At 42.2% G+C, this 144,179-nt stretch overlaps 2 protein-coding genes and 1 long non-coding RNA gene across 3 annotated transcripts; 2 read left to right on the forward strand and 1 right to left on the reverse strand.

Moving 5' to 3' along the window:
- Nucleotides 1–22,915: 22,915 nt before the first annotated feature.
- RGS8 (regulator of G protein signaling 8) lies at nt 22,916–93,024 on the forward strand. The gene is given in 7 exon segments (XM_020984366.2): nt 22,916–23,141; nt 53,985–54,058; nt 59,776–59,877; nt 61,830–61,894; nt 85,113–85,252; nt 85,254–85,280; nt 87,956–93,024. Coding segments are annotated over 7 exon segments (699 nt in total). The 5' UTR covers nt 22,916–23,033; the 3' UTR covers nt 88,139–93,024.
- Nucleotides 93,025–102,137: 9,113 nt separating this feature from the next.
- LOC110206725 (uncharacterized) lies at nt 102,138–102,880 on the reverse strand. Its single transcript, XR_002324002.2, has 2 exons — nt 102,818–102,880; nt 102,138–102,625 (listed from the first exon to the last, which is right to left on the reverse strand). It is a non-coding gene; the product is annotated as an uncharacterized LOC110206725 (long non-coding RNA).
- A 31,853-nt stretch (nt 102,881–134,733) lies between these two features.
- Nucleotides 134,734–141,343, forward strand: RGS16 (regulator of G protein signaling 16). The gene is made up of 5 exons (XM_020984365.2): nt 134,734–134,943; nt 136,639–136,749; nt 137,606–137,667; nt 137,965–138,131; nt 139,608–141,343. The coding sequence occupies exons 1-5, from the start codon at nt 134,900–134,902 to the stop codon at nt 139,827–139,829; spliced, it is 606 nt and encodes a 201-aa protein (XP_020840024.1). The 5' UTR covers nt 134,734–134,899; the 3' UTR covers nt 139,830–141,343.
- The last annotated feature ends 2,836 nt before the right edge of the window (nt 141,344–144,179 follow it).

Raw genomic sequence — 144,179 nt, forward strand, 5'->3', positions numbered from 1 at the left:
ACAAGGGAGCTCCTGAGGCCTCTTTCTGCCCAGATGTATAGCCTTGGTCTTCTTTCAGTGTCTGGGCGCTGGAATGTTCCACATGCGCACTTCTTGGTCAGACCCCACTCATGCCCAATGTCTCAAAGTCTCTTTGTCTGTCACCTGTGCCACTCGGGCTGGATAAATGACTCATCACATTTTTTTCCTTGAATTTCCTGACCAGGACTTAGTCTGGCACATTTTCTAGATCTTTGCGGAAGGGTTGTCTTGGAGAAACTTGGCTATATTTCTTCCTGCTGTTTTATCATTTAGTACAGTGCCTGGCACAGAGCATGCATTTATCACAAATGCTTGTCATCCCCCCCCCCCCATAATAAAGTCCTATGGCTCCCTATCACCTCTAGGATCAAATACAAAATCCTGTTTGGCGTTAAAAGCCTTTTATAACCTAGTCCCCTCTTTCCTTTCCAGTCTTCTTACACCTTGACTCCCCAACACATACTCTGCTCCAATGACAACAACCTCCTGGCCATTCCGTAGACTCCATCTCTCGGCTCTAGGTGCTTTCTCTGACCCGCTTGCCTGGACTGCTCTCTCTCCTCAGCTCTGTCTACTGACTACCCTGGCTTCCTTTAAGTCCCAACTAAAACTGTATTTCGTACTGGAAGCCTTCCCCAACCCCTTTCAGTTCTAGCGCCTTCCCTCTGTTTATTCTTTCCTATTTATCTTGTATACAGCTGGCTTTGCATGCATTTACTTGCAGGCCATTTCCTCCATTAGACTGTAAGCTTCTTGAGGGCAGGGACTGTCTTTTGATTCATTTTGTATCTTCAGTGTTTAACATAGGGCCTGGCATATAGCAGATGCTTAATAAATGTTTATTTGATTAACTGATTGATTTAAGAGTGGAGCCCAGAGTGAAGCAAGAATGATCTGAGCATCTCATGACTTGGTCATCCGGTGCAGGGCTTCACCAATCAAGGGAGAGTGCTGTAGGATGGAGACACTTCCTCACTGAAGGCTGCTGGAGAGGAGGTGGAGAATAATTCGGGAGTTAATTTCTTGGTGGGGGTGGGGAGGTGGGGGTGGTCGTCGGGTGAGTTTGTATAGAGTGAAGGAAGCATCACACTTGTTACATTTGCCTCCTGGTTGTCTTCAGGGACTGTTGCATCAATAGTTTCTAAAATGCTTCTGATATTTCCTTAGGAAAAAAATGTTTATTACTAGTAAAACAGAACACAAGCTCACAGTTGAGTCAATCTCCTGGAGTGTCTGGTTTGAGAAGTTGCTGAGGCACAGGGCAGAGGGGAGGATTCCTCCTCTGTGGTTCTACAGGGCACTGCAGGGTCAGAAGAGTAAATTGGCTCACTTTTTATGGATTCTCTTGACTGCCCAACCCCAAAGTGGGTAATACATCTTACGCATTTTCTATATCCCTGGAAAACAGCAGGCACTTAGCACATATGTATTGATTTTATTTTATTTGATTCATAACTGAAACACAGAAGGCCTGGTGCAGAAGATAGCATTAGTCACGGCCCCGTAAGGCAGTTAATTTCCGTAGATGACAGGGTTACTAGTTACTGGGAATAGAGAGGTCTGTCCTGCCGGGAAGTTTCTAGGTCAACTGCTTATTTAGCCCATTCAAGGGATTTCTCTGAAGTTTCTATGAGAATCATTAGGACTCTGAGAATCTCTTTGGAATCCAAAAGATTCCATTCTATTAGGGGATTTTTTTTTCTCCGAACCTTGGGAATTTCATGTAAATTTCTGCGGAGGCTGGCCACAATGGTGTGTAGACATCTGGTATAATTTGGGAAATGTTTTCCATTATCCCTGAGGCATGAGCTTGCTGCTAGATGGGGTGGGGTGTGGGCTGGGCTGGAGTGTCAGGATTTGGGAAAGTATCCAAACCATGGTACCTTGCTTCTATTGCTACCCAAATAGCAGGTAATTCAAGCTAATCAGGACCCCAGAAATATGGGAGGGAGTCATCAGGCCTGACTCTCCTATGTAGTGTTTAGCCTTTGTTCTCCTCTGCTTCTTCCCACTCCTCAAAGCCCCTTGCCCTCCCGATCAGAGTCCCCCCACCCCCTCTGGACAGGTGCACTCAAAGTGTCTTGTTTCATTTCTAAATACAGAGACTTTACTGGGTCACACCTATTCAGCTCAGTACTTATTAGTATTGCCTTATTTCATTGCCTTTTATTCCAGGAGGAATGAAAAAGAGCAGAGACCCTTGGAGAACAAGGTGCCTTTTTCCCAGTGTGAAAGCACCTCCAAGCCAGAATTATAGGGGGCTCAACATGACAAATGTGTAGTGGGAGGGGATTTTTTTTTTAAGCAAAGGAAGATGAATCAAAATTCAAACCACAACTCTTTTGATGATGTAACATCTGCTCTGCCTACTTCACTAATTTCGATTATTTAAAGCAATCTAATTCCTCCCAAATAAATAGCTCTTTTTTTTCTGTTAGCAAAAGTATTGTCAACCCATAGAACAGGCATATGTATTCATATACAGGCAGAGTGTTTAACTAGCAATTTTTGTCCCTCAGGCAAGTAATGCCAAATATGTCTAGGGCAAGTGGTGGGAAACAGGTCTTAAATAATAAGAGGTAGAGAGGGGTGGACAAGGAAATGCCATGGGGTGTAGGTCACTGAGGGGAAAGAAACACTCCATCAGGTAAGCTTCCTAGTTTAACTAATTATTCTTGCTAAAAAGTGCTAAATTCAGTTGTTTATATACTGCTAAAGGACTCCATGTGCTGTCAACACCCTTAAATTCCAGCATCCCGAGGCAAAGCACAGTCACCCCTCCCTGGTTAAGGCTCAGCACACAGGTAGACATCCTGAATATAACATGTTCCTATCTTGGTTTCCTAAACCCTACCCATCCATTAAGACCTAGCTTTGATGCTACCTCCACCATGAAGCCTTATCTGGTCCTTTAGCCTATAATATTTTCCCAATCACCCTTGTAGATCTTATGTAATAATTAGTACCTCTGCACATTTATCAATTTTTATTTAGTAATATAATTATTTCTTTTTGTGTCTAGTCTCCCTACTAGATTATACTAGACTGTAAAGCTGCTTGAAGGTAGGTACCTTGTCTGATCTAAATGTAGCTTTACCAGCACCTACTGTAGAGTCCTGCATACTGTGGGTGCTTAATGAATACTTGTCGAATTTAATACATAAAAACTATTCGTGGAATTACAGAATGCTTTGCACACAGATTTATGTATACTGTCCTAATTTCTCATTTTCTATTCATGAAGTTGGCATTGCTCCCAGAGCAAAAGAATATTAATGATGGCAGGTTCTGATTAGAGTTGGGAAGAACCTTTTTTCATTTTTGGTTCCCATCCAGAGAAATTTTAAACATTAAACAGGATAGTTCTTTGGAAGCAATCTCCCTTATCTTTCAACACTTAAATAATCCTGATGAATTGTTTTTGTGAATGATGGAAACCCCTGGGAAAGGAGAAGGAACTTCCTACTCCAGGGGTAGAAAAACGTGCTTCTGGAAATCTAGGAGCTTCAGAAGTTTGGAAAGTTATTTTCTGATTTTTTTAAAAAAAGGATGAATGTTTTATTTTCAAAGGAAGTCAAATGCTTACAAGGAAAAAAGAAGTCAGATTCAATCAACTCTCAATTACTCAAGGCTTGTCATTCAGTTTAAGACAACACGTTTATGACAATAGCAACATGGTTCCCATGTTCTTGGCATTAGCCGAGTTCCATTTTGTAGATGGTCATAGTTTATAGGTCTACATTATTCTTAGCACCCTGTGCTATTTCCCACAACTCTACTTCCTGTTTTCTGCCTCTTATGTGGTGACCAGTGTCCTGTAGGAAGACAGGCCCTCTATTGGAAGGAGGCTGGAGAAAACCCAAAGTCCTATGCAACTTTTATTCAGGTCTGCAACTTTTGTTTGTGTCCTTGCGTAGTTAGTCACAGAGATCCCCACCCAGCAGGCTGAGGGGCCTTCCTCACTTTTGCCTGCCAATGTAAAGATACTAGTAGAACACACAAAATGTCCACTGGTTAGCCCTTGCTGTTGCCAACTCACCAGGCCATCTCCTTTTTCTGTAGTACATTTGTCGACATCTTTTACTTCAGTTTTTTTTTTCAGAGTTCGTTATTTGTTAAATGTTGTAAGCTGCTCACATCCATCCACGTGCCTGCCTCTTTCCCTCTGAGTGATCCTCATCTCTGTTTCTTTGGAGCCTGTGAAGTTCTGTGGCTTGCAGCCATAAAACAACTCTGGTATTAAAAAAAAAATAGGCCTTCGTTTCTGGGAGAAGTTGGGACTCTAAAAAAGCTCCGTTATTTCCTGAAAGCAGTCCAGCTTCCTCTCCTGTTTCGTTCTGGGCCCAACTTTTCTTCTTCTTTAGAAATTAAATGCAAGCTTTATTTATTCAAGGGCAAACTCAGAAGGGTTTTTTGTCTTTTTAAATTTTTTATTAGCAAATCCTATCATGTTAATGTTAACAAAAATATCTGTATATTTGCCATGTTATACTTAGAAGTGAAGCAGATATTAAAATAGAAATACAGATATGGATATAACATGGCAAAAGGAAAAAAAGTATGTTTGTGCATGTGTGTGTGTATGTATGTATGTGTGTGTTTGTGCTAGAAACAAAACCATTCAGGTGGCTGACATTTTTCATAGCTTGTCTTTTTTATTTCCAGACATTATTGTTAGTAAAGTCTTGCTGTAACTTTACAGTGTGCTTTTTGATATGTGCCTTTCATATGTATTATTATGCTTGATAAATAAAAGGAAAGGAAAAAAGTTTTATATGACAAAGATGCAAGTTGTATCACTTAGACAAGTTGTCAAGAAGCCAATATATTAATAAGCAATAGAAAAAATAGACCTGTATTGTTGTCATTTATTGTCCAGCCAAGCACCCATGGTGTACTTTGAGAAACCCACATGCCTCAATACTTCTGCACTACATGAGAACTACAGTACTTAAAACCTGGGGGAGTACAGACTATATACTTTACTCATGCTCTAGTTTGTCGTGATCTAAGTAGCATAACAGATAGCAAACCCAAGATCCAGAGGGTGATGGGATTTTTCAGGGTACTGGAAATTCAAGGTTGGTAAGCTAAAGAGGAAAAGTTTCTGTTGAATTCTTTTCTTTCTTGTCTTGTTATTCTTTTCAAAAAATTAGCAAGACCCCTAAAGGATGGGAGACAACATACCAAATAATGAGACAACATACCAAAACTTATGGGATGCAGTGAAAGCAGTTCTTAGGGGAAGTTTTATATCTCTAAATACTTACATGAATAAAATAGGAAAAGAAGAGATCAATGAATTGGGCACGCAACTAAAAAAACTAGAAAAAGAACAAATTAAAAAATCCTCAATTAAATACCAAATTAGAAATATTGAAAACCAAAGAAGAAAATAAGAAAACTATTGAACTAATAAATAAAACTAAGAGCCGGTTTCATGAAAAAGCTAATAAAATAGATAAACCTTTAGTTAATTTAATTAAAAAAAGAAAGGAGAAAACCAAATTACCAGTATCAAAAATGAAGAGGGTGAAGCTACCACCAAGGAAGAGGAAATTAAAATAATAATTAGGAACTATTTTGCCCAACTGTATGCCAATAAATTTGACAATCTTAGTGAAATGGATAAATATTTACAAAAATATAAATTGCCCAGATTAACAGAAGAGAAAATAAAGTACTTAAATAACCCCATCTCAGAAATAGAAATTGAATGAGCCATTGATGAGCTCCCTATGATAAAATCTCCAGGGCCAGATGGATTTACAAGCAAATTCTATCAAACATTTAAAGAACAATTAATTCCAATACTATATAGACTATTTGGGAAAATAGGTGAAGAAGGAGTCTTATCAAATTCTTTTTATGATACAAATATGGTGCTGATACATAAACTGGGAAGAGTCAAAACAGAGAAAAAAACCTATAAGGTTTATTGGTCTATAAGACCAATTTCCCTAATGAATATAGAGGCAAAAATTTTAAATAAAACATTAGCAAATAGATTACAGAGACTTATCACAAGAATAATACACTATGACCAGGTAGGATTTATACCAGGAATGCAGAGCTGGTGCCATATTAGGAAAACTATCAGCATAATTGATCGTATCAACAGCAAAACTAACAGAAACCACATGATCATCTCAATAGATGCAGAAAAAGCTTTTGACAAAATACAACACCCATTACTATTAGAAACACTAGAGAGCATAGGAATAAATAGAATCTTTCTTAAAAGAATAAATAGCATCTACCTAAAACCTTCAGTAAGCATCATATGTAATGGGGACAAGCTAGAAGCATTTCCAATAAGATTGGGAATGAAACAGGGATGTCCATTATCACCACTGTTATTCAATATCGTACTGGAAACGTTAGTTTTAGCAATAAGAGAAGAAAAAAAATTGAAGGTATTAGAACAGGCAAAGAAGAAACAAAGCTATCACTTTGCAGATGAAATGATGATATTCTTAGGGAATCTAGAGAATCAAGTAAAAAAACTACTTAAAATAATAAACAATTTTAGCAAATTTGCAGTCTATAAAATAAACCCACATAAATTATCAGCATTTCTATATGTTACCAACAAAGCCCAACAGCAAGCGATAGAAAGAGAAATTCCATTTAAACTTACTGTAGACATTATAAAATATTTAGGAGTCTACCTCCCAAAACAAACCCAGGAACTCTATGAACACAATTATGAAACACTTTTCACACAAATAAAGTCAGATCTCACTGGAAAAACATCAGTTGGGTAGGCTGAGCTAATATAATAAAAATGACAATTCTACCTAGCTAATTTACTTATTCAGTGCCATACTAATTAAACTATTAAAAATTATATTATAGAGTTAGAAAAAATAATAACAAGATTCATTTGGAATAACAAAAGGTCCAGAATTTCAAGGGAATTAGTGAAAAGAAATGCAGGGGAAGGTGGCCTAGCCATTCCAGATCTTAAATTGTATTATAAAGCAGCAATCATCAAAACTGCATGGTACTAGGGGCAGCTAGGTGGCACAGTGGATAGAGTACCGGCCCTGAAGTCAGGAGTACCTGAGTTCAAATCCAGCCTCAGACCAAACACTTGACACTTACTAGCTGTGTGGCCCTGGGCAAGTCACTTAACCACAAATGCCTAAAAACAACAACAACAACAAAACAAAAAACTTTATGGTACTGGCTAAAAACAGAGTGGTAGATCAGTGGAATAGGTTAAGTATGCAAGACACAGTAGTCAATGACTATAGTAATCTATTATTTGATAAACCCAAAGACCTCAGCTTCTGGGATAAGAACCACTCTTTGAAAAAACTAGTGGGAAAACTGGAAAAGAGCATGGCAGAAACCAGGCATAGACCCAAATCTCACACCATATGCCAAAATAAAGTCAAAATGGGTTCATGATTTAGATATAAAGGCTGGTAGTATAAGCAAACTGGGAGAGCAAGGAATAGTTTACCTATCAGATTTATGGAGAACAGAAGAATTCATGACCAAATAGGAGATAGAGAACATTACAAAATTCAAAATGGACAACTTTGATTATATTAAATTGAAAAGATTTTGCACAAACAAAGCCAATGCAACCCAAGTTAGAAGGAAAGTAGAAAATTGGGAAAGAATTTTTACAACTAGTCTCTCTGACAAGGGCCTCATTTCTAAAATATATAGAGAATTAAGTCAAATTTATAAGAATACAAGTCATTCTCCAGTTGATAAATGGTCAAAGGATATGAACAGGAAGTTCTCAGGTGAAGAAATTAAAGCCATCTATAGTCATATGAAAAAATGCTCTAAATCTCTATTGATCAGAGAAACGTAAATCAAAACAACTCTGAGGTACCACATCACATCTATCAGATGGGCAACATGACAAAACAGAAAATGATAAATTTTGGAGAAGATGTGGGAAAATTGGAACACTAATGCATTGTTGGTGGAGTTATGAAATGATCCAGCCATTTTGGAGAGCAATTTGGAACCATGCTCAAAGGGCTATAAAAATGTGCATACCCTTTGACCCGGCAATAGCACTTCTAGGGCTATATCCCAGAGAGATCATACAAATGGGAAAAGGACCCACATGTACAAAAATATTTATAGCAGCTCTTTTTGTGGTGGCAAAGAATCAGAAATTGAGAGGATGCCCATGTATTGGGGAATGGCTGAACAAGTTGTGGTATATGAATGTAATGGAATACTATTGTGCTATAAGAAATGATGAACAGGATGACTTCAGAAAAACCTGAAAAGACTTGTATGGTCTGATGCTGAGTGAAGTGAGCAGAACCAGGAGAACGTTGTACATAGTAGCAGCCACATTTTATGATGACTAATATTGATAGACTTAACCCTTCTCAGGAATACAAGGATCTAAGACATCTCCAAAGGCCTCATGATGGAAAATGCTATCCACATCCAAAAAAAGAACTACGGAGTTTGAATGCCAATCGAAGCATGCTATTTGCTATTTTTTTTCTTCTGTTGTGTTTTGTTTCCTCTTTCTGGTGGTTCCTCCTTTTGGTTCTAATTCTTACTTGCAACATCACTAATGTGAAAATATATTTACTAGGAATGCATATGTATAGCCTATATCAGATTGCACACCGACTTGAGGAGGGAGGTGAGGAGGTAGGGGGAGAAAAATTTAAAACCAAAAAGCTTATGGAAGTGATTGTTGATAATTCAAAATAAATTAATTTTAAAAAAAGACAAAAAAAAATAGCAAGACCCTTAAAGGACAGGAGAGGCAAGGAAAGACAGCTAAACTTGTTGAGTTTTTGCTGGGGCAGCAGGACTCTGGTCTCATTTTCAGAATGATGTGGATTTGCTCTCCTTGGTGTATATCAGAGTTCTCAGATTTGTAGCCAAAGGCCCAACTCTTTGTCCATTTACAGATCAATCCATCTATCCATCCATCTATCTATCTGTCTATCTATCTATCTATCTATCTATCTATCTATCTATCTACCTATCTATCTATCTATATCTATCTATCTGTGTTTGCTTGCCTTTCTGTTATCTATCTAAAGATAGATAGATGGTCATTGAATAAAGTTATCTCTATTATTATATCTTTCAATGAATTAGGACCAATTTTGATTATGGAAAGGAGACTCCTTATTGAAAGAGAACCTTTGGAAGGTGGTATTGTACTCTACTGTATCGAGAGTTTTCTTTTCAGTCAGAAAACAATAAGAATAATGGGATCTTGTATTCTCAACCTCTTTCAGCCAATTGTATGTGGTCTAATTTGGAGTATTACTTGCGAAATACTGCTCATTTCCTACCAATAACCTCAAAAAGCATGCCCTTGATGCATGTGGAAATTATTCTTATGATCATTTTATGTAGATGAGGGGAAAGGCAAATAGGTCAGTAGTTGTTGATGTCCTTTTGGTTGCCTTTTTTCAGTTTTAGTTATGCCTATCCAAGCCTTTGTTTTTTTTCTGCTCCCTCAGATACCTGGTGAATTTATCCCTTGACGCCCTCACAACTGTGTCACCTCTAGCACAGATGTCCTTTAGGTATACGATCACCATGAAAAGAATCATAGCTTATATGCAGACATAGGATTGTAGAACCACAGATCTAGAGTTGGAAGGGACAGCAGAGACCGCCCAACTCTTTCATTATATGAAGACACTGAGACCTGGGAAGGTAAAGTAACTTGACCCAAGACACAGGAGATGAAGAGGTAAAGAAAATCTAAAAAGAATTTGATAGCATCCTCCAAATGAAATCCACATATATTCTGATCCTTGGTAACTTTGAAGCAAAAGTGGAAATAGGTGAAGATGATGAGAAATATATGAAAAATGTCAATCAGGAATAAAAGATGAAAAGCCAAAGACTCGTAACCTAGAAGTTATGAGGTTATATACCAGGAATACTTTCTTCAAGAACAAAATGAGTTGGCAGTGGATGTGGTGAGTACCAAATAGCATCACAAAAAATGGATTGATTATATTTTAACAGATAGGAAATGAATCCTTACTGATGTGGGAGTTATTCCTGAATCAACTATGTCTAGTCAGACTAAAGATTTGTTAGAGCAAAAAAGAATCAAAATTAATACAAAGCTAGAGGGGCAGCTAGATGGCACAATAGATAGGATGCCAGCCCTGGAATCAGGAGGACCTGAATTCAAATCTGGCCTCAGACACTTATTAGCTGTGTGCCCTTGGGCAGGTCACCTAACCCTGTTTGCCTCAGTTTCCTCATGTGTAAAATGAGCTGGAGAAGGAAATAGCAAACCACTCCAGTGTCTTTGCCAAGAAAACCCCCAGTGGGGTCTTAGAGAGCCTGACACAACTGAAATGACTCAACAACGCAAAACTAGAAGAAAGAAAAATGAGAAAGTTTTAGAGTACAATGAGAACAACTTGTAAGGACACAAGATTTGTGGGAGGCAGACTATCCTGCCAGCCATGCCAATTCTAAGGCTAAACATAAGGGAGCTGCTCTGTTCTGCCCTGAAGGGCCAATTATAAGGACGCAGACCCTCTGAGACAATACTGAGATACCGAAGAAAGAGGGGCCCATGCCAGTTTGGTTGTATAATAGATTCATCAGGGTTTGTTAGGTTAATTATGTTGTTGGGGGAGTTTACTCATGAGACTCAGTCCTTAGCAGCAAGAGGAAAGAATGGTGTGATAGATTCCTGCACCAAGCCCAGGCCAGATCAAGTATTATATAGAAACAAAACAAAGAAAGCACAGTGTCAGGGATGGCCCAGAGTCACATGCAAGTGTTCCCATGGGATAGTTCAAATTCTTTCGCTGTTTACATTTACTCCAGGTAGTTTACATTCTCTGGGAGACTCGAGGTCACATTCCTAGGCACTGGCCTATTCCTATACACAATTCTATCCTGATCTAGGTGTTACTAATGATGAAAAAATGTAATATGGACAGAAGAATGAATATAAACACAGACTAAAATAATTTTATAGGATACTTAACCAATGTAAATCAATTGCCATGAAAAGGAGGCAAAAAAGAACCTAAAATGTATTAGTGAGCAAATACTTTACTTACTTGCTAATTCGGTTCTTTTCTCATCTTTGCTTTCTTTTGTGTTGTTTTTAACCTTCTTTCATAAGCATAGTCATAGCTGTTATGTTAGAAAGCAAGTGTGGTGGCTTTTTTGTCCTTTTTCTGGGAGGGAAGTTTATTAGACCATCTTTTCAGATATTTTTCTTTTTTCTTCTGTTTGTTGTTCTCCTTCCATTTTCATCCTTAAATGCCCTTGGGATGACTTTGCTTGGTTGACTGTCTTGTCAAGCTTTTTAAAAACTGGTTTTACATTCCCCTGCTTCTCCCTGTTTCATGGGGAAAATGCTACTCATAATCTTCCATTATCCTTTTGTATAGGATTTTATGAACAAGTTTTTGTTCTAAACTGATTTTGTGATTGACTCCCATATTTCTCCACTTGGCAAGTAAATGAAATGTTTGCTGACTAAGGCCCTTTATCATTGCAGTTGATTTATATCAATTAAACTTCTGAATTAAATTATTATAGTTTGTATCTACATCTTTTCTTCTATCCATATGCTGTTTTTATCATCAATAATTTGTTTGATTAGGTTAGTATGGAATTGATTTTACTTCTGTCTCTCTCTCCCTCTCCCTCCTTCTCTCATCACTTTTTTTAAAATAATAAATTTGTTTATTTATTTATTTTTAGTTTTCAACATTCACTTCCATAACATCACTTTTCTTTCTTCCACCTTTGTACTGATTTTCATCTTTGCTCTAACAAATCAGAGGTGTGACTGTACACAAACAGGTAATTCTGAAATAGCTCTGCCACCAAATAAAGGAGTCATTTCCTGTCTTTTAAAATGCAATAAATTTCTTTTTTTTTGATGCTATACAGTACTAGCCATGTCCTGTGCCTAATGAATCTGCAAGTCTGTAGCCTTTCTCATTCATGATTCATGTTTTCCAACATATTTCTCACCATCTTTCCCTATTTCTACTTTTGCACTGAAGTCATTGAATATCAGAGTATATGTTGATTTAATTTACAGGATCTAATCGAGTTCTCTGTATATTTTCTCTGCGTCTTCATCCTGTGCAACAGATGTTGGTTTGTAAGCTGAAACTGTTTTCATGGTGTTCTTTTTTTGAAAATAATTAAGACTAATGAGAGGATAAAAACTGCTTTGCAAACCTTAATGTGTATATCCATGTGAGCTATTTTTACTATTATTATTATTATTAGCATTGCAATACAGGATAACCAACATATCTTGTAAAATGTTGATTCTTGTTTTGGGGCACACAATTAACTCAACTTTACCAACTCCTTTATTTGCTCCTCCAAGGAGAACCTGTGAGTTATCCTTCCATTTTGCTGCAGTCTTTCATTCACAGCAAAAGGTCAAGATTGATATGATTCCATTGCTCCAATAAGATGTTCTTTCCTTAGTCACTGTACAAAGACTTCATATTCAGAGTACCAATAGCTAAGTTTAAGTTTATATGTGGTCTAGAATCTGTGATTCTTATCACCCTCTGCCACCATCACTGCAGAATGAAGAGACTTCAATAGATCTGAGGATCTTAGGAAGGATAATTAATTAAAATAAGAAGCTACCACGTGGCAGCACCTTGGACCTTGGCTTGCTTTCCACACTCCTTAATTGAATCTGTGATATAAATTTGATCTGGAGGTGCATTTTTTTTTGTGCTTGTCTTAGTTATAGACTCAGATGTCTCGGATGCAAAAATTGCTTACTTCTGAAGGTAGAACAGTGGATAAGAAGTAACTTAAGACAGGTCACTTTGGTAATTGTTAGTCACTCTACTAGCAAATCTAGTGAGGAAGGAGATAAAAACCATTGACTTTAGGACACGTTTGTATTTTCTGTGAATTTGAGCTACTTATGTAAATCCTATTGGCATCGTCATCAATATTCAGAATTGGACATATCATCTTGTAGCTTTTGGAAACCCATCCACTTCTGAAGACTTCTGCCTTTCATCCATAGGTAGGGTTTATTTCTTTCTTCCAAAGAAAGAGTGAGTTATTTTACTTCTATTGTTCAAGTGCCTCAACTAGTAGTCTGTAATGAATGAATATGAAAAATCGTGTATCAAGTGTTTACTAAGTGACAGACATTTTGCTAAGTGCCAGGGATGTGAATATAATCAAGCAAGACAATGCTTATGCTCAAGGCACTAATATTTTAATGGGGCTGAAACAAAAACATGAGGTCGGAAGAGGGGGATTGAGAGTCTGTGAGTCAGCAAGATTTGGAAATGATCTAGGAAGTGATATGATGGCTTAGTTCCTGGCAAGATGAGACAAAAACTCACCTATTAGAATTCTATGGGTAGACTCTGAGTCTTAGTGGTAGGGGGATGAGGAGGATGGCAAAGTAATGTAAAGGGATTGACAATTATTTTCAATTAATCAGTAAACAAATACTTACCAAGGACTCTTACTGAATCTCTGAGTTTTCTTTATCTTTTCTTCTCTCAAAACATATCAGTTCCCTGTTTTTCACTCACCTGCTACCACCATAGTTCAATCCCTTATCATCTCTCACCTGGATTACTATAACAGTCTTCCATTTATCTGTTTACCTAGCTACCTATCTATCTTTAACATTTATTAAAAAATTTTTTTGAGTTCCAAATTCTCTTCCTCCTGCCTTTCCCCCATTCATAGAGAAGGCAAGAATGTGATATCAATTATACATGTGATGGTACACAAAATATATTTTCATATTAGCTATGTTACAAAAAGAAATTAAGAAAAATAAAGTTTAAGAAGTTTGCTTCAATCTGCACCCAGCGTTCATTATTCTCTTCTGGAGGTAGATAGCATTTTCATCATGAGTATTTTGGAATTGTCTTGGATCATTGTTGAGAGAAATTGTTATTTTTTATTAGTTAATAACCAATCATTAAATTAGGATATTCCTCATCCAGAGACCAGTCCCTGTAAGTCATTCAGCCAGTCACTGAAGGACAAGGCTGATAGATGATATTGGTCTAATCACTGGGGTACATGCTCTGAGATCTTTGGTGGGACCCCACCCAACTGGAAGACTTTACTTTTGTTTAGAGCATAAGCAAAATCTAATCTAGGTGAATTCTTGCCCTTAGGAAATAAGTCTATGCCTTTGCAGGCTCCCCATTGTGGTCTAGGGTAACTCAGTTTATGAAAGAGAAAACCAACCAGAGTGGTCTGGGTAGAGGTGGATTCCTCTGTCCAGGTTGCTGGAGGTGGCTGAGTCTCATGATCAAATCACATTCTCAGTAGGAGGAGCTGAAGACTTTTAGCCCACCTCCTCACTAATATGTCCACCCCCTCTTTAATTCATCATTCAGGGGTGATTTTTCATCTGTCAGGGGTACCCCCTCTTCTAAAGGTACTTAAGCATTTGGGGATCTCCATGGTTTTATCTTTGGTTACTGAAACCATTGACCATCAGTTTAATGATTATCAGCTAGCTTAATTAATAAATTGGTTATTAATTATCCAGAAACTGTCTAGGTTTTTCATTCATCTCATTGTCTGGATTAGAGTAGTTAAGTCTTTCACAGTTGATATCATTACAATAATGCAGTGTAATAATCTTCTAATTGATTTCTCAGCCTCTAATCTTTTCCTTTCTATTTACCCTTCACACATATACAAAAATAGTCATCCTAAGGTACAAGTCTTGAGCATTTCCCTGCTCAAAAACCTTCAGTCACTCCCAACTGCCTATAGGATAAAAAACAAAGTCTTTGGTCTGGGATTTCAAGTTGTCTACCACCTGGCTCCTCTCTTTCCAGCCTTCTTTTTTTCATGGTATTCCCCTTCACAATCTCTAAGCTTCCACCAAAGTAGTCTATAGACTGTGTAGCCCACATTCTGCATTTGTATAGGCTCTCTCTTATGCTCGGAATGAACACCTTCCTTCCCCTCATTTTTAAAAAACCTTGCCTTTGGATGTCTGTGTCATCTACTCCCTGAAGCCATCCCTAATTTGTCTGGATCACTTCCCTGCCCTGTTACACTGTACTTTGTGTTATACATGGCTCTCCAGTAAAGTCTACCTCTGATGCACGATGACACAGAGGTTGCCCAGGCTTCTTAGTAGAGTGTTAGCTTGGGCAGGTCCTATTCAATGGCAAAGACTTTTTAGTTCCAGTCTGGTGAAAGACTATGGCTTTGTCCAAATTATCAAAGTCCTTAGAAATTCAGAGAAGTCAAATTGGCCAAAAAAGAAATTGCAAAGCTCCTTTAAGTGGCAGGGTGGTGAATAGAGAGCCTGGAAGGCCTGGCTTCATGTCTCACCTCTCACTCATACTGGGGCTGTGTCACCCTGCGTGAGTCACATAACTCTTAGTATTCTAGACAACTCTGCCTGGCATAGGTAGTGTGAATATCCTCACCTGGGAGTTCCCTATGTCAGTGAAACCCCAGGTCCAGTCCCAGTACCTTTAATGGCCACAAACCTCTCTGGGAAACAAAGGTCCATCTGGTTAATACCAGCATGTAGTACTACTTCATGACAGCAACACACAGAATCTGCCTCTTACTAACTGAAAATTAATATCACACAGAAGGCAGTGGGGAAGTTCATGGTGGGGATGAGCAGAAACATCAAAGACATCAGAGAAACGAATGATGAGAAGACAATATGGATTGGTCATGTGGTGATCAATCAATAATATATTTTTTAAGCACCTATTATGTAGTTACTGGGGACACATACAAAAAAAAATGCCACAACCGCTGCTCTCAAGGAGTTTACTACTACTTGGGGATATGACAGCTGGCAGGAGAAATTGAAGAAGTCCTTCCAACATGTTGGGTGGACCCTTGGGAAGAGATGGACAAGAATCAAATGGGACAGGCAAGTGTGGATGAGTTGCTGTCTCTGTGACTGAAGGGAACAACCAAATGGCTATGATGATACATCCTCTGGGATAACATCTGAGAAGTTTGAGGCTCTACCTTTCTCTAGTTGGGAAGATATCTTAATGCACCCATGAAAAGTTAACAAATACAAGGTGTTACTATAGAGCGTAATTTGTCATTCTGAGGTACAGGTCATTGTTAAACCCATTGTGTTGGGAGGTGGGGGGAAGCAGGAGTGACCAAGCAAGGACAAGCTAAGCTGGTTCCTCAGAGTTAAAACAACAACAACAGCCCAACACCAAGGAATTTGAGAGATTCTCTAGTTCAGCTCTGCTTTCCAGATGAAAAATCTCTAGCCAGCCAGCAAAGTCATAGAGCCCAAGGTCACAGAGCTAGTTAGCAGCAGAAAAGGGACAGTATTTGTCTTTTAAGGCAACACCAATTTTTCCTCCCCAGTGGAATGGTTTCTTCTTGTGTCTTTAGAGTTCTAGTCTCTAGAACTTCCCATCCTTCCTGGACTGACTTCCTCTGTAGAATTTTAGGTCATTGGATGCTACCTATCTTTCCTCTGAATGCTTCGACATCTGCTTTCTCAAAATAGACAGATATCCTGGAAAGACTTATTTTCTTTTTACTCCTTGTTCATAGTTTTCCAATGTGGGCAGATTTTGAAACTCTATAGGGAGCAGGTTGGGGTAGGAGGTGGTGGGATGAAGATTGACAGGTAGGGAGTGGGGTGTGTGCATCTATAGATAAAATGTGAATCCTTCTGGTGGGGTACATAAGATCATGGGATTGAAAGCAGCAAAAGAGGGAAGGAGGAAGAGAACAAGAATTTATGAAGCACCTATTCTGTGCCAGGCACTGTGCTAACATTTACAAAGATTAGCTCCTATGATCCTCATGACAACCCTGTGATGTAGGTGCTATGTCCCCCATTTTACAGTTGGAGAAACTGAGATAGACAGAGGGACTTGCCCAAGGTCACAAAACTAAGAAGCGTCTGAGTCAGAATTTGAACTCAGGTCTTCCTGACTCCGGGCTCTGTGGGCTTATCTACTGTGCTATCAAGCTGGCTAGGGACCTTCAAGATAACTGAGGCCAACCCCCTTATTTTAAAGGTGAGGCCCAGAGACAGAAAGTGACTTGCTCAAAATGGCAAAAGTAGTAAGTAGCAAAACTTGGATTTGAACAAAGATTTTCTGACCTCTAATCCAATGATCTCATGGCTATATAACTAGGTCCCAATTAATGGGAATAATGTATCTTTTGAAGTGGTCACAGGTATTGGAATTTGCACTATTTGAGGTTATGATGATGTAAAATATGGTCATTGGTTCCAGCCCAATAGAAATCTGGAGTGTGGATTTAAATAATGTGACCTCTTCAGGGGATTCATCATTAGCCCTAATTGTTAATCTAGCTATATAATGCTGGGAGAGGCCAAGGATCATATAGATAAGAATTAGCCTTTCCCCCTTAGGCATTGAATCAGAAGTCTGAAACAAGATTACTCTGCTCTTGTTTTTTTAATTTTTAATTTTGATTTTTAAAATTTTCTTTTTCTTCCCCAATGATCTCTGTTCCTTTCCTCCCATACTCTCATTTCATCCTTCCTCACTTCCTCCCCTTCATGGGTCCTTAACATCGCTAGTATTCTCCATGACAAATGCAATTCAAGAAAACAAACATTTATTAAGTACCTACTGTGTGTACAGAGCCCTATGCTAGGCACTGGGTGAGACAGTAAAGTTTAAATTCCTAGATATGAAGTTGACATTCTAGTAGGCTGATAAGATCCATATACAGATCATCATACCAAGTATATTAGAAATAGCTAATACAAAGTGCCAGGGGGGAAAATCATGGACTTTATCTTCAAGGTAACTTCTGATTTGGGTTTTAAAGGACAGGTAGGAATTTAATGGGCAAAGTAGGGGAGAAAGAACAAGGGATGGAGAAGAGCTTTGGTGGTTTGGGTGGATGATGAGGTATCTGGAGGAGGATACTATTGTTGCAGGCTGAGAAGTTAAGAGGTTGTGTGACCCCTCAAAGACCGAAGTACATGATGGGTTGTCTGGAATGAATTCACTGACTCAAGCATTCTTAAGTCAAGGTGGCAAAGTTTATTGTTACGCTTTTCAGCGGGCAAAGATTCTTAAGGATTCCTGCAACCTTAGAGAGGTACAGTTATATATATATAGGATATATAGATATAGGATAAAATACAATAAAACATGTGCCAAAATATGCTAACTAGGGGATTCAGGGTGGGATTAGGGAGTGGTTAAGGAGCAGTCAGTTTTTAAAGGAACATGCACTTCTTGTATCTATTTTGCAGGCATTTTACCCAGAGTTCACTAGGAAAAGCCCACAAGAGGGGCCCATATGGAGGTGTGGTTTTAGGCCTGCTACTTCACTAAGTCAACCAGAGTTCAGGGTAACTGAGAGTTGTCCAGTCTGCCACCAATCAATGTCTTGTTTGACAAGATAGATGTAGGGAGTTACACATACGTCTTAAGTCTAGAATACAATTAATGAGGAGCCCAGGATGTAGATAATGAGGTAGGGCGGTAGTATGTCTTTATGACCCAGTGCAAAGCTAGTTTAAACTAATAAATCCTTCAGGTGCTGTTTGGAACTGCACCAGGGAGAGAGATAAGGGTCTTGCTGGGGCCCACTCATGGGTAATTGCTAGGCACAGAGTACTTGGGCTGGGGAGAAACTGTCAGGGACAGTGTTTCTGAGGCTAGAGAGAAATTGGAGTCCAAGTACAAGCACCCAAGCATAAGCACCCAAGCACCCCATCACTATGACCCAAAGCTCAGGCTCCCCCATGGCTGGGATTATAGTCATTGGCCACCAAAACTTGGCCACTACAGGATCTTGCACAGAGTGACATGATCATATCTACGTATAAGAAAGATTTGCCTAGCAGTAATATGCAGGGTAGACTGGAGGTCTGAGAAGGGAGAGAGAGAAGCTTGTTAGGAGGAGATGACGGGAGTCCAGATTGCAGTCTGTGAGCATTGTACTTAGCAGCAATTTAGGACAATCAGTGACTGAGGGCCACTTGAGCTCCGAGTAGGAGGTATTAGGAGGGGAGCAGAGCCTATTTCAGGACAAATGTGCATTTTCGTAAGTCTTCCTGCCTTCTCTGAAGCCCTGTGATACGTAGTTACTTACTTTGTTAGTTACTAACATCAATGTCATGTTAGTTTATCACTGCTGTGCCCCCTTTGTTCATAGCACATCTGTAATTAGGAAGCCGTTGGGGCTCGGCTTAGGACATCAGCCTCGAGGTGGTTCACTTCTTCCCCATGGCAGCGATCTTGGCTGTGTCCCTGAACCTCTCTGAGAAGACTCTCCTGGCACTTTGTAACATGCCGCTGGCCTGCGGAATGCAATGGATCTCTTTCCTTGGCCCACCCCCAGTGACTACACTGTAGGATGGCACTCTGTTCTTTAACAGAGCTCTACCTTCACGGTCCCTGTGTTCCTTGTGACCCACTAGCTCAGTTACCCCTCCATCCATGGTTCCACTGCCAGGAAGCTCCTGTCTTGGCTGCCTTCCATCCTTTGGGTGCCCAGATGAATATATCTGAGGGACTGTCATCCTCCTTGAGCTGGACAGTCCTCTGCACCAGCCCTGCCACTTCCCCCATTCCACTCTTCTCGTGGTCCCAGATGTGCCACCCCTTACCCTTCTCTTCTGATACTCTGCGTCACCACTGGCCGTGGCTACCCTACCAGCTCTCACCACAGAGATTTCTAGTTATAACTCTAAGTTCAGGCTTTTTTGCATAGCTGGGTGATAAAAATGCACTTCCACTAAGAAAGTTTCCCAAAGGCTTAAGCCATTACTAAGAGAAATTGAGCTTTATTTTAGCTTTTAAACCTCCTAAAGATGAGACCATAGGATCAGAGCTCTTGTGCTGATGGGGACATCAAAGATTCATCTCTTTCAACCCCTATCTCCCTCCACTCTTCCCCCCCCCTTTTTTTTAAAGATGAGAGAACTGAGGCCCAGAGACATGAAGTGATTTGCATAAGCTCACATAGGTAACACATGGCCTAAACCTTCTAATTCTAAATCTTTGCACTGAATGGTGGTGCCTGGAGGAGGCTTTTTGTAAGATATATGGAAAAGTGAACTTCTGAGGAATCTGCATCAATTTTTCCTTATACTCCCAGATTTCTTGTTCTCTTCCTTCAGAGTGAGGCCCTTATGACACATCTCACTTCTTTTCATTAGGGTTCTTTGAGCCAGTTTTTCCTGGAGCAGCTGCCTCTTTTGGTTTTCTGGCTGAACCTTGGGTTTCAGTTTTCTTTGTATAATGGAAAGCCTGTCCAATGAGGGCCCAGTCTGAGAGCATTCTGCAAATTTGCCCTTCCTGGTGGGTTATATGCAGCATCCCTTGCCTGGTTCCAACTCTAAATATGGAGGCATGGTGAGCCCCTTTATGGCCATGAACGACTGGACTAGGGATAGGATTGGTGCTATATGAAGAGGAATTTTCTGGTTGGCTGAAGAGCCAAAACTGAATTTGAATACAAAAGAATCTACACACTTCTTTGTTGGACTTCTTGTGATTTTTTTTTCTTCCTTGAAGTTATACAAGTAAGAACTGGTGTGAGCCACTGGGCAGCAGGAAGAGCACCTGGCACTGTCCTCCTGCCCCCAGCTGCCATGTATCCCTGAGTACATGGTGATTGCTTTTTCTGTGTATCCATTCTTTCTTGATCTTAGGTGAATGAGTATCCAGCAATGGAATTGACCAGGTTATGACACTGTTAGCTTTGAAAGGTTGGAGGAGCCATCAAAGGTCTCCTTGGCAAACAGAACTGATAGCAGAGACCACAGGTTCTGGTGGCAGCAGCTGTCAGGTCCAGTGAGGAGTCGGTTCAGTGGCCAAGTGACCTGCTTGACTGAACCTGGCAGTCTGATTGACCTGTCAGCTGAAACACTAATCCTAAAAAGAGCCAGCCCAGCTGAGCAAGGGGAGTAACTAGTCTTTGCCAAAGCTTTGCCCCAAAAAGAACTTGGAGGGAACTCCACAAAGGGAGAAAAAGACTTCCATGGCCAGGAATGTTGAGGCAACTCCATGTGTTCCCCACATCTATGCTCCAAGCTATTTCAAGCTTGAACCCATTCTTACCTGGGACCTTGTTTATGCAAGGGGAGAATACTCACCCAGTTTGGAAGAAGTTTTTGTAACTTCTGTCCTTGCTATACCATCCCAATAAATATCCCTTTCAAAAATCTAATTGATCGCAACTGATTTATATAGGGGTGGGGGAGAGAACACATCAGCTGGGGGCGTTCAAGCAAAAGTATTAGAAACGAATCCTGAGGAAGTTATCATTTAGGGACTTATTGGGTGGTGCAAGTGTGAGCTGGGGAAGCATCCCAGAAAGAGTGTTACACTAATTTGTTTGTAAATAAAAGCTTTTATTCAAATCATTAAGACAAACGTGTATTTTTCCCCCAACACCCCTTCTTACCTCTCCTGAAAACCTGTAATGTTCAGAACCCCATGGGCATGGGGTGGTTGGAGGGTCATGAGAGGAAGATGAGATTCGGAGTTAGAAGACTTATTTTCATATGTCATCTCTGCTACTTACTCCATCTTGGACAAATCCCTTTGACTCATTAGGCCTTAGTTTCCCCATTTATAAAATGAAGGGATTGGGCTAAATAATCTCTAAGGTCACTGCCCAGCTCTGGCCTTATGCCCCATTTGGTTGAGAGGTTTTTCATGTGCTGTGTGCCAGTCCTGGCAGAACCGGGGTGGGCCAGGGAGAGGGAGGATGTCCTACAGCTACTCTTCTGGCTGAAATCAGACATGCAGGTAGATAGCTGCCACTGCAGAGAACTTCCAGTTGGTCCTCCACATATGTCACTAGCAAGGCAGACTGTAGCATCAGACAAGGCGTGTCACCTCTCAAGAACTGGGTTGGGCATTGGTCCAAGCCACACACCGGGTTTTGCCCTGACCATTCAAATGGAACATTACAGAAAGAAGGGTCACATGGCTACATTCTTTCCCTCCTCTCCCTTCTCCTCCCTTCTTTCTCCCATCCTTGCCACCACATCCCCCACTGAACACAGATGGGGCAGATGGTAGGGGGGAGGGGGTCTTGGGGCCTGCTTGGAGCAGAGAGAGTATGAAATAACACTGAACAATTTATTCATTGCACAATTCTCTTTCTCATTTTTCCTCCCCTCCTGAGAAAGTTCTAATCTACACTTTATTTAAGCTAAAGAAATACTCCACATGTCTAGACAAAAATGGCCCTGCTCATTCCATTAATATTTCTTAAGTGCCTACTAAATGCAAGGCATTTTGCTAAATAAGAATAATAATATTTCTGTAGCACTTTACACATATTATCTCACAACTCTGTGAGGTGGATGCTATTATTATCTCCATTTTACAGTTGAGCTCTAAAAGGTTGTTACTTTCCTATAGTCACAAAGCTGGCAGGTAGAAGAGAGAGAATTTGAACCCAGTTTTTCCTAACTCCAGGTCTAAGACTGTTCACTACAACACAACACTGACTTTGGAGAATGGGAGAGGGAAGGAGGGAAACCTGGAAGCAAAGTCAATAAGGAGATTTTGCCCTCTCCCCTCCCTTTCTCATAAAACCTTATTTCCATGCCCAGGCCTGTTTATTTGGTTTTTTTTCCTCTGTGTGTGTGTGTGTGTGTGTGTGTGTGTGTTGTGTGTGTGTGTGTGTGTGTGCAGCAGGGCCTCCTTCCTCTTCCCATCTTTTCCCATTTTAGCTTCCTTTTCCTCTGGACCAGTTCCCTCATTCCTCTACCTCCACCTTTGTCTCTCCCAGAAACCTGTGAATTCCAAAGAGCCTCCAGCCTCAGGCAGCTGCCAGGAGTGAGAGCAACAGACAGAGCCTGTGCCATCCTGCATAAGTCTGTGTGTGCCTCCCCCAACTCTCTGTGTGCGTGTGTGCATCATCTGTAAGAGCTCCCCTCTCTCCCCCCTCCCCTCCACCTCCCTTTCCTTTTCTTTTCATGAGATTCAGAGCTAGGAGAGAAGCGGGAGCAGCATGTCGCTGCAGTTCTAATCTAGAGGCTCTTGTGGTCAGGCTGGCTGCCCCTCGGCTTTCCAATGTATCAAGAGGCAGCAGACTCTGTCATTCAGGGCCTCATTGAGCCATGCCCACACGGAGCCCGTCCCAGCTGTGTTTCTCCTGCCGTTCTGACCACCGCCAGACAGGTAAGGAAGGCATGGCAGCTAGCATTACAGGGAGTCAGCCCCTCCGATCCAGCCAAGGCTCAGAAAGGGCAGGGCTGCAGGACCCTCCCCCGCCATGCTCCCTCTTCCCCCCCAAGTCCTCAGCATCTCTGACCACCCTTCAGCAGCTGACCCTCAACACTGAGCCTGGCTAAGAACAGCAAGCCGGTTCAAGGGTGGGAAGGCTCTGCTGGTCTGGCCTCTGCTGGAACCCTCATCAATCTCATGAAGCTGCTTCTGTCAAGAGTCTGAGGGCTGTGCCCACTCTTCTTAATTAGCAGTCTCTAAGCTGCACATTGTCTCATCTTTACCTTCTTCCCTGTATCAAGTGAAACTCTCCAGATTCCCAGATGCCAGGTTTCTGTTCCTAGGATCTCTCTCTCTCTCTCTCTCTCTCTCTCTCTCTCTCTCTCTCTCTCTCTCTCTCTCTCTCTCTCTCTCTCTCTCTCTCTCTCTCTCTCTCTCTCTCTCTCCCCCTCCCTCCTTCCCTCTCTTTCTGTCCCCCTTCCCCATTGGTGCCGATCCCTTCACACTGTTACCATAATAATTTCAGCCTGCTATCTTAAGGTATGACATCTTCACTCTGTTTTCAATTTCATTCATTCATTCATTCATTCATTCATTCATTCATTCATTCATTCATTTTGTTGTTGTTTTAGCTGGGTTATATGCAAATTGGATTTGCTTTGCTTTTAGTTGAGTTGCAGGTCAGGTGATAAATGCTGCCACCCGTGGGCTCAAATTTACAAAGGGTGAGAGTGAGATAAAAATATGTGGGAGATGGCAGGTTCTAAACGCTATGCTTGGCACTGTCTGAATGGGTCCTTCCCGAGGTATTTCTTCTAGGGCTGCCTAATGTGTGACTTTCTTTAGAAGCAGCTCACTCTCCTTGCTGTATAATTTGACACAATCTATTTTATCAGGCACTCTGTAATAAACCCCCTGTGTGGTCCTGGCCTCTGGGAGCTTAGAGTCAAATGAAACAGCATGGAAAGCCCAGGCCATCCTCCCTTTGGGTTATTTTTGGCTAGTTTGTTCTTGTAGCCTTGGAAAACTTCAAGGTTTCCTTGGAGTGTACAGGAGGCTCTGGAAAGTGGAGGAGGAAGAAAGCTGCTATTATGAGAGAATGAGTGCTTTTAAAAAGTTGCAAGGGTTTTTTTTTTAAAGCAAAGTGGCATTATTATTGTTTTTATTATTGTTGTTATCATGATTATTTCTGGGGCTATAGCTTCACAATCAATGAAGAAGGTATTTAATGAATGCCTGCTGTGTGCTCAGCTGGCTTTCTGGGAGAAGTCTGGGTTGGGAAACAGTGGAGAGATACGTAGTTCTGTATTTGGTTTTTCACAATGTAGCCAGATTGAGGCAGGCTGGAAGCTGTGCTACTCTGCTGGGACAGGCCCTGGACTGTAAGATTCTTTTGGCATCCCTCTGATGCCACATATCATTCAGGATACAAATACTAATTCTTCATTAAGTCCAGTTATCCTTGTTTTCTCAGTCCAGTTGAATAAAACATGTTGTGAATGAGATTTGTTTCCATATGAGCCAGTCAACTCTAAACAGAGGAAAACTATTCCTGACCATCCACATGGAATGGATTGCTTCCATAACCCTGAGCAGCAGCAGCCTCATAAATGTGAGAGAACCCAGTTACAAGGTCTGGGTGGGATGAGAGGCTGTGGATGGCTTAACATGGTCCATTTCTTCTCTGACATTTTAATAGATTTGCCATTTTGTTGATGTGATATGCCACCTCTCCCCATAACTTTGCAGATCACAACCTAATTCTTTTCCACCCTGTATAACTTTTGTCCATTTCTTTGGTAAAAAGGGGGTTGACCCAATGTGATAGAGACTTTCCTCTGGTTCTCTTGACATTTTCATGAGTGCAATATATAGACTTTTCTTTAGTTATCTCTTGTTCCCATTATGAGACTGTTCCACTTTTTTCCTGCCAGTCATACATTTGTCTTATGACACCCTTTCTGCCACTTCTATTGAGTAATTCTTCATTGGCTATGTTGTGGACTGCTCATGCCCAACATGTGCCTTTTCATTGCTTGTTGGGTGAATCTTCAACTTTAATTACTCAGAGATAGTTGTCTTCCATGACTTGCAGACTTACAGAATGAATATTATTCTTAAAAAGAGGGGCCTTTGTCTGAGGGAGAAGATGGAGATCAGTAAAAGCACTGTACTATATCCCAAAGTCAATAACTTGCTTTCTTCCTCCCACTCAGCTTTGGGCTCAGCTCATTGGCCATTTGCAGTTCCTGTCCCAGATTTGTACAGGATGAACCAGCAGTTTTATGGATTGTCTGTCTAATCATATAGCATGCTCTCAGCAGTAGAATTCTTCATCCACTTAATTTTTTAGGTATAGATGGTTAGATCAAACTTTTGAGCCCATCACTATTTCCTGAAACAATAACAACAACTTGAAATTTGTCTTATTGCTGATAAATTGAAGTTGTATACAAAAGTCATCACATTTCATTTTTCTAATTTTGTTGTCTCTTTTTGTTTTCTTTTTGTCTAACCACTTAAAGCCTGACTACCTGCTCCTGATGTGCTTAATTTAGACAAGTTCCTTGGATTTCTCTGTATTGGGCTCCCCATTTCTAAGAATAATTTCTTGGCATCAGAATTTACAAAATGGCTATAAAATACTTTGAGCCCCTTAGGAAAGGGACCCAGAATGATTAGTGTGTCTGAGAAACTGTAGTACTTTTCACAAATAAAATTCAGTGGGAGCTTTTAGCCTTAGGCCTACAGGGGAAAGGGAGGACAGCAGGCCAGTATCAGGCAGAATTTTCTTATCCTCTTCTTCAACAGAGTGCACCCATATAATCCCTCCTCCTGTCCCCAAATGCAGGCATAAGGGCATACTCAGCAAACACAGAATTTCTCAGCCCATGTCTTGGTTCCAGAGGGGACCTGTAAAAAGAGGAAGTTCTAGGGGCAGCTTAGATGGCTCAGTGGATAGAGTGCTGGCCTTGGAGTCAGGAGGACCTGAGTTGAAATCCAGCATCAAACACATGATACTGGCTAGCTGTGTGACCCTGGGCAGTCATTTAACCCCATTGCCTCACCAAAAAAAAAAAAAAAAAAGGAAAAAGAGAAAGTTCTAGTTGGAGGGCTGTCTCCACCATCTCATCTCTAACTCTGCTTCTGCTACCCCAGCCCCTCTAGGTTTGGCTGTTATAGATTTTTCTTTTTGTATAATTCAAGAAGGCTGGTTGCAGTGGGGCGGAGTGGAAATGAAGGAGATGGGGAGGGGGAGTGGGGAGAGGAAGCCTGCAAGTTTCTTGCTGGCTATCATTTATTAAAAAAAGGACTAGAATGAGCTCAACTTACTGGTGGGAGGCTGATAGAGATGGGGGTAAGGTGGAGTTACTGGGTATTATGCTGGGTCTGCTAACCGCAGGCAGCTGTGGACCTCAGCAGTCAATGGCAAAGCATTTATTACTGCTTAAGGAGGGAAAGAGATTCATAACTGGTGCCCTGGCATTGAACGGTGGGAGCAGAAAGTACCTCACTTTTACATCTTTGCCCCAGGCTTTTACCACTGGATCCTGTGGCTTAAGTTTCTGGCAGCATCTCAACCCTACTCCCACAAACCCAAGGCTTTCTGCGGCTTTCATCATCCCTACGGCACCTACTCCGCAGCAATATTGCCCCTTTGCTCCCCACCCCTTCTTCCTTCTGCTCTCCAGGGAATTATGGATGACACAGTAATCTTATTCATTTAGCCTCTAGCTACTTAGGCTCTTTTCTTTTCCTCCTGCTCAGCAAGAACTCACCTGGACATTGGGAAGCTATTTTTCAAAAATTAAAATTAGTGTTAAGGTGGGACTCACACTGAGGAATAGATAGGTACTGGTGGGACTGGGGGAGGTGACCGTCAATGAGCCTTCACTCAGTGCCTACTGTCCCTAGCACAGTGACACCTGGCCAGGAGCTGGGCATACAAAGAAACAAATGAAAAATTCCTTGCGTTCAAGTAGCCCATATTGGAATGAAGGAGAGAGCATGTACACACATGCAAAAGAAATACCAGGTATTTTTTGGAAGGAGGGTTTGTGGGGAGGCACTGGCAGCTGGAGTGGGAGGGGGGAGAAGGGATTAAAAAAAGTGTCAAGTCACAATTGAGCTCATCTTTGAAAGGTGATGGGGGTGGGGGTCTGGCTGGTGGAGGTGAGAGGGAAAATCATATATGAGGGATGTTCCAAGAAGGGCATAATAATCCTGAAAATTCATCATAATCCTGAGAAGGGAGGTCAGAGCCTGCATGTAAAGATCATTAAAAGCCAAACATGAGTTTATAGCCAATCCTAAAGGCAATAAAGAGGTCACATGAAGCTCCTTGAGTCGGGAGTGACGTGATCAGAATCAGACTTTAGGAAAACTGGCAACTGAATGAAAGATGGTTTGCAGACCAAAGAGACTTGAAGTAGGGGAATCAAAAGGAGGCTTTTGTCAGTAGTCCAGATGACAGGGCTGCTAGGTGGCACAGTGGACAGAGAGCTGGAGTCAGGAGGTCCTGAGTTCAAATCCGACCTCAGACACTACTAGCTGTGTGACCCTGTTTGCCTCAGTTTCCTCATGTGTAAAATGAGCTGGAGAAGGAAATGGCAAACCACTCCAGTATCTCTGCCAAGAAAAACCCAAATGGGGTCATAAAGATTCAGATATGACTGAAACCACTGAATAACAATATCTATCTATCTATCTATCTATCTATCTATCTACCTATCTATCTATCTATCTATCTATCTATCTATCTATCTATCTATCTACCTATCTACACGTCATCTCCTCCATTCTACTATGAGCTACTTGTGAAGAGGACCTAGGATGAAGTGAATGGAGAAAAGGAAATGGATGTGAATGATATTGTAGAGATTTGCCAACTGGTTGGATGCACAAGGTGGGAAAGAGTGATGAGTTGAGTATGACTCCTAGGTTGAGGATCCCAGAAGGATGGGATGCCTAAGGTAGAAACAGAGAAGTCTGGAATAATTGTGGGGATACCTATGGGACATGTAGTCTTCTTTAATATCTCCCCGTGGGTAAACTTAGAACTCAAACAGCATTTTACTTTCAATACTTTATTTGTAACTGTATGGTAATTGCAATATTTCATAATAGAGTATATTTAGTCCTGCGTTGGTGTCATCTTCTTACTAGACTATCGCGTCTTCTATGGCAGGATTGTATGATCTAACCTTTGGATGAGGGAGTGGACTCTCTGACAACAGTTGACAATTCAATTAAATAAACATTTATTATGGGTTAAAGTGTAAGGTTTAGATCTAAGGTGCTTTAAGAGAGATGTCCTGCCTGAGTTCAAATCCTGCCTCAGACACTACTTACTAGCTGTGGGGCCTTGGGTAAGCCACTTAACCCTGACTGCCAAAAAGAAGACCAATCAGAAGATGAAGAAGAAGAAGAAGAAGAAGAAGAAGAAGAAGAAGAGAAGAAGAAGAAGAAGAAGAAGAAGAAGTATCCTGTCCTCAAAGAGCTTATAGTCTAGTGGTGGTCTTAGGGGATATTAGGATAACTTTTTTTTTTTTGGTTAGGCAATGGGGTTAAGTGACTTGCCCAGGGTAAGTGTTATGTGTCTGAGGCCGGATGTGAACTCAGGTCCTCCTGAATCCAGGGCCTGTGCTCTATTCACTGTGCCACCTAGCTGCCCCAGTATAACATTTTCAAGCTGAAAAAGATCTTAGATGCCACGTACATTTTACAGATGTAGAAATGGAGGTTGAGGAAAATGACTTGCTCAAGGTCATAGAATTTCTGAGCATTAGAAATGGAATTTGACCCCAATTCCTTTGTTTCCAGAACTAGGCCTCTTTTTATTTCACTATGTTGTTTTCTAGCAGAGGTAGCTAAATGTTCCTTAAGATACTAATTCCAATAGAAAAAATATACAATTGCAATTATTACATAATTATAATTGGGGAGTAAAATTGCATCATAGTAATACTTTATTGAACATCTATTGTACACAGTGCTGTACTGGACGGCATATTAGGGTAAATATTGGCCTGCCCTTTAGGAATCCATCCTTGTGTTTCTCTGAAAACAGATTTATTTACTATAGAAAAGAGAAAGTCCAAGAAATCAAATACGATTAGGGAGGTCAGGTAGTCCTATAATGAGAGCAGAAATCAGAGTCCAAATACCAGGAGCCAACTATTGTTTACTTTCCAGAAATCACAGCTTTTTTTTTTTTAAATCTTTGATTTCTTTCTCAGTCCTCTGTAGCTCCTGAACATATGATAGGGGCGATGAAATAAAATTTGCTTTCTCAATATCTGGGGTCACACATTCAAATGGGCACTTTTATCTTTCTCAGGCATTTTAATTACAGTGATTGTTGGCCAATTCACTATTTGGGCATCTTCCCAAGGACGCATTAAAACCTCATGTTCCTTGTAGCTATTACAAAAAGCATAATGGTTTCTGTCAGCCCTAGGTCCTAGCATTAAGGTCTTTGGTAATTTCTAGGGCAGGGAAGTTAGACAATGATCACAATAAAGAGGTGAAAGCTCTGAGGGCTCCAAGTTTTAGGCTTAATTTTGATTCTGGAAGGGGAGTTGGGGTCCTTCTTGCTCCCCATTGCACTTTCAGATTCTCTCTTTGCTGCCATAACTCGGCAAACTATTCTCCTTTTAAATTCACTCTATTAATTTTTTTTGATCCGTACTGATTATGGTCTACCTGTTCCCCAGTAATCTTCCCTTATTTCTCGAGGAGTTGAGCACCTGGCTCAGTGTCTTTCTCTTCTTTTCAATTCCTACCCTTACACTAGATGATTTCAACATTCCCCTCTTCCCCAAAACCCTTGACCTGCTCCTCTACTTCACCTTAGCCATGCACAAGGATGGTTGTTGATTTCACCATCATTCCACCTCCTTTTCCTATCATTTTATCTCTCCCTATGCTTCATCCTTCTTCAACCTATCCTTTGCCATCATTGGACTTCCTATCCCTCACCCCTCAATGCTTTCTCAAGCCATTATCCCTACTCTCAATTTCTATCCTTTAAAAAAATTTTTAACAAAGATTTATTAAGCACTTACTACATGTCAGGCACTGTGCTAAGTGCTGGGGATACAGATATGTAAAAAAGGAAGATAAGCCCCTATTCTCAGGGAACTTTGCAATCAAATGGGGGAAGATACATGAAAGGAAGCTGAAAGTGGGATTGGGGAGTGAGGATACCAGACACGGGGCATGATGGAGAAGTCAGAGAAGTCCCGGAGAGGTGCAGCTAGGTGAGAAATGAGATGTTCTGACCTGAATTCCCTCCTTAAATGAAGGTTTTAGAGTTCATGGATCTACCCCTACATCAGAGGAGCAGAGAGTAGTAATGAGGCAGAGGACCACAGCTCTTCTCACGGGTGAGAATTTGGTGAGGTTGATGAAGTCTCTCTATCCACCAGTTCTTTCCCTCTTTTGAAAGTTATTGCTCCCAGCCCTGCTTGTGAACCGGTGTTGGGGGAGGCTCTGGTGGGGAAGTAGACACCAAGTCTGAAGCTTTCTGTATCACCTGCTCTTTGTCAGGTACTCCTACCTGCGAAATGAAAGGTGCATGCTGAGGTGGACTTATCTGAATTGTCTTAAAGTTACCTATAAAAGCTGGCCCCGCCTTGAAGCCATTGCTCATCTTCAGTGATCAGCCCATCAATATGGTGCCACCTTGATGTACTTATGATAAAATCTTTTAAATTCTCTTTCCTTGAGTTTTGCTTCAGGACGAAAAGCCCAAATGAAGAATTTTCCTTTCAACTTCTCCTTCCTTTAAATGTGTGTTTCTCCTAAAAAACTTTCACTAGGTTCTACCATCCCCTCAGGTATGATCTTATATCTCTTCTCTTTTGTGGAGACAGACTTAAAAAAAGTTATCTGTTTTGGGCAGGGGGGCAACTAGGTGGTGCAGTGGATAGAGCACCAGCTCTGGAGTCAGGAGCAGCTGAGTTCAAATCTGGCCTCAGACACTTGACAATTACTAGCTGTGTGACCCTGGGAAAGTCACTTAACCCTGTTGCTTAGTCAAAAAAAAAAAGCTACCTATTTTAGCATGTAATTTGGGAAAAATAAAATATTGCATATATAGTTATCTATACTCAATTGCCTTTGCCTCCTTCCCTTTCACTCGTTCATTTATCCTTTGCAGTCCAGCTTCCATCTCATCACACAACTGAAACTTCTTTCTCTAAAGTTACCAATGATTCCCAAATTTGATGTTTAGTTTTTTTCCCCTTCTTATTCCTCATTTTTCTTGACCTCTCTGCAACATTGGACACTGTCAATTACTCCCTCCTCTTCAATACTCTTTTCTCTCTGTCCTCTTCTGGCTCTCCTCTTCGCTGCCTGACTGCTACTTTTCAGTCTCCTTAGCTGCTTTTTTTTTATCCACATCATGTTCTCTAAAAACAGGTATTCCTGAAGTTTCTATTCTATGTCCTTTTCTCTCTAGATGATGTCTTAGCTCCCATGGGTTCAATGATCACTTTTATGGAGATGATTCTGAGGTTTGTATATCCAGCTCCAGTCTCACTTCTGAGTTCTAGTTCCACGTCAACAGCTATCTATTTTACATTCCAAACTGGATGTCCTGGTGATGTCTCAAACTCAACATGTCAAGTACAGAAGAACTCATTCTCTTTTTCCTCAAAACCACTCCTTTACTGAACTTCACCGTTCCCACATCATCATTACCCTAATCTCCCAGATTTGTAACCTTTGTATTATCCTGGACTCCTTATTCTCTATTACCCCAGGTATCCAATCAATTGCCAAATCTTGCAGATTTTGACTCCACATCTCTCACATCCAGCCCTTCCTCTTTCATCCTGTAGCTACCTTAGTCTAAGCCCTCTTCACCTCTTACCTAGACCAGAGAAACAGATCCTGGGGGCAGTGTATTGATTGAGAAAACTTCAAATTAACATAATCAATTTTGTACTGTATTTTTATTTATTTTGTTAAGAATTTCCCAATTATATTTTAATCTTGTGTATGCAGGTTTCAGGCAGGAGTGTTTTTGGGGGGCAACTCTGACCTATGCTATTGTAATGGACTCTTCATTGGCCTCCCTGCCTCCAATCTATTTCTTTTTCCAAGCTATCCTCCATGCAATGGCCAAAGTGAATTTCCTTAGGAACAGATCTGATCATGTCACTTCCCTGCTCAACAAACTCCAGGTCTCCCTAAAATCCCTTTTCCCTCTTGCATCTAGGACAAATTGCCTGTCTAGAGGTTTTTTTTTTTTTATCCCTTGAGAATCTGGCCCCAACTTCTTTCTGGTCTTACTGCCCTTCCCACACCTAACCAAAAGGTCCCTCTTTCTAGTCTTCTCTTACATGTCACTCCATCTCCTGCAGAGCCTTTGTAATGGCTCTTCTCTAGTCTTGAAATGGACTCAGTGCTCACCTCCACCTTATAAAATTCTTCATTTCCTTCAGGTTGAAGATTAAAGCCAGCTTTCTACATGAAGCCTTTTTGGATTCCCCCCACCTCAACTGCTAGGGCCCTAAACTTTACCTTGTGTTTATTTTGTATTTGTACGCAATTGAAGCTTATAAGTTTTAATAAGCTTATTATGCTTTTAGGGCTTAAAACTGCACTAAGACTTTTGGGACACCTTGTAAACTTATATGTATATGGACCATCCCCCAACAGAATGTTCCTTGAAATTTTTTTTTGTCTTGTGTCCACAGCACCTAGCGTAGAGATCGGCACATAGGTGTTCAATACATTTTTTTTTTGGTTCAGTCATTTCAGTCACGTCTGACTCTTCATGACCCTGTTTGAGGTTTTCTTGGCAAAGATATTGAAATGGTTTGCCGTTTCCTTCTCCAGCTCATTTTACAGATGAAGAAACTGAGGCAAACAGGGGTGATTGACTTGCCCGGGTCACACAGTTAGTAAGTGTTTGAGGCAGATTTGAACTCAGGAAGATGAGTTTTCCTACAATTTATCTACTTCACCATCTCGTTGCCCCCTCACCTAGCTAATTAATTGATTGAATTTAGGCCTCCTTTTCTGGATGTCATGGAATCTCTAGAGTTCGTTCCTTTTCCCTTTAATTTTTTCAGTATTAAAGAGAACAAAGCTGTTTTTAAGGGAATAAACCCATGTTCCAAGACACAAGATTTGATTTGAAGAAGGAAGGGGCTATAATTATCTTAATTTGGAGACTGGCATAACATCATGCATGTTAGGTAGTCTGTAAATCTCCCTCAAGGCTCATTGCCAAGCCCTGGGGAGTCCTTAAAGGGCTGGGAGGAGACAGGGTATTGTTTATTATGAAATAGAGATTTCTCCTGTAGGGCAAGAAGCAAAAGGTGCCCTGAGTCATCTCTTCCCACATAGTATACAATCTTAGGAAGTGTCTGGTATTTTTGGGTATGCTTCAGGAAGAGAACCACTGCAAATCAAGTGCTTCAGCTCTGTCAAAATTGAAGACACTTGTATGGAAGATACATTTGGTTTCTTGACAGTTTAGGGTTCTCCCACACTGGGCAACAAAGGATTATGGGACTTTAGGTTGCTGTTAGATTCCCAGGTCACTGGTGGTTTGCCTGAGTTCTCCTAGCAGCCAGGGCCTGTGGTTCCAAACCTTCATTTGAGGGACAAGGGTAACTATGTCAATAATAATTACATTTTTATAATGTTTCATGGTTTAAAAGCATATTGACTTGGAAAACTACAAATTAACATTACTGATTTTGTATTATGTTTTTATTTTGTGAAACATTTTACAATTGCATTTTAATCTGGTTCATCAACAGACATAGACAGTTCAAACATTACACTTCAATGAAGTGCATGATTTCATTGGGCCAGATTCTCCTTCCAAAGAATGTAAGCTGTCAGCCTCTCCTTGTCTTGGCAGTTTTCATGAGTTTCTTTGGTCCTAAATTTTTCAGCATCTGGTGAAAAATCATCATTAGCTGGTGATGGTCCAGTCTGAACTTAATTAGATTGGTCCTTGGGCATCACTTTGGGAGGAAGAATCTGTTGTGGAAAGAGTGCTAGCTTTTGACTCCGCTACTTATTGCTTTCACTAACTTGGGTGATTTACTTAACCTCTGTGGGCCTCACTTCTAAAATGAAGGAGTTGGACAATAAACAAATTAACAAAAAGCCTTTATTAAGTACTTAGCAGCTCCTCAACCTAAGTGTTGGGGATACAAATACAAAAGCAAACATAATCCCTGCCCTCACAAGAGTTTACATTCTTTTTTTTTTTTTAAGGCAATTGGGGTTAAGTGACTTACCCAGGATCACACAGCTAGTAAGTGTCAAGTGTTTGGTCTGAGGCCGGATTTGAACTCAGGTCCTCCTGACTTCAGGGACGGTGCTCTATCCACTGCCTCCGGAGTTTATATTCTAAAACACATAAAGGAATGGTGGTGGCCATTTTGGTGGAAATTTTGGTCTAGGACTCACAGGACAACGAGTGAGAGGCCCCGGTGGGAATGAATTGACACACCCCATCCAGGAACAAGTGCAGAGTTGATTTGATCATGGTTCATTGTTCCTGAACTGGAGTGGGTGGGAGGAGGCAGAAAAGGGCAATGAGTCAATTGGTGAAGAGGCTGTGGAGGATGTGACAGACAGGAGGGAATGAAGTGAAACCTAGATGCAGCTCTGAAATAGTGGCTGGGAGAAACAGTTACCAACCAAGACAGCAGGGCCCCTGGATGGAAATACTTGAAGGGCATGGTCTCTGGTGAGGGTGTCTAGGTAGAAAGTGGCAGAAGAGGCTGTAGATGAGATGATGGCCAGAGAGAAGGAAATGAAATGCAGCTTGGCTATGACTTTTTTTTTTCCTTTTGTTTTTGGCTAGGCAATGGGGTTAAGTGACTTGCCCAAGGTCACACAGCTAGTAAGTGTTATGTGTCTGAGGTCTGATTTGAACTCGGGTCCTCCTGAATCCAGGGCTCGTGCTCTGTCCACTGTGCCACCTAGCTTTTGGTGGAACCTGACTTTTTTGAAATAGTGGTCTGGGAGAGACTATTCAAGTAGAACCCCAAGGAAGAAGTTCTTTCACAGATGTTTCTGATTTCTCACTAGGAAGGTTTGGAGGAGGTGGCTGGAGAGGAGGAACTAAGTGGGCTGTTAAAGACCTTATTGCTCTAAATTTATACTCTTATACTCAAAGGGTTTCCAGTTTGGTGAGACCAGTCAGAGTCTACCGTCTGCTAGAATAAGTTGCAAGAACCTAAGGTCATTTCCATACCGTGATGACATATTTGAGCAATACTAGACTAAATGGTATTGCCACCACAAATATTTAAAAAAAATTTTATGCTTCAGAAAACTGAGCCACAGCTCAGTAAAGTAGTCCAAGGTTGCACAGGTAAGAACTTGTGGAGCTATGGCACAAACTCACATTGTCTGACTCCAACTTCTGTGTTCTTGATGCCAGAGGTGTCAAAAATGAGGCACGTGGGCTGCATGCCACCCACAATACTCCTGAGTGTGGCCTGAACCAGATTCACATGTGATTGGGAAATATTTAATAGAGCAAATAAAACTACAATAAAATAGATAATATTAATATTTAGTTTTTTAAGTCAATATGAGGCTTGTAGGGATCCTTATGGGTTAGTAGCTCCTATTTCTATTTGAGTTTGAGTGGCATAGTGGGAATAGGTATATTAATTTAGGGTGAACAACTCCATTTTGTTTTAAGTTTCCATTTTGTGACTGAGTTGTTGTTATGCAAGCTTTTTTCCTAGAATAAGAGAAGTACTTGAGTTTGTCAATGATATGTGTGTGTTCTCCAAATTTGGTATACGATTTTTAATGATGTATATATCCTCCAAATCTGGTAAACAACTGATAGGCAAGGACTTTTACTTCTTTTTGTATCCCTGTCACTTAACACAGTGCCTGGCAGTAGTAAGTGCCTGTTAAATGTTTATCGATTGATTGATTAGAGACTAGGAAACTAAAACTTTGATAATTAGTTTCCTTTCAGGTAAGCTTAGGTAATCATGGTTTCAAATAACCAATCAGAACTTGTAAATACCCTTACCCTTAGCCAGCATTATATCATATTCTTATTGAGGACTTGCCCAAATGGGAATGAGCACCTCTTAAGGAGACAACTTATTAAGAGACCTTTAGGAATCAGGTTAGTTATTTAGTCTTAATACGATGTTGATATTTATATTGTTGAATAGTCAATAAAGTTTGATTATGTGCATTGATGAATACAAATTTTATTAGAGTACTGTCAGTACTAATAAGCATACATAACCATGAATCAGTTTTATGTGTGCACCGTGTGTTACAAGAAATGTTTTTTTGGAACCTCGTTTTAGAGCCATGAGGGTGGCAGAGAAGTTCGAGTTAATCTATTTTCTTAAACTTTAAGAAAAACAAAGGGGAAGTGACTTATTTTATACTTTGTCATTTTAGGAGGAAAAAAGAATATCAAAAAGTAGCCAGCTGGTCATTTTGACCAGTTAAGGGGCAGGAAGGCAAAAAAAAAAAAACCACAACAAAACCCAAACAAACCAAAACAAACAAAAAAAAAACACAACCCCAAATCACCAAAAAACAACCAGACTAAAAATCCCTTCCTAAACGTAGAAGCTGTGTTTGTGATCACCTGCCTCTTTACCAGTTTTTCTTGAATCATTTCCTTAATATCAATCCATAAACTACAAGGGTGGTAAAGTGCTGCCCAAGTACCTCCTTTGTGAGGTGCTGATTGAGCCCATAAACCAATCAGCCGTTCTATAACTGCTGATGTCTTCTGTGAGCTCAACACTCTTCTAGGGGCCGTAGGGGATATGGAACGATAAGAAATCATAGAATCTCAGATTTGGAAGAGAGCTAAGAGCCATTCGGTCCAGCCTATACCTGAACAAGAACCCTCTTTCCAATAACAACGCCAACAACATAATAGCTGGCACTTTAAAGTTTACAAAGCATTTTACTATATGTTACCTCATTTGATAAACTCCCATGACTTTGCTCAAATTCTTCCAGGGAAGAACATTTTTTTTTTAATAAGTCAGTCAACAAGCATCTATTAAGTGCTTACTATGTACCAGGAATTGTGCTAAGTGTTGGGGACACAAAGAAAGGCAAAAACACCACTCCTGTCATCAAGGAACTCACATTTTAATGGTGGAGACAACATGCAAATAACTATGTACATCTAAGAAGTAAGAGGTAATCTCAGAGGACCAAGGAGGAGGGATTGGAAAGGCCTCGTTCAGAGGGTGGAATTTGAGAAGAGTATTGAAGGAAGTTAGGGAAGCCAGGAGGTGAAGAAGAGAACGGAGAGCATTCTAGTAATGGAGGCCATCCACTGCCAATGCATGAAGTCAGGAGATGAAGAATCCTCAGTCTGTAAGCATCTTCCTATGCCAGGCAGGAAGGCAAAAAGACAGTCTGTTCTCAAAGAGCTCACAGTCTGATGGGGTAGACAACATGGATACAACTACGTATAAATAAAACATACACAGGAAATACTGGGAATAATCAACAGAGGGAAGAGACTAGCATTAAGAGAATCAAGAAAGGCTTCTTGTAGAAGGTGAGATTTTAATTGGAATCTTAAGGAAACCAGAAAAGATGGGAGGCAGAGATGAGGAAGGAGAACATTCCAGGCATTGGGGGCATAGTCAGTGAAAATACCTGGAATGTGGAGATAGAGTGTCTTATTGCAAGAAAACAGCAAGGAAGCTAGTATCACTGGATGGTGCTCGCTCTCTCTCTCTCTCTCTCTCTCTCTGTCTCTCTGTAATTTGTAAAGAGACTAGAAAGATAGGAGAGGGCCAGGTTATGAAGAGTTTTGAACATCAGATAGAAGATTTTATATTTGATCCTGGAGGAGATAGAGATCCCTAGAATTTATTGAATGGAGGTGGGGATGGGAGATGACATGATCAGATCTGTGCTTTAGGAAGATTAATTTGACAAGTGAGTAGAGAAAGAAATAGAGAGGGGGAGACTTGAAGCAGGGAGACCAACTGGCAAGCTATTTCAATAGTCTGGTGTGGGGTGATAAGGGCTTACACCAGGGCAGCGGCAGTGTCAGCAGAGAGAATGGGGTGTGTAAGTATAAGACAGATATTATGCAGGTAGAGTCGACAGTACTTAGTGACGGATCCAATATGGTAGGGGAGGGGACTAAAGAAAGTGAGGAGTTGAGGATGTCACTTAGACTGTGAGTCTGGTGGCAGCTAAAATGGTTGGTATCCTTGATAGTAAAATAGGGAAGTTCAAATAGAAAGACTTATAGGAGAAGGTTAGAGTTCAATTCTGAACCCTTTAAATTTAAGATATTTTTGGGACATCCTATTAGAGGTGTCTGTATGCAGTTGGAGATGCAAGCCTTGGAGGTCGGGAGAAAGATTAGGGATGGCTAAAGTACATTTGAGAATCATCTCTATAGACATGATAATTGAAACCATGGGAGCTGATGAGATCACCAAGTGAAATAGTGTGGTGGGAGAAGAGAAGAGGGCCCAAGACATCACTTATCTTCAGTGAGTTCTTTAAAAAGAACAGCAAATAGGGCAGTGTAGCTGGTTTTAAAGAGTTCGTGGAAGGGAGTCAAGACTAATAAGAATGGAAATATAGAAAAGGCCAGGTTGTGAAGGGCTCTAAATGACAAACGGAGGACTTTAGATTTGTGGAGTTTCTTGACTAGGGGGATGGCATGGCCAGACCAACTTAGCTGGTTACATTTTTGGGTGGTACTGGTGACACATCCCTCCTCCAACTGTATGGACTGCTTTTTCTCAATCTCCTTTGCTGGATCTTTGTTCAGGTTCTACCCACTAACATTGAGTGTCCCTCAAGACTCTGTCCTGGGCCCTCTTTTCTCCCTCTGTACTGGTTCACTTGGTGATCTCTCCTCAGCTCTCATGGATTCAATTATCATCTCTATTTAGATCATTCTCAGATCCATTTATCCAACCCCAATCTCTTTGTTGATCTTCATTTTTCTGACCTCTAGATGTCCAGTAGTGCCCAGTGGACATCTTGAGCTGGGATATCTCATGGACATCTTAAACTAAACATGTCCAAACCTGAATTCATGATCTCCCCCCCCCCAGGTTCTCTAACTTTTCTATTTAGTGTTGAAGGCCCCACAATTCTCCCAGTCCTTTCATTAACCTAGGTTCACAACCTAGAGATCATCTTTGACTGCTCATTATCTCTCAATCTCCCCCTGCCCCATATCCAATCAGTTACAAAGTTCTGCTGAGTCTTTCTTTGCAATATCTCTTGTATATACCTCCTCTCCTCAGACACTATCAACCTCCTTAGGAAGGCCCTTACTTTACCCCTGGAGTTTTGTAATAGCCTTCTGGTATGTCCCCCACTCTCCTGTCAAAATGATCTTCCTAAAGTATAGGTCTGACCATGTTGCTCCTCTTTTCAGTAAACTCCAGGGGCTCCTTATTACCACCACGATCAAATATAAAATCCTGTTCAGCCCTTCATGACCTAATCCCATCCTACTTTTCCAATCATCTTACATCTTATGCCTCCTCAGCCCCAACCACCTAATGTACTATGTGATCCAGTGACAATGACTTCCTGGCTGTTCCTTGAATAAGACATTCCATCTCCTGACTGTGGACATTTTCACTGGTTGCTCCTATGCCTGGAGCACTCTCCCTTCTTGTCTCTACCTCTGGTTTCCTGGCCTTCTTTCAGGTCTCAGGTAAAATCCAACCTTCTGCAAGAAGCCTTTCCCAGTGCTCCTTACTGTCAGTGACTTCCTTCTATTGATTATCTTCAATTTATCCTGTCTGTATATTGTTTATACATAAAAAAATGTATATACATATGCATTATACTTAGTTTGCATGTTGTCTCTCCTGTTAGACTCTGAGCTCATGACCGCAGGAACTGTTTTTTGCTTTTCTTTGTATCCCCAACAACAATTAGCATAGTACCCAGCACATAGTAGGCTCTTAATAAATGCTTTGACTTGACTAATATCAAACTGAAATTGTCCTCTTTGCTACTTCCAACTATTGGGTTCTGCTCCCTGGGACTAAAGAGAATAAGTCCAGTCCCTTCATCCATGTGACAGCCCTTTATAAGAAGGAAGCTGTAATAGCTCCTCTAAGTCTTGGTGAAACATTTTATTCCTTCAGCTAGCTGTCACACAGTATACTCTAGAGGCCCTAACGTTCTTCAGTCAATCAATCAATCAATCAATCAAAGCTTCACTCTCACACATAGTAAGCCCTTAATAAATAACAATTCATTAAACACCTACCAAGGGCAGCTAGGTGGTACAGTGGACCGGGTGCTGGACCTGGAGTCAGGAAGACTCATCTTTATGAGTTCAAATTCAACCTCAGCTTATTAGTTGTGTGAACTTGGGCAAGTCACTTAACTGTGTTTGCCTCGGTTTTCTCATCTAGCAAATGAGTTGGAGAAGGAAATGGCAAACCACTCCAGTATCTTTGCCAAGAAAACCCCAAATGGGGTCATAAAAAGTCAGACATGACTGAAAAATGACCCCCCACACACACACACACACACACACACACACACACACACACACACACGCATCTACTATATGCCTAACACTTTGCTGAGTTCTTAGGATACAAAGATAAGTGCGAAAGAATCCTTGCATTCAAGAAACTTATAATCTACATTGGGTAGACAACATGTATATATCCACAGCTGTAAACTAAATAGATACAAGGTAGTTTTTTGGGAAAGGAATGATCATTTGTGGGGGGGCTTAAGAAAAGTTTCATGTAATAAGTGGCATTTGAGGCTGAACCCTGAAGGAAACTAGTAAATTTGAATGGGAGGTGAGGAGGGAATGGTACAGAAGGGCTGTAGCCATCTTCCACCTCTATCCCTTTGTAATAGAAAAGTAAGAAGTCCCTGCTCTTAAGAAGCTCCATTCTAATAGAGACAGCCTATATGAAGGTTTCAGCTATAAGTCAGATGGAAAAGGCTTGTGGTCCTAAGGGTGCAACAGCAAAGCAGATGATAATATGTCCTCTTCAATATCATTTCCACTGATAAATTCATATCAATTTCTGATGTTGAACTGTTTTCCAATACCAAGGACTTTGGTGGCAAGAACTTTCTTTTTGAGTCTTCAGGAGGAATATTGAGAAGATAAGTTTGACAGAACTATAGTATCCATTAAAGACAATGATGTGTAATAAGACTGGAAAGATTGGTTGAGGTGAGATTGTTAAAAGCTTAAAACACCAAACTGGGGGGTTTGTATTTGACCTTGGAGATCATAGAGATCTGTTGGAATTTATTGAATGTGGGAGTCACATGATCAGACTTGTGCTATAGGAAATCAGCTCTTAGGAGGATGGATTGGAGTGGGGAGATACTTGTATCTGGGAGATCAACCAGAGATATTGTAGTAGTCCAGGCTAGAGATGATGAAGATCTGTTTTGTCTGGAACTGAACTTGATACTCCAGTTGTGGTCTGACCACGGCAGACTCTCTCTCTCTCTCTCTCTCTCCTCTCTCTCTCTCTCTCTCTCTCTCTCCCCCTCTCTCCCCTCTCTCCCCTCTCTCTTCTCTCTCTCTCTCTCTCTCTCTCTCCTCTCTCTCTCTCTCTCTCTCTCTCTCTCTCTCTCTCTCCCTCTCTCTCTCTCTCTCCCCTCTCTCCTCTCTCTCTCCTCTCCTCCCCTCTCTTCTCCCCCTCTCTCCCCTCTCTCCTCTCTCCCCTCTCTCCCTCTCTCTCTCTCTCTCTCTCTCTCTCTCTCTCTCTCTCTCTCTCTCTCTCTCTCTCTCTCTCTCTCTCAATATATATAGATTCAGGTATATAGATCTACATTTTATCTCTACATAGATATAAATAGATATAGGTACATCTCTATCTATCTGTCCATCTATCTATCTATCTCACGGTAGGCGCTATTTCTTTACCAATCTCATAGTCCTGGGCACTATGACTCTCTTAACGGAGTCTAAAATCACATTAACTTTCACAGATACTATATTACATTGTTGACTTAGTCAATAAACATTTATAAATGCCTACTATGTGCCAGCACTGTTCTAAGTGCTCGAGATACACAGACAGTTCCTGCCCTCAAGGAATTTACAATCTAATGGGGGAGATAACATATATACTACTGTGTATAAGTGAGCTATATATAGAATTAAATTAGAAGTTATTAAGAGAGGGAAGGCACTAGAATTAAGAGGGATTGGGAAAGGCTTCCTGTAGAAGGTGGGTTTTTGTTAGGACTTGAAGGAAGCAAGGGAAACCAGGGGGTAGAGATAAGGAGGGAGAGCATTCCAGGTGTAGAGGACAGCGAGAGCTGAGAAGGAGTGTTTTATTCATGGAACAGCAAGGAAACCAGTGTCGCTGGATCTAGGAAATACACAGGGGAGTAAAGTGTAAGATGACTGGAAAGGTAGTTGGGAGTGGGGTGGGGAAGGGGAAAATATGCTATAAAGGACTTTGGATACCAAACAGAGGATTTTGTATCTGATCCTGGAGGTAGTAGGGAGTCATTGGAGTTTGCTGCGTAAGGGAGTGACTTAGTGAAAAACAAGCATTTATGATAAACTTCTACTCTGTGCCAGACATAGTACTAAGTTCTTTCCAAAAAATATATCATGGGGCAGGTAGGTGGTGCAACAGATAGAACACAGGCCCTGGAGTCAGGAGGATCTGAGTTCAAATACGGCCTCAGAAGCTTACTAACTGTGTGATGATGGGCAAGTCACTTAATCTCTGTCTGGGTTTCCTCAAATATAAAATGGGAATAATAATAACATCTCCTAGTGAATTTATCCATGTTTCCACCTATCTGCCCCTAAAAGGCAAAACCAATTCCTGTCTTCAAAGGAGCCCATTTCATAATGGAGCAGGGGTATGCTGGAGCCCATTGGCAGGAGAGTCAAGATTCAAACCCAGGTCCTCTTACTACAGATGCATCAGTATAATTTCTCCCTTGTCTATATACTTATTACAGGAGGGTGCTGGAACCAATGCTGATGCTCTGGAGAGCCCAGTGTGAAATTTTCAGCATGAATATTTGCACCTTGGAAATCAGTGAATGCTAACATCAGAGCCTGATGTATCACATTGAATGTCTAAACTTAAGAAAGTCACGATGAAAATGTTAATAATGTAAAATACTTTTTAAAGTATGTTCTCATATTTTTCCCCCCAGGAAGAACCAGTTGGTTAACATTTTGCAGCATACCTCTGTAATAGGGAGAAAATATGTAAATCATTGGGTACAAATAAGATAGAGTATATGAGCAAATGAGCTATTATTTATAAAGTGCTTGGCACATAGTAAACGCTATATACATGTTATTGTTTTATGATAATAATGATAATCCTTATTAGTAGTAATCTCAGAGAGTAAGGCACTAGCACTTGGTGGGGAAGTAAGCAGGAAGGCTTCCTGCAGAAGTTGAGGTTTGAATTAAGTCTAGAAGGAAGCCCAGGCACCTGAAGGAAAGGAAAGGGCATATTCAGCCAGTGCAGAGACATGGAATTGGAAAGTAGAATATCTTCTCTGAAGTACAACAAATAGCAATATTGGATGGTTTGTAGGAGAGTTTGGTATTAGAATATTGGAAAGGCAGGAAGGTGCCAGGTTGTAGAAGGTTCTAAAAACCAAGCATAGGATTTTATATTTGATCCTGGAGGTGATTGGAAGACATTGGAATTTATTGAATAGAGGAGTGACATGGTCATGTGTATGTTTTCGGAACATCGCTTTGGCAGCTGAAAAGAGAAAGGGAAATTGATTCCCTGCCAGCAGCATTGCTCCTCCTTCTTTGGTTTTGACTTTTCTAGAAAGCCACAAATTAACACTGTTGCATTGTTGTTCAATTGTTTCCGTCATGTCTGACTCTTTATGACCCTGTTTTGGGATTTTCTTGGCAAAGATAGTGGAGTGGTTTGCCATTTCCTTCTCCAGCTCATTTTATAGATGAGGAAACTGAGGCAAACAGAGTAGAGTGACTTGCCCAGAGTCACATAGCTAACAAGTGTCTGAGGCCAGATTTGAATTCAGGAAGATGAGTCTTCCTGACTCCAGGCCCAGTGCTCTATGCATTGCGTGCTACCCAGCTGCCCATGTTGCATTATGTTTTATTTTGTTAAACATTTCCGAATTACATTTTAATCTGGTTCTGTGCATTCAGGAATTTTATTCCAATTAAAATCCTACTTCTACAGAGAACCTTTCCCTATCCCTCTTAGTTCTAGTGCCTTCCCTCTCTAAATGATTTCTTATTTATCCTGTATATAACTTGTTGGTCCATATTTGTTTCCTTGTTGTCTCCCCCATTAGACTGTGAGCTCCTTGAGGGCAGACACTGTCTTTTGACTCTGTGTATCCCTAGTGCTTAGCACAGTGCCTGGCACATGGTAGGCACTTATTGATTGATAATATATTTTCAATTTATTGACTGATAATATATTTTACAGTTTTGCCAGGAATCAAAGTTAAGCTCACTGACCCGTAGTGTGGAGGCTTTCCTTCCCTATTTTGAAAATGGGGACGTTAGCTCTTCTCCAGTCCTACTTTACCACTTCTGTTCTCCATTATCCTTCAAAAATCTCTCCCACGGCTCATCAATCACATCTACCCGCCTTTCTCCAGGGCCCAAGAGCAGGGGCGGGTCGACAAACTATTGCTTGAGGGCCAAATTCAGCTCACGGACTGTTTTTGTACAGTCCATGAGCTGTACAAAAATAAATAATAGTTTTTGCATTTTTATGTACGATAAAGCTTTATCTAAAAATATCGAAACCATACAGGCAATGCACCAGATCTGGCCCTTGGCCCTAGTTTGTTGACAACTGCCCTAGAACAGAGTTCCTCTTGACTAAATAACCTAGACTCATTAAGGGCAGCTTAGGACTCTCTTCTGATCTCCCTTTTTGCCTTGAGTTTCAAATTCCTATGAGCCATTTTTATTCTGTCCATTCCAGACCAAAGGCAGAGAAAACAAAAGTAAAATTAAAGGTAAACATCAGCCTTCAGTTATCATTGTCCTATCCAATCTGAGCAGTATTCCAATTCCTTTTTGGATCCTCAGACCTTCAAACAGCTAAAAACAAACACACAAACCAACCACTTGAGAGGAAATTGTCTCTGCCCTCAAGGGGCTTACTCTCTTTCGGGGAGAGAAAAACAAACACCCAAGTGAGAAAGCAGCCAATATTAGGTATGCAATTAGAGGCTGCACTAGGAAATGCTCAGTGGGTCCTAAGGTTCTAGATGAAATATACCCAAACCTGAAGTCATTGACCAAGCCTGGGGGTTTTTGTCAATGGCTAGGAATCCACATTTGAATCCATAAAGAAGCAAACAAATTTTTCTGTGTCCAGGAAAAAAAAAGTCCTTCAATTCACTTATTTTATTTTTAGTTCTTAATCTATGATTTCATTGGACAGGAAATCCCTTCTAATGCAGGCCAGCATCTGCTTTGCCACTAAAGAGAGTTGCCTGGGGGCAAGAAGAAGTTAAGTGGCCTGCCTAGAATCACACAACACTTAAGTCATCGGTAGGATTTGAACTCAGGTCTTCCAGACTCCAAACCAGCTCTCTATCTACAAATCCAGGATTGCATTTCACAGTAATACACTCATTAATATTTTAAAAAATCTGGGTTGAGATGAATACAATTCAAAAACATTTGAAAACATCCTTGAATTCATAGAAGCTTTCGTCATGATGCATTTTCTCTGAGGCCATTAGGTGGCACGGTGGATAGAGTGCTAAGCCTGGGTCAAAAAGACCTGAGTTCAAATTTGACTTCAGACACTAGCTGTGTGACCTTGGGCAAGTTACTTAACCACTGTCTCCTTCAGTTTCCTCACCTATGAAATGGGTATCAAAAAAAACCACCTACCTCGCAAGATTGTTGTGAGAAATCAAATGAGATAATATCTGTAAAGTTCTTAGTGCAGTCCCTGGTACAGAATAGATGTTTAATAATGGCTTATTCCTTTTCCAACTCCAAATACATTAGTCCAACTTCTATCATGTAGGGATGCACGAAATTTGTTTGACATTAGAAAAGACCCCTCAGACTTATAAAGGTTGGGAAGCCTTGCCCTAAACCACACACTGTAATCTTCCCGCCTTTTCAGTTCAAATGCTAATAGTTCTCACAGGTAATGCCCACATTATTGAATCATATTTTATCGTTGATCCTGGTAGATTAGGGGACAATTTGTAATCCCATGGTACTCCCAAATGGGGTCACAAAGAGTCAGACACAACTGAAACAACTGAACAGCAGCAACTCCCTTTGGGGAGACAGTGCAGATGTCTTGTTTCTTATTTTCCCAGCCTCTTGAAACAGCTTGCTTTTTCACAGATGCAAGTAATTGCTGAAAAGTTAGCTACCGAAGCTTCCATCGTTCAGTGCTGGGATCGCTTCTAGGATTTCTCAAAAGAGGAACTTCATAGCATCACAGATTTAGAGCTGCAACAGAAGTTAGAGGTCACTGAGGCTAACCTCATTTTGCAGATGAGGAAAGTGAGGCTCAGAGAAGTAAAACCATTTGTCCGTGGTCGCTCTGATGCAGTGTTTGATCTCAGGTCTTCCTGACTCCAAATTCTGTGCTCTCCCTACCATGCCAAGCTGCCCCACTTAAGAAGAAGAATATAAGAGGAGAACAAGAAAAAAGGAAGAAAAGGAATTAAAAAAGAAGATAACCAGTATGGGGGAGCTGGAGGTGGGGAGAGGACGGCAGAGAGGGGAGGGAATTGAAGGCCAAGGGAATGGAAGGAAAAAAGAGAACTTATATAACCTTCTACTGTCCAAGTAGCTCCAAGGGCGGGACAAATGTGTTAACTTATAAATCTCTGCAACACCTCTGGTAGGCAGGTAGGTGGTAAAAATGAATCCTGAAATAATAAGGTTCTATTTATATAGAACCTTTCTCCAAGGAGCTCAAATAGCTACACAGACATTATCCAATTAATCCTCACAACCTCCTTCATAAGTAGGGAAGGAGCAGTAGATGGTCCCCATTTTACAGATGGAGCATTGGAGAACAAAAAGAGGATTTTAGCTGGGGCCAGAGCCAGCTGTCTTCTCTCGCAACCAGTGCTGCACTCAACCAGGCAGCTTTTCAATCCCCTGGGAGCCCCAGGCCTCCCTGGCCCATGCTGTGTCCATTGGCCTCAGTTTGCAAACACAGTGTTGGGGTTGGAAGTGGAATCAGATGTGCTAAAAGCACAGGTCTGGTGGTGTCACTCCCCTGCTCAAGAAACTTTAGTGACTCCCTATTTCTTTTAAGATAAAATACACACTTCAGTTTTGCCTCTGTTATGGGTATCTCAAACCCCAATATATCCTTTACCAAAATATACTTTAGACATCTTAAACTCAACATGCCCAAAACTGAACTCATTATTTCCCCCCTTAAACCTTCCCCTCTTACCAATTTTCCTGTTACTGTTGAGGGCACCACCATGTTTCTTGTTCACTCAGGCTTGCCACCTTATTGTCATCCTTGACTACTCACTTCCTTGAACCACCCCCCACCCAATTTGTTGCCATGTTCTATTAATTTTATCTTTGCAGTACTTCTTGTATGTATTGACACAGCCACTGCCACAAGCCCTCATCACATACACCTGGACCATTGCAATAGCCTTCTGGTTGGTCTCCTTCTCTCAAATCTCTTCTTTTTCACTCAGCCATCAAAATAACCTGAACATGTCACGTCCCACTCAATAAATTCCAGTGGCTTCCTATTACCTGCAGGATCATATATTTGTATCTACTGTTTATGTGTTGTATTGTTTTCTCTATTAGATTGTGAGCTCTCTCCTTCCTCATTTTCACCTCCTGGCTTCCCTGGCTTCTTCAAGTCACAGCTGGTATCCCATCTTTTGCAATAAACTTTCCACAGCCCCTCTTAATTCTAGTGCTTTACCTCTATTGATCATTTTCAACTTATTCTCTCTGTATCTTATTTGTATTTACTGTTTACGTGCTGTATTGTTTTCCCTATTAGATTATAAGCTCCTTGAGAGCAGGGACTGATTTTTCCCTTTCTCTTTCTCTTCTGCACTCAGTACAGTAGGTGCTTAATAAATGTGGTTGACTCTGGTATATAACACCCTTCACAATCTGGCTGCAACCTGTCTTATGAGGCTGATTCCATGTTACTCCCCCTCACTCACTCTATATCCCAGTCAAACTGGCCTATTTGCTGTTCTTGTGTATGACATTTCATCTCTTATCTTTCTGTCTTTGCAAAGCTTGTTCCCATGATTGAAATGCTCTCCTGGAGTCCTTAGCTCAGGTCAAAGTTCCAGATTCCCCCTGTTGTTAGGCCTCTGCCCCTCAAATGCCTTTGCATTTATTTTGGATGTGCTTATCTATGCACATGTTGTCTGCCCTGTTAGCTTTTTGAGGGTAGGGATGATTTTATTGATATCCCGGTATCCTGTATGCTGGGTGCAGTGCCTACCATGTTGTTATTCAGTCCTTCAGTTGTGTCCCGGCTCTTTGTGACCCTGTGGACCACATCACACCAATGCCTTTGTGACATTTTCTTGTTAAAGATACTGAAATAGTTTGCCATTTCCTTCTCCAGTGGATGAAAGCAAACAGAGGTTAAGTAACTTGCCCAGGGTCACATAGCTCGTAAGTGCCTGAGGCTAGATTTGAACTCAGGTCTTCCTGACTCTAGGCCCAGCACTCTATGTGCTGAGCCACCTAGCAGCATCCCTCTGGCACATAGGTGCTTAATGATTGACACTAGGGATATAAAGACAAAATCGAAGAGACCCAAGTTTTTCCAGGAACCTCCATTTTTGAGGAAATGACCCATCCTTCATTTTCTAGACCTTGCCACTAGGCCTCAGCTGCCTCCTCCCTCTGGCCTGTTTCCGCCTTTTCCTGTTGGTGTGCTCTTCCTGGATCTTCCATTTTGAGGAAGGGCCGAGGACAGCTATCCTTCATTCTCAGGAGTTCACCACCATGCCTGTTCCCCCCTCCCCACACACACTCCTTTTCAGCTACCTTTTATGTTTTGTCTTACCCTGTTAGGATATAAGCTCCCTGAGGGCAGGAACTGCATTTCCTTTTTGCATGTATTTCTATCCCCAACTTTAGCATAGTGCCTGGCACATAGTAAGCACTTGTTAAATGCTCGCTGACTTGACTCAACTCTGAATGAGGTAGGGTACTAGATCTATAAGCTCACCCGAGGTAACATTTCTTGCTATGTCTCTTCTGATGCCCGGTCATTGCCAATGAGACAACTAGATGCTCGGACTGAGGATGAGCAAGCAGGAAGGTAAAAGCTGAGAGTGCTATGTGAATGGTGGGCTGAAAGTACAGGCATTTGGCGAGCAAACTCCTTTGGCCAAGTGGAATCTTTCAGTCCTGCCCTTCCTTGTGTCCTGCCTGTCTCCATGGTAATTCCAAATCATCACACTTTATGTTGATTCATGTTTCTGCCGTTACTAGGATTGTTCAGAAGTGGAGCTTGCTTTTAAAAGATTTGCAACAGAGCGTTAGCACACAGGACCAAATTGAAATCTAATACATAAATGACTGTTTTTATGAAAAGCTTTTAAATATTGTACAGTCCTGGGTGAATTTTGCCTAACTAAATGCATGTGGGCCATTTTGGATGGGCTTGTCCGTAAACCTCCTACGTCACTATGGCTTTCTAAAATATTGCATTGTGAAATCTATGCTCGCTCTATCATCCCTTTAATTACATTGGTCTGTGTGTGTGTGTGTGTGTGTGTGTGTGTGTGTGTGTGTATCTTCTGCAACAATGGCATGGATTTCCCTGGCTCTTGAGGAACTGAACCTTTCTCTGCTAGAGATACTGGGAAAACTCTCCCTCTGAAGTGCCACTGGTACCTGGGCTGTCCCAGAGGATTAGTAGCAGATATCGACTTTCTATCTTGGCCCAGTTGTTTTTGTTCAGTTGTTTCAGTCATGTCTGACTCTCTGTAACCCCATTTAAGGTTTTCTTGGCCAAGATACTGGAGGGATTTGCCATTTCCTTCTCTAGCTTATTTTACAGATGAGGAAACTGAGGCAAACAGGGTTAATGACTTGCTCAGGGTCACATAGCTAGTAAGTGTCTGAGGAAAAATTTGAACTCAGATTCTCCTGACTCCAAGGCTGGCACTCTATCCACTGCGCCACCTAGCTGCCCAGCTTGGGCCCAGAGAACTAGGCTTTCTTGGCTAACATATTGAACTTATCTTGATTCTATGGGCCACCAAAACCTTATCTTGTACTGGTAAAGTTGATTTTTATTTTGAACTTAGATATAAGACTTTACATTTATCTCTTTTAAATTTCATTTATTAGAGTCAGTCAAAAAGGCAGGAAGACCAGGGTTCAAGTACTTCCTCTGGTACATACTGACTATATCATCTTAGGCAAGTCACTTTTCCTTTCTGCTCTCCAGGTAAATTGGAAATCATGTGCCAAACTGTATTGGTATAGAGAGTTTTCCCTCTGGGAGTTCCCTATACTGGTGGAATCAAAGGTCAAAAAAACCCCAAGCATATAACTATGACACAATTGCTCAAGCAAATGAGCAAAGTGAAAAAATTCTATGTGAAATCAGTTTGTATCTTTGGAAACCAAAGTGGCTATATTTTTGTTTGAAACAAATTGTACGTATTTTGGAACTCATGTGGCACTAGAGAACTATCATATTTTGGTGACAATTCTCTTCCTATTTAGAAATGAAGTCAATAAATTTGCATTGATTTCCTGCTAGACATATGTGCATATGGCATTCTATATATCCACCTAGTAAGGCTTTGCTAATTCTGCTAATAGTCTTCTCCATGATCCATTCAAATACAAGGACGTTTTATGGCTAGTTGGTGTTTTTGCCTCAAGTTTCTCATCATTCCAGTCTATCCTCTACTTAGCTGTCACACTGAGCTTCCTAAAATGCAGGTCGGACCGTATCAACCTTCCTGGCCTCCCTCATTCAATAAATTCCAGTAGCTCCCTATCGCCTCTTGCATCAAATATAAAATCCTCCGTTTGGTTTTTAATGCCCTTCATAACCTGGCCACCCTCCCACCTTTCCAGTGTTCTTAACCCTTCCTCCTCTCCGTGTAGACCACAATCCAGAGTCATTAGACTCCTTGGTGTTCTTTGAACATAACTATTCCATTTTGCAACTCCATACATTTTCACTGGCTGTCCCCCTCTCCCTGGAACACTCACCTTCCTCCTCGATGCCTTCCCGCTTACCAGGCTTCCTTTCAGTCTCCGTTAAAAAGTCCCACCTTCTTCAGGAAGCCTTCCCCAGTCTTCCTTAATCTTAGAACTTTTTCTTTGAGACAACCCACCCAATTTATCCTGTGTCTATCTTGTTTGCACAAGTTGATCTCTCTTATTAGCCTGTGAGCTCTTTGAGAGCCGGGACTGTATTTTATTTTATTTTTTTTTCCTTTGCTTCATATCCCCAGCACTTAGCATAGTACCTGACCCACAGAAGACACTTAATAAATGTTTGTTGTTTAGCTTATTTGTCAAATTAATTGAGAGGCTTAACCATTCACTAGGAGATCTGGGTTTGAATCCTGGCTGTTAATGCTAGACAGCTGTATGAATTGTGTGAACACTTTGACCTCTATTAGCCTCACTTTTCTTGTCTATGAAATGGGACAAATAATGCTTATGTTATTCATCTCACAGAGTTGTTTTGAGGAAAGTGCTTTGGAAAGTACTTTGCAAACCCCAAAGTGAACCAGAGATATAAATGGAAACTTTTTTTCACCTAGGGTAAAACCAGGTGTTTTATTAGTACAGTACTGATATGAGATGGGTGGAATGGGTCTTGATCCCCACAAGGGCTAGGGTGAGGCCACATGTGGTCCTCTAGGTCCTCAAGGGTGGCTCTTTGACTGAATCCCAACTTCACCCTAACCCTAAATTGTTCTATGAAGTTTGGATTGCTGTTGGTAGTCCAGAACAGCACCCGACTTCTAGGGATTTCGTATGATGGTGCCAAATGCTTGAAACGTATAATTGTGTATGACCGCAATTCGACTTGTGGCATTATCTGCATTATATATAGCAAGGTGCTTCTTCACAGAATTCATCTTTACAATTTCTCTCAGTCTATTTTTTTTTTCATAGTACAGGGTCCCAGGACAGTGATCCCAAAGCCTGGAGTCTACTGGGTTATTTATTTATTTTTTAAGGAATTGATGCTTGGCTAGCAACATGACTGAAACCTGGTGACAGTGAGAAAGTAAAACCTCATCTCCTACCCCCAAGGTCCCTTTGCTGAACCGAGTGACACCATGGACATTATTAGAGCGAGACAATGAGTCACTGTAGAGACAGCAGTGGAATTTATATTTGGCCCCGTCATCAGGCAGGATCACTCTCTCTCGACAGAATGCAGGTTTTGCACGAAGAATCCTGGGGTGAAAAGTGGGCTTCTTCCAAGTCCTCACAGCACCTTTCCTTAGGGATTGCTCCCAGCTCTAGTAAGTCCCTTCCTGGTGCTTGCAGGTGGAGGTGAATGCCAGACATCTTTTTTTCAGATCGGATGTGTGCTTATAACAAGAGAACCCAAGACCAGGGAACCCAGGGAGAAAGCCAGGGAGGGTGTAGATTTGACTTGTCCTATAAGCTGGGTCTACCTAGAGCTCCTTGTTGAGTGGTCAAGGAACCTCAGAAGAGGTGTGGTGAGAAGACAGGCTAGAAAATGGGGGAGATGTCAGAACTGGGCAGAACAAAGGGGAGAGTCTCCACCTTCTGCAAATGCAAATTGCAGGATGCTGCTAGATGATGGCAGAGAAAGTGAGGTGATTTTTCACTGTGGGAAGATCCAGGTGAGAGCAGAGGGTGATAAATGAGCAGGGTTGGGCAGGTAGAGAATAGGGAAGTTTCTCATTAAGAGAAGAGCAGGGACATGGCAGGGGTTGGGGAGAGGGGAGGAGAGGGGAATGCTTATCTGCAGGGAGGAGATGGCTGAAATATGGTACCCCATGGGAATGCCTCAGGTCCGTGGGGTTCAGCTCTGGCATGAGGCGCAGTAGCAACAGGAAGGCTAGCCACCTCGTGAGGGAGTGGGAGTCAGAGGGGTTACCTGTACACCAGAGCCTTCTCTGCATTTGTCACATCACGTTAGAACTATTAAAGCACCGAATAGCCCCCTGCTCATTAGGAGGTTTGGCTTGGCCATGGTCCCTGCTGTCGGCAGCTGTCTGGGGCAAGAATTCTACGATTCCTGATCCCAGAGTAGCAACTGGCTCTCCGACTGCAGCAGAGCTCATTAAAGCCAGACCGATTGGATGCTCGATCTCCAGTTAAGTCAGGGTTGAGGTGGGGGTGGGGCATGAGGAAGAAATCCTTATATCTGAACTCCCCCTCCCCTCTCCTCCCCCACCCCCACCCACACTCCACCCCTCAAAGTCTCCTGGTACCGAGGCAAGGTTGGGATGTGTTCCTTTTCATTTAACTGAAGCCCAAGCATCTGAGAATCAGGTTAGCAAGGAGGAAGAGTGCCAGGCAGGGCTCTGATCAGGTGGGCACCTCCTTCATGCTTCCAATGAAAATGGGTGAGCAGACACCGCGTGGCAAAGCCTAGCCAAGCCACCTCCTGCTGGGTGTGGGATGCTTGAGTATTTACTGGATGTGACAAGCAGAGAGGGGGAGCTTTCATCTGTACTGCTTGCTGCCTGGCAAAAGTGGTGGGAGGGGTGTGTGTGTGTGTGTGTGTGTGTGTATGTGTGTGTGTGCACTCCCCCACCGGCATGCGTTCTTCACCCCGCCAAGGATTTGACTGCTAAGAGGTAGATTTGCTCTCTCCTCAGAGCTCCTTGACCAGCAGCTTCTCTGACCATCTGGTTGGCAAAGACCCACAAGCCATGAGGACAGGTCAAAGGCAGTGAGTATGGCTTTTCTTTCTTTCTTTTCATTCTTCACCTTCATCTGGGTGCCAATGTGCAGAGTGCATTATCCATATTTAACTAACCTATCTTTAACCTGCCTCTCTATTGAGTGCTTTCTCCCTACTGAAGCTCTCAGTGGCTCTTACCTTTTCTCTAGTCTCAGCTTTTTTCCCCCCTCATTTAACCCTTGGTTTTCTTACTCCTTGGGTGGAAGGGGGCTCTCCACCCTTCTCTTCCCCTTTGCCCTCCTATTGAATGTGGGAGGTTGGCTTCCCTGAGGCAGCCAAGAGGCTGTGTTCCCTTTGGGGGTGCTACCAAACACCTCACCTTCCCCTTTGTACCTCAGCCCACTATACTAAGATTTTGGGGTAAACTTTGGGTATCGGGACTGTGATGGCTTAGCAAAATCACTGGCTTTGGAACTAACTGGTGAGGGTAGTGAGTACATCTGTGGAAGGAAGAGGGGGCTCAGGATACTGCAATATACAGATTCTCACTGAATGGGATCAGATGCTGGGTTTATCAAGGGAACAAAAGAGTTGCCTTGTTTGGCACAGAGGGTCTGGGGAGAAATGGAGGGGGTGTCGATTAGAGTGACAAACAGTGTCTGACAGCAGGCAGCTAAGAGATCCAGGGAAGGGAATCCGATGAAGATGTGAGTCATTTTGAGTGGGGGGTTGGGGGAGACTGCAGGGGAAATGGGAAGAGAAGTGAGGTTGAGGAAGAGTGTGCCAAGAGATGCCTTGTCAGGTATGGACAAGTGACCTTGCCTGCTCTGTTTGGGGCAACAGGGAATGAGGGACTGAGCTCCTGACTGTAACTGTGACAGAAAGGAAGCCTTAGGTACTCTGCAAATGTGTCTTTCCTTTACAAATAGTCTCCACTCTGGTCAAGAGGAAGACCAGGCAAAAAGAGCTAGAAGCATTGATTTCTGTGATTCCCCTTTTAGCTTGAAACTATGACTCTATGCCACTAAGGAGTCTAATTGAAGACAGTGGTCAGGACAGGGATTGGGAAAATGTATTCTCTGACTTGTAACACAATTCCCTAATTTCCTGGAGTAAAGAATTTTTAAAACCATAAAATCTCAAGAGACTTATTTTAGCCATATCGGTGATTGTATTGACATCGGAAAACTACCTGCTCTGCAACTTAGAGTCTTAGGGATGCTAAGGGAAAGGGAGGTGATGGGATGTGCCCAGGGTCACACAGCTATGTGAAAGAGGTGAGACTTCTCTCTCTTCATTATGCAACACTGCCTCTTAAAATGCTAATTAATTAATATATAGTTAAAAGCTATGCAAGTACGCTCTGTGTTTATTGCTGGGGTTCTTTTGAGGAACTATTTATGGATGGAATGCCTCCTCTTAAACTAGATTTTTCTGTTTTCTCATCTTTGTGAAAGTGGACAGGTAGGAGTATACCAGGCTATGTCCTTGCTGAACAGTTCAGAAGGAAGGAAATACAAGCCAATCAGTCTCAATACACATCCAATAACTTTTCGCTTCTGGTCAGAAATGGTCAGGGACCTACAAGATTAGAGGAGACCGGTTGCCTTAATATAAGATAGCCTCTTTGATGACACAGATAGGATTTGTGTACACACACACACACACACACACACACACACACACACACAGAGTTGAGATGTGACTTTTGCACACCCAAGGCAAGATTTGAAAGTTGTACCCTTCTGCATTGAAAGATTACCCCCCCATATCTGAAAATTCTCCCTTTTTCCTATTAGTCTTCCCGATAACACATATGACTAGAAGTACCACAAAATAAGTCCCTATGAACCATGGAAGGCAGAATTTTCTGGCTGTAAAAATTTAGCATTTATAAAAACCAATATTAAGAAGCATCCCTTGTCAAGCCCCTCTTGTGTTGTGCTCTAGACCTTTGCCTATCTGTCTCCCCTTAATCCTGGCTCTGTTTGTAGCCTTGCGAAGGAGATAGCTGGTGGGTTGCTAGCACCTGAAAAGACTTCCTTGGAGTTTTTCCAGCCTTCTTCCTACTCATACCCTCCCTGAGCTGTGTTCTGCCATCATAGACTAACTTGGAGAAGGAGCAATAAGAACAGAATGCCATCCAAGCACACCATTTTGGATCTGTTGGAGGGCAGGGTGGAGAAAGGGTCAGCCAGGCATCATCAATGTAGATTTGCCTCACCCATTAGTCACCTCAGTTTTGCCCTTGGAAAGAAGAGAGAACAGCGTTTTGGGGACTGCCAGCTCAGTCCTTCCCTTGGGCCATATGTCCCACTTTCCTTTAAATGATGGCCGGTAGCTTGGGAAACAGCAACTCCTGGCCAATCTTAAAGCAATCTGAGTCCACTTGGCTTATTTTGGACAGCACAACCCTGGGTGGGCCCACTTGGCTGAGGACACATTGACATTCCCCCCTTCCCCGCCCCCCCCCCCCGTGCCTGGATGGCCTGGGCCCAAACCCTACCTGAGAGGAGAGGGAATGAAGGGGTTTGAGAGGGCCTAGGCCCCCTCTTTTACCTAGGATTCTTTGATTTTAGGTGAGAGGACGTGAAAGGGCAAACCCCTCCTCCCCGCAGTCTTACCTCCTGCCTTGAGGGCCCTGCAAGCCAGCCAATTAAAGGGTTGCCTGTAGCCGGATGCCTGTATGGCGGCCTTACTGATGCCACGGAGGTAACTGAACCATGACGTGCATTTTTGCCCCACCTCCTTTCCTTTCTTCCTCCCCTCCTGCCCTCTCCTGCGCTTCTGCCCCACTCAAGCTTTCTCTGCTTCCCCTGCACTGCTTTGCCTTGTATGTCCCCTTATTGGGATTGTGATTTTGTACAATGTCCTCTGCTCCAGGTAGGGGATTCTTTAGTCCCACACCTTGTGGCTGTCAGGTACGCTCCCATGCTGCAGATGACTGGCAGGCATGAGGATGGGAGCCCAAGGAACTGTGGTCAGTTATTTGTTCTTATTACGTTTTTTAGTTAATTGGAAGACTCCCATAGTGTTGGCCAGGACAGCTGCTTTAGGAAATAGAACAAGCTGGTTTTCTCCAAGCCCTTCAGGCTACAATAAACCTAATGCTGCTCTTTGGCCCTCCATTCTCCTGTTATTTCCAATTTCTTCCACTTGAACTAAACAGGTCATATACAACCTGAGGCTTGACCTAGCCTAGAAAGAAAATAAGACTTGTTCATTCTCAGAGTACCATCAGGGAAAGTTGCTGCCTAAGGGCCCCAAGGTGGTTTCTGACACAGGTAATACTATACCCTGCAGGGCCTTGCCAATTAGCCCATATAGATTTGCAAATTATGATTTGCTCAAATTCCTGTCCCAGCCTCTCCTCACCTTTTGAGATAGGTAGTACAAGTAGTATATCCATTTTATTGAGGAGGAAAACTGAGGCTTAGCAAGGTGGTTTCACCTTTAAGAAGTGGAACAGCTTGGATTCAAACCCAGTACATAACTTTTCATCTTAGAATCACTGGAAATGACTCCAAGGGAGCAGTTATTCAACTCCATGTCATGCTTTTAAGATTCTGAAGCTCAGAGTGGATGTGGTGAGTTACTGAAGGCTAGGTCCCTGGCTTATAGAATAACTCGTGACAGTTTTTACTTGGACTCACTAAATTTGACGACCTGAGAGCCCTTAATTAGTCATTTTGAATGCTTTGTTATCCATGCAAGACTCATGCTACCAAAAGTCCTAGCCATCTGTAACAGCAAGTGGCTATGCCCTGGTACTTACATTAGAGGGGAAAGAGAACTATTATGGTCGATATTTAAAGAGCTATGAAAGAAATGGCTAAGTAATGGGAACTGAGGGAAGTGGTGGGAGGACAGGACATGCATCCCTAACTGTCTATTGGAGGGGGTAGCCTTAATGGAGACTCAAATGTTCTGGACCTGAAATGATTATGAAGAGATAGAATGTGGCAGAGAAATGTGCTTCCATTGCAACTAGCCTCTCTTGGATGCAGCGAAGCAGAGCAAGGCTAGAGAAGAGGGTCTTTCTGGGCCACAGGGTGGGAAGTCACTGGGACCAATAGATAGGGAAAGAGAAGACTTGAAAGACCACTGTTCCAGAACCTCCCTTGTCCTCCAGGATTATTGCTTTGCAATAATAATAACTTCCCTTATAAATGAAATAAAATTTCTGAATATATGAAAGTGGCATGAAAGTGAGCTTGAGATTTTGTCTCTTTGGGGGAGGGTGATAATACGTGGCCCACTAATGAGAATCTTTCTTGCACTTTTTGGCTTTCCAGCCTTATAGTAATGTACAACAAGGGCCGTAAGAGACCAGAAAGTGCTAAAGTGTCCAGGAGGGAAGAGCAATGAGCAAAACTATTCATTAGATGGTATTATAATGAATAATAGTAGCTCATTTTTATGTAGTGCTTTAAAGTTTGCAAAACCCTTTACATGCATTACCTTGTTTGACCCTCACAAAAACCCTGCGGACGAAGGTGTTTTATTATCCATTTTACAATCAAGGGTCAGAGTAGTTAAGTGACTTGCCTCATAGTCACATACCAATAAGTGTCGTAGTCAGAATTTGAACACAGGTCTTCCTAACTGTGAATCCAGCATTCCATTCCATCAATTATACTATTCCTCCTCTAGAGTCAGCTTAAATGTCCTATGGTTTGATCGTAATTACCCTTAAACACTCAAATGAATCTGTGAGCTCACTGATGTGAGAATTCCCTCCAACAGTATAAATCAGAACCCACTGAGGCCTCCCCATACTCTGTGAGTCTCATCTGTGTCCTCCATAAGTTCATGATAGAGGTTCTACCCAACGTTCCGGGTATCTTCCTTGATACCTTCCTAGCAACCCAAAGATACCAATGGAGCATGTGAGTTTGCGCATCAGTTACATGTGAAAATATTGACTGGGGCCAGGTCCTTGCTAATAAATGCAAGTGATAGGTGAGCTGTTGAGATTAAAATGTGTTACTATTTTGATTTGCACCAAGTGATGTTAATGAAGGCAGAGAACTTAGTTAATGAAATGATTGGAGTTGTAAATAGGATCCTAACTGCTGAATGCATTAATTGCTATTGCTTCCCTCCCCTCTTTAACCTCTACTGGTTTTTAGTTCTAACATAATCAGGAGATGTTGGTCTGATGAGGGATTTTAATAATAGCCCCATCACTAGTCATAATCACAGAGGACTTCCTCATTCTGCTCAACTCCATACCATCTTGAGCCCTCATTGCCACTATTTTAAGCCTTCATTGCCATGCTCTGTGTGTCTCTTCAGTGTAGACAATGGTAATTGATAAGGCTTGATGTTGCTCTGCCCTTCCTTGGGCTTCATGGGCCTTTTTACAATGAGGAATAGTTGCTTACTCTGACCTTCTGTAGGGAGGGAAAGATGCAGATTGTTATTTTGACATCACTGTAGCTCCTTTCCCAATGGGGAAACCTGATTTAGAAAGTCTTCAGAGCTAATGACCTTCATTGACTGACTTACCACCAGTTTTCTGTAGAAGTTTTAAAAAGCACTCGATCTCCAGGGGAAAGGTACCTGTTACGTATTCAGGTAGTCAGATAATGCTGCTGCTGATCTTTCTGGCTCCTTCCCTTTTGCTCCTGAAATCTCAGGGGTGGTTGTATGAGCTAGTGAGCTTCTCAGTGCTTTCTGTGTGCACCCCAAGGAACCCTTTCTGCTGATCACTATTTTTATTACAGTTTCTCTCTTCCTTCTGCTCCTGTTGTTGGTTGCAGGAACAAAGGAATGAGGAATCGCCTGGGATGTCTGTCTCACAAATCAGATTCATGTAGTGATTTCACAGCTATTCTTCCTGACAAGCCAAACCGGGCTCTCAAGTGAGTATGGACAGTCTTGTGTCAGTCACTCGGTTGTGAGAGTCTCTGGGCACCCCTGGATAGACAGGCTCCAGCTAGAGTTATGCATAGGCTGCCCCGGAATTATGGTACTCCCAAGAAACAGCTAAAGGATGTGTGACTTTGTTAATCAGTTCATTTTGTAGCAACTCATTCATGCAGTGTTTTCTGTATAATAAAGTGCTTTAACAAACATCTCATTTGATCCTTTCCCAAACTTTGTGAGAGAGGTAGTAAAATAATATTAACCCCATTTTACGGGTAAGTTAACTGACTCAGGGACAGCTAGGTGGCCCAGCGGACAAAGTGCAAGACTTGGGAGTCAGTAAGACCTGAGTCTAAATACAGCCTTAGACATGTAACTAGCTGTATGACCCTGGGCAAATCATTTAACCTCTATCTGTTTTAATTTACTCATCTGTAAAATGGAGCTAATAATGGCACCTACCTTCTAAGGTTATTGTGAGGATCAAATGGGACAATATTTGTAAGGCTCTTTGCAAATCTGAAAGTGCTAATGTGGTAAGTAAATGCTAGCTATTGTTTTAAGGGATGTGCCCAAGGTCATACAACTGTAAGTGGTTAAACCAAGACTGAAATTCATGTCTTTGTGCTCCAGGCTCTGTATTCTCTCTTTCCCTTTCCCTTCAACAACACTATATTAGCTCTGAGCACTTGTGAAGGAACCACTTATTTCTCTCAGGAATGAATGAAAATCTTGTTTGGTCTTTCTTCCCCCTTAGGGAAGCACCACAAATAATGACTGGGAGATGACGAGAGGGAATCTTTTTATTGTCCCCTTCCTGTTAGTGTCAAATCTGAGCCCTGGACCTTGAAACTAAGAAACTGAAACTTGCTTAAAATATTAAGTAAATAAATAATAAAAATATGTTAATCTATTTAATTCGGCACACCCTACGTGCTGAAGGCCCTTCTTGATTTTTTTCTGATTCTTCAAAGGTGCCAGTGGAGTGCTTCAGCTACTCACCTGTCATCCTTTGCTCTGCCCAGCCCAGCCCAGCCCAGCCCATCTTCTGTTTTGGTCATACATTGCCTTGATGGCATCCTCGACTTTTCTTTTTCAGGGTTCCCCATTGGTCATATGTTGCAACCTACCCATGTTCACCATGAGTAGATTCTACATTGCTCTATAACTGATTTGAAAGTGTTCATATGTTCAGGGGCAGATTTTTGGATACAATCTTTAGGTTTTAGTGTATGTCTCCTTCAGTTCCCCTAAAGCACTAGGTTGGCAAAGGGGGACATTTCTTCAGGTTATTTCAAGTTGTTCTCCCCTGGAGCTCTTGACCAATGCCTCCCTCAAGCATAGGGAAGATCCTGAGTTCTAGAAGAAAATGTAATGAGGGCATAAGGTCTGGAAGGTGCTATCAAACCGAAAAGGCTTTGAGTGTGGGTTTTGCAACAGGTTGCTCTAAGTCTCACCTCACTGAGTTCAGAGAGAGTCATTGACAAGTTGCCCAAAAGGGGATGAACTTAGGGGCCCTTGGGATAGTCCCAATAGGGAACAGACCTGTGATTTCATTATTATAGGGAACTCCTAGGGGAGGAAGTTCCTTCTACCAATGCAGGTCGGCCCTTTCTCCCCAACTTAGAGTTGTAAAGAGAAGCCTAGAGTGCTGAGAGGTTAAGTAACTTTGCAGGCATCACAGAGGTAGTATGTATCAGAGGCAAATCTGAAACTCCCATCTTCCTGGCTCAGTCAGCTTTCAGAAAGCACCTTTGGAGACATAGAGGGGTTTTGATTGGTACCAGTGGAAGTAAAGTCATAGACCCTTGACTTAATTAATTTGATTAATTAATTGAATAATCCATTTATTTCAAGTTTCCATTTTGTGTTATTTTGTGCCAGCCAAAGGAGAGGGGGGAGTGGGCTTTGTGGATAGCATTCCAGAATGTTGTTTCTTCTGTTCCAGGAGGCTATCTACAGAAGAAGCTACGAGGTGGGCAGATTCATTTGATGTGCTCCTCTCCCATAAGTGTGAGTAGACCCCAGGGCTTCTAATTTTGAGGCTCAGATGCAGTTTTCATAAGGAATATAAGAACTAGTGCCCTCAGTGAGCCTTTATAACAACTTTTCAGGGGAGGGATTTTACTCTGAGATTTCATATTCGAGGGGTTATATGGTCAAAGCTCCTGGCTTTGGTTCCCAGTTATTGACAGTAAATCTAAACAATAGTCTCTCCAAGTCTTCAGAGCTCCTCAGTTTGCTCATCCATAAAGTAGGTATACACAAATGGTATAGAATACTACCACTGATGCTTGAGGTGATAAAGCAAGGGCAGGGGCTCTGTTTTGGATGGTGTTAATTCCACCTTCTGTTTCATAAACTATGTCAAAATTAAAGTTTTGCTTTTCTCTTCTTGGAGGCAATGGAATTCAATTAGCATTTGTTTCACGCTTACTGGGTGTGGGGAGAAAGAGAAAGGTTCTACTCTCAGTGCCTCAGGCAATTTCCCAAAACTTTAAGTGTAGATGTTGTTGTTTGTCCTTCCTTTTTGGAGAGGACCATGACCACAGGAAAGTGATGCCATGACTTGCAAGTGAATTGGATTTAAGTGAGGCAGGACTGTGCAAAGTTGCCAGCTTCACTCTCTCCTTCAGAGACATCTGGGTCCAGTGGCAAGATATAGATCAAGATGACTGGAGATGGCCACAGATGCAGTGGGAGACCTTGGCTTTTTTAAGCTAAGGTCTTTCCCAGGTTTCAGGTTGTTTGAGGCAATAGTAAGAAATGAGGCTAGGTAAATTAAGGCTTGGTAAGAAATGAGGCAGAGAATGGCCTCTTTTACTAGTTAAAAAAAATCAGTCTGGGAGAGGAAAAGACAACACATAAAACGAAGGGAAAAGTAGCCAGGGGGGTAAGGGGAAAACATCACAAAGTCCTACAACTGAGGAGGGCCAGGGGACAGGTGAATATTCAAACGTACCACTGGTACCCTTAAAATGGCAAGATGCAGATAAGGTGCCGATTAAATGAGATAATATTTGCAAAACCCTTAGCACTGTGCCTAGCACACAGTAGCCACTTAAGAAACGCTTATTCCATTCTTTCATCCAATTGGCATTGATAGTGGAAGTCCCTCACTGAGACTTCGCCAACTGGTGAAATTACAGGTCTGGTCCCTTTCTAAATGCGCCAGGCACTGGGGAACTTTTGACCCCAGGTAGCTTATATTCTTCTAGAGGAAGAGTGTGTTTCTATTATTTCTGCTTTTGCTATGCCCACTGCTTCCCACAAAGCCAAAAAAGGCATATATAAAAGTGGCAAAAACACACAGTAGAGTAATAGTAGTGGTCAGGATTGAGGATGGTCATCATCAATGGCCAATTGTCATTGGTGGGGAACCATTCCAGCTCCGCTTTTTCTTTCCTCACCTCAAGCTCTGACCATACCTTTCTATTTTGTAAAGCTATTAGTTTATAAAGCATACTGGTTCTTCTGATGACATTGGGATATGTAAGTGGTATATCTTTAAAAATTATTTGACCGTGATCTTGTTGAATAGATTTCCATTTCCAATAAATAATTTGCAAGTACAAATTACAAATGGAATGCAATACTGTATAAGAAGTTGGGCAAATATAATGGTTTCCTGTGGGAGAAATGTTCAAATTTCTATCAATTGCGCTAAGAAATAATACAAGGCAGATGCAGTTTGTGTTGGAGACAGGATTCTCAGAAGCAGCAAGTTTATCCTGTAAAGGTTGGTACAGAAACTTGCCGAATAGGACTTCAGCTTTGACAGTTACTCCTACTCTTAATGGAGGCTACATTATCTGGAGTCTTATTAGGGCTAAAACAAGTGTCATTCCCAATTTTTCTCTTCTTTTCCCCATTGGAATGAATTTGTTTCAAGGTCATATTGAAACTTGGTTTCTGTTGCTGCCTCCAGAGTTGACTCACTGGATTTATGCCCCTGAGGCTGTTTTCTCGTTGGTGAAATGGAGATAAAAATACACCCTTCCTGTCTCATAGGTGGTGTGAATTATTGAAAGTACCTTCAGATGGCTTTGAGTTCCTCTATAGAAAGGAGCTATGTAGAGACAAGGTGATATTAGGTGAAGGTATTATATATTTAATACAAAACAGTATCTTTATCAGAATAAATTAAACTACTTTGAACTTCAGATGGACTGATGTTTTTACCCAGATCAACATTAGGCTATCACAATGGGCTGATACATTTAGTCATGGGAGCTTTGTTAGAAGACCTCGGTACTGGTGGTATAAGGACTTTCATTTCTGTTGTTTCCATCAATGGTTTTAAACTAAAGTCTTAGAGTATTGTGTTTTGTTTTCAGAAGCAAAATATGAAATATAGTGGATTGGATAGAGAGCCAGACTTTAAAACCTGGGTTCCAGGAAGTTTGTTCATGAATAGTTCCCTATAAATATAATTATCAGTCTAGTTCTCCCACTTTTCTATGCCCCTTCCAAAAAAGCCCAAAGTGATATAGACCTTCTTAGAGTTGGGAGACTAAGCTAAGGAAAACTTAAAATACCATTCCAGACTGGTCCCATTCAAAGTTAAACAAACAAACAAACAAACAAACAAACAAACAAACATATTTCTATTAATACTGTGTTATTCTTTTGTAAGTCTGATTTATTATCACCTAAGCAACCTTGGTCAAGTCACATGCCATCTCTGGGCCTCAGTTTTTTCATCTGTAAAATGAAGGGATTAGATTAGATGGTCTCTGAGGTCCCTTCTAGTTTTAAATCTCTGAGCCTACGATGTTTTATTTTTTCATCTTTGTGTGGAAACTAAGTCTGTCTCTTTCAGAAGAGAAACGACTTTATTTGAGTAATTGGCAGAATTTCAGAGGCTTTGAGTCATTGGTAGAATTTCAGAAGTCATTTTTCAGAGCTTTGGCTAGAGCTGACCTCTCAGGTATCTTCTAAGTGTGATTTTATAAGGTCCAGCGTGAGGTCTAAGGAGATGTCTGAGCCTATTTTAACCTTGATGGGTGTTGGCAACATTTTAAAAATCTAATTAATTTGGGTTAGGATGGTGACTTAATTAGTGCTGATTAAGCTTTTCCAAAGGGACCTAGGATACAATAGTCTCTTAGGAGGGACAGCCGTTGATCAGAAGCGTGTAGGGCTTTCAATTAAGACAACAAAATATGTCCTAAAAATGAAGAAAAGGAGAGTGCGTTGAATGGTTGGGTCCCGGAGGAATGTATTGAGTTTCCATGAGCTATTCCTTGGTAATTCTCTGCAACCAGGGAAGATTAAAAGAAATAAACAGTCTCTGAGTTTTCTTGAAGCATAACACCAAATGACCATGTTTCTATTCTGCCCTTCCTTCAACTCCCACCTTTAAAAAGAACATAGAATGATAGATTATTAGAGCTGGAAGGAATCTTAGAGATCATCACTTTTGGTCCTAGGATCCCTTTACATGCTAAAAAATATGAGCTTTTGTTTACTTGGGTTTGTTGGTGTGTCATTTCAGTCATGTGTGAGTCTTTGTGACCCTATTTGGGGTTTTCTTGGCAGAGATACTGGAGTTGTTGGCCATTTTTTTCTCCAGCTCATCTTATAGACGAGGAAACTGAGGCGAACAGAGTTAAGTGACTCACTCAGGATCACATAGTAAGTATCTGAGGCCAATTTGAACTCAAGAAGATGAGTCTTCCTGATTCCAAGCCCAGGGCTCTATCCACTAGCCATCCAGCTGCCTTTTTATGTGGGTTACATCTGTAAATATTTACTGTATTATTATTATTATGAAAATAGTCTTGACTTGGTGGACCCCATGAAAGGTTCTTGGGCACCTCCAAGGGCCCCTAGACTATAGTTTAAGAACTCTTGATCTAGTCCAATATCCTCTCTTAACAGAAGATAAAAAGGAGGCCCAAACAGGTTAAGTGGGCTAAAGTCATATTGGTACTTAGCCCACTGGTCTTTCAGTCATACCATTCATCTCTGCCACTTCATTACCCCTCACATTTCATCTACCTTCTGTAATTTTGAGCACTTAAATTGGGAGGGAATCTGCCTTCACCACTAGACTATAGCCTACTGCATTAGGCATTAGGTTGAGGCTCTGCTACTGATTAGATGTTTGACTTTGGACAAGTCATTGGACCTCTTGGCCTCAGTTTCTTCTTAGAGTGAGGAAGGCTGACAATTCTCATACTATCCCTATGGAGAAGATGGAGAGCTATAGATAAGATGATAGTACAATCAGATGAATTCAGAATAGGAGAGATCATTAGGACTCAAAGAATTGTTGTTAATGGTTCTATGCTAGCATAACAGGAGGTCATCATGAAGTACCCAGGGTTTCTATGCTTGGCCTTATGCTGTTTAATATTTTTGCCAGTGACTTGGATAAACAGATTTTCAGATGACGCAAAGCTGGGAGGGATGGATCCAAAAGGCTCTCAAAAGACTGGAGCACTGGGCTCAGTCTAAGAAGATGAAATTCAATAGGGGTAAATGTCAAGTGTTGTACTTGGGTACAGTCAACGTCATAAGCATAAGATAGGAAAGGTGTAGTTAGACAACAATGGTTCTGAAAACTATCTGGGCATTTTAGGGTTTGTAGCATCAATATAAAAAATATGTGTAATATATATAAAATATGTGTAACATCAATATAAAAAACAACAACATGATCTTGGGCTGAATGAATTGGTGCATAACTTGCAGGAACAGAGAGGTGCTAGTCTCACAGCTCTGCCATCATCAGTATTGTGTTCAGTCCTTGAGTACTGTGGGTTAAGAAAGACATTGATAAGCTAGAGGGTCTTCAGAGGAGGACAACCAGGAGGGGGCTTTCAGAATAAGTCATATAATTTTTTAAAATAAGCATTTATTAAACAGCTACTATGTATCTAGTCCTGTGCTGAATGCTTCACAAACACTATCTTATTTGATTCAGAATTGGAGATGAAGATCATTTCAAGGAATGATGGCTATTTAGCCTGGATACTCATGGAACATGTAGTAACCGTGTTCAAGTATTTGAACCATCGTCCTGTGGAGGAGATGTTGGGTCTGTTTAGTTTGGTCCCAGAGGGCAGAACCAGGAACGGTGGGTAGAAGTTGAAAAAGGTTCAGCTTTATACTTGATATCAACAAAAACTCCTAGTGGGCTATCCTAAAATGGATGAGGTCACCAGGAGCTGTCCTAAAGTGGACTAGGTCACCAGCGGTAACCCTCCTCAGAGGTCTCCTACCAGAGGCTCTATGACCGCTTTTCAGGTATGTTATTATAAGGATCCCTTCGGTGTATTGGTTGGATTAGAGGGCTGCTGAGGCCTGTTCTCCTCTGATTTTTCAACTTTGTCACTAGGTGGTCTTCTCTAAGGCCCCTGCCAGCCGAAGTGTTCTGTGAGGCCATGATTTTGGTTACCCACATGCTCATTGTTCTGCCTTCAGGAACCAACAGACAACCACTTCCGGGGTGTGGGGAAGGAGTCTGATTCAGCCTGGCTGCTTGCAGGGTTATGGAAAAAATATATCCAAGCTGAGATGGGGGAGGTGTCCAGAAGGAGGGTTAAGGGCTCCATGTTAGCACAACCTTCTGTCTTTCTTGGGTAATATTAGATTGAGAGATTTAATTGATTCATACCCTGTGATAAAGAAAAACCTTTGTGATCTCTAAAACTTTAGGATTAAGTGGTTTGAAAAATGGAATGACATTTGGGAGCAGTTTTATTAAAAATAGACATGGATTTTCTTTATTTAAAAAAGCAGTTGAAGAGAAAATACTAGTATGGAATTAGTGGGGAAGGCAGATAGACTCTTCCTAAGGGGGAAACAAAAAATGGACTCTTTTCTTTTTTAGGGGTAGGGACTGGACCTCTGGGATGAGGAAGCTCCCTCTACCAATTCAGGTTGGCTCCTCCTCTATGGCTTGTCTCAGGGTGTTGCCTAGAGAATGGACAAGTGAGATGATTTGGCCTGAGTCACCCAGCCAGTAGGTATCAGAGGCAGGGCTTGAACCCAGGTCTTGCTGACTCTGAGTCTAGCTATCTGCCACCTACGACCACAACCTGCCTTTCTTTTTTACTCAAAGCTAATACTGAGGTGACAATTGGAAAAGATGCCATGGAGTTCTGAGGCTGTATTCTCTCCCAGGTGGTGGTCCTTGATACATCAGTAGACAAAAAAGTGACTTGAGTGTCTGTCACTTGGCATCTTTTTTTCATTTCAGTCTAGTGAGAGTCTATACCTGGTTTCTGCAGGATTGAAGCTCAGAACTTTTGCTCAAGGGTGTGTGTGTGTGTGTGTGTGTGTACGCATATATGTGTCTGCACCAGAGGAGAGGGACTGTGTTTATAGGCACATGTTGCATCAACTGTGCATCTGCATTGGAGGGAGGGGAATGTGTGTGTGTGTGTGTGTGTGTGTGTGTGTGTATGTGCTCCTGCATGCGTGAGTACAATGTACAAGGACATCTCTCTGCCCTAGCATCTCTCGCCCTGGTCTGTGAGCTTGATGGAAATTCTATCTGACAGGATGCTGGAGGACAGGCATGCAGTAGTGCATCTTCAGCTTGTATTCCTCACGAGGTTTGAACACATGGTTTGTTATTTGTCCAGCTTCCAGTAGGATAGTCTGTTTTTAACTCTCTTCCTTCTCAGACCTTCCCCTCCACCTCCCCAGAGAAATAAGGACGTAGATCCATATGAATTATAAAGTGACACTTATTCTCCTCTCTGCCCTCCCCTGCCCCCACACCCCCTTACTTCCATCACCCAGGATTTCCATACATGGAGGACATCTATCTCCCTTCACATATCTCTGCCTCCTCCCATTCAGGTGCTGTGTTGACCTGTTTTTGCTTCAACCAGAGAATGCTGAATCACTGGAGTGTTACAGACAAAACACTTTTTACATTTACATGGAGCCCATCTCCAATAAACACAAACTAATTCACAGACATTTAAAACAAATTAATCCTTACTTTGAGGTGGAGATAAAGACTGGACTTGATTTCACTGGTATAGAGATTTCCTAGGTGAGGAAACTCTACCACTGTAGGTCTATACCTTCTCTACAACTTAGAGTCTTTGGGGAGTGTTGTGATCCCCGGTGCAGCCCGAACCAGATGCAATATAATTGGGAAATAGTTAGCAAAGTAAATAAAACCACAAGATAATGTTAATACATAGTATTGTATGGTACTATGTATTGTATGTATAATGTTGTTTAGTCGCTTTTAGTCTGTCCAATTCTTCATGACCCCATTTGGGGCTTTCTTGGCAGAGATACTAGAATGGTTTGCCATTTCCTTCTCCATGTATAATGTATACATAACATGAATTATTTATTATAAGATTAATAATATTAAAATGTAATGTTAATATGTGGTTTTCTAAGTTAATATGCTGCCCTCAAGGATCCTTATGCACAATTTAGTGACCCCCTTTTCTATGTGAGTTTGATACCATTGGGATGTAATAGGGAGGTTGAGTGACTCCCCCCTCCCCGCCAAGGTCACACAGCCAGCATAAATCAGAAGGGAATCTAACCCAGGTATTCCTGACGTTAAAGCCCACTCACTGTCCATAACATCATTCTGGCATTTTTGTTGTGGTTCAGTTGTTTTCAGTTATGTCTGAGGCCAGATTTGAACTCAGAAAGATGAGTCTTCCTGGCTCCAGCTGCAGCATTTACTTAGCTGTGTGACCTTGGGCAAATTGCTTAACCCTATTTGCCTCAGTTTGAATATTAGCAACATTTTACAAAAGAGAGAAACTGAAGCTAGTTAAGATTCCATGACTCATCCAAGGTCACACAGCTAATGAGCATCTGAGGCAGGATTTGAACCTGTTTTTCTGACGGCAAGTTCAACACTCTTATTTACCTTGCTGCACCATGGGTTGAATATAGCAGAATTTTATTTGACAGATGAGGAAACTGAGGCTCAGGAAGGTTAAAGGACTTGGCCAATGCCCCATGGAGGAGATGATGATATTTGAATTAAAATTTAAAAGACAGAAATTCAGCAGGCAAAGAGTTGGAGGGGTGAGGGAAGGCATCAAGGAGGAATGTAAACAAAAGTATCATTGAGTGAAAGACAGAAATAGTGAAGGCTAAAGGGGAGCAGGTTTAGAGAGAAAGCAAGATATTGGGATATTTGAACTTGAGGAAATGAAGGTAGAGGAATCATATTCATATGCAAGTAAAGATATTCTGTAGTCAGTTTGAGAAGAGTTCAGAAGAGAGGTCCAGACTGGAGGAATTGGTTTTTGAGTCATCTGGTAGAGGCTGATGACTTTGCACAACTCTGCTTCGCTTAAATCCAATTCCCCAGCAAGTCAAGACATCGCTTGTGATGTCATTGGTCCTCTTGGAAAACAAAGGACAAGCAACAACCACCTAGATATGTCTAGTTGAAGTTTGAGAGGTAAATGATATTGTCAAGGGAAAGAATCTAAAAAGAGAAGAGAGATCCCTTTAATGCCAACTAACTCATTTGTGACAGGTTCTATGTATATAACATTCAGAACCATAACTAGGGCAAGGGAACTATGCCCTTGGGCACAGAGATTCAAGAGCACGAACATTTAACATACGCCTCCTTCAGCTGGTAGGAAAGTGTCCAGTTACTAACAGGAGCAGAAAGCCTAGTTATGAAGAATCATTGTTGAATGGGAAGCTATCAGATTACCGGTGGTGTTGCTGACACCCATCTTTGAGGCACTATCATAACTTTTATTACTCAACTAGATCTGTCTTAATTACTTGTGTTATTTTTATATCATGAATCACAGAGTTGATTTGTGTTACTTGCTCCAGGTACCAAAATGCCTAGTTATGGCTGTTCTATTATTGTATTATATATTATTATCTTACACTATTGTATGCTATTGCTTTGGAAGAGTGTAGAATCAGAGATTCAGAGCTGGAAGAAATCCTCAGAGGTCATCTATTCCAGGCCCCTCCACCTCTAAATCTTTAATCATATAATTGTGAGTAGTATACTTTAAAAAAATTACAGCTAGCATATATAGAGTGCTTCAGGGTTTGAAAGAGCTTTACAAATATCATCTCATTTTCTCTTCATAACAGCCTGAGATGTAGGTTCTATTTTTATCCCCATTTTACAGATGAGGAAACTGAGGCAGGCAGCGCTTAAGTGACTTGCCCAGTGTTACACAGCTGGTTAAGTGTCTAAAGGCTGGATTTGAACCCAAATCTTTCTGACTCCAGGTTCAGTGCTCTACCCCCACCTCATCTAGCTGCCTGTGATTTTATTAGCATAGGGAACTACCAGCAAAGAAACTCCCTCTATCAATGCAGACTTGTGACTGTTCTGCAGCTTATAATCTTAGGGAGCTGCTAGAGTTCCTTAGACATTGAATGACTTGTCCATAAAGTCAGAATTTGAACCCAGGTCTTTCAATGTTGACCCCCTCTCCCATAAGCCATGTTGCTTCTCACTTATCAATATGAGGCTTCATAATTATTCCCTCTTGCTAAAGAGGTTGAGGGGAGAGTACTCAGTAGACCTTTCACAGAAATCTTTGGCTTTGCTACTGTTTCCCAAATGTAGCCTCCTCCTTTTGACTGGGAACATGGGAGACAGTGACCCAGCAGCCGGAAGCCTTGGGACTAGTCCTATGTCCAAGGCAAATTAGCCGGGGGACCTTGGGCAGGCTTTAATTTACAGGGCTGTTTTTTCTGCATCTCAAGAGTTGTGTGCAGGCTTCAGCTCCCTCAATGATTCTGTTTCTCTCCCTGGAGCCTCTTTCATCATCCGCAAAATGAAGGATCTGGGCTAAATGACCTTGAACGTTCCTTTACAGTTCTGTGGCTCAAGAAAGTGACTGCCAATTTAAGTCTTCTTTGAGCACATGTGTGTGCACACATACAGATGGGTGTGTACACACATTTATGGATGCGTGCACACACAGGCTCAAACTATCAGTCCTCTAGAGACCTTCCCCTAAATGGGCAGGAAAGAATGATGCCTAATTAGTGCTTTGATCCCTGCCAATTAAAGGCACCTTCACAGTGCTTAAGAAAATAACTCATTCTCTCCAGGACCCTGAGTACAGTGTACCGAGTGGTATAAAGTTAAACTTCAGTCTGGTCCCTGTCCTAGGCATCACAAACTCCAGAATTTTGGGTTGAGGCTGTACAGATGGGCTTATAAGATTGCCTTTCTCCCATGCTCAATGGACCACGTCAATCCCTTGATCTCAATTCCTCCCATACAGTGGCGGCCTTGGACTTGGGCTATGGGTTCTGTCCAACATCTGCTTAACAGATGACTTTAAAAAAAAACGCAAGCTGAGTTTTTTGCATTTGTCATCTTGCATTCATCTGAGTTCCTAGCACTTTATTTGCCTGGTGCCCATCAAGAACCAGGACTGACAGTAGGCAAGGCAGACAGTTATTGAGTTCACATGTAGGCGGCACATGATGAAAAAACCTCACTCTATGTGTGTGTACGTTATAAGTAGATATACATACAAATACACAGATATACATACATACATATATATACACACACATATAGTTCATATGTATATACAGTATATATGTGGCGCTAGGTGGTACAGTAGATAGAGTGCCAGCCCTGGAGTCAGGAACATTCATTGTCTTGAGTTCCAATCTGGCTTCAGGTACTTACTGGTTGTGTGACCCTGAGCAAGTCCCTTCACTCTGCCTCAGTTTCTTCATCTGTAAAATGAGCTGGAGAAGGAAATAACAAGTCAATCCAGTATCTTTGCCAAGAAAACCCCAAATGGGGTCACAAAGAGTCAGACATGACTGAAATGACTGCACAACAGTAAAGTATATATGTATATATACATATATATATGTAGAGAGAGAAAGAGATGCTTATATACACACAGTACACATACATATGTGTTTATATATATGTATATATTATGTATATATATGTGTATATATATATATATGTATGTATATATATGTGTATATATATATATATGTATGTATATATATGTGTATATATATATATATATATGTATATATTATGTAAAGGTAGCATGGTATAGTGGATTTGGAGTCAGGAAGCCCTGGGTTAAAATCCTACGTCAAACACTAGCAGGGTGACCCTGGGCAAGTCCCTTAATCTCTCTGAGTCTCAGTTTCTTTGTTCAGAAGATGAAGGAGTTCGATTGCATGTTCTCTAAGGCCCTTCCAACTGTAAAGCTATGATCCTGTCACATAATTAAATATTTCAATATATAAAAATACATTTTTTGGTTCCGATCTCTAATTTCATCAGTATGGGGACTCCTAGCTTGGGAAATCATTCCACTGATGCAGAGCAGCAATGCATCTGCAGCTTATTGTCTTACGGAGTTCCCAAAGTGCTGAGAACGCCAATGACTTGCTCATGGGCACACAGCCCCTTCTGCCATTTCTACAGACTGCCTTTTGACTATTGCTATTAGAGTGACATCCGTGCAGGGCAACATGTGGTTTTTGTTCTGAATCTCCGAGCTGCTAGTACTTTTCCCTTTTAAATTACCTTACATCTGGTCTGCATGGTGGTTTTTTTTTTTAGTGAAGCAATTGGGGTTAAGTGACTTGCCCAGAGTCACACAGCTAGTGAGTGTTATGTGTCTGAGGTTGGATTCAAACTCAGGTCCTCCTGACTCCACGGTCCACTGCTCCACCTAGCTGCCCCTGTATGGTTTTTCATATGTTCCTATTTATACACTTCTATCTTCTGCATTAGAATATACGACTACTACTACTACTACTACTACTACTACTACTACTACTACTACTACTACTACTGCTACTAATGATAGCTGACATTTATATAGCACCAAGTATGTATTGGGCTCCTTACCAAGAGCTTTGAATTATCTCATTTCATCCTCATAACAATTCTTGGAAGAAGGTTCTATTCCTTATTTTACAGTTGAGGAATCTGAGGCAAATAGAGATGAAGTGACTTACCCAGGGTCACCCAGCAAATAAGTGTCTAAGGTGGCATTTGAACTCAGGTCTCCCTGACTCTAAGCCTAGTCCTTGTTCTTTAACAACTAAGCCACCTAGTTTGCTCAAAGTAGGCTCCTTGAAGGCAGGGAATATGCATATGTATATGTATATGTATATGTATATGTATATGTATATGTATATGTATATGTATGTGTATGTGTATGTGTATGTGTATGTGTATGTGTATGTGTATGTGTATGTGTATGTGTATGTGTATATGTGTATGTGTATGTATATGTGTGTGTATGTGTATGTATATGTGTGTGTGTATATATATGTGTGTGTGTGTGTGTATATATATATATGTGTGTGTGTGTGTGTGTGTGTGTATTTCTTTTCTTTTCTTTGTATTTCCATTACTTGCTGTTCAATTGATTATTCCCTACATCTATATGAATGGACCTGAAAAGACCATTTGATAAAATCTTAAAGGGATAGAACCTCCACAAGCACATATTTCTGCTTTTTTAGAGAATAATTCAATTCAACAGACAGTTATGAGGTACTTGTGCTAGGTGTAGAGGGTATAAAAACAAAAACAAAATGACTCCTGACCTCAAGGAGCTTACATTCTATTGAGAGGATATAATATATACCAGGTTAAAGCAAGTTGAGGGAAGCCTATAGGCCTCAGAACCATTAGTGAGTTAGGCGGCATGTTAGGCTCAAGCATGTGAAGACTTCCCTTGGTGGAATGGGCACGGACGAGAACAGTTTGTTTCAATGGCCATGAAGGCAGCTGAAGCAGACTCTGTGGAGAGCTTAGAGCTTGGTCAGACATCAAAGACTCCAAGTTCATTTACTGCGTCCTGGGCCATCACCAGTCATCTTGACTTTTTGTCTTGGTCTTGTATGACTCTGGAAGAGAAAGTGAGGCTTACAACTTTGTGCAACTCTGCCTCACTTAAATCCAATTTACACTTGAGTCAAGACATTATCCTGTAATGTCATTGGTCCTCTTTGAAAACGAAGGACAAATAACAACAAGAATAATATGTGTATAGATGAGTAAAGACAAAACAGGTAAAAGAAATGCAAAGTAATTTTGACAGTGGTGGCAGTAATGGCAGCGGTGAGTGGAATCAGGGAAGGCACTGCTTTTGAATGAGATTTGGTTTTTCTGAAACAGCGGGACCCTAGAGCAAGACAGCATATACTGACAGACTTCCAGCTCCTTCTTAAAGACCTCCAGTGATGGGAAACTCACTACTTCCTGGGGGAATTTATTGTAATTTTAGACAGTTGTACTTTTCAGCAAATGTTTCCTTATGTTGAGATAAAAATCTACCTCTTTGTGATGTAAATGTATTTCCTGGTTCTGCCCCAGGGGACCAAGCTTAGAATCTCTTGTCTCTTCTTCATGACAGACCTTAAATACCTGCATGTCATGTAGAGATTAGATGAAGAAACTTAGCCCCAGAGATGGGAAGTGGCTTCCTCAGGGCCACACAGCTATTTATTGGCAGAGCCAGGACTATGACCCAGGCCTGGCTTGACAAAACCTGGGCACCCGGTCTGCAGGGCTCCTCTTGTATGATTACCGATCTCCCTTCTCCTCCTTCTGGGAGGACTTCTCACCAGGATTGGCCTTGGCTGGTCCCTGTCCCTCCATAGATCTGGCTGTGACATTGTCTTTTGCACAGGATTATGTACAGCTTCATGGATAGCATTGTGGCAGTATTCGTATGCCCTCTTCCCTTGCCCCACTCTTTATGTCTCTTTAGGTGTCCAAAGTTAAGCTCCTGCCCTTAAAATTCTTCCATAAGAAAGACCTATTGCATTTGTAATTATTAACTGGCTTGCTTTCCCCCAAAGAAGCTTTGACGAATGGGGACACCAATATTCTATTTCCTCCCCCCGATCCTAAACCCTCTGCGATGTGGCTACTGACCTCATAATTCAGCTTCAATTGCCTTCTCCAAAATCATCACTGATCTTTCTCTCTTGTGTTTTTCTTTTCTTTTCTTTTCTTTTCTTTTTTGAGGCAATGGGGTTAAGTGACTTGCCCAGGGTCACACAGCTACTGAATATCCAAGGTTGGGATTTGAATTCAAGTCCTTCTGGCTCCAGGGCCAGTGCTCTATCCACTGCACCACCTAGCTGCCCCAATCAGTAATCTCTTAATTGCCATCTCTAAATAACTCCTCTTAGCTCCAAGATTAAAGATAAAGTTCTTTGTTTTGCATTCAAAGCTCTCTACTGCCAGTCCCCTTTCTAATTCTAATCTTGCTTTCTTAGTCGCCTCTATAATCTAGCCATTCTGGTTTTCTTGCTGCTTCTCGAGCCCACTCCACCTCCCTTTCCATGTGCTGTCTTTCCCCTCTGAAAACTTTTAGATTCCCTCCATTCCAGGCAGCCTTTCCTGGTTCCTCTGGCTGCTAGTGACATTTCCTCTACCTGTATCTCCTGCATTCCTGTATCCTACCCTGTATTCCTTTTGTATGTTCTGATTTGCGCATGTTGTTTTTCCTGTTAGAATGGAAGCTTCTTGAGGGCAGGGACTATTCTTGTTTTGTCTTCTTAGCCCCAGTGCTTAGCCCAGTGCTGTCACAGTAAGCAGTTAATAAATGCTTGTTGATTGATTTGGTGACGATTTTAATTGTTGAGAAATCTTTCAAATATTTTAATCATGACCTTTAGATCTTTAATTATCCCAACTCCTGTTGATTTCTTCAGAATTCAAGTTGGAGAGCTTCCCTCAACAGTTGTCTTGACCTTCTTCCCAACCATGACCCAAGTGTCTGTATCCTCCAGTGAATCACATACTTGTGTTCTACACCTGGCTCTCCTTTAACACTCTTGCCTCTCTGGGAGCCTTTGGAGAAGTTGCTGTGCTTCTATTAAATAGCTTTCTGTTTTCTCAGCTTTTGGTCAATGTCTTAAACACAGAGATGTCAAATGGTTCTTAGGAATGCACCATTCTAAATTCCGCAGGCTCTCATTTAGTCTTGTAGAAATATTGCTCACAACCCCATGTCTGAAGAGGATTTTATTAGCCTGCAAAGTCTGGTCCCACCACCATCACAAGTACTGCTCCTATCTTTCCTCATCTCCCTTCCACCCTTTTACTATTTCTCTATTTTCCACTATGTCTAAAGGGACATAAACACAGGCTCAAATATTCAAAGGGACCTATGGTTTCATGGATCCATATCTCGATGGTATGCATCACACAGCCCATCCATTCTTACCAATTCTCTGTGATGCCCGTCCACGCCCCACCATCACTTGTAACAAGGCAGTCTACCAATGTGTTGGAGGTCTTTCTCACTTTCTCTTGACATTGAGAGGATACCACTAGAGTATTTTGACTGTCCATTTCAACCAGACCATCTTTTCTTCTAGTGGCTTAGTGGATTGAGTACTGGATTTGGAATCAGGAAGAACTGAGTTTGAATCCTGCCTCATATACTTACTAGCTCTGTGATCCTAAGCAACTGGTTTCTACCTCAGTTTTCTCATCTGCAAAATGGGAATAGTAATCACATCTATCACATAGGCCTATTCTGAAGTGGAGATTAAATGAGATATTATTTGTAAATCACTTAGCATAGTGCCTGGCACAATGTAGGTACTTAATAAATGCTATTTCCTTTCCTTCCCAGAAGTAGGTGGTGGTGTAGTGGATAGAGTTCTGGGCCTGGAATCTGGAAGACCTGTGTTCAAACATGAACCCAGATATGTAATAGCTGTGTAACCCCAGGCAAGTCACTTAATTTCTGTTTGCCTCAGTGTTCTCAACTGTAAAATAAGGATAATAATAGCACTTACCTCTCAGGGTCATTGTAAGCATGAAATGAGACAATATTTGTAAAAAGTGCTTAGCACTTTTTGCCTGTAGGAGCAATATAAATGCTCATTCCCCCTTGCCTTTCATTTTAAGGGAGATAATATATTTAAAGCACTTTGTTTTAAGCTTAAAACTCCACATAATTCTTAGTTATAATTATCTTCCTATTGTACATTTCCTTGGTGACATCACTCTTTTTTTCTGTGAAGTTTCTCATTGGTTATATGCAGTCTCCTAACATACCACGTACCCCCTATCTTTCCAATCTTCTGACACCATACAGTCCCCACCACGCGTTCTGGGATTCAGTGCCACTTCCCTCCTTGCTGTTCCTTGAACAAGTAGCTCCATTTCTGGACTCTGGGGATTTCTCTGGCCATCCCCTAGCCCTGCTCTGCTCTCCCTCTTCATCTCTGCCTCTTGGCTTCCTTCAAATCTCAGCTAAACTTCCACCTTCGACAGGAAACCTTTCTCAGTCTCTCTTAATTCTAATGCCTTCCCTCTACTGACAATTTCCTCGTCATCCCATGTATAATTTGTTTGTACATACTTTGGATGTTGTCTGCCCTTATTAGACTGTAAGTTCCTTAAGGGCAGGGACTGTCTTTTACCTTTTTTTTTTTAAATCCCCAGCACTTACTTAGTACAGTGCTTAGCACATAGTAGATGCTCAAGAAATGCTTACTGACTCCTGATTGGCTGACTGTATGTCAGTCAGTCAACGAGCATTTATCAAGTGCTTACTATGTGCACTGAGTGTGATGTCAAGTGATGGAGCAACAGAGAAAGCAAAAATGTGGTCTCTGCCCTCAAGAAGCTGACTTTCTAACTGTGGGAGAAATTATGCAGATGACTATTCATACAAGATAATCTATCAACTAGTTAATTTCCTTCCATTTGATGCTCATTTTTAATTCTTTGGAGACTTTGTAATCCATGCCTTGCCCACACGCAGCAACTGGAGTAAAATGTTCATTTGAAAAGGCAGATTTTTGTTTCTATGGGAAGTTTGAGGTCATTTGAGGAGCTTTGCAATTTCCTGTTCTCCAGCTTCTTTTCAACCTTGGACCCGATTACTAATCTAAGAGGGCAAGAGAACATGGCCTACAGAAAACCCAGGCAGGAAACCCCATAGATAAGAGTTTCTCATTCGGAGTAAACCTGAAGGCGAGAGAGAGGAGATAATGACTTTACTGGCTGTGAGCCTGCCTGCCTGCCTGCGTGCCTCTTCCTCCCACCCTTCAAACTCAGTCAAGTTTATTTTAGCTGCTGGGCACGTGTGATTGAACATGTCTATTCCATGAGCATTTGCAGAATTATGTTCAGGTCCTGGGGGAAGCCCACCTTTTCCAGTCTCACCTGAAGGCTGCAGTGGTGCCAAGCACCTTCCCGATGATTGGATATGGGTGCGGTGGCAGGGCCTCAGAATCGGGAGACAGCTATGTGTCCTGGTGACGAAGGCACAGCAAATGCAAAGCATATCAAGTCGATGATGTTAGTAAATCTCACAGAGCTTCTGGGAGAGGGTCTGTGTGAAAGCAATTCTCTGGTTCCAGCCAAGCGCACGCAGCAAATGGACTTTCAGAAGCGAAATTGTTTTTGGGAGAGAAAGGGATGTGGGAGGAAAGAGGCAATAATTAGGGGGAGGGAAGAGAAAAAAGGGCAAAGGTTGGGAGGACAAAATGGGGGAGCAGAGAAAGAAGATTAGGAGGCAGGGAGAGAGAAGCAGGTGAAAAGACTGCCGGGAGGAGGTAGGAGGTAGATATGGAGGGGGAAGAAAAAGATGTGAGTGGGAAGAGAAGAGTGCCTGACTGGGGTCTCATCTAATTAATTTGCCAGAATGTATAAAAACAGAAAATGTGGGGAGCGAATGCAGAGCTGGAGGGGGGAGGGAGGGAGCTGTCCTTTGAAGACTCTGGGGCCTCCATCTGCTCCCTGGATCTGGGGGGTGGGTCCATCAGGAACCTGACCACTCTCTTCCCATGGTCATTGTTTGTGGCCGCCCCTTCTGTTTGTGCTGGGAGACCCCCTCTTCTCCTTTCTCGGCTTCTCTGGTTAATGCACAGAGTATGAAAAGGAGAGTGAAGGGTGGGAAGAGGCAGGGAAGCCCAGAGATTGATGGAGAGAAAGGGATGCCAGCCAGAAGCCAGGTGTCCATTCTCTGCAGCTCTTTAGGAGCTCTGTAAAGGCATCTTGGTCACAATCTGTTTCCCAGCCAGCCGTCAATTGTTCCAGGTCAAAGATGCATCCAGGGAAAGGACTTGGGAGAGGAGACCTTTTCTTTCCTCCTTTCTTCAGCTCTCAAATTCCTCAAAGCTGCATAAAACACTTCTGATTTCTCCTTGTTCCCCCTGAGGCTCATACTTGCCAGCCTTAGTCATTGTCAATCAGTCAGTCAGTCAATAAAAATTTATTAAGTACCTACTATGTGCCGGGCACTGTGCTAAGTGCTGGGGATACAAAAAGAGGCAAAAGATAGTTCCTGCCCTCAAGGAGTTTCCATTCTAATGAGAGAAACATGGGAATAACGGACAAAATGGACAAAAAGAAATCTCCAAGGGGAAGAATAGCAGCTTAAAGGGGTTGGGAAATACTTCCAACAGAAGATAGAATTTAAGCTGAGTCTTGAAGGAAGCTAGGGAGATTGAGAGGCTGAGTTTTCTGAGGGGCAGAAAATTCTGGGTATAGAGGACAGCCAGCACAAAGGCAAACAGTTAGGAGGGCTGTGTTCAGGAATGGTAAGTAGGTTTGGTGTTATCTGGAGAATTCTGGATTTCTTGTCAGGTTCAGCTCAGATGCCACCTCTTGATCCCTCCCCTCCCCCAGTCAATTCTTCCATTTGCCTCATTAAAGTATCTGGGTACTTGTTTTACTTTCTCAGTAGAATGTACACTCCCTGAGAGCAGGGACTGCTCCGGTTTTTGTCTTTCTGCAGCACTTATTATAGCGTTTTGCTCACAGTAAGTGCAGAATAACAATAGCTAACATTTATGTAGCATCTACCATCTTCCCAGTACTGTATTAACTGCTTTTTGAGTACTATCTTCTTTGATTTCTCACAACAACCCTGGGAGGTAGATACTATTATTATCCGCATATTACAGATGAGGAAACTGGCAAACAGGGGAAGTGACTTGCTCTGGCTCAGCCAGCTCTAGTCTGAGGTCAAATTTGAACTCCAAACTCAGCACTCTATTGAATTTAATTAAATGCCGTTTCTGCCTGGAATAAGTCAAGTCAACAAGCAATGATTAAAAACTTGCTAGGTGCCAGGCATGGTTTTGGAGAGAGGTATTGCTGTTACTAGAGAGACTGTAGAGAGCCTTGGGGTTGAATTTATCTGAAAGCGTAGAGAATTTTGACAAGGTTTCTGAAGAGTTTTTGGCTGCATATTTAGCTAAGCTCTCTCTGTGCCACAATCAGAAAATATGACTACTGTAGCTATAGCCATCTTGAGACTTGGATGAATTTTAGGTGAACAGAGGCAATTTCCTAAGTAATAGGAATTATCCGGCTATTTGGATAATTGTCCCAATTCTCTGACTTCATCCTGCCCAGAAGAGGCAGATAAGTACTAGGCTTGGAAGCAGGAGTGTCTCTGGGATTGTTGATGGCTTCCTGTGTTATGGATTACAGCAGGTAATACTTAATGCTTGCCATCCTAACTCTTCACCACCATTTTGCAGATGAGGATAACCTAAGGAATAGGGAGGGTAAACGGTTTCCTGGAATTGTTCCAGGAGGGGAGGAAGGAACAAAATGGTGATTTTTCTCTCAGTTGCTCTAATCTCCAGCTACCCTTTTTGGTTACAAGCCTGGTGCGACTCTATGTGACTTGAAGTGAATGTGAGTTGATGGCCTATCTGAAGGAAGGGGGAGGGAGGGGAATACGCCCAGCTCTTTGCAAAACACTACAAAGACTGGAAGTTGCAATGTATAGCAAAGCCAGAGTCAATGACTCCTAAACTTAAGAACATGTTACAGAATTTATAGGATGGCTGAGGAGGCAAAGTCTCCCCTTGGGTTGCCTCCAGTGAGGTCTTTGAGCAAAGGCTGGAAATCGCTTGTCAGGTATACGGTAGAAGGGGTGCCTATTCAGGTACAGGCTGGATCAGATGACCTCTGAGGTATCCTTTCAGTTTGAGCTTCTGTGAGAAAATTGCAGAGCAAAGGGTTTGTAAACAAGTGCTGGTTTGAGGCGAAATTGGAATTTTGGAAAGAGAGTGACCATTAGAAGGCTTCAGGAAGAGAGCAAGTAAGATTTGACTTTGAAAAATGGGTGGGATCGGAATAGGTAGCAAAGGTCTAAGGAGGTTAGGGAAGGAGGAAAACAGAACCAACAAAGATACAAAAGCATGATTGAAGATGCCATGGGTGCTGAGCACGGTGAGAACGGAGGCTACCTATGGCAGCTATGAGAGATAAAAATGGGGTCTCTTGATGGAGGGGCTTAAATGCTAGACATAAGAGTTTGGAGAAGATAGAACATGCAGTCATTGGGGCTCAATTCAAATGACATTTAAGGAAGATTAGTGATATGAAGGACAGATTAGATGGCAGAGAGGTAGACCTAGGGGAATCCAAAATAATAATAATGATAGCTAATATTTATATAGCACTCACTGTGTGCTGGGCACTGTGCTAAGCACATTACAAACATCATCTCCTTTAATCCTAACAGCAGCCATGAAAGGTAGCTGTTCTTATAATCCCCATTTTACATTTGAGTAAACTGAGGCAGACAGAGGTTGTGAGGGGTTGCATGGCTAGTAAGGGTCTGAGGCAGGATTGAAATACAGATCTTCTGACTCTAGGCACACAGTCTATCCACTACGCCTTCTTCACTGTTGGCTGAAATCAAAACTTGCTGCCTTGAGTATGGAAGCCACAAAGGCTATCAGCCAGAAGCCACCTTTCTACCTGATATGGTAGGGTAATCAGCTTTTTTATTGGTTCAGCAACCAAATGGAAGGGTGGGGGTGGGAAGGAGTCAATTTACTAATGAGTCATTCATAGCCAGAAGCCGGGAGAGGATATCTGCCTATGTTTAAATTTCTGCATGGTCTCCAGGGATAGGTAGAGAATATCTGCACATACTCAAAGGTGAGAGGGAAAGGGGAAGGGAGGGGAGGGAAGGGGAGATCAGTTGTAGGGTGAGCCTTTTACCTTAGAAATGGAGAGGAAGGGATGATTTGAGAGGACTGAAAAGGAAGAATCCATAGGACTTGGGGACTGATTAGCTATGGGAGAGGATGGAGATCAAGACAAGAATGCCTCGTATGATGGACCTGTGCGTCAGGAGACCAGGGTTCTAATCCCAGTTCTGGGGCCATGCCGACTGCATCACCTTTCCAGGCCTCAGTGTAATAAGTGGGTGTTGTTGAACTGGATGAGCTCTGAGGTCCCCGTCAGTGGTAAAACGTTGTGATTATAAGAATAGTTGTGTAAGCGACAGGAATAGGGGGAAATGAGGTGACTGGTAGAAACCATATAATTTACTTCCAACCTTCCTGGCCCTTCTACATTCAGGCACCACAGCCCTGTGCTGGCTTCGACAGCAACCCTTCCAATGCCTGTGAATCTCTGACGGAATAGATTCTGAGAGTCTATACTCTTAGAATGGTACGGTGGCTGGGGTGAGTTGCCATTTAGAACTGGTTATAGATATGCACAATTCTGCTTAAGCTTCGAGTAAGAGCTCTTTGTAAGCTATCAAATTCTATATAAATGTAGGTTACTATCATTCTTCTACTTTATGATATTGCTTTCATGCTGATTCTTAGTATTATGGGAAAAGTGAAAAGACCATTGGATTTAGGGTGTCAGGACATGGCTTTGAATTCTGGCCCTACTATTTCTGTGATCTTGGATAGGCCGCCTACTCTCTCTGGGCCTCAGTTTCCACATTTGTAAAATGAGGGAGTTGGATAAGATTGCCTCTACGATGCCATATAGTTCCACAAAATGGAATATATATGGGAATGTGTTCAAATGTGCATATGGGAATGTGTTCAAATACTTTTAAAAGTACAAAGTGGACCTTCTCCGCTTCCTTCTGTTGTTCTAGAGTGGCACTTTCTTGCCAAGCATTTATTATACCTTCTGCGTGACAGGCAACAGGGATACAAATACAATAAATGAAACAATCTCTACTCACAAAGAACTTTTAATTTTTTAAATTTAAATTTGATTTTTAATTTTAATATTGTCCTGGTAGACTGGGTGAAGTATCAGGGATTAGTGGGTTTGTTTGGGGTGGGTGGCCTAGACCTGAAATTTCACCAGTGTATGGAGGTTCCCTCCACTTGATGGTAACCCATGGTCTTGGACACTAAGAGGTTAAGTGTTGTTGTTGTTTATCCTTTGCTCTCAAAGAGAACCATGACATGCAAGTGAATTGGATTTAAGGGAGGGAGGGCTGTGCAAAATCGCCAGCCTCACTTTCTCCTCCAGAGTTGTCTGTAGTTAACGCAATGAGTTTGTGCCTGAGGGAAAGACTCCAAAAGAAAAGTAGAAATAGGAGTAAAGTGTGGGGTGACAAGGAGACTTTTTTTTTGCCTACCATACATAATCTTCTTAGTACAGTATCCTGCACACACTTACTGTCATTAATGGAGGAAGATATTACATATCTACTTTTGGTGCAAATGCTCTTTGTTTTTTGTTTTTTACCCATAATAGTGAGGGATTCACATTATATCATCCACACTCTCTCCTGGGTCCCGAAAGAGCTAACCATATACTTTTGTAGGATGGCTATTAAAGGATAGACATCCAGTGGGTGGCCTTGGAACAGAGAGGGGCTAAGTGACCATATTGGGAAAGACCCTATGACCTTGCCCTTCTGAACATCAGGTTTCACCAGCTGAACCAAACAGATAAAGGGCAAAGGTTGTTAGGCGATGGATAGCCAGGAGCTATTATTGACTGGAGTTAACCCAGTTATCTGTAGAGCTATAACTGCTATGGTAATTAACTACTCCCTTGGGTCATTCACTGACTTGGGGGCTAGAGATATGATTCACAAATATTTCTGAACATATGCATATACATTGTGTATATACATATGTAATACACATACATTATAAGTGCATTTCTGGGTTCTAGGTCTATGGAAACCTTTAGAACAGAGATTCTTAATATGTGTGTGTATGTGCATGTTGCAAACTCCTTTGGCAGTCTGGTGAAACCAATGGACTTCTCAGAATGATTCTTCTAAAATGCATAAAATAAAATACATAAGATTACAAAGAAAACCAATCATATTTAAATGTAGCTTTCAAAATATAAAAAAAATCCCAAGTTCATGATCTCCCAGACTGAGAAGCCCTGTTTTAGAGGGTAAAGAAGAGATCAGACATCTAGAACTATGCCTACCTTTAGGTACCATTCCTCTCCTTTCCTTTGGAGTACTTCAGTCTAACTTCTTTTTTCCTCCCTCTCTCATGACAGATGGAGTGGCAGCATTCCGTGCTTTCCTGAAGACTGAGTTCAGTGAGGAGAACTTGGAATTCTGGCTAGCCTGTGAGGAGTTCAAGAAGACTCGGTCAACCACCAAGCTGGTTTCCAAGGCACACAGGATCTTTGAGGAGTTTCGTAGACGTTCAGGCCCCTCGAGAGGTATGTTGGTGGTGAGCACTTTGCTGTCGAGGAGGTCTCCACCTATCTTGGCCCTTTATGGTGGAATAGGCCAGCATTTTTCTCTCTTGGAGTCTTATTCCAGGAGTCCATTTGTTGTGAGTTGAGCCTCAGGGTGGTAGCTGTGGTGGCAAAGGCTTAGAAATTCAAGAAGAGGAGCAAGAGATAAATAGATAGATAGATAGATAGATAGATAGATAGATGGATAGATAGATAGATAGGGGATATATAGATAGATAGATGGGTGGACAGATAGGTGGATAGATGGGTGGGTGGATAGCTAGATGTGTGGATAGATAGATAGATAGATAGATGATAGATAGATGGTAGATAGATAGATGGGTGGATAGATAGATAGATAGATAGAGCATTTATTAAGCCCTTACTGCAGACACTGTGCTAAGCACTGGGCATATAAATACATGCAAGCAAGATAGTCCTGCCCTCAAGGAACTTGCATTCTAGTGGAGGTAGACATAAAAGAAAGCTGGAAAAGGGGCATGGTAGATGGGTGTAGCTGAAGATGTCCGACAAGTGCAGTAGAGGTCTAGAACTGAGCAAGAGAAGGCCAAAACTGGTCAGTCAAACCCCAAGGTGGTTCCAGAGGGTGGGGACCAATTTTTTCATCAGGAGGAAGTGGAGATGATAACTCAAGTAGACTGGAGTAGGGATATGTTAAGTGACATGTTAGGTGGTCATGTCCGTAACGAACCATATTGGTGCAGGACTCTTGGTAGCCGACAAGCCTAAAGGGACTGTTCTAAGTTTCAGATGGGATTTCTTATGGAGAATGGAGGGGAACCTGGGAGAATCAAATCATTGGATGTGGGAGGAAAGGGAGGGAACAAGCATTTATTAAGAACCTACTACGTGATAGGCTATGGGCTTTACAAATTACCTCATTTATGATGTGTGGCTGAGTCACAAGCCTGGAGAACTTCAACTATAATCTGCTTAAGGTGTCTCGTTACCAATTTAAAAAAATAGATAGGTAGATAGATAGATTTTATTTGGGCACATTGGTCACTTCCCAACAAGCATCCTTCCCTCACAATACCTTGCTGTAAAATAAAATTAAGCAAAACCACGTAATAGAGTGGGATGATTATCATTTGGTAACATAAAAGAAAGCTATGTGTTTAAATTCTGATAGTTTGGTTCCAGAGCAGTCCCTTGTATTTGACTAGAGTTTGGTTGACTTGTGGTCAATGGGTATAATGTTCCCCCTTTCTTCTCTGCACCAAATCTTCCCATGTTTCTCTGAATTCTTCATATATGTCATTGATTATTGTGCAAAAATATTCCACTATGCTCATAGGAGAGGCATTGTGGCACAGTGGATAGAAAATTGGCCTCAGAGCCAGGAAGACATGTGTTGAAGTCCTACCACTGATACGTACAAGTTGGGTGATCCTGGGAAAGTGATTCTGGGAAATTCTCTAAGACAGTAAGTTGTAGGGACAGCTAGGTAGGTGGCACAGTGGATAGAGCAGCAGACCTGGAGTCAAGAAGACACAAGTTCAAATCCAGCTTCAGCTACTTACTAGCTGTGTGACCCTGGGCAAGTCATTTAACCCTGTTTGCCTCAGTTTCTTCATCTGTAAAATGAGCTGGAGAGGGAAATGGCAAACCACTCCAGTATCTTTGCCAAGAAAACCTCAAATAGGGTCACAAAGAGTTGGATACGACTGAACAACAAAAATAAGTTGCGGGTTATATGCCCGTGTGCATTGGTAGAAGAAATTTTCTTACAAGGAGCTCTCATTTTCAATTAAATCACTGGTTCAGTTCCATCCCTATTTGATTATATAATTCTCAGTTTGGAAGGGATGTTTCAACATCCTTGTGGTGTTTAAATGAAGGTAAAAAATGGTAGCCCAGCAAGCATGGAAGGGGGAACCTGTGGGGGAAAAAAACGAGATCTTCATCAGATGTGCTTATTTTCCAGTTAAGCAAGGATAAGGGGCCTGTTTCAGAAATGTCAGCTGAAGGCTTCGGAAGTGAAAACTTGTCATTGCATTGAATTTATTTTGGAAAGAGCTCTAGGGAGGAGTCAAGTGCTTTGAGTTCTAACCCCAGTCCCCCCAGTAATGTTGCATAGCATATTAGACCTGAAGGGACCTTAGAAATAACCTAATTCAATTCCTCCTCAGTTGATAATTACTCATGTCTGAACAAATCACTCCATTTCTTTGTTCTTCCCTTTCTTCACCTGTCAAGTGGGGATAACTTCCCTTTTTACCTCGGGGGATAAAGATGGAACCCAATCACCTCTGTGAAAGTGTTTTGACAAGCAGAAAGCTTCACAGAGGTACAGTATGGCACAGTGGTGGGGAGTTTGAACCCAGGAAGACCTGGGTTCAATCCTGTCTCTGACACATACTAGCTATGGGCAAATATCAGTATCCCAGGCAATTCCACATGGAGAGTTTCTATACAGGTCTGGATTTCTTTCTTCTACCCTGTCTCCTCCTCCCTTATTCCTTTCACCCATCTCCCACATGCTCACACCTAAACAATACAAAATAAGGAGTTATGCAAATATGATTTGTGTGTTATAATTAATATTTGTACAAAACCCCAACATATTCAAGGCAAGTCCCCAACCACCAGGTGTCTAGCTTCCTTGTAACCTTGTTCTTTCTCTATGTCTCTAGGTGAACATAGACTTCCAAACTCGGGAAGAAACAAGGAAGAACATGCAAGAACCTTCTTTGACGTGCTTTGACCAAGCCCAGGGGAAAGTGCACAGCCTCATGGAGAAAGACTCTTACCCCCGGTTTCTGAGGTCCAAAATGTACTTAGATCTTCTGACTCAAAGCCAGAGGAGGCTCAGTTAGAGCTGAGATGAGGACCCATGGAAATCACAGGCTTTCCCCTTCCCCAGCTGCCAAGACCATATTCCAATGTGAATCGTCATCAGTGTTTAACCGAAGTGGAGTTTGGGTTGGGAGGCTGGGAGTGTGAGGAAGAAAGGAAGTGGGGCCACTTCCAATGTGTGACCCAGCTGCCGGATTGAGGACTTTAATTCTATTTGCCTGGTTGTGTTTGTGTATTGGTTAGTGGTAGCGCCTCACAGCTGTTACCCTTCTCTAGGTCAGCGAATGGCCCTTCAAAATGCCTTGGGTCATTTCTGCTGAGATGGCAGGTTTGCTATGCTGTGCTAATATGTAAATAATGCAAAAGCAATTCACTCCCCCCCCCCATTTTATTACCCGACTTCTTGTTAATGCCATACCCTTGAGAGGAAAGAGGGGAAGAATGACCATGGGTCTCTCTGATGTGATTTGCAGTTTAGGAACTATTGCTAGTCCTGGGTGTTTGGGCCTCATTGCACAGGAAAGGAGGTTCCCAGGAGTCCCAGGTTAAGCAAGTCTGCCAGTTATCGGAGAGGGAAGGGAATAAACATTTATTAAGCGCCTACTATGTGCTAAGCACTGTACTAAGTGCTCTACATTACTATCTCATTTGATAATATCTCATTTTATATATACATATATATATATATATCTATATCATTTGATTTCAGATGGGACTGAATTAGTGGAGTCAGCTATTTCTTTTATTTCCATTGGCCACTATTCAGTGGGAAAAGAATAGGGGTGGGGTGGGGAGCTGGGGCCATTGGGACATGCTATAGTCACTGCCCATCCTAAATTAGGAGGCTGATAGATTCCCTGTATAGCATTCTCGTGAAGGTACCTAACGGGAGATAGAGTTCATGGCCATCATCACAGCGATTTTCTGCTCCTAGGGAAGCAGAGGGTTCTCTCTTTGAGTGTATTTTACAAGTGTGATCCCCTGGTAGAAGGGGGTGGTCATCTGTAGTGAATGACTATTGCCAGGGAGGGTAGGGAGGAAGATATAATGTAGAAGCCCAGTCTTCACGTTTGTTCAACAGTTTTTCTGGAGGTGGAATGATGGACAGAAGTAACAACAATAGGCTTTCATGCAGTGGACAACTTTGTAACCTGTCTGCCCTGTTCCCCTGTGACATCAGATATCACTGTGCTGGCCTCCAGGATAGTTCAGAGGGGTAAGAAGAAAATGAATTCACACAGCACAGCCAGCTCTCAGCAGGCCTACTGCAGGTCCTGTTGTCCTTGATGCCAACCTCCAAAGGGGGGACATATAATTATACTGGGAAAATTAGGCACCAAAGTCAGAACCTCTCTTGTCTATATAGTCTTGGGAGATCATATTTCCCTCAAAGGATCTCACTAAAGCAACTACTACCCTAAAGATCCAGTAGCTTCTCCTTTTGGTGATGATCCTGGTGTTGAAGATGAAACCTAGGGTGGTTAAGAAAATGAGCAATTACTGGATTGGGAATCAGATGGGACTGTGTGTCAGAGAACTTTATCCACTAAAGATTGTTCTTAGAAGGTGCTGGGAAGCTCCTTCTGGGGCGATGCATGAGGAACCGGCATCTAGGCTCAGCTATCTAGAATCAAACTGACCTGGGCACAAATTTGTGACCTTCAATGAGAGAAGCACTCCGCTGAGATAGGAGGAGGGTACCTGTCAGTTGCTTGGATCCCACGGTAGATTGTCCTGCTAGATTAGGATAAGGAGCTGTTGGAAAGGTGACTTCGTAGTGCAGTGGAATGAGCCCTGTCCTAGAGTCTAGTCTCTTTTCTGCCACAAATTGACTGTGTGATTTTGGACAAGTAATGTCACTTCCTCCGGAGATTGGTTTCCTTATAGGTAAAGTGGGCAAGGGGGTGGGTGGGAAGGGTTAGAGCCTCACTAAAGTCCTTCCAGCTCTGAAATTCTAGGCATTTGGTTCTTTGTGGTGTCACCCAGCCTCCAAGGCCCTAGGTGTTTGAGGGATGTCATTGGGATTGCTCCACAAAAAACTCTTTCATGGAGAAATTGAGTTTGGCACCTGAGCTCTGAGGGCTGGTGATGCTCAGGAGCCCCGAACACGAGTGCTGCCCCCCCTTGGGGGTAGGTGGATGGCAGTAACTACACCTTCATCATTTAAGTGTGTTTTTAAATAGAGTCCACATTTCATTTGGTCCTGTCACCCCCCCTGCATCTCCTCCATTTACCTGTGAGTAGGGGCAGTCTCTGGTTATTCTTATTCTTATTTCTTGTTGTCGTCAAGGGTCCTTGCACTGCCAAGGGTGTGTTTCTGTGTGTGTGTGTGTGTGTGTGTGTGTGTGTGTGTGTGTGTGTGTTGTTGTCAGTGTGTCTATATGCAATAGCATCATGGAGTTTGGGGGGCAGGTTCTCCCCGTCTCTTTGGGTCTGTAACTGGGAAGACAGTAGAAGTTCCATTCCCAACTGCTCTGGAGCCTGGAAATGGGTGTTTCTAAGTAGATCAGGCAGTCTTTCCCCTCCCCTTCCCCCATTCCAATCCTCCCTCCTTCCTGAGCCAACAGGAAACCAATTTCAGCTGAAGCTGCCAGAATGAATTTAATGAGGTTGCTCTTTCTAACACAGGGTAAACACTTTAAATCACTGTTTACATAGGACATTTGCATCTATGGCCAGCTTTCCTGCCAAATTTCAGGCACTTCTGAATGGAAACAACACTTATTTCTGAAGAGTCCAAGCAAAATTTAAGGGGCCCTGTTACCACTTACCTGGGTAGTGAAGGGGTGGGTGTGAAAAGGTGGGGAGGGAAGGAAGAATCTAAAAAAAAACTGGGCTGTATCTTCAATTCAGGCGTTAGAGCTTCTTCCAATTATTGGGGTGAGGACTGCAGGTGGGGGTGGTGCCTTGGCAGGTTGGCCACTTCCTCCCCCACATGAGGGAGGTGTGAAGGCCCAAGCCTTAGGATTTTGAGGCTTGCAGCTAAGGGAGAGTGGATGTGGGTGGGTGTGTCCCTTCATGTACAATAGGTATATTTAGAGTGCTGGGTATCGTGTGTGTGACAGCTGAGAGCATCAGATTATAGGGGTGAGGCCCTATCTCCACAGGGCAGACCCTTTATGTCCTGATTCTCCCCAGTTCAGAGTCGTCTTTCCTGCTGCCCTCTCTGGGCACTTTGGTTAAGCCAAACCCTGATCATTTTTGTTATTATTATTGTGTGTAATGAAACAAAGAGAAATGTTTACAGCATCAAAAGCAATATCCAAACATACCTCACTCCTGTCCCCTTGTCTCTCTCCCCTGCCCCTCTCCTTTCCCTCTTCCCTTCCCTCCTTTCTCCTCCTCACTCCTGCTATCCATCACCTGCCTCACCTGTCCCTCAACATGAGGAACGGTTTCTTCCACGTAAGTTCTTCCTTTCCTTACGGCGCTGCTGGGGCTTCTGCTATTGTCTGCCTTCTAGGCATGGTGCTGAAATCTGCACAGAAGATGGAATAAAAGCCAGAGCAAGATGGACAGCACTGATATTCCCTAATCACCTTCTTCCTTTGGTCTTTGGGTTTGCCTTGAAGTTTGCTGTTGCCCTGGGCAAGCTAAAAACAAGAACAAAACCAAACCATAGCCCAAATTATGGAATGGGTGGCCTTCTTCATTGGCATTGGTGGGCAAGGAAAGTCTCTCTAAAGGGTGGGGGGCAGAACTAGGCTGCTGAAAAGAGATTGTCGAGGACCAATTGGCAAGAGAACCCAAAAAATGGATGAGTGTAGGCAGGATCCAGAATTCTGAAACAGACAATTTTGTCTACCCCTTGAATTTATTCAATCTTATAAGCATTTATGGAAGCACTGACTGTGTGCCAGTTGTACTAGGCGCCAGAAATATGGAGACAAAGGTGAAAACAGGCCTTGCCCTGAAGATTATTCTCTACTGGCCTCTCCTAAACTTAACTATCCTGGCTAGTTGCCGATAAATCCTCACCAGCCCGCCTTGCCCTCAGGCTGATTTACCTGCGGACAGTCCGAGCCTCGTGTGCTGTCCTGGCCGGCAAATGTGCTGGATGGTGAAGACAGAGGTGCGAGGAGGGTCCTTTCTGCAAAGCCTCCCTGATCCCTTTATACTTCCTCCTGGCTCACCTGCCTTGTGGGTAGTCAGGACACTGTCTTATTTTAGCTGCCAGCCAAAAGGCTTGGATGTTTCTTTTACTCCAGCCTTTGGGTTCGGGCCGTGCCTATGACCTCAAGACCTTACAATAAGTTTAGGTGAGAACTCAGGTAAATGAGTGAGGCATGTTTTGATAGTGGTTCTAGTGAGAAGAATCTCACCATTCTCCGTAGGGATGTCACATACTGTGGCTGTCATGGTCTTCTAGCTACCTTTGGGGACAGATTCTCGGTGGCGTCGCCAGTTCTGTCAGCTGCAAGCCACTTTCCACTTGAATTTGTCTATTTTTAAACCAGGGTGAAGTGAGGCAATTGCCCCTTGAATTTTATCCACTGGAGAGACAGCCATCCATTACCCAGCTAATTTTACTCTCTGGTGCTCTCCACAGAATCTGCTGCTCCGGATTAAACCAAAGTTGTGAAATTGATGCCTTCCTAGGCCGTAGAAGGCCCAGCACTGGAGGGTCGATCTGTAGTCCTTCACTGGGGCTTCTCGCTTTGGCTGTGCCCTTGGTTGGACTGACTCATCCCAGGCAGTCCTGCACTCTGGAAGCTGTAGCACAAGGCCCTGGGCTATGGAGAAGATTAGGTATGGTAAGGGGGAGAGGGATGAGTTTGATTTTCCTAGGAGCTGGGAGAGGTGAGGATGTGGGTGGAAAAGGTGGGGAGGGAGAGAAGTGGAAGGAGAAGAGAAAGTTCGTGATTTCCTTCTCTCTCTCTCTCTCTCTCTCTCTCTCTCTCTCTCTCTCTCTTCTCTTTCTTTCTTTTCTTTCTTTCTTTCTTTCTTTCTTTCTTTCTTTCTTTCTTTCTTTCTTTCTTTCTCTTTCTTTCTTTCTTTCTTTCTTTCTTTTCTTCCCTCCTTCCCTTTCTCCCTCTTTTCCTTCCTTCCTTCTTTCCTCCTTCTCTCTTCTCTCCCCTCCTCTTTCTCCTCACCTTCCCTCTTCTCACCTTTCCTCTCTTTTCCTTCCTTTCCCTTCCCTTCCCTTCCCTCCCCTCCCCTTCCCTTCCCTTCCCTTCTTTTCATTTCCCTCCCCTTTCCTTCCTTTCATTTCCCTCCCCTCCCCTTTCCCTTTCTTTTTCCCTTTCCTTTTTTCTCCTATCCCTCTCTCATCTTCTCTTTTCCTCTCTCTCCCCCTCTCTCCTGTTCCTTCTGAAATGGAGCTAGCTTTGGAAGGGTCCCCAGCAATAAGAAGGGGGAAAGATGAGCAGGGTATTGAAAAGGCTGAACACCTTTTCTTCAGCACTCTGTGTCCCAGAACCCTTTTATTCCTACCTGTGCTCCCTTGCAAGCAAGGCTGGAAAAAGATTTTAGGTTGTCCATTCTATGAAGTATTTAAATTGGCCAACTGTTATCCCTCCTTGAATCTGTGGCTCTCAACAGTATTAGAAAGCAGAAATGGCAGACTCAGCACTGGCATTAAGAGGGTATATGATTTGGTGTCTGAATAAGAAGGAATCCAAAAGTGGAGATCTCTGTCTTCCTACCCTTGTGACTTCCAAGGACTCCCGGCAACAGTGTAGTAGGTTAAGAAAGGAGGTACCTGGGAATCCTAGTTTAGGGATAAATGTTTTCTTATTGGACCCCTGACCTAAACAAGTTTAGGGTCTGAATTTTTCCACAAGCTATTCCCATCTTGCTTCTTTTTTCCTTTCTCTCCTTGGGTTCCTTCCCCTTTTTCCTGGTGCAGAGAAGGTAGGTGGGTTTGGAGTGTACACCAGCCCCTTTGGCACTTCATGCCCTGTGAACACACTTCATGTACCCAACAGATCTATAGCAGTTCATCTGCCATGTAAGTTGCTTAGCTGGCTGAGTCCTCACTGAGTTGTTTCATTACTGTGTAAAGTGGGATACTGTCATTCACCTTTACTATAAACAATGCTGTGAGAACATAATAAACTCCAATTGAACAACCCACCCATACTGAGCTTTTTTGGGCCCGTGGCTTGCTGGCTGACTCCGTGGGGAACCTCTTCAGGTAGCAGGTGGACTCCATGGTGATAGCGCATGCTGGGGCTCTGAGGGGACTTGGGCAGATGGCTCTTTAGGGAAAGAACATGGGCTGGTGTGTGGTAGCACATGTCTGCCATTCGTGCTGCCCAAGAGGCTGAGACTGGTGCATCTTGAGCTTGCGAGCTCTGAGTTGCAGTGAGCTAAGCCCATTGAGTGACTATATTAAGTTCACATGAATATGATGAGCCTCTGGGAATGGGGGAGGGGAGGAGCACCAGGCTATCTAAAGAGTCACAAACCATCTAAGGCTGGAAATCTTGCAGATCAAAGTCAGTTTACATGCAAATCAGAATAAGAGTAGGCCATGAGTAGCCCCTGCACTTCCAGTCTAGGTGAGATAGAAATACCCCATCTTTAAAAAAAAAAAAAAAGAAAAAAGATATAGTCATATATAAAATGGTTTTAATGGTTTTGGGAAGGGGTGGTGATGGGCAAAGACTCATTGCTTAAATTAAGGTGGGGAGGGAAGGATATTTTATATTTTTCATTGGAGAAGTAAGAAAGTAGTATGGTTGATTTCATTTGTGGGTAGGTCCTACTTTATACAATTGGTATGTTTTCCCCAAATTGTGTCAGGCAACAAATGTCTGCTATGTATAAAACACTGAAGGCAGTTTGGGGAGGCGAGCATGGGCACGAAGTATAAGATAGTCATATAAATAGTATATAACAGTAATACTTTCCCTCAAGGATTTATTGTCTATTTAGAGAAATAAGACATTTGTAGCAAAAGATAATTTAGGCAAATAATTTTTTTAAGGCAACTGGGGCTAAGTGACTTGCCCAGGGTCACACAGCTAATAAGTGTTATGTGTCTGAGGCCAGATGTGAACTCAGGTCCTCCTGACTCGAAGGCTGGAGCTTTATCCAGTGTACCACCTAGATGTCCCAGGCAAATAATTTAAAATGCACCTGAGAAGTAAATTCTTTTTGTAAAATGAAAAAAAAAACCCAAAACTTTTACAATCCAAAATAATCACCGTATTCCTCATCTCTCCCTATTTTATTTTGTTTGGATATTGATATTCTGTATTTTTCCCATTGAAGTGGGGAGACCCCATATGAGAGTAACTACTGAAAAATGCCAGTAAGTATAATCATTTTGGATATCATTGAAAAAAAAGTTACATGGAATCTTGCCTCATCTGTCTCTGGGTCTCTACCCACCAATTCAAGCATCATGCCTGATGCCTGTCATTTTTACCAAGCAGATGTTTTTCTCAGTTCTTTCTCTTCAGAGGTCTCCAAGAGGTACTGACGTCACACAGGGCATAAATATAGGTATAAATATACAGAAGATACACTAGCTCAATGGGGAGAGGTAGGGTAGTATTGTGTAATAGAGAAGTCCAACCTTGGAGACAGGAATACCTGGATTCAAGTCCCATCTTTAACAAATACTGGCTGTGTGACCCTGGCCAAGTCACCTGATCTCTCAATGCTTCATGCAACTCTCCAAGATTATAAGTTTCATAAAAATGGTCTGTACACAGGTAGAGGGAATTTCCTTGTCCCAAAGTCCCCTATACCAGTGAAATCACAGATCCAGACCAAAGCAATAAATCAAATTCATGAATCATTATCACAGAAAATTCATCCCACAGTGGCTAACGGTCTGGTGATGAACTTCTTCATACTGAGTTTGTGAGAGCTAGAAACAAAGTCTGGTTCCTCCCACCTCCCCCTTACTCAAAGCATTTCCCAATTGATAGAACCTGCCAGATCTTGCCCTCTCCTGTCCGAGGCTAGAAAAACTCTAAAGGTATAATGAGACATGAGGGATAGAACTTTGGTGAAAGTGACCAGATATAGTTTTCCTGTGGAATGTGGCATAAAAGGAGAGATCCTTTAAGCTACCCACCATATTTCACCACCTCCCCTCAGTGCCCAATGTCCAAGCGGAGTGGTCTACACCTGCTATTCTTACTGCCTCACTACTCATTCAGTCATTCAATTAATTTAGCAAACATTTACTAAGTGTCACTCCTCCGCAACTTGTAATCTGATTTTGGCTGGACCATTCTAGTGAAACTGCTCCCCTTGAAGTCAAAGTCAAGAATGATCTTTTTTATTCAATGTCAAAGCTAATCTTCCCCCCCCCCATTTTTCTGAACTCATTTTACTTGATCTCTCTAAAGCACTGTTGACTGGCCCTTTCTTGATGCCCCGGTTTCCATTAAACTACATTTTCACAGTTACTTTAAAAAATTTTAATTCAAAGGTTTTTTTTTTATCACCTTCATAGCTGGAAATATCCCTATCCCCTTCCTACTTAGTGACAGTAACAAAGAATGAAGCATCAAGATGAAAAGAAAAGAAAACAAAAACAGAACAATTTTGGCAAAGCTAGCCAACACATCACGTGCCTCTGATGTATGCCATGTTTCATATGCATAATTGTCCACCTCTGTAAAGAAGGAGGGAAGCACATTTTCTCCTCTTCACTCAGGCCAAGCTTGATCGGTATAATTACAGAGCGGTCAGTTTCATGTCATGGCTGTTATTCTTTCCAAGGACCTTGTTGTAGTCATTGTGTGTGCTGTTTTCTTGATGCACATTCGATGCACACTTATAGCGGACTTATCATTATGCATGCTCACTAGCATGATGGAAACACTAATTATACTTAACACTTTTTCAATGCTTGCAATCAAAGTTTATTAGTCAAAACATGCAAGCAATATAACTAGCCCTCCTCCTTTGAGAACAAACCACCAACCGAATCTTAGAGGTCCCAGGAAGCGTTCTTCATACTGATGCTTGGAACGTGGTTCCCTCTCTGCTTGGCCAGAGGCTGTGTTTCCTTCTGACAAGTTTCCTTCAGTTAACACTGCCCTCAAGGGAACATGGGTATGCTCAAATGTCACATATGGAGGAATGGAGGAGCTTGTCCTAGTCAAGACCAAGGAGCATGCCAAAGGCTGGGGCCTCTTGGATGGATTTCTTGATGGTTTTTAAATATGGGCATTTCTAATTTGTTTACCACATAATTTAATTGGTAGTTTATTACATTAAGTACTGATGAGGTTGTTTACATTTTTTATTGGTGGTTTGTTTTATGAGAGAGTCTAAATATGCTTATTAGTTGTGTAAGAACACAAATGTTTAAAGACACAACTCTTTATCTTCTTATTGAAAAACAACTTACCCGGGGGGCAACTAAGTGGTGCAGTAGATAGAGCATCAGCCCTGGAGTCAGGAGGACCTGAGTTCAAATCTGGCCCGACACTTACTAGCTGTACAACCCTGGGCAAATCACTTAATCCTGATTGCCCCCCTACCCCCCCCCAAAAAAAAGAACCAACTTACTCAAAATAACTCAATCACAAAATAGAGACTTAAAATGGAATCAATTATGTTAAACTGACAAACTTACTTCTACTCTCTTATAGTAGAATAGAAAGTAATAAAACTTATTCTCACTATACCTGTTCCTCTGTATCAGTTCAGCCTTCTTGTCCCTTTCTGAATCCTTTGTATTCAGCATGCTGGACTTGGGAGTTACCAAGCCCTGAGTTCAAATCTCCTTCACAAGTGGACTAGTAATGTGACTTTGATCAAATTATTTAACCTCCCAGCCTCAGTTTCCTCATTTGTAAATTGGGGATAATAATAGCACCTACTTCATAGTCTTTTTTTTTTTGGTGGAGGTTGGGGGAGGGCTAGGCAACAGGCTTAAGTGACTTGCCCAGGGTCCACAAAGCTAGTAAATGTCAAGTGTATGAGGCCAGATTTGAACTCAGGTCCTTCTGACTCCAGGGCCCGTACTCAATCTACTGTGCCCACCTAGCTGCCCCAGGTATTATAAATCTTAAAGCACTACATCAAAAGTCAATCAACAAGCATTTATTAAGCACTTACTATGTGCCAGGCATTGTATTAAGCAATGGGGATAAAAAGAAAGTGAAAAACAGTCCTAGCCCTCAAAGAGCTCACATCAGAATAGAGAGACAACTAGCAAACAGCTATGTACATTCATGCATGCATATAGATAGATGCATATGTATGTAAATATATGCACATACACATATATGGTACAATAAATGGGAGGTAATCTCAGATGGAAGATGCTAGATAAATGCTAGCTATTTTGGACAATGCAAAAATATTCCCTTGCATGCATATATATATGGTTTTCTTTCTACCTTTCCAGTAGCTCTTTCTCTGTCTCCCTTGCTGTCTGCCTTCTGCACCTTAACAGATGTCTTCCTAGGCTTTGATCTTTTTTCTCTCCCTTGGTGATTTCATCCATTCCCACTGCTTGAATTATCCCTGGATCTTGACTCTTAAATCTATTTTCACCTCCAATCTGCCTGCTGCCTATCTCCCCTTCAATGCATTGCTCACTCCTCAAGGTCACTATATACAAAATGGAACTCAACTCTCCCCAGCCCCCTAAAACCTACCCCTGCCCTCAACTTCCTCATTTCTGCTTATGTGCATGAAAGTGACATAGCCAGATGTAAATAGACTTTTATGCAAATACAGAAATTAGACAATGTTAAGTTCATAAGCACAAAGTTCAATGAGATCAGATTCAAAGAGTATGGTATAATGGAAAAATGGCTAGACCACATCAGAAGACCTGCATTTGGATCTAGGCTCTGCCACTTAATAAGAGTTGTGTGTCTTTGGGTCAGTAACTTCGTCTTTCTGAGTCTCTGTTTCCTCATCTATAAAATAGGATACAATATTTTCACTACTTTCCTCAGAGGGTTGCTGTGAGGAAAACCTTTGGTTAATCTTACAGTACAATAGAAAAGGGGTTATTATTGTTATTATTACACAAGTGAAAGTAACTTGGTGGCAGAGTGGACAGAGCATTGGGCCTGCAGTCAGGAAGCTCTGAGTTCAAATCTAGCTTCAGACAGTTGTGTGCCACTGGCCTGTCTCAGTTTTCTGATCTGTAAAATGAGAATAATAATAGCATTTACCTCCCAGAGTTGTTGAGGGGATAAAATGATACAATATTTATAAAGTACTTTGCAAACCTGAAAGTACTATATTAGTGCTAGCTATTATTAATATTATGATTAGCTTCTCCAGAATCCTCATTCTTCATTCTTCATTCTTTTCCTATATTTCACCTGGACTTTGTCCCCCAGGCAGCTGCCACTGCTATCCCAGAATTAGAGAGATACAAAGGCCATTGGACTAGGAGCCAGCATGTCTGTTCTGGTTTTGACTCTGCTACTTCACCTCTCCATTTAGGACCTCAGGCAAAGCTCGATGTACTTGCTGCAAAGTGAGAATGCAAAGACCTTAAGGTATTTGTGAGTTAGCACTGCTCTGGTGATTCATTTAGCAGATATGTTTCCCATATGATTGTTTGATAAAGTGCTAGAACACAGGACCCAGCAGGAACTCTAGGGATTCTTATTAAATGGCTACTACATAGTAAGGGCATTATGCTGAGTACTGGAGTATAATGGCAAAAATAAGAAAACAGCCCCTGACTTCAAGGAGTTTACATTCTACTGGTAGGCAAGGATTGAAAAAGAAATCAATCTCTTTTGTTTTTACATAATCTGCATTTGACATCACCAATATACCCCTCCTCCCTAAAAACAAAGAATTAGAGAAAAAAAATTCAGAAAAACTAATCAGTGAATCAAAAAAGTCTGACATTATATGCAACGTTCCACCTTCATATCCCCTAGCGCTGCCAAAAAGGGGGCTAGATGCTGCCTGACATCTCTTCTTGCAGGCCAACTCTCCATAACTACATTATGATTTTAATCATCTTGTTGCTTTGGTTCTTTCCGTTTACTTTGTTGTATATATCATTGTGTACATTATTTTCCTAGTTATCCTTGCGTTGCTTTGCATCAGCTCATACGCATATTTCTCTGTATTCCTTATATTCCTTATTTCTTATAGCTTAGTAACATTCTATCACATTCAGGTACCAAAGCTTATTTAGTTACTCCCCAGTTGATAGGTGTCTACTTTGTTGGACAAGTAAGTTTTGACATTGGATAATGCTTGGACCATAGGATGCAGTCATGGGAGGGCAGGCATGGATGGGGTCCTATAGTGGATGCTATATAGCGGTTCAATAGCGGGTGGTGCAGGGACATTAAGAGGTTGCTGAGTATCTGGTGGAGGGGGCTCAGAGAGTGCCGAGGGAGGAGCAGCTAGATGGCGCAGTGGATAGAGCACTGGCCTTGGATTCAGGAGGACCTGAGTTCAAATTTGACCTCAGACACATAACACATACTAGCTGTGTGACCCTGGGCAAGTCACTTAACCCCATTGCCTAGCTAAAAAGAAAAAAAAAAGAGAGTGCCGAGGGTACCAAAGGCTTCACAATTCTGCCTAATTTTAGCACCACCTGCTCTTCCTCAGTTGGGGGCAGGAGAGGAAGATGATGTCAGGAGAGACAATATTTCTCCCTCTCAAGGTCCTTCATTGCTCCTCCATCAACAAAGGGACAATTAGGGCCAGGTCGGGGAGGGAAACCAGTACAGTTATCCTTTCTATATTGCGACTTTCCCCATCTCAGTTTTGTCATATCATGGGTCAGCACACAAAATTAAATGGAAATTGTCTTGGAATTTTGCAGAAGTCACAGATGACAAAGACCAGCTGACGACCCGGAGCTTATGACCAAACACTTAGCCCAAATTTTACAATAAGGTACTGTAAATACCCATAAAAGAAAAAGAAAAAAAAATTCAGATTTCTTCTGTGGTATGAAGAAAGGGCCAAAAATGTTTATCTGGATTTTCCAGAGCACAGGAGCACTGTTCCCTCAACCCCCTCCATGTGGAAGGGATAACTGTAATTAAAATGACTACATTCATTGATTGTCTCTGCTTTGGAGTTAATCCCATCCAGAAGAAGTGTGACAAATCTCTTTCTGTCCAATTCTTCATTCTTTTCCTACATTTCACCTGGACTTTGTCCACCAGGCAGCTGCCACTGCTATCCCAGAATTAGGGAGATACAAAGGCCATTGGACTAGGAGCCAGCATGTCTGTTCTGGTTTTGACTGCTACTTCACCTCTCCATTTAGGACCTCAGGCAAAGCTCGATGTACTTGCTGCAAAGTACAGAGCTCTTAACATTTTCACCTGGGTCAGGTACCACAAACACCACCTGAGTAAGGCAAGCAGCTAGAAAGAAGCATACCCCAGGGTAAGATAGGAAGATGGCGGTGTTGGGAAATTCCTTAGCCCAGAGATCTTAGGACTCTCCTGGAGAGTAATTCCTCCCACCTAGGTCTGATTGACTGGGGTCAATAAATCAAGAGACAAGGCTAGAAGATAAAAACCTTAATTAGCATCAGCTGATAGGTATTTACCAGGTGGTTATAGCAACTCCACTGAATGGTTGAAGACACACACAGACAAACACAGACACACAGAACGCACAGACACAGGCACACACACACACACACACACACACACACACACACACACAGAGTTTTATACAACTTTAGGACAGGCCTCTCAGGTGAGGCTGCTCAGCCACTTTCCTTATATCAGAGGCAGAGCAGGACAGGTTGTTAGGCCATTTGGGAGTTGGCATAACTATGGTGTCACCCAAGATCAGGTCTGTTCAAGGAGAAGTGTTTGTTTCCCTGTGGTTATATATACCTTGGTGGGGTAGGAAGTCTTGAGTAAATCTCAGCGGAAAATCTAGGTGGGACCAGAGTGGAGGCCTCCCTTTCGAGATGGAATCAGTACAACTCTGCAGGCTCCATTTCTTTGACCTCTAAGGTTACTTACTATTTCTGGGGAGATAAACTCTCCCAAACTCATAGCACACGGGTTTGCTTTATAGGGGGGAGGGTGATACCATCCAGATGGGAGAGGACACAGATTCTGAAACACCAGCTGGCCATCTGGTAAATGGTTTTTTTTTTATTGAATTATTCTTACTAAGTAGAGGTTAAACTCTGCCATTTCTCTGCTTCTAGACTGAGTCAGTGCTCTATACATTTAGCAGCCCTGGTACAAGCCATAGTTGCTCTGCCTTAGTTAAATTTCTCATAAAATGAGAAGGTTCCATTAGATAGAAGATTTCTTCATTTAAAGGTCAATGACATTTTATGATGTTACTTACTGCTATTCCTTCAATCTTAACACACGTCACATACCCCCTACCAAGGTGTTCAGAAGGCAGAGGTAAACTTTGCTTTTTTTCAGAGTCATGGTAGCAGGTTGCATAGCATTTGGAACAGTGTAATTATAGAACCGAGGGAAATACCCCCGTGACTGTTGTCTCACCAGGCAGACCTTGTCCTGTAAATATGGCTGCTTTCCCAGTTTCAGCAGATCTGAGTCTTTCTTTACCACCATTGTAGCTGTCTCAGGCAAATGCTTGATTTTCTTTAAAACAAAACAAAACAAAATAAAACCAACCTGTTATTGATGTGTTTTGTTTTTGTATCACAGACATTTCCAGATTACCTACACTCTGTCAGAGCTCTCTTGTAACAAAGTAAAACAATTAAGCAAAACTAACAACACAGTGACCTCATCTAAAAGTGTATGCAGTATTCCTCATCTGCAGCCACCCACCTCTATTTTTTAGTGGTTTTTTTTTCATGAGCAGAAATTTTCTTTCTCTCCCACCACACTGAAAAAAAGAAAAGAAAAATTCCTTGTTAAAAATATGTATAGTCAAACAAAACAAATTCCCTCACTGGCTCTATACAAAAATACATGTGTCTCATTCCATACCTAAATCTCTCACTTCTGTCAAGAGGCAGATAGCATTCTTCATCACCAGTCCTCTGCAATCAGGCATGGTCCTTGTGTCGATCATAGTTCTTGCAGTTTTCAAAGCTGCCTGTTTTTACAGTGTGGTTATATAAATTGACATCATGAAGATACCTCGGGAGTTCACAAGCTACTCATTTGATTATTCCTTGTCACTGTGGCTGTCAGTTGTCTGTCACCAGCTTAGTCCAATCCAATCAACAAACATTTGAGTGCCTCCTACTGTTTACACGTGGCATTGTGCTGGGCGTTGCAGAATATATATATGTATATGTATATCTATCTATCTATCTATCTATCTATCGATCTATCTATCTATCTATCTATCTGTCTGTCTATCTATCTATTATCTATCTATCTACCATCTATCTATCTAACTATCTATCTATTATCTATCTATCTATCTATCTATCTATCTATCTATCTATCTATCTATCTATCTATCTATCTATCTATCTATGAATCAGTCCCTGCTCTCAAGGAACTTACCAACTAATTGGGGAGAAAGTGAGAGTATGTAGTGTGAGTGAAATAATGGAAAAGGTCACAAGGTGGTAAAAGACCATTTGTCAAATGACTGGCTCAAGTAGTAAGTAGAGAGAGAGCTCACTTTAATCTGGGGTGATCTAAGTGGACTATGTGGAAGAGGAAGACCTTGAGATAGGCTTTGAAAGATACATCGGTTTTGGAGGGGAAGGAGTAAAAAGATGAAAGAGAGTGGAATGAAAGGGAGTAAAGGTGTTGATAGAGATGTGAGTTGTGTATGTGTGTGTGTGTGTGTGTGTGTGTGTGTGTGTGTGTGTGTGTGTGCGCGTTGGGAGAGTAAAACAAGGTGATCAAAGATATACAGCTAAAGACAAGGCCCAGTATCTTGGTGCCATATGATGTAATCTTGAGTCCATTGGAGAGCTGATGAAGGATGATGACGGCTAGAAAGCAGGAATAGTATCACATCCACTGAAAATCAGATTAAACAAGGATCTGTACATGTAGTAGCTTAGCAACAGGGAATCCCTACAAGGTATAACTGGTCATTTTGTTTTGATCTTGCCCATTACACTATTTCAACATTGGTATCAATCACTTGCCTGCTGTTTCTCGAGGCCCAGAATAGACAAAAAGGGAAAACAACTTCCCTGGGGAGGTGGAGGTCATGGTGAGGATCAGAGTCCAAGGTCATCAGCCTTGGGCTGAAGAAATACCATATGGACCATTTGACTCTGGTGAGCTACAGACTCCAAACATTTGTTTTGTGTCAGGCTAAGCCACTTACTAACCATGTGATCTTAGGACAAGTTACTTAATCTCTCTGGGCCTGAGTATCCTCCTCTGTGAAAAATGCACAAGGGTTTAATTAGATCATCTCTAAGGTCTTCTCCAGATCTAAACTCATGATCCCTTTTGCAAAGAGGTATTGATGGGTGGAACTGCCTGGAAGGCAGAAATAGAGGAGAAGTAGCCAGAGGCACAAATACCACCAGGCAGTTCTTGAATGGCTCCCCACTGGAGTGCTGCTGAGTTTTGTGGTTATCAGCATGTAAAGATCCACCCCTTTTGGAAACTTTTCTTTGGGGCTCAGAATTGAAACTTTAGATATGGAACATAATCCCAACTTTTTTCCTGTATCATAGGTTCACAAAATTTTGGACCTGGGAGGTACCTTAAAGATCGATCTAAGCAGTTCTCTAATTTTATGGTGTGGAAAAAGAGGCTCTGAGTGTAAAAGTAGGATGGTGATAAAATTAAGCAGCTAGAGTGCTGGGCTTGGAGTAGGGAAGACCTGAGTTCAAATCTAGCCTCAGACACTTGATGGCTATGTGATCTTGAGAAGTCACCTGTTTACCTCAGTTTCTTCATCTATAAAATGGGGATAATAATAGCACCTATCTCCTAGGGTTGTTGTGAGGATCAAAGGAGATAATAATTGTAAGGCACTTAGCACAATGTTATATACATGTTAGCTATCATTATTAAAGTGACTTGTTCAAGGTCACACAATTAGTAAACAGCCGAGTTGTGTGTAGACTTTTCCTTGGAACTTTGGCAATAGGATTTTTAACCAGATATGTTAAAGGAAGGCTATTCTTGCATTCATTCATTCATCTATTCATTCATTCAAACAAGCATTTTTTTTTTGCTGTTGTTCAGTCATTTTCGGTTGTGTCTGACTCTTCACAAACCCATTTAGGGTTTCCTTGGCAAAGATACTGAAGTGGTTTGCCATTTCCTTCTCTAGCGCATTTTACAGCTGAGGAAACTGAGGTAAACAGGATTAAGTGACTTGCCCAGGGTCCCACAGCTAGTAAATGTCTTCTCCAGATTTGAACTCTGGAAGATGAGTCTTCCCGACCCCAGGTCTGGTACTCTATCCGCTGCACCACCCAACTGCAAACATTTATTGAATAACAAATGTGGAAAAGGTAAAGCGTTGCTTGCAAAATAGACTACAAGCTTTGGAAAGGGCAAGGGAGCCTTTTATTCCTGAAAGGGATTAGCCAACCGGAGATAAATCTGCCCACCACCAAGCTTGAGGATTAGCACGGCTCTTTTGGTTCTTTGTGGTCTGGGTTTATATAGATTGCTTGCTTCTGATACAGATTTTTAGCCTGACAGTCAAAACGCAAACAAATTAGCTTACCCCCCAGAAGCCCGACAACCTCTAACCCTAACCCCTTTCCATGTCCTGAAACCAACTGACTGGTTGCTTTCAAATAAGAAGCCTTTCTCTAAAAGATCCCCGAGGATTTCAATGAGGAAGCTAATTCTTGGAGTGGAGAAACAGCAGGAAATAGAAAGGATATTTGAGAATGCAGTCAATATAGGTGACTCTGTATCACAGCTGAAACTCACCCTCTTGGACTGCTGTGCAGATTCTGGGTTTGGGGGGCTGCCAGATGTGCAGGGAGCATTTTGAAGGAAGATGAACAGGTTGAGACACCTGGCCTGGTTTCTCTCTCTCTCTCTCTGAAGCATTCAGGAATAGTCATCAATCATTGAGAAAAGGCAACTTTGGGCATGCTTCCATATTAGAATGCAATGGTTTTAATCCTGTGCTTTTAAAAATGAAATGTTCAAGGTTTTCCACTAAGTGCTTTATCTGATTAGTCCTGGTCAGAAAGGAAGGGCTATTTAAAGACACAATGATTGATCTCAAATTTGGTATAATTTGTGGGGAAATGAGGAAGGAGGGGTCAAGGGCTGGGGAAAAGAATTTTTCAGGGTAGTTCATTAATTCAATTCAGCTCAGCAAACATGAGAAGCCCTGCTATGCTAGGTGCCAGGAGAGACGGGAGATGCTAAATTTAGATATCAGTCCTTTTCTCTGGCATGGTCCCTGCCATTATGAAGCTTTTGGGAAGGGAGAATTCTTTCTTCTTTTATCCCTTCTCCTTTTCCTTTGCACTCTCCTCATTTTTTCCCCTCCTTCTTCTCCTCCTCCTCTTAATCATGACTGTTGTTGCTTTTGTTATTGAAATCTCTGGTAATCTTATTTGGGGAGAAAAGCACAGGATCTTCAAGAAATCATCCATTCCCTGGTGTGAGAGAGGCCTCTCATGAGTCCCCCAGTAGATCATGCCCTAGGAGAACGGACAGCAGAACAGAGGAGGAAAATGGCCTCTCAGGGAATAACAAAATCAGAGAATCGGAGCAGATGGCAGAGGTCATCTGGTTTACCCAGCTCCTGACCAAGAATCCCTTCTACTGACACACACAACAAGGGGCTAGCTAGCCTTCATTCACCATCTCCCAAGGAAGTCCATTCTGTTTTTATGCAGCATTAATATTTTTTTAAAAATTAAATTACATTTTCTTTCAATTTAAAAGCATTATTTTCTCTTCTTCCCACCTCTTTCCCTTTGAGGAAAAAAAAAAAAAAAACAAAGCCCTTTTTAAAAACAAATATATAGCATTAACTATTAATAAAATTTCCCCTGCATCAAATCCAAGTCTGCTTCTCTGAAAGTTTTAAGTATTGTTTCTTCTCCAGTTATCTAGGGCCAAGCACAACAAGGTGTATCCCATGACTTTTAAATGCCTGAAGACAGGCGTCATGACTCTTTTAGTTCTTTCCTTCTTCAGGCTAAATGTGTGGAATTCCTCAATTAATTATCATATGGTGTGGTGTTTAGATACCATCTTGGGTGTCCTTCACTTTTTAATTAAAAAAATTAATTTTTTCCCAAGTAACAAGCACTTATTTTCTCTCATACTCATCCTCTTGTAAAAAAAAAACCCTCATAACAAATATGCAAAGTCAAGCAAAATTAATTCCTGTATCAGCCACATCCCCCAAATGTGTCTTATTCTGAAATATTTAGTCCATGACCTTTCTACTCAGAGATGAGTAGAATTCTTCGTCATCAGACCTATAGAATTATGATCAGTTTTTGCCATGATCTGAATTCTTAAGTCTTTTCAAGTTGTTCGTATTTACAATGTTGTTGTTGCCTTGGTGTCATTTATCCTCTTGATTCTAGTTATTTCACTCTCCATCAGTTCAGCCAAGTCTTCCCAGGCTTTTCTGAAGCTGTCCCATTCTTCCCCTTCATTGTTCTCACAGTTCTATAGAGTTCCATTACATTCACATACTATAATTTGTTCAGTCATTCCCTGCTGTTGGGCACCTATCCCCTCAGTTTTCAGTTCTTTGGTATCACAAATAGAGCTGTTATCAATATTTTTGTACATATAGACCATTTTTCTCTTTCTCTGATCTCTTTGGGGGGTATAGGTCTAATAGTGTTTGCTATTGCTAGGTCAAAGGGTATGCACAGTTAAGTCACTTTTTGACTATCTGGATTTCAGAGCAGCAGTCCCCCCAGACAATGGAAGTTTTCTGTTTGTAGAAGAGGGGTGGAAGGGAGGGGAAGCCTGGGAGAGGAATCTGGGCACCGTGGGATATTTTTTCCACTTGGTCACAGGCAAATAGTCATTAAGCTAGAGTTCTGGCAAGAGACTTGTGTCACATAAGAAACATTCTCACACAGAGGGGGCTGCAGCTGGACCTGCTCCTGATGTCTTTGAAACAATCTTTCTCTGTCAAGGGAGCAGCTGTAGGCCAGCTGCTCACTCGGGCGAGGCTAAAGCCCCGCTTTGGCAGAGGTGGATGGAGTTAGAGACTATTACATAATTGGTTCACTCTTTGGCAGGGACTAATTGGATGTAACGGTGTGTTCAGTCAGCATGCCACCTGTCCCTGCCCATTAACAAAGCAAGGTGTGCCTTGGGGAGGACCCAGCCTGAGAGAGCCAAGTTGGGACAGGTACCTCTTGTGTGATCGCCTTCACAGTCTGCGTGGCCATCCAAGTCTGAGGTCCTGCTCAGTGGGTACTCTCCAGTAACCAGGCATCAGATTATCCTGCCTCTCTATGCCCTGAAATAAACATGTCAATTCCTTTCCCCCCCCAGACTTCGACTTACCTAGCCTGGTGAGAATCCTCTGCTGTCAAGGTCAGAACATCTCATGTAGCAAATTCCCATGAGGCTAACCTACTAGGGAGAGTTTCTGGGGCTTGGGGTAGGGGTAGGGATAGACAGAAGGAAGGAAACAGCATTTATTATGTGCCAACTATGTGCTAAGTGCTCTATAAAGATTATTTCATCTGATTCTCACAACAGCCCTGGGAGGAAGGTCCTATTATTATCTCTATTTTAAAGTTGAGGAAACTGAGGCATACCAAGGTTAAATGACTTGCTCAGGGTCACATAGCTAGTAAATTTCATTTCTATTATATTAGCTCGACCTACCCATAAGCAACTGATGTTTTTCCAATTATTTAGATCTGACTTTATTTGTGTGAAAAGTGTTTTGTAATTGTGTTCATATAGCTCCTGGGTTGCTAGTAAATAAATGTCAGAGACCAGATTTGAATTCAGGTCTTCCTGATTCTGGGTCCATTGTGTGCCATTTAGCTGCCTCTGATGGGACAATTTATTTCTATTTTCTCCCCATCACTGGGAAATTAGAAAAAAAATGCAGCATAGTCACGCTATGGAGCCTTGGGCAAATGCCAATTGCCTTGTAATATTACTGGCGATGGCTTTGTAAGCAAAAGTGGTATAAATGATGTCATATAGGACTTGGATGACTGGGAAAGAATGAGATCCAGTCTCGTGGGAAGAATGAGAGAAAAGAGATGGACAGCCTCAGTACAACATTAGCACATTCAATGTAAAAAGAGACGGAGGAGAATTTTCCGCTTGTTTTATGCATGTATCATACACAGAAGATTTATGGAAAGACATAAGTGGGAATCACACAAGATAGGAAATTGTAAAGGATTTATAATCTATACAGTGGAAGAAATAGTCACTATTAGTGAGGTTACAGTTTTATTAATATATCAAAGGAAAAATTAGGTCTTATTTCCCCAACTAGATTACAAGAATTTAGAAGGCAAGGACAAGATTTCATTCATCTCTGCAGCCTCCCTCACACTTGGTACAATATCTCTCACTTCAGTAAGCGGATGCTCAATAAATCATAGATAGTGGATAGATTGCCAGGCATGGGTTCAGGAACACCTGTGTTCAAGTCTCGCTCCACACATTTACAAGCTGGCTGACTTTAGCCATATCACTTAATCTCTCTGAGTTGGTTTCCTTTTCTTTAAAATGAGAATTAAAAAAACAACAACAACAGATTTTTATCAATAACTTTTGTGTTTCTATCCCCTAGATCAAAGGTGTCAAAATAAAATAGAAACAGGTAAATAAGCGTCCTTGTAGACTGCACATTGATTTAGAAAACCACTCATTTACATCGTGTGTATTATATTTGTTAAACATTTCCCAATTACATGTGAGCCTGGTTTGGGTGGCCCTGGGGGTGCTGCTGGTGACATGTTTGATGTCTCGGCCCTAACTGATCTCTTTGTCTTTCCCCATCCAGAGAGTAAAACAGGGATATTAAAACCTGGACCTCTTGCATCACAGGGTTATTCTGAGCCTCAAATGGGATAATCGATGCAGAATGCTTGGCAAACCTTAAAAGTGCTCTGTCAATGCCAGTTACTGTTGATTGATTGACTAGAGATAATATTGGGCTAATCTCCAAAGTTCATGCTTTCAGGTGGTTATTATTGTTTTGTTCCATTAATGGAAATGATTTGGGAGTAATCTAGCTACATTTTCTAATTCTATCTCCTAATGGCCTGGAATCCTAAGACCTGGGTTTGAATCCTGGCTCTGCCATCTGCTACCTTTATTGCCTTGGGTAATTCACTTTACTTCTCTGCATGTCAGTTTCTTCATCTGTCAAATAAGGGGGTTGGCCCTCTAGCTCAGACACTCAGGTCTTACACTCAGCCACCCAGCCCTAATGAAGGGTGGAGTGTAGTCTGTGGCCCTGTCAAAAAACCCCAAGGGCCATGGGGCCATGACATGAACCTCAGAGGCACTTTGAGATGGGCTTTTATGACTTGCAATTAGTTACATATAAACAGATGCATGCATCCTATGATGCAGGAGGAAGAGGAATCAGGTGAACAGCTGGCTTGCTAACAGCCTCTCTGCCTGGTCATTCTAATTTTAATTTCAATAACCATCTGCCCTGTCACTGACTTCCCGGGGCAGCAGTCAGCCTGTCCTATTTTTCCTCCCTGTTGCATGTGCCTGCAGCCTGGCATCCCAGTAGAAGATGATTAATGAGCTCTGTGGGTGGCCTTACACCTAGTCAGTGGGAGGGAGGCAGGGAGGATGCTCCAGGGCAGAAAGAGGAGTTAACTTGACAAGAAAGGCCCAGTAGGAGATGGGGCCAGGACTGAGATCTTCTGCATCTCAGGATTTCTGTAATTTATGGAGGGGGGGAGTAGGAGAAGAGGGTGCGCCTGAACCTGAGAAACACTTATCACCTTCCTGCAGAAGAGCAGTTCAGGACAGGGAAAACAGCTTGCCAGAAGACCATGAGAACAAGGAATCTCCATTGGCACAGATTCCCAGGCCAGGGGCCAACCCAGACACAATCGTAGAAGAGGCAAAATTTCTCAGTGTCCTTTCCCTCTCCCTTTTCTCCTGTGTCTGGTGATTGGAAATGCATGTTTCTCATTGCCATCTGTATAGATTGTCTATGTATTGTGTGTTAAAAAAATTTTAAATTATTTTCCTAGTATGAGGGGAGGTGTATGGTGACATACTAATTACAGGTGGAATTATGCTAATGTAGCCTAATCAGGGAAAAGTACTGCTACCATGGAGGTATCTTAGTGGTTGGAAGGATTGGTTCTTTTAGCCAGGTGGGAGGAACAGGGATCAATAGGGTGAGGCCTTCCAGGAAGAAGAGGGGGAATTGGAGGTGTCTGGAACTCTTGGGCCAAAGTACACTGGCAGTGGCCAGGAACCAAGATGGGGGTATTATTATGTAGATTTATTGCTAAGCTAGTGGTTTTGAATGAGAACAGACTCAAGTTTAATTAGAGAACATAAGGTTATAGGTTTGAGCCAGAAGGGATGACAGATAGATAAACAGATAAATAAATAGATATTATTGTTTGTCTTTTGTTCTCAAAGAGGACCATGGCATTGGGAAGGTGATGCCATGACTTGCAAGTGAATTGGATTTAAGTGAGGCAGGGCTGTGCAAAGTTACCAGCCTCACTCTCTCCTCTGGAGCCATCTGGGTCCAGTGGCAAGATACAGATCAGAACAACTGGAGATGTCCCTGGATGCAGTGGGAGACCTTGGACTTTTGAAACTAAGGTCTTTTCCAGGTCTCAGTTTGACTGAGGTAGTGCCCATTCAGTGATTAAGGTGAGGTAAGAAGTGAGGCAAAAAAAAAATGGGCTCTTTTACCTTGTCCTGGGAGGGGAAGACCCTCAGGGTTTCTGGCCAAAATAGAAAAAATCGCTATTTACATTTACTCTGAGCCACCAGAACCAGAACAACGACCAGGCTGGGGCTGGGACCTATTGTTGGCCAATCCCAGAGTCAGAGTGATTTAGGTTTAAGGCATGGTCCTTAAAAAACCCCAAGATACCTTATGAGGTTCCAGCAATCAAAATTTATGTTCCTTTGGGCAGAGTACCCTCAGGTAAGGATACAATTCTCTACATGGACAGAGGGAGAGGAGGGAGGGAGAGGAGAGAAAGGAAGGAAGGAAGGAAGGAAGGAAGGAAGGAAGGAAGGAAGGAAGGAAGGAAGGAAGGAAGGAAGGAAAGAAGGAAGGAAGGAAAGAAAGAAAGGAAGGAATGAAAGAAGGAAGGAAGGAAAGAAGGAAGGAGCTGTGTTGCCCAACTGGAAGTGGCCAGTTGAGTCCCCAGTGGGGCAGCTACTACTACTCACAAGTTGTTGATTGTCCTTCATTTTTGAAGAGGACAATGACATGAGGAAGGTGATGTCATGAATTGGAGTTAAGTGAGAAAGAGCTGTAAAAAGTCACCAGCCTCACTCTCTCCTCTGGGCCATCTGGGTTCAGTGGCAAGATGTTGATCAGGATGACTGGAGATGGCCCCCAGATAGGTAGATAGACAGAGACAGAGGTAGATAGGTAGGTAGAAAGAAAGATAGGTAAATAGATAGATAGATAGATAGATAGATAGATAGATAGATAGATAGATAGATAGATAGATAGATAGATAGACAGATAGATAGACAGATAGATAGATAGATAGGTAGGCACACAGATAGATACAGAGATAGGTTAAACATTTATTAAGTTTTTCTTAAGCACCAGGCATTGTTAAGCACTGGGGATACAAAGAAACAGTATAGGCCCTTCCATTGAGGAGCTAGCATTTTAACAGGGGGAGATAACATATAAATGGCAGTTGGAAGAGGGTTACATAGGGGAGCGGGATGTGTGTGTGTGTGTGTGTGTGTGTGTGTGTGTGTGTGTGTGTGTTTAAGGGGAGGTACTAGCAATCAGGAGAGTGGCCTCAGCTAGCAAGTAGCAGAACTGGGATCTAAACCCGGGCTCACTGACTCCAGATATAGTATCACTCTACAATACAGTTAGGGGCATCCAGATGGCGCCGTAGTGGATAGAGTGCCTGGCCTGGAGTCAGGAAGATTCATCTTTCTGAGTTCAAATCCTGCTTCAGACACTACTTATTAGTTTTGTGACCGTGGACAAATTACTTAACTCAGTTTCCTCATCTGTAAAATGATCTGGGGAAGGAAATGGTAAACTACTCCAGCATCTTTGCCAATAAAACCCCAAATGGGGTCATGGAAAGCCAGACACAGCTGAAACATGATTGAACAACAACACACTAGAGTTGCCTTTTTAAGCATTTATCAGTCCTGCATGGCCAGCTTAGGAGCTGCTGGGATAGGAACCCTGGTTTGGTGTTCCTCAAACTCTCTGGAAGAGGGTTTATTGTATTTCTTTTAAGTTGTTGGTTTTACCCATTTCCTTAACTGCTGGTAAAGCCTTTTGAAATTCCCTTGTGACTTGAGGCTGCACAGGGAATCATGAGCTATTGTTTAGTTGTTTCAATTGTGTCTGACTCTATTTGGGGTTTTCTCGGCAAAGATACTGCCATTTCCTTCTCCAGCTCATTTTATATATGAGGAAACTGAGGTATACAGGGTTAAATGACTTGCCCAGGGTCACACAGATAGTAAGTATCTGAGGCTGGATTTGAACTCAGGCTTTCCTGACCCCAGACTGGGTGCCACCTAGCTGCCCCAGAATCTTAAGTGTCCCTGAAGAAAAATGGGAGTGAGAGAGAAAGAGAGAATAGAGGAGTGGAAATGAGGTTGATCCCTTAAATATGTGGAGAGAGTTTCAAGACATCTTGGTGAGACTTAGGAGCCAAAGCTCTTTGTTCTTCCAGGCTTGGAACTGGCAGACTTATTTTTTCTTGTAAATTATTAATGGGATGACTCTTTTTCCTTCTGGCTCTTTCCCAGGACTGTTACTGTAGGTGTCCTGAAGGCCCGACTCAGCCTAGGATATCCTAACAGTTTGTGTCTAGACCAAGATCTAAGGAGACAGGACAGAGGAAGGGTGGAGATGGAGGTATTAAGAGGTATAGGATTTCCTGGATTCTGTGACCCAGTACTTGGGGAAGACAGAAGAAGGATCACTGGGGTAGTGGTGTTACAGGTCTGGCACAAATCCCATGACATGTTTCTCCCTCTGTATTCCATAACATTTAAATGCCTGGAAAATTGAGTTAAAATAAACATTTAGGGCTGCCTCAAAGAGGAAAAGAAGTCATATGATCATAGGATTCTCAATTTCAAGTTGGAAGGGACCTTAGTGGTCATCCTTGGCTCTGTTACCTGCTATCTGTGTGTGACCTTAGGTTAGTTTATTTTAACCCTTCTGGGCCTCAGTTTCTTATCTATAAAATGAGATTAGAGGGATTGAACACACGGCCAGAAACATTAAAATGTAATTAGGAAATATTTAACAAAATAAATAAAAGGACAATAAAACATAGATAACATCAATTTTTAAAATCAATATTGTACTTTTAATTGATAATGGTTTTCTGAGTCAATGCATCTCCTGCAGGAACCCTTCTTTATGTATGGTTTAGTGACTTGTTTCTATTTGAGTTTGGCACTATTGCATTAGGCAACCTCTCAAGTCCCTTCCAGCTCTGATACTGTGCTCCAATGGTCTAATCCAGGGGTGGGGAAGCTGTGACCCTGTAGGTCCTCAAGTGCAGCCCCTCATATTTCACATTCATGCTGCACTTGAAGACCTAGGAAGCCACATATGGCCTCGAGGCCACAAGTTCCCCACTCCTGGTCCAACCCTCTTATTTTAAAAGTTGGGAAGCTAAGGCCCAGAGAAGTTAAAGGACTTACCCAGAGTCATACAAGGAATCTTGATGGAAGTTGTATAGGATTCTTAGTTTCTTAGGGGAGCCTTCACATAGATGATCGTATTAGATCCTTAGACCTGCCCTGTAAAGTTGACACAACAGGTATTTGGAAGCTTTTCTGTTACCAGAACCAGGAAATGTATGTGCCATATGTCATGTAGACACTGTGGAGCAGATGACGCTTGTTTAGGTTGCCTATCATCTCCATGTTTTTGTCTATTTTCCACTACTGTACCCATCCCTCCTTTATTCATACTCAGGTGTAGATGACTAAGTGTTTAATTGAACTCAGCATATATTTGTTGGACTCCAGCTAGGGACAAGGCCCTGTAAGGAATATAATGAAGAATATAATAAAGATGCCCCACCCTGGAGTGGATACTTACAGTCTAATAACAGCTGACATTTATATAATAGTTTTAAGAATTACAAAATACCTTATGAGTATTACCTAATTTGAACCTCACAGCAACCCTGTGAGGTGGGCATTGTTATCCTTATTTATTTATTTTTTTGGCTAGGAAATGGGGTTCAGTGACTTGCCCAGGGTCACACAGCTAGTAAGTGTTATGCATCTGAGGTTGGATTTGAACTCAGGTCCTCCAGAGTTCAGGGCCAGTGGTCTATCCACTGTGCCACCTAGCTGCCCCTGTTATCCTTATTTTTAAATGACGAGTATGGGGTTCAGTAAGTGTCAATGATGGGAGCTAAGCCTAAGTCTTCCTGACTCCATGTAAACTCCATCTGCTTAATAAATGTTTGTTGAATTGGATTGTTGGATAATCATTGTATGATGCTGTTCCTCAGACTGGCAGAGGTGTGTGTCTGAAGGGATAAGGATTTATTAAGCATCTACTTTGTGCCAGGCACTTTGCTAAGCAATTTACAAGTATTGTCTTGCTTGAGCCTCTCAAGAGATAGATGCTATTATGATTTTCATTTTCAATTGAGGAAACTGAGGCAGATAGAGCTTAAGTGACTTGTCCAGGTTCATTCAGTATGTGTCTGAGGCCAAATTGGAACTCAGGTCTTCCTGACTCTGGGCCCAATGCTCTAACCATTATGCCCCCTAGCTGCCTAGCTATAGGGGGAGACAGGTGTGAACATAAGTAACATGCTGTGAGATGGACTGTTAAATACAAGAAGATATGCAAAGCATTGTTGGAATTGGAGAGTATCACCTATGCCTGGTAGGGCATAGGGATGGGGATGAGGAGTCAGGGAAGGCCTCATGGAGGAGGTGACATCTGCACTAGGCCTTGAAGTAGGGGGAGGAATGGGACAAATAAAGCTGGAAGGAAGGTCAGGATAGGTAAAGGGAATGTCAGAAACAAAGATAGAAGTGGGAACTGCTGAGGCAGTACAGTATGATCAGATGTTGGGGTTCATAACAGGGAGTATCCAGTGATCAGACTAGGCTGGGGCCCAATTTTAGAATACATACAGAGTGGCCTCCTTTAGGGGCATTTATACTTCTTAACAATGAGCAAAGACTTGGACAGAAGGGGTGGGATTTTAAGCATTGACTCCCCAGCCATACCCCTTTGGTATTTGATAAAATAAAATAAGCTCCTTCCCCTACCTTATCTTGATTCCCCCATTCCCTGTGCCTCTCTTTCCACTTTTCATAAGAATACTTCTCCCTGTAAGTACATATAGGCCTGTCCCACTTTAAGGAACAGCATCTACAAATATTGGAACTCACCTAAGAGATAAATTAATGGTGATTCACATTGCAGGAGGTTATTCCCTTAACAAAAAGATTCCCCTGCAGGGTTCCTTTAAATAACAGCTCCCTTCCTTTATTTAAAACAGGAATCAATCTGCAGAAATTAACTTAGCACAGAACCTTGCAAGAGCACAACTATTGGGTGAAGCACATTCCTCTGGACATCAGAAATCCTGTCCTTGGAACTTAGAGACAGCCCTTCCTATGCCTCTAAGGCAGCAGCTACTATGCTCCCTAAGTCTCTACATATGACAATAAGGACAGAAGAAACCCACAATCCAATCCAGTTACAGAGGTAGTGGTCTACCCCTCACGTACTGTTTTTAAATTCAGGTTAACACTCAACCACCATGTAGTATAAAGAACAACAGACTTGGAACCAGAAGACCTCAGTTCAAATCCCAGCTCTGTTATAGCCAATGCACTTGTGGTAAGTTATTTAATCTCTCATAACCTCAGTCTCCTCATCTTATAAAAAAGAAGAAATTTGAACTAATGTAATAAAAATGACAATTCTACCTAAATCAATTTATTTATTCAGTGCCATATCAATCAAACTACCAAAAAAAATTTTACAGAGCTAGAAAAAACAATGACAAAATTAATCTAGAAGAACAAAAAGTCCAGAATGTCAAGGGAACTAATGAAAAGAACTGCAGGGGAAGGTGGCCTAGCTGTACCAGATCTTAAATTGTGTTATAAAGCAGGAATCATCAAAGCTCCTTGGTACTGGCTAAGAAATAGAGTGGTGGATCAGTGGAATAGGTTAGATATGCAACACACAACAGTCAATGACTATAGTAATCTGCTATTTGATAAATCCAAAGACTCCAGCTTCTGGGATAAGAGCTCACTATTTAACAAAAACTGCTGGGAAAACTGGAAAATAGTATGGCAGACACTAGGCATAGACCAACATCTTACACCCTATGCCAAGGTAAAGTCAAAATGGGTACATGATTTAGGTATAAATACAGATACTATAAGCAAACTAGGAGAGCAAGGAATAGTTTACCCATCAGATCTATGGAGAAGGGAAGAATTTATGGCCAAACAAGAGATAGAGAACATTATGAAATACAAAATGGATGACTTTGATTATATTAAATTGAAAAGTTTTTGCACGAAGCCAGTGCAATGAGGATTAGAAGGGAAGCAGAAAGCTGGGAAACAATGAATGATGAATGATCTTCCCCACTATGATCTGTTCTCACTATCAAATTTTCAGAGCAATTTGCAATCTCCACATCATGAGACAAACATAAGTGGATTTCAGAGGAATTTCCATCCAGCAGTCATAACCACTGAGGATCAGGAATATGGCCAAGAGAAAGTCAAAGTCTGGTAAGCCAAGGAGAGGGAATCAAGTTTACATTTTAATGCTGGTAAAATGGTGCAGGGGATAAAATTCTGGGCCTGGAGTCAGAGAGACTCATCTTTGTGAGTTTAAATCTGGTCTCAGACACTTACTAGCCTTGTGACCTTGGGCAAGTCCCTTAACCCTGTTTGCCTCAGTACAAAATGAGCTGGAGAAGGAAATGGCAAAAACCATTCCAGTATCTCTGCCAAGAATATCCCAAGTGGGGTCATGAAGAGTTGAACATGACTGAAGAAACAACTGAACAAAAAAAAACTGTTAGGGTAAGTGTGAACATTACTGAATTGAAACCTAGTTGAGTTCTATTCTCAGTCTTGGTAGTAACTAGGGGTATGACCTCAGGAAAGTCCATTCTGCTTGCTGGGGCACAGTTTCTTCATTTGTTAAATGAGGGGATGGACTAGATGGTTTCTCAGGTCTGCTCTGGCTCTCGTGTTGTAATCCGTGACTCCTCTTCCAGGGTTGACTAGATGGCGGACTAATGACAGCCGTTCCCGTCAGTCTCCATAGCAATAGTTACGCACGAGCAATCAGAGAGAAGGGACTCTGGAAAGACGGGGAAATGTTCTACTCCTTAAAGTCTGAAGGTCTCATGGAACTTAACTATGAAAGGGAAAGGAGTAGGTAGACAGGCAGGATCTCATGATGAGCTATTTGCATTCAGGCATAGAAGATGGACAAATGGGAAAATAATATCAACATCAATCAATATCCATAAATATTTATTAAGCACCTACTATGTGTCAGGCACTGTGCTAAGTGCCAGGAATACTAAAAGAGGCAGAAGACAGTCCTCGCCCTCAGGGAGCTCACAATCTAGCAATTAATAATAACAATGATAATGACAACGATAATAACATTTACAGAACATTTTATGGTTACGATGTGCTATGGCATATGTTAGCTCATTTCTTTCTCACAACAATACCGTATGGTAATCAGGGCACAGATTATGATACCTATTTTGCAGATTAGGAAACTGAGGCTCAAGACAGAGCCATGATTTACTAAAGGTTACACAGATACTATGTGTAGGAACTGAATTAGGAATCACAGGGTATTAGAGCTAGAAGATGATACCTTAGAGATCATCTGGGCCAATTCCCTCATTCTGTAGAAGAAGAAACCAAGGTTCCCAGTGGGATAAAGTGATTTGTTCAAGGTTACGTCTCTGGAAGCAGGGCCAAGCCTAGGACCCTTGATCCTGGCCCAGTGTTCTTTGCACTATGCTCCAGTGCCATTGTGCACATGAATGAAAAGCAGTCATGCTACTAAGAACTCCTGGGATTCCAAGACAATGAAGGACTATATTTTTGGCAATGCATGGTCGTGCCATTGTCAATATGGTGGAGTGTTTTCAGCAATGCTGCCGAGTTTCACCTGATAGCTAGTCTTAAGTGCTATGCTCTCTATGGTTACCAGAGTGCCTGGGACTCTCCCTTCTACTACAAAGTTGCACCATCTTGTCTAGGAGTATGTGGATTTGTGGATATACTTTATCAGAATTTAGACCCAAGCCCCTATCCATTAGCTAACCCCATCTCCTTCTGAACACATTGTATTTAAATGAGTGCTAGTCACATAACTTTACCATGATGGTGCTGTTTCCCTGTGGAAGCAGACACACTTACTGGAATGCTATACATATAGCAAGGGGCTGCTGTGTGTGGCTCACAGCAAGGCAAGAATAGACACCTCTTTCCTCCACCCTTTTCCAAGGGAGACTTTAATTCCTGCCAGAAGAAGAAGCAGGAAGTTGGAGCTAGAGGCTGGCTAACATATTACTCCCTTCAGAGAAGTGGGAATTATATCTATGTGCTCCACGAAATATTATTAGCCTAGGGATATAATTTTAAGGTTCAAGCTAAACTCCTGATCACCATTTCTAAAATGGGGAAAAGAAGATCTCAAGTTTTATATCCAAGGTATGACTCTCTTCCCACCAAATGCCAATTCTCTCTAATGAAAATGCATAGCAAGTAGCAAAGAACTCCATTTATCCAAGTCAATAGCAAAAAAAGAAATTAGAGAAAATGTACATAGGAGTATACATATATGTATGTATATATGTACATTTATATACACATATACACACATACACATACACACCAGATAATACACAGTGTAAATTAGCTCTTCCATTGGGAGTAAAGTAACTCAGCTCAATAGAGAGTTCCACATCTCATCCAAGGGGAAATTCCCTGAAGCTGGGGATAGGGTTCTACACATTGGCTTCTTCTCCGAGTTTTTCTTCATTTATGGACTTGAAGAGAGGTGAGACTTCTGAGCATCTTCTTTCTTGATAATTGTAGCTAGAAGATGAACCCAAAAAGACTCAAGAGACCAGATCTCCCTTCTTTCCCTCTTGGGTCAACTCTGCCCCTAATCCTCACACAGGCACCTGGGATTGATTTACACCAGTGAGGAAAAGAATCCCATAATAATGGGTTTTGGGACTTGGGTTACATATATAACAGTTTTCTACTCTTAGACTAGAATCAATGAGCAAATATGTGGTATTTAGTAACTAGAGAATGTATGATGATTTGCATGATAAAAACAGGTAAAAAAAGCGACCAAGCTTGTCACTCTCCTAAACACTCTGTTCCTATGAACTCCAGCCCTCCCTTGAACAGGTAGATGAGGGCAATAACAGTGTCCCTGAGGATATTTGACTCACTTTCCTTTGGGCTGATCATCAGATACGGTTGAAGTAATCTGAGTTAGTTTCTTGACTCACTCATGCCATGGGAGCCAGAACGTGGAATCCTGTGCAAATAGCCAATCTATCGGGGAGAGTAGCTAGGAGGTGTAGTGTATAGAGTGCTGGGCCTGGAAGGAAGACCTGAGTTCAAATCTGGCCTCAGACATTTATTAGCTGTGTGACCCTAGGCAAGTCATTAACCCTGTTTGCCTCAGTTTCCCCATCTGTAAAATGAACTGGAGAAAGAAATGGCAAGCCACTCCAGTATCTTTGCCAAGAAAACCCCAAGTGGAATCATGAAGAGTCAGACACGACTGAAAATGACTAAACATTCAGTCTATCAGGAAGCAGCACTAGTGGACTTGGCAGCCATCCTGTATAAGGTATGGTTTGGCCATTGTCTCTTGTCCGTTGACTTGGCACCACTCTAGGGCTACTGTATTCCCTCTTCTCACTCTCTGTCACTGCTTCCAGACTCACTCCCCAATGCCATGAGCTCAGGGTCAGGGGAGGACAATGGAGTGAGTTGTGCTAAGACATATTTCCAGCAGCAGCTATAGACTGCAGCCTGCACACTTGCAGCCATTGTGCTTTCCTGTCCGTTTGGGCCTGAGAAGAGTGTGAACGATGCAGGGCCACCCATCCCTGCAACATACAACTATTACTATGGAGAGGAGGGAATCTGGTACAGGAAAGAATTCTTGCCAGTGACAGCAGCATCCTCTCATGTGAAATAGTTCTCTTTTTATAGATGTGCATAAATTGAATCCTAAGACTGTCTTGTGATCTCAAAAGGCCATAGAGTAGTCTCCTTGAAATGATAAATCAAGATATTAGAGAAGGAAAGGACCTTAAGGATCTTATGAGATTCTTATGAAATATATGAAAGTCTCAGTTCCATATTTAAGATTGAAACTGAAACCTGGAAAAGCTGAGTGACATTCTTAAAAAAAATTTTTTTTTTGCTTAAAATTTTTTGGTGCTTTCTTTTTAAGTTTTAAAAATCACTTTAAAATTCAGAATAGATTTGACAAAGATAACTAGATATGAATATTTCTACATATGGAAAGAGATTATTTTCTTTGAAAATATAAATTTCTATTATGCATAGCTTTTTTTTCAAGTGATTATTAGCAACATGTTTGCTCTTTTGAAAATTGCTCTTTCACATTGTGGAGATTTAGGGGTGCTGGAACCCCAAAATCACAACATGCAGGTCCTACCCAAAAGAATTTGACCCATGTCTTCTTTCAGCCAAAGACAAAGTTTATTAGAACATTCCTCATATTGGGCAGACTCTTAAGGAGTCTGAACATTAGTAAGCTATTGGCTAGATTTTAAGAATCTGAGCTATTACATACAGCTTTTGGGGAAAAAAAAGCGTCTATTAAATCCATCAGGGTAGTAGCAACATGCCTGGTTTATCTGTGTCCCCTTCTGAATGTCTATCTACTCGTGTGTGTGTGTGTGTGTGTGTGTGTGTGTGAGAGAGAGAGAGAGAAAGAGAGAGAGAGAGAGAGAGAGAGAGAGAGAGAGAGAGAGAGAGAGAGAGAGAGAGAGAGAGAGAGAGAGAGAGAGAGAGACTATGTCTCTCTATCTTGTCCAGGCTGGAAGAGCAGAGACCACTCGTTGGCTTGAACCCACTCTGATTTGGCACAGGAGCTTTGGCCTATTTCATTTCTGAACAGGGTTGGTTAGACCCTCCTTAAGCAAACTGGTAGCTTCCTACTTCTATGGAATTGCATGTTAATGCCAAACAGTGGCAACAATTGATTGGTATGCAGGGGTGGAGAACCTGCAGCCTCAAGACCACATGTGGCCCTCTAGGTCCTTGAGTGTGACCCTTGGACTGACTCTAAACTCCACAGGACTCAGTCAAAAGGCTGTACTCAAGGACCTGGAAAGCCACATGTGGCCTCAAGACCTCAGGTTCCCCACTCCAGGATAACCCACTGAGTACAAGAGATCTAACAGCATCAACCTCCATGGTAGCTGGGATTACTGGTGAGTGCCAGCCCCCAACCCCAGATTTTCTGGTATTTTCTGGTGTTCTTATGAGTAATGGTGGTACCAAGACTATAAATGAACCAGAGATCTTGTCACTAGGTCTACCTCTGCCCAAATTAACATATTACATACGCCAATGGGTCCCTATCTAAGAATGGTAACAACTCATATTTATTTAACACCCAAGACTTACAAAGCACTTTCTTCCCAATGCCAATGGGGAATAAGTAATACATAATTTATTATTCTCATTTTACAGATGAGAAAATTGAGACTTAGAGAGATTAAATGACTTTCTCAAAGTTGCACACCTACTAAGTATCAGATCTGAGATTCAAGTCATTTCTAAAATGCCTTGTCTAGTATACTTTTCAACACAGCAGACTGATTCTTCAAAATGTGATGAAATCCAACAAACATTTATTAAGTATCTGCTATGTCATGGCATCATGGATGGTTGACCTGTTCTGCACCCAGAAAACCTGGGTTTGAGTCTCACCATTGACACATACCAGATATGTGACCATTGGCTAGTCAAATAACCTAGCAGTGTCCTAGGCAACTCTCCAAGGTTATAAGTCTCAGTTGAGTTGCTGATCTTCATCAGTGGAGGGAGTTTCCACTCTAGAAGTTCCAGACTGATGAAATCCTAGATCTGTATGAGGAGGAAAAAAGAGTTCAGGTGTTATGCTAAGTCTGAGATAACAAAGATGATCAGTATGCAATTCCTGTCTTCCAGGATCTTGTAATTTATAATACTAGTTTACCAGGATTTCAAGGTGCTACATGAGAGCTCTTATCTGAGCATCAAAACTCTAGGGGAGAAAGTAACCTGTTGCAGCAGCAAGATCTGGAGCTGTGAAACCTGGCTTAGAATTCTAGTGCTTCAGCTTACCAGTTGTGAAACCTAAGTCTCTCTTTCTTCTTCTGTGAAAGGGGGATGAATGTTATGGCACTCAGGCGTGTAAATGGTTCAGGGGCAGTTTTCCTTGGTGGAAACAATTACTACTGGTAAGAGAAGAGGCAGGTAGGTGGCACAGTGGATAGAACACTGGCCCTAGAGTCAGGAGTTCAAATCTGACCCCAGACACTTACTAGCTGTGTGACCCTGGGCAAGTCACTTAACCTCAGTTTCCTCATCTGTAAAAGGAGCTGGAGAAGGAAATAGCAAACCCCTCCAGTATCTCTGCCAAGAAAACCCCAAGTTGGGGTCACGACAAGTTAAACTAGAATGACTCAACAGCAATAACGATAACCAGTAAGGAAAGAATGCTAACTAGTCAGTGATGGCATCATCCCCATATTTGAAACACTTGTACAACCTTGGGAGACTCAGTCACTTCTCCCTGGGTCTCAGTTTCCTCATCTGTAAAATGGGGATAGTAATTCTTTTTTTTTCTTTTTTGTTGAGGCAATCAGGGTTAAGTGACTTGCCCAGGATCACACAGCTAGTAAGTGTCAAGTACCTGAGGCCAGATTTGAACTCAGGTCCTCCTGACTCCAAGGCTGGAGCTCTATCTACTGCACCACTTTACTGCCCCAGGAGATAGTAATTCTTGAGCTACCTTCTTTGTAGGGTTGTTGTGAGTCTCTAATGAGGTTATATAAATATCAGCTCTCAATATTATCACCTTAAATTTACAGATGAGGAAACTGAGTGGAGAGACCAGAAATTTTACTTGCCCAAGACTGCACTTGAAATAACAAAAGTGCTTCATGTGTATTCTCAATGGTACCAGATTCTCACTGTTGCTAACCCAGCTAAGATGTGTCAGAATGGGACTCGAATCCATGTCTTTTTGACTCTAGAGATATCTGAATTGGGGATGGAAGCAAAGGGAGCAGTTATAAAGATTTGTAAAGTGAAACGAGCATGTATATAAATAACTTAGAGCCAGGCACTCAAGAGTCTATGAGGCTCAGCCAGTCTTTCTGTGAGAGTTACCTTGTCTTCCCAGAACTTGCCATTCTTGTCCCAAATTACCAGGTTGATACAGCTTCCAGGAAGAGGTAATGCTTTAAGAGCACCAGCTATCAGGATAGGCCATCCCCAGCTAGATCCTGGGGGACAGCCAAAAATAACATGAAACTCCTTGGGTTTCTATTTTTCTCTGTGGAAGGAATGTGTTAACTTTTTTTTTCCTCCTCTAATTGCTTTTCTTCCCGGAGAAGGTCACAGTCTAAGAGTGTAAGTGTTTGTGTGTTTGGGCACAAGCTAACTGCTATGAAGCAACACAAGTCCCTGGGGGTATCAATCGGGGAGATTTATGCTGGCCACTGCACTATTTTAAGCTCCCAGACCTCAAATCCCTTCCCTTTCCCAACAGTCATAGCTTGGTCAAAGGAAAAGGAAAGCGGGGATGGGAGACAGGGAAGGCCACTATGATGGTGGCTCATTCATTCAAGCTGGGTGGAAATTCCCATTCTCTCATTTGTCTCCACCCCCTGCAGACTCTTGCAGCAGGACCAAGGCTGCCCATCTGCCAAATGGGGTGACTCAGGTTTCTCTGGTAGTTGGAAAAATGGCTTGCTGATTTTCATAATTCTTAAATACTTCGAGGATCTGTGATTTTTCTTGTTGTAGGCACTCCTTCCATTGATTCAGTCCTACCAAGGGAAATGGGTTTTTGAAAATCTATACGGCAGCAAGGCCAACTATTTATTGACTGCCATGTGGTGAACCTTTCCAAACTTACATACAGTGAGAATACAAACTACAGTCTGTCTTTGGGACTGTATTTATCAGATCATAGAGCAGGAGCTAAAAGGAATCTCATAGGCTATCTAATCCAACCCCTTTATTTTTACAAATAAAGAGAGCAAGGATGTTAAGTAACCTGTCCAGATACTAAAATCAGAGTTTGAACCCAAGTCCTTTGACTCCAGATTCAGTCAGTGCTCTTTCCACTGTACTCAAAGCCTGTTCAGCTTGGTATTAAGTAAATGCCAAAGCTTAACCTCTGCTGGCATAGTCTTCCTTTAGGAACCCAGGGCCTTCCCCTACCACCATGAAGCAGGACTTTAATAATCCTATGAAAGAGAAGATATTACATTTCATATCCTTTATTAACACATATTTGTGGTCATCAATTCACTGGACCCATACAATAATAGCCCTGTGTGGTAGGCAGGGCAGGCATGAATCAGAGATTCATAAAAGAACTGAAAGGTCATTCATCTAACCCAGTGTTTCCTCATCTGAGCTAATACCAAGGACTGGTAAAATAGCAAAGTTCTCAACTAAGAATCCCCCTGCCCCTCTGGAGCCTTGGCACAATGGTTCTCGTGGTTTGGGAGGCTGAGACTGGGCACATGGGAGAGGGAGAAAGATGGGGGTGAATGTAGGAATGGGAGGATGTGGGAAGAAAAAAGAAGGATGGGGAGAAGATATTTTTAAAGTTTAGAGGTTTTAAGAAGTAAGGGACTTTAGAGGGAGTACATCCCAGGTACTGGGGGTGGAGTGGGGAAGAATCTTAAAGGAGCTTTGGGTAGAATGGGGGAAAATGGTCCCCCATCTGGGGATTCAGGAGGCTTTGGTAGGCTCCCAATACTGCTGTTCACACTTTCCCCAGCATCAGCCTCTCTCTGCTCCAACCCCACCCCCACTGGCCTGGTATTGATGAATTGGAATAAGTGCTAAGTGATAGCCAAGGTCATTGGTTGTTGGCTATGTTACATATCCCAGCCTCTCCTCCTAATGGTTGGAAGCATTCAAGAGTCACTAAGAAGGATTTATTTCTTTGTTTGAACTCAACAATGCACTCACCCTCCATGTTCCCATGCTCAGTACAGCTGGGCCATTTCTAGGGCAGATGCTCTGTTAGGGATTGGTAGCCTGTGGAGGACTGTAAATGAGCCACCCATGCCCTTGTTTCATTTGCTTCCTCTGCCTTTCAGCTCTGCCATTAAATCTCCACGTGCCTGATGCTTTGTGTTTCTAAAACTGAACAGACTCTTTACCCCTGAGAGTTTAATGCATTTTTCCAGCCCATCTCTCACTGTCTCTCACGCACCAAACCACATTTTCCCCTTTGCTCAGGTGTTCTGGGGCCTTTGTAAAGGACACGTTTCCTTGTAGCTCATAAATGAACACTTTTGGTGTTCCTGGTTGAATAGTACAGCTGAACCATTTTCTACAAAAACTCCTTCTGCCTGTGCTTTCTCTCTGTTTCTTTCTCTCTTCCCTTCCCTGCCTCTCTCTTTCTCTGTGTGTCTCCCCTCTTCTGTGTCTCTGCAGCTCTGTCTCTGCCTCTTCCCTTCCCTGTCTCTCTCTCCATGTGTCTATCTTTCTCTCTTTCTCCATCCACTTCAGCCCTCTGTCTTTCTTCATATCTTTCCCTCTCATCTCTCCCTGAGCGCAGGACTTGTCTTGCTCTGCCTCTTCCACTTCCTATACCCTTGTGACATGGGGAGAAGTAGCAATCTTTGCCACTGGAAATGTTTCCCCTTGAGGAGAAAACCAATGTTTTTAAAATGGAAAAGTTAACATTTTCTCAGCTGTGTAAGGGGAGCAGCAGCAGCAGCAGCAGCAGCAATACTAGCTGCACAGCCTGCCTCACAGGGTTGTTGGGGGGATCCAGTTTAAGATAAAAGCTGAGAACATGCTCTGTCTGTCAAGTGTCTAAATCCCAGTCGTTATGAGAGAAGCGCTGGAGGATCAACTCAGGAGCGCCAAGTAAAGGTGAACTCTTAGTATTATAGGAATCACAGAATTGGTCACAGCTCAGTTGGACACAGTACTTTACCATTTACATGAAGGCTTCTTTCCTAACAACCCTGGAGGGACGTAATGCTGGGGTTACTGCTCCCCTTATGTAGAAGAAGAAACGGAAGGAGACAGGATGACTTGCCCACAGCCACGTGCTTAGTAAGTGGGAATGGTGCATTTGGTACTTGCCAGGTTCCTAACACAGTACAGGTCTCCTAACTCCTGGTCCAGTATTGTTTCCACTACAAAATTCTAATAATAATTGTCAAGGGCTACATAAATGTATTCTGTTACTATAATTAGCATCATTTGCTCTCTTTTCTCTCTCTCTCCCCCTCCTCCTCTCTCTCTCTCTCTCTCTCTCTCTCTCTCTCTCTCTCTCTCTCTCCTCTCCCCCTTCTCTCTCTATCCCCTCCCCACCTCCTCCCTCAGGTTGATTTTACCGACAGGGAAATAGGCTTGATGACTCATTTGACTGGGGCAAGCAGAATAGGGCACCAAGTCCCCCAAATCTCAGTCTAATTTGTATTCAAAGGCGGCAATCCAGAAACCACTCCATGCCCTGTAGCATCTCTTACCTTCATGTCATGACACATCAACCCTTCCCCCATTCATCCCAGACTCCTCCATCCCTATGTGTATTCTAATCAGTTAGTAGCACATATGCATAGCATACTAAGTACACATATGTAATGTAAATATACCCAGCATTAGCACTTATGACCTCAGGGTTAATTGGGTTCTGGGGCTGTCACTGTTTTATCTGCTTCCTCTGTAAGCTCAGAGAAATCCCCCCCCCCCCATTTGGATGAGGAGAGAGAAGGTCACTGATTTAGAGCTGGAAAGGATCTTGGAAGTCACCAACTCCCACTCCCTTATTTTACAGATGAAGAAACTGAGATTTGCAGAGGTTACATAGGACACGCCCCAAGTCACAGGGGTAGAGGGCAGTTTGGCAGCCCTGTGGTTTGAAGCCTGTGGCTCCAAAGTTAGCATTTCCTGTATTACACCAAGCTGATTCACAAAAAACGGAAAAAAAGGACCTGAATTGGTCTGCTAGGGAGTGGTCAGTGGCCTTGTGTCCAGGACAGAGTCCAGAGCAGTGATGGAACTAAGTCAGTGCTGAACTTGACCCCAAAGTTCAAGGTCTGTCCTGTAATCCCCTTCTTGGTGTCAGGGTTTTTTTCATTTTTTAAAAAATATTCTCAGAGATTAGCACAGTCCCTGGCACATGATAAGAACTTAATAAATGTATGTTGACTTGACATTGGGGTGGAGGGATGGTGAATGATGGGAGGACTCTGTGCACTGAATGTTCTCTATGCACAGAGTGCTCTCTGTGGCCCCAGAAGCGATGGGAGGAGAAAGAGGAAGTTAGCACAGGGATGTGGTGTGTTTGGTACTTGCCAGACGGACACTATTGCTTCCAAATTGGCCTCATCTCTTGAACCACCTGCTGTCTGTAAGAGCCCTCTACTGCCTTTGAGTCTGCTCAGCTTGATGTGACAGATTCCAAGTGACCATGAGGAGGAGGAGAATGTACCAGTGTGTACAGCAATGTCTTTCACCGGGTACACTCATCCCTGGGGGGGCTTTTGGATTACAGTTTAACTCAGGGAGTAAAGCAAGAGCTGAGGCTGGACCAGGTCAGGCCAGGCCAGGCCAAGGGAATCTGACTGACATCCTGACCATGCCCAGGTTTGAGGGCACTGTGGAAACTAGTCCTGCCTTGTGGCTGCCCAAGAGCAGGTTATTAAGTATATCTAGATGGAAAGAGAGGAGGAAGGATGGTAACTGAAGGCAAATCTTGACTTGATCCTTGTAGAAGAGACTCAACACGAAAATGGGAAACGAGGGCCCAGCTGTTAATGGAAGGCATTCAGGAGAGAATATGAGTCTCAGAAGCAACGGTTAGGAATAACAATGGGCAGATTTGTATATGCAGGACATTGAGACACGGAGGCTTAGAAAAGGTGGAGGGAAGGAAAAAAGACAAAAGGAAATTCACATGATAACTTTCTTATTTATTTGAAAGGAATAGTAAGTTGTAAATGATAGATTTGCAGTTTCATGCACAATCATTTTTTATTATACTATGTTATGGAAATGCTTGCTTTATTCCATAAATTAAAAATAAAATAAATCAAAATACAAAAAGAATACCCATTCCTAGAACTCATGATGAGTGAATGAATGAAAAAAAGCATTCATTAAGCAATTACTATGTGCTAAGCAGTGTGCTAAGTGCTAGGGATACAAGTTAAAAAAAATCAATAGTTCTTTATCTCAAGGAGCTCAGCTATAAGTAGAGGGGTGACAACATATAAAAGAAAGTTTAGTTGCAAGGTGCAGGAGTGGGGCCCTTCCATATGCATAACTATTTATATAACCTAAGGGCTCCTTTGGGGGTCTTTAGGTCACATAGTTAACATGACAGGGCTGAGAGCCTGCAGGGTACGGAGGAAAGGCAGATGGTAAAAATCCTGGAGGACCTCAGGAGGCAGAGGCAGAGCTTCTGGCAAAGCCTGATGGTCCTCCATCTCATCAGCTGGGACGGAATCGTTGGCCCCTCTGTCATCCAAGCCCTGGTCAATCCCGATGCAGGTATAGCCCTCATCCTTCCTCCCCTCAGGTGGGGATCCTAGCAGCTGCTCTTAGAATGCTGGGGAGAACATGAGGCTGTGTCCTGATGTTAAAAACCATCAGGAGGAAAAACATTCATGTCTTTTTCCTGCTGTGGGAGAGAGGAAAATTGGGGTGAGGAGAGGCATTGGTTAGAACGATCAGGGTATGCTGCACCCGGTGGCCTGGAACACAGTAATCAAGAAGCATAATCTGAACTGCGTCAACTCTGAGCCAAATGGATCTCTTATTCAGCAATAGGCCTGATAATGGGATGGGAGGATGCCAACATAACATCCCAGTTCAATTGAACAAGCATTTATGAAGCGCCTACTGTGTGCTAGACACTTATGATAGGGATACAAGCAGAAGTCCCTGCTCTTAAGGAGTTTACACTAGATTGGTAAAGGGGGGAGGGAGCAGATGGGACAAAATGTACATGGACATTATTAAATGAATTAGAAATAAAATGCAGGAAAGTAATTTGTAGGGGGAACGCACCCACTGGTCCTCAGCATTACCTCTTTTACTTATGGCCACCTCTGATTCCTTGTCCCAACACAGTCTCAGTTTTAATGTTACCCCGGTTGTTTAGGCTGCTTTGCCACTCAGTACTGTACTATTATTGAACCTATCATGGCTCCTAGGCCTCTGTGATCTGCTTCTGCTTCTCCCCTATATCTCCCCTATATCTGCCTCAGACTTGCTAGTTTCCTCTCCATCCTTTCATTTCCACCCGCCTTGTTTTTATTCAGGAGGGGCCACCCCACCAGAAGTGCCCTCTCCCCTCCTTTCCATCTACCCATCCTTTAAAGCCCAGCTTGTTTTCTACCTCTTCATGAAGATTTTTCCAGTAACCAGCCCACACTTAGCATTCACTCCTGTGCCTAGAAGATGGAAAATGAGGGCCTCACTTGGATTCTGCCTCAGTCTAGCTGTGAGATCTTGGATGGGATGGTTTACCACCATCATCCCATCCTGTGTACCATTTCTTCCTCTAAAGAGAAGACAACTCCACTAGGACCATGTGGCTTTCGGGAGAGCTGGGTCATTTTGTATCAAAGTTGCTGCAATTCACGGGTGATTTGACTGGCCACCATAACACACGCAGAGGAGATCCTGCTGGGTGAAGAAACTGGGATTAGTTGTAAACTTCAAAAAGTTTCTGCCTGGAAACCAAAGAGGTAGCCATGGCAACAGCAAGGTTGAACTCAGAGAGAGCTCTTCACCTCCCAAACCCTGAGCCCTGTGGCCTTGGCTTTGTTTCACTTGTTTGTCAATTTGTATTTCTTCCTCTTGCTCTTTTAGTCTAGCAGGAAGGAACACTAGACTGGGGATGCAGGAGATCTAATTCCAGGTCCCAGTTTGGTCAGCGTCTTGTTGGATGTCTTAGGACATATCAAATGCCTCTGTTTTCTTCTCTGCAAAACTGGCATCTATCCTCTGTTCAACTCATAGAGGTAGGGTGGGAATACATATGCATATAGTTTTTTACCATCAGAAGACTCTAGATACACTCTAAGTGTTATATTCGCAAACCATTTCTGACCTAATTAATCTAATTGGCTAGGACTTGGTGCTAATGAAAATAAGGATATGGGTTTGGTCCTTGTAGAAGTTTGTTTATTCCACATGGAGGACAATTGTCCCATGGAAACAGGCTTTCCTATAACAAAAGACGGCATTCCTAATGCCATTGTAGCAAATATTTTATAAATGCACATCTTTGCACCTTATTGAGAATGAGAACATGTGGATGATTTGGGACAATAAGTCAAATCACATTCCCTACTCACAGTTTTAAAAGTAGTCTTTACATATAAAGGGCTGTGTATTATATCAATACCCTTGCTTCCTTTCCTTCCTTCCTTCCTTCCTTCCTTCCTTCCTTCCTTCCTTCCTTCCTTCCTTCCTTCCTTCCTTCTTCTTTCCTTCCTTCCTTCCCTCTTTTCTTCCTTCCTTCCCTCCCTCCCTCCATCTCTCTCTGTCTCTCTTTTTCTGTCTCTTTGTCTTTCTTTTTCTCTCTGTCTGTGTCTCTCTCCCACTCTCTCACACGAGCACTCTTAGGCTAAAGAGCTGCCATTTACATTCTTCTGTATTTGACTGCTATAGCTGTTTCAGAGGAATTTCATGGTCAGGTCTTTCAGAGGGCATCAGGGTTTTACAAAATGGGAGGACCTTTTGTCTTGCCACTGAACTCCAGTGACTCTGGAGGAGGGAGAGAAGCTGATGACTTTGAGCAGATCTGCCTCAGTCAAATCTAATTCATGAGCAAATCACCCTAGTGATGTCTCTGGAACAGATCTGTTCCACAGACCACAAACCTAGGCAGGAGAATCCCAATTAATAGACATTTATTAAGTGCCTACATGCTAGGCACTGTGCTAAGAACTGGGGATACAAAAAGAGGCAAAAGACAATCCTTGCCCTCAAGGAACTTACAATCTAATGGAATCTTTTTAGAAAAGGAAACCTTTCCCACATTTTGCTCTGATAATGGCCAATCTTGCATTTCCATTTCGCCTTCTGCCTGCTTCTTAATTTTTTCCTTACTCTTGATCTTTTTTTACTTTTTTCCTCCTGTCCTTATTTCTATTTTGATCTTTTTCTCCTTTTGCTGTTTTCCTTCCCATTTTTTCTTGCCCATTTACTTACTTTTGTTTAGCTGATACAGTAGATAGAGTTTTGGACTAGGAGTTAGGAAGACCTGAATTCAAATCCTCCCTCAGACACTGTGTAATCTTAGGCAAATTACTTGACTTCTTTAAACTTCAGTTTCTTAATCTGTAAAATGGAAATAATAATAGCACCTGTCTCCCATGGTTGTTATGAGGATCAGATGTGATTATGTTTGTAAAGCACTTTGCGAACTTTACAATGCCATATAAATATTAGCTACTGTTGCTACTGCTGATTACTCTCTTTGGTTTTCCTCTCTCTACTGGGGCCCTAAACATACAACAGAGTGGAGCAGGCAGTATCCACAAAGGTGTCTAACAGTAAGCTTGGGCTAACACTTTGCAGTACGATATTGTCCTCTCTGCCCCGTTGGATGCCCCTCCATTAACTGAATAAAAACACTGTGCATTTACAAAGCACTATTGTTCCAAGGAACTAAAAAATGTCCACCCCCCTCATTGTCTCCTTTACCCTTAAGACATCCTTATATGAGGTGGGAACAGAGGGGATCAGCAGTAGGAAGTCTGAGTCTGAGTTTTGAGGGGGAGGGAACTGGACAGATTATTGGTTTTTTTTTTTCCCCAGATGATAAAACTGAGGAAATAGTAGTGAAATACCTCATCAGTAACTAACCTGGGTTAAGTATGAGGGTGGAAGTGGAAATGGGAGTAGGCAGAGGAATGCCCAGCTGATCCCTAATTGGGATGTTTTCAGATGGCAGGCCAGTGTAGCAAAGACAGTAGCTTAGGCCTCAGAGAGCCTGAGATCTAGTCCAATGCCTGGCGCACAGTAGGTGCTTAATAAATGTTTATTGACTCACTAGTCTCAACCTTGAGCAAGTCATTTTATTTCTGAACCCCTGTTCCTTCACCTGTAAAATGAATGAAAAGGTTGGACTGGGTGATCTCTCAGGTTTCAGCCAGCCCTAACATTTCATCAATCAATAAACCAACAAGCATGTGTTAGGCACTTACTGTATGCATCAGGCACTGTGCTAGATGTTGGGTATCCCAATACAAAATTGAGTATCCAAGGCAAAAATGACACTGCCCCTGCCTTCTGGGAGTTTACATCCTATTGGGAAGACAACATATGCATATATAAATAAACTACAAGGTTAACTTTCTTTTTTTGGGGGGGGGTGTCGTAACATCTGGGGAAATCAGAAGGGGCTTCACGGAGAAAGAAGATAGCAGCTTGAGTTGAGTTTTGAAGGAAACAAGGGATTCCAGAGGGTAGAAGTGAGGAAGGAATGCATTTAGACACACAAGAGAGCCAGTGCAATGGCTTGGAGATGGGAGATAGAGTAATGTGTGAGGAACAGCAAAAAAAGTCACTTTGGCCTGATCAGAAAGTGTGTAGAAGACGCTGGAAAGGTAGGCTGGGCCCGGGTTATGGAGGGTTTTAAAAACCAAGTAGAATTTGTATTTGATCCTAAGAGCAATAGAGAGCTATTAGAGTCTCTTGAGGAGGAGAGTGATGTAATCCATCCAGGAGTTAATTGAATTCAACAGACTTCCAAGAGGACTGCGTTCTAGGCCCCCAGAGAGTACAATGCATTGTACTAGGCACAGTATTAAATGGGAAAAGCAGCTTGGGTCTTTGCCTTTGAAGTGTTTACAATACAGCCTTCCCAGCGAGCCAGGCTGAAGAGCTCCCATGAAACACCTTGTCCACTCCGCAATGCCAAACGATTTCCTGTATTTTACGAATGACGGAGACGCTCCTTCTTCTCAAACCCTGCATCTAGCACAATTCCTAGCCGCGGCCTGTCTCTGTGATCTCCTTTCCCCTCTCCAACCCCTTCTTGGAAGATTTCATTCATAGGAGGGGGGTAGCTCTGTTGGTCGCAGGCACTGGCTGCGACTGTGATTTGCAAGGGATTGTCTGAGCCCCAGCTTTGGCTCCTCACCCCAGTGACCCCCGCCTCCCTCTTCTTCTCGTTATTACTGCGGAGAGGCAATCTTCCTTTCACGTCGTCAGAGCCTGGCCTGGCGGCCGTTCCTATTGGTCAGAGCTCCGGAGCCCACTGTGCCCCCCCTCTTTTTTCCTTGTTCCCTCCTCCTCCCTTCACCCCCCCCCTCCTCTCATGTGCTATAAAGCAGCGGCTTCTCGCCGGCAGCATCCAGTCTAACAAACACGAGTGTGTGTGTGTGTGTGTGTAACCAACGCGCTCCTCCTGCTGCTGCTATTGCTACTACGAGCCAGGCTCTGGAGAAAAAGGGTCGGAAGCTTGCCACCATTCACTCCCCAGCTTGCTGCCCAGCGTCTGCCAGCATGTGCCGGACACTGTCTGCATTCCCCAGCAACTGTCTGGAAAGGTAGGAGGCATTTGCAAAGTTGGGGTCGGCTGTTTGGTCCTCCTAAAGTCGCCCAAATAATAGGGGAAAACGGTCGTGGGGTGTGGGTGTGTCAGAGCTGCCCCCGAGACCTTGTCCATGATCTAGTTCAACTTCATTGTACAGGTGAGGAAAATTAGGGCCAGAAAAGCCAAGGCACTGGTCCGGGACCATACGGTAATAGCAGTGGTACAGGGACGACCAGTTGGGCTCAGCCCGCTGTCACTTCGCAGTAAAAGGGGGAGTGAGACCACACACAGCCTTTTGGATTTGGTGGGAATGAGGCACACGAGATGGGAGAAAAGAGGAGACGCTTCCTTTTCTGATGATATTCAGTGCTCTGGGGAGGAGAGAAGGATCACGAAGGGTTTGGGAGACTCTGGGGAGGGAGGAGTTGTGTGGGATGCAGAGAGGTAGGGAAGGGTCCGTCCAGGTTTCTGTAGCACTTGTTAAGACAAGTAGCAGCTACTCCTGCTGCTGGGCTAAAGCAGAAGCTGGGCTGGGATGCCAAGCCTTCTGTGGGCCAGTCATCTATAGCTTTCCTAGGAGGTTGAGTTTGTTTTCCTACACCCTGGAATTCAGCCCTAAGCAGTCCTGCAGGGAACGATTGTATTTCTAGTGAAAGGGGTAAGAGGAATAATTAAGAATAATAATTAAGAGGAATTAAGTTCCCAGACACCATCAGCAACTGGTACTATGCTAGTTCTTGGGGAGGCACTCCAAAGAGCTTGCTGTGTGCAGTTCTCCTGTAGGTGCTGGTAGGTATGGAGGTAGAGGACAAGAAAAAAAAAGTGGAAATGGAACAGAGAAGAATCTTACAATGTCCCCAAACTCCTAGAATTAAGGAGACACTCAGAGAGAAGTGCCAGAGAGGCACAGGGATTTGTGTAACTTTAATATATACATAGCTGTATACATACAATATATATATATATATATATATATATATATATATATATAAACATACACACACATATATGCATGTGTATCTCTTTCTCAAATTATACATATGTGTATATATATATATATATGTGCACACACACACACACACACTCACACACACACACACACACATACACAAAGTAGCATGGCCCAATACTGGCCTTGCTTGGCCTTGAAGACCGGGGTTTAAGTGCCCTCTCAACACATTCTGGTGATGTGACTCCCTAGATATTTACTCTTTCAGTGTTTCCAGAGAATGTTAAGTCCTGGTCTGAGGACTTCTTAATTTTCATTAGTAGAGGAAATTTCCTTACTGGGAGTTTTCTATGACAGTGAAATCACAGAGTTCTACTCCATTTCTCCTCCTCCCCCTGAAATAAATCCTGCAAATTATATACACACAGATCTTTTTGAAGCATTGAATAATACAAATGTAATTTTGTAAACACACAGGTCAGAGAGTATAAGCTCTTCCTAGGATAAGCTTAAACATTATTTTTGTAGCCTTAATGACAGTAAAAGGATTTTAGCAAAAGCTGAGTTGTCACATCTCCAACAGCAGTGAAAGTTAATTTTGTGTAGGTTTTAAATAGTACCAGCTAAAGGATAATCTTTTTCTCTTAGGCTATCATAACCCTCTCCTGCTATTATGTGGAAGAGAGACAAGCCCAGAGTTGAGAGACTCCTTCCCTGGTCCCTTTGATAATACTTGGATGTTTTTCTTTTGTCTCCCAGAGCCAAAGAGTTCAAGACCCGTCTTGGAATCTTCCTTCATAAATCGGAATTGGGGACTGAGAGTGGGACTGTCAGCAAGTTTGAGTGGGGCAGCAAACATAACAAAGAGAAGTAAGTATTACTGGATATTAGTGACACTGCCTGGAACTGTCTCTTCTTGGGAAGGAGATTGAGCTGGGGGTAAACCAGAGTCCTAAATGGAAGTAAATGAAAAGAATGAGAATGAGAGAGAGAGAGAGAAAAGAAATTAGGACATAAAAGGGGATCTGCCCTAAAATTTTCAGTAGGACATATCACTAAACTCCTGTGTCTGATTGGTCACTGGGCAATTTAAGAAGCAGTAGTCAGGTTATAGGCCATCAGCTAATAGAAGGACCCATGAATCTACCATGTTGGTAGAAGTCTCTCATTGAAAATATGTTGGCAACTGTAGCAAGAATCAAGAGAAAGACCGAAACCCTTGTGGAATTTAAAAATAATTCTACTTGTAGATGACTAGAAAATCACCTTTAGGATGTGTGTGGAAGAGGCTCTAGAATTGGCTTTGGGGAATGGGGGTTCTTTTGGTTGGGTAAGATGTTCCAGAATGGAAGTCTTTCCTTAGATTACTAGATTGAATTCTAGGTTTTCCTCTAGTCCTACTGGCCATCCCGACTCTTACTTAGGTGACTTTTGTGATAAAGCGAAGAAGCTTTGCCTGGGATTCAATAAAAAACAAAACAAAACAAAACAACAACACATTGATTTTGTGCAAAACAGTAGGCTAGACACTACTGATACAAAAACAAACAAAAAAATTGTTCCTGACCTTAAGAAGCTCGCATTCTCTTGGGATAGGCCTAGGCACTATTGAGGTAATCTATGAAAGTATGTGATTGCCTACCAGACATCTGGCTAGGATTTGTGGTAGGAAATCTATTTTGTGGGTGTGTTTTTTTTAAAAAATATCTTGACTTCTTTTCCACAGATTTGTTCCAGAAGATGTGTTAGGATGGAAGGAATCCTTTGACCATTTACTGAGCAGCAAAAGTAAGTAAGACCCTGTCTGTATCATAGCATATTCCATATGCCACATATGCATGTGATCTGTTTCAAACCCATTGTCCTGGGTGTTGTGGTCCTTAGAGAAATGGCAGTGGGGGCAGGCCATGGCAAGAAGGAGCTATAGGGACTTGACTTTGTTCAGAACATCAAGTAAACAGCACTAGCCTGGAGGAAATGACATGTAGTAATGGCCCCATTAACTATAGTTATTTCCTCATTTTCCTTTTCTTCAGTCCCTCAACCTGACCTTCTTTCTCACTACTTTTCACTTCTCTATTGCAGGTGGGATAGCTGCATTCCGGGCCTTTCTAAAGACTGAGTTCAGTGAGGAGAATTTGGAATTCTGGCTGGCCTGTGAGGAGTTCAAGAAAATCCAGTCAGCTACCAAGTTGGCTTCCAGGGCCCAAAGAATCTTTGACGAATTCATCTGCAGTGAAGCTCCGAAAGAGGTGAGTTAACTGATATGGTCCAGCAGTCATCCACCTCTCAGCCTTGCATCAGGCTGATGCTTCCTGTTTTACACAGGCCTGGGTTTGGGCAACTTAGAGAGGTGAGGTGAAGGCAGAAGGAGTTTCCTCTCTCTTCCCATTCTCCTCCCAAGAATAATAATGTGCTCCCTTCACTAGAGAAAGAAAGAAACCTTATGTTTAAAGGTGCTATGGTCAAAGTCCAGGGGACTGGGATGCAATCTTGGCTCTGCTCCTTTGCAGACTAGCAGAGTGATTTAGGCCAGGTTCCATAATCCCTAATCTCATTGCCTCCTGCAACTCCAGACCAGTAGCATGACCAGCCTCCTTAAACCTCAAATCATACACATGCCTAAAAAAAAAATAAGAATTATAATCTGGCTGAGACTAGTGATTTACCTGCTTCCATACACCATAAAGTCAACAAGCATTAAGATCTGACATTATGAAGACCAGTAAATGAGACCTTACTTTCAAGGAGTTCATAATCTACTGGGGGAAACAACATGTAGGTGACTATGTCCAAACAAGATAGGGGATCAATTGGAGATCATCTCAGGGGGAAGGCACTACACTAAGGGGTACCAGGAAAGGCTTCTTGCAGAAGGTGGCATTTTAGCTGGGACTCGAAGGAAGTCAGGGAAACTCAAGTCTTCCTGACCCAAGGTCCAGCAGGCTATCCACTGTGCCACCTAGTGTCCTGAACTGCCTTTCCTCTATATAATGCTTTCTGCTTCACAAATATCCATCCATTATTGTCTTCTCACAAGAACCCCATATTTATAAATCTTTGTTTTAGAGATAATGACATAAGCACAGAGAGGCTAGCCATAATGGTCACCTTTGTACAGGTCACTATATGTTTGGATATGCTATTTCACTCAATCCTCACAACATCTCTATGAAATAGGGTGATGTAGGTATCTGTTATTCTGTTTGGGGTTTTCTGGGCAAAGATACTGGAGTGGTTTGCCATTTCCTTCTCCAGCGGTATAGGTATAGGAATTCGAGAGGTGAAGTGATTTATTCACGCGGGTCATTCCCAGAGATGGAACTCAAGGTTCAGGCAGAAGCTGTACTTGAAGTTAGGAAGGCTTGGATTCCAATCCTACCTCTGACCTTGGCCTAGTTACTGATCTCTGAGCCTCACTTTGCTCATCTGTAAAATGGGGATGACAATAACCAAGGTACCTGCCTCACAGCATTGTTGTGAGGATCTAATGAGATAATGTATGTAAAGTACTTTGCAGACTCTAGAGTGCTCTGTCAATGCCAGTTATTATTACTGTTATTTCCATTATTGAGTTGTCTGAATTCACAGAGCTAGTTAATAAAAATTGAAATTGGATTCCCAGGTCTCCCAATAAGTCCTGTGTGCTCTTCTCTGGATCCCAGTCCTTCCTTTGGGTATCCTTTCACCCCACTCATCCTGACAACTTTTCCCTCCTTCCACCCCAGGTGAACATTGACCATGAAACAAGAGAACTCACCCAGAAGAACCTGCAAGGAGCCACAGCTACATGCTTTGACGAGGCTCAAGGGAAGACGCGCATTCTGATGGAGAAGGACTCCTACCCTCGCTTCCTGAGATCAGCAGCATACAGAGACCTGGCAGAACAGGCCTGTGCGGCTTCTACCTCCCAGCCCAGCCGCCATGCTGGAGAGCGCTCACACATATGAGCAGCCTGGCTGCAGCCACGCTTCTGGATGGGGGCAGCTCTTTGGGGGAGGCAGGAGCTGCAAGGCAGTTAGGAAGGAGAGAGAGAGGAAAAGCAGCTGGAGCCTCATGCTCTAGACTCCAACTCTCCTGAAAATTTTCAAACTAAACTGCTAACAAAGGGAATCCTCTCCCCCTCCCACTGTGGGAGGGAGTCAAAAGGAACAAAGGAGGCATCTGGTCAGTAGATCCCACTGGCTCCTTTCATCCTCACCAGGACAAGCGAGGGTTCCTGAGACTATCAGTCTTGGGGGAACTGAGTATAAATGGAAACCTGAAAATGGGAAGACATAAAGGGCAGAAGAACAAGATGGGTGGTTTGCTTCTTAGCTAATTCAGTCCAACTCCGGGCAAGGAAGGCACCTCCGTTATATGTCGGGGAAGGGATTGCTTCAATCTGTCAGTCACCTACCCTCTACAGTCTGGGCCCGCCCAAGATCTCTGCCTGCAGCCCCTGTGTTTATATCCTCCTTACCTTCAGCCAAGGGTCAATAGGGAGGGAGCTAGGTGTGCCTGCACTCAACCCAGATGAGGTTTTGGACCTCACTGAAAACATCCCTGACTCAGTTAATTGAGCCCTACCTAGGAAACTTTTTTTTTCTTGGGAAAGTGATGTCTTAGGCCCTCTCCTGCCCTTTGCCAGGCAAACAAAGAGTTGGCATGTGAATTGGAACAAAATGAGAGTTAGGTTTCCTGATTCCCAATTCAGGGCTCTTTCTGTGGCATCTCTACTTAATATGACAAAAGAAGGGAAAAGCGACTATTGGTTCTGGCTTTCCAGCCTAGGGATGGGAATTACAATCACTGGGGACAGTTTGGGCCGATGGAACTTGAACCAAAATTACCTTAGGTCAATGAGGCAAGGCTTTTTATGGAATCTAGGAAAGGGCCTGACTCAAAGGATAGCAACCAGGCACAAGGCTGGACAGGGGTTAAGAGGCAGGACCTCTAAGAGAATCAACACTACTCCTTTCATTCGGCATTTCTGAACAAATGCATTTCTCCCTGAGGCTGCCACTCAGTTATCCCAACTGGAGAGGGGAGCGATCTAATCAGCCAGGTAGAGACGGCCACAACACTTCTGACCCAGGAAACAGATGAACACTGCCCTCTCAACCTTGAGAGCTCCTCCAGGGAAAAACATGTTGTTGTTGTTGTTGTTGTTATTGTTATTATTATTGTTATTATTATTGCTGTTGTCACTATGGTTATTTATTATTTGTAATTTTCAAATCCCTTAGTCTGGAGGACCTCTCACAACTAGCAGCCAGATTTGCCTCTATACCCAAGTCTACCTCTGAGGCTGCCGGGAGCCCCTCACAGAGGTCGGGGCTCCTCACAGCTTCCGTACGTGTTTATTTATTTATTCTGACGTCTGGGGCTGGTTTCCTACATGTGAATGAAGCCCATGATCCTCCTCTCCTGTTTGACAGCATGTTACATTCTGGCAAAATAAAGTGAAAGCCCCAAACGGTGACCTCCGTTCTTGAGTGTCTGTGTGTGGGGATAAAGGGGAGTAGGAAGGGGAAGGCTTTGGGGCATGAGGGGAGGGGGCTGGCTGTCCCTGGTGCTCTCTGATCAGCATCTGGAAAACTCTGGAGGATCTCACAGATGTGCAACAATGCTTGGATGTCCCAAGCAGATGTCAAATGAAAGATGGATGTCTGCTCACCTGATAAGGGGCATGTTTATATAGGGAAATAGGTGCTGGAAAGGCAGAGGAGATGATTTGCAACTTCCTTTCGCTGTGTTTGCACAGTTGAAACAAAAGAGGAGCTGAAACCAGTGATTCAAAAGCTTCAGACAGCTAGAATTTCCGAATGGGGAAATGATCATAAAAGCTGATACTTACATAGCAACTCTAAAGCTTGCGAAACACTTTTATTTTTTTTTCCATTCTGAACTTAACATACACTGAAATAAAACTAGCGTTTTCATATACATAGTAGACAAGAAAAAGAGGATTGCATATGAAACTTTCAAATCTCTATTATCAATAGCCTGACCTTTTAAAATCTATGATAATTTCTTTCATATCTTACAGACTTACTTAAAGATTTATCTTGTTTGATCCTCACAATAACTATTCCTGGTAGATCTATGATTATCCCCATTTTAAGGATGAGGAAACGGAGGCTCAGAGAAATTAAATGACTTTCTCAGAGTCACATAGTTATTCAGTGGTACAGGCAGGATTCAAACCTAGATCTCCCTGAGGCTATGTTTCCCATTCTATCCACTCTACCATGCCACCTCACTGGTGAACCAGACTCTAATTATCCAATGTCTCAGTTCTGCTTAGGAGCCACTGGACACTATTGCTTTTATTTCATTTTGCCTACTGATTTTCTTAATGACTTTATTTTTAGCATAGGTTCAGAGTTCTGTAAGATAATTTTCATGAACTGATCAGGCTAATTACTAATAATAACTCAATGGTAAATTTTACAAAGTGCTTTATGTATTTAATTCTACTTAAGTCTCATAATAGCCCTGTAGGAGAGGGTATTCTGACCCCAGTTTACAGTTGGGAAAGCTGAGGCTGAACAGTTAAGTGATTTGTCCATTGTCACACATCTTGTAAGTGTGAAAGGCAAGAATTAACCCAGGTCTTCCTTTCTGGAAGTCCAGTGCTCTTTTTTCTATTCCATGTTACCTCTCAGGGCAGCTAAGTGGTACAGTGATGGAATGCTGAACCTGGAGTCAGGAGAACCTGAATTCAAATCTGGTCTCAGTTACCCACTAGCTGTGTGACCCTGGGCAAGTCACTTAACCCTTTTTGCCCCAGTTTCCTCATCTATAAAGCGAGCTGGAGAAGGAAATGGCAAACTACTCCAGTATCTCTGTTAAGAAAAACTCAAATGGGGTTACAAAGAGTCAGATAAGACTGAAATATGACTGAAATATGACTAAACAAAGTTGCCTCTCAGTTAAGTATAGGTTCATGAACCCAGAAAAAGAAGAAGTTAGTCTGGGTCAAAAAGAAACCCGACAGATGATCTAGAAAACAATTGAAATCAGTTCTTTCAATTTATTTTCTCACCTCTTCTTTCTGTTTTTTCTTTCTCCCCCTTTACCCTTTCTTTTCTTTATAGTTTTCTCTATATTATCCTTCCCATCACTTTCTTCTTTCTTCATTCTTTTTTCTCATCTTCTTTTCTTCTATCTGAGTTGAATTATGTGCCTTTGAGATACAGATCATTCACATTTTTAAAAAATTGTTCTTTTGGTTAGATTAGGTAAAATAATTTAAGTTTAGCTGGGGACTAATAATTCACAGGATCAGATCTGAGGAATTACAGATGGAAGGGACATTAGAGAAAATCTAGTTAATACCATCTTTTCCCTCCAACTTTCCCATTGTACAGATGAGGAAACTAAACCGGCATGTGATGGTGAAGGGTGAGGAATTCAGTCAAGGATAGGCGCATGGATGTGCCTAAGAGGGACAGGAGGAGGAAAAATAGAAGGAAGTGAATGATGCTTGGTGAGTAAAGAAAGGCATTTGGCGTTAATTTTGCCCAGAACAGGAGATCCAAATAGGTAAATTCACCATGTGAGATACCTGGTTTAATTCAGGAGGAAGTCCCAGTGGGCTTGATCACTAGAATATTCTTATGTTCTCTGATGTTTGTGGTATGGACATTAAGATAGGAGTGGTGGCTGTAATAATAGGTGGTTTCTATAGTACTTTAAGGCTAACAAAAGATATCACATAGTGAAAAGGACGTTGATGCTGCTGTCAAGAAGACCCAAGCTCAAACCTTGGCAGTGATACTCTTAACAACAGTACTGTTGGCCTGTGTTGCAAGCGTGGATTCCTGAAAGCAGCATCCCTCAATACTACCGTACAAGACCATACGCTGAATGCTCTCATTTCCCGAGCTCTGCTGCCCCCTTGTGGTCATTTCCTTATAATTCCAGCTCTCTTCATAGAAATTCAATCTTCCTTTCAGGCTGTTTTTACTCTTTTTGTAAAATTTCGCCAGATTTTGAATTCCTTCTTTGGAGTTGTGTCTCTTGTACTTATTTGTTTCACTTTGGTGTTTGTAAATTTTAAAAATGTTATTTTAAAGAAAAACAAGGGTTTTTTAAAAAAATAGAGACCTAAGACGTAGATAGACACAAGACAGCAGAAAAAGGGTTAAATTCAGTTTTCATTTGTCAACAAGGCTTATGGTGACATTTTTTTTTAAATGGAGCTCTTAGGTAAGAAGAAAAAAATATGCTCAAGTCTTATTAAGTACTAATCTCAATCTAATTCACTGTCCTTAAGTCTTTAAATTGGCCAAATTATTCTGATTACATTAGGG

Source organism: Phascolarctos cinereus, unplaced genomic scaffold (assembly GCF_003287225.1).
Source record: "Phascolarctos cinereus isolate Bilbo 61053 unplaced genomic scaffold, phaCin_HiC Scaffold_5;HRSCAF=322, whole genome shotgun sequence".
NCBI lineage: Eukaryota > Metazoa > Chordata > Mammalia > Diprotodontia > Phascolarctidae > Phascolarctos > Phascolarctos cinereus.

Excerpts from the sequence above, each read along its gene's own strand:
- RGS16 (XM_020984365.2), top strand. The coding sequence starts at position 134,900 with ATGTGCCGGACACTGTCTGCATTCCCCAGCAACTGTCTGGAAAG. Across the intron at positions 134,944-136,638 it reads CCCAGCAACTGTCTGGAAAG|AGCCAAAGAGTTCAAGACCC; the intron begins GTAGGAGGCATT and ends TTTGTCTCCCAG. Across the intron at positions 137,668-137,964 it reads CCATTTACTGAGCAGCAAAA|GTGGGATAGCTGCATTCCGG; the intron begins GTAAGTAAGACC and ends TCTCTATTGCAG.